Consider the following 134914-nt stretch of genomic DNA (forward strand, 5'->3'; position numbering starts at 1 on the left):
GACCTAATGGTCTATTGTGCCCCCATCAGAACTATTCTCTCCATAACGTGATCTACAGCTCGCCTTCCAGTTCCAGAGTTCACATGAACTCCAATATCTGAGATGGCTTCAAGGAGGCTAATTCCTCACTTCTATGAGTTTCGTGTCCAAGGCAGGTCTTGCGTTCGCTAGCGATGGCGAGGCATTCCGTCACCAGGTGATCCGGAGTTTCTTCCTCCTCCCCACAGAATCTGCACTCGTCGTTTTCTGTTAGACCCATTCTCATGAGTTCTCCTAAGGCGGCAATGCCCTGTGAAGAATACAGTGAGGAGGTGTAGCATATTCTTACTAAGTACTAAGATCCAGATACCTCTTGGATCTTGTAGAGAAAACAGTGGTTAGTATATCGGCCCTACCTGGATTTATCAGGAATGGGGAGACATCAGGAATGGAGTCGATTCGTTATGGAGTACCTCAGGGCTCGGTGCTGGATCCACTGTTGTTTCTAATCTACATCAATGATCTTCCACAAAACATTTTTTGCACCGATATTTGCTCATTTGCTGCTGACACAAGTATTTTGAACCACGGTCCTAATATGAATGAAGTTGGAGAAAGAACAAACAACTCACTAGCACAAGCAAAATCTTGGTTCAATATCAATAAATTACAGATGAACGAAAAAAAAACCCACAATATCACTTTCACATCCCAAACTTCAGAGAAGAAAGAAGACATGAAATTTGTAGGAATATCCTTTTAACATAATTTCAAATGGTCATGCCATATAGAGACACTATCGAAACGACTGTCAAAAGTGACATATGGAATCAAGGGACTCATAGAGGCAGCTACGGTGGAGACCGCTCTCAGTATGTATGACAGCGATTTCCATAGCAGGATCAGCTATGGTGTTATATTATGAAGAAGCAGCACAAACATTGAAAATTGCAGAAGAAATGTGTGAGAATGATGTGCAAAAAGCCAACAAGAACAAGCTGCAGAGAATTATTCCAGAAATTAGGAATACTGACAGTAACATCACTCTCTCAGAGCACGAAAATAGCCTAGAGAGATACCCACTACTTAACCCAATTCGTGCTTGTAGTAGCAGGTTCAAACCCTGCCACTACTGGGTTGAGTAATCATAAAATCTTCGCGATAACAAAAACTTATAATATGGTGGTGTGAGAACGCATTTCTCTAGGACAAAACTCTTTCTGACTGCGTATCTCGTCATGTGTTTTATATTATGTTCATCAGGTATCAGGGAATAACGAGAGTTATAATATTGAGAATATTCCGTGGAGAATTCCGGGACATTCAATTTCTCAGTTTGACCAGGCAAGAAGGTTTCTCAAACCATCAGCTTGCGCAACGTTTGATTATTCCACGGGCTTCAGTAAGGTGCATAGTTGCTCTTTTACTGGGAACCGGCAGGGGAAGGTGGAAGATAACGTCCCACCACATCGCACACGAAGGGTTCAAAGTATTCTCCAAGGGCATAATACCCAGAGAATGAACTGGCCAGCAAACTAACCAGACATGAATCCAATTGAGCCCGTATGGGCTTACTTAGGGAGAGCAATATCCAATCGCCAAAACCCACCTTCAACTTTTCAGGAATTGAGTTTAGCTCTTGAGGAAGATTGGAACGATATGCCTGAAAATGTTATTAATAACTTGATTCGTGTGATGCCTAGCATTATTGGGCAGTTGATTGAGAGAAGAGGTGGTAATACGGACTATTGAATTTGAATTCAGTTGTGGAATAACTATAATTAATCAAAAATAAATAATCGATAAATTTACGAGTAGATAATTACTAATTTTTTCTATTTTGTCTCATTCTGATAAAGCAAACAGTAACAAACAAAGATTTTCTATCAAATATATTGCAGTTGAAATAGAGGAAAATATTCATCTCATTTCCAGAACATAGATTGTTTATTTGTTGAGAAACCTAGGGGGCCAAGACTTTTGACGATGTGTGTATACTCACTAAGTCCTAGTTGCTTGGTATTTCTCATCAGATTTTTGGGTACTTTTCCAGTTGTTGAGATGAAAGTTGGAATAGTTCATCGTCATTGCCCACTAGTACTCTAACTGAATCTCGTGATGCCTAGATTTTGACATTTTTTCCTGTGTTCTTCCTTATTCGTTTTCTTAGAACGTTTAATGATGATATGATATGGAAATTTTATTTAATTTTTTTTGTTCTCAGCTGATGAAAGCTGCACAATTATTATTATATTATATATTATATTAACGAATTATTTTGTTTGGAATATACTTGAATATTTCTCCTCTCTTGTCATTATAATTTATATCCTCGAATGATATAAACGATTTTGTACCTTTTGCATTAATCGATGTCGATATATCGACGGATTCATGGAATTTGCCATCCCTACATAAATATTGTGCTACAAAAGGGATCGCTACGTACATTGTCGAGCTCTTTTCATACTTGTTGAAAGTTTCTATCTGAAGAGAACGAGGGTTACCAATGAATCCACTCTATCTATCCTCTGTCCCTTCTGTAAAGTAAACAGCTTTTGAAGCAATTGATTATTATTTATTTATGTTTGAAGTATCCAGACAAGAGTCACTGATTATCTTTCAATTCTAGAATAGGGAGAATTGAATTGTATTTTTCATTTATCTAGCCTTAGGATTTTGAGATTTTCGATGTCGATGTTGATGGAATTTAATGGTTGTTGATTATAGCCTACTATTTTTTGGTTTTTACCTTGAATTAAATAATCAAGATCTGATGATTGGCATAGAGGTACCCTGGACAACATTATATTTCTCAGAGTTGTGAGCTTTACTCTTTTCCAGGTTCCAGGAGTATATATACAGGGTGGCCATTTGAAAACGAAACAGACGAGATTACAGACGAAATAAAGTTTTTCGATAGAAATGCTCGGACAGGTCGATTTCTGTTTCGAGGGGGATAACTTAAGATGTAGGTTACGGACGCATAGCGCTTCAACCCTTGCTACTACAACCCTCACCCCCAAATTTTGAATAGGGAAGATGGGGTGAGTGATACCTCATTTGAAAGGTATTTTTATACTGATTTCAGCACAGTAATTGTTTTTTCATTTTATGCATTAGTTCTCGAAATATTCTTAACTAAGTATTTGAAAATGAAGTGGTGTTTTCATGGCACTTGTAGTGTTTTGTGAAAAATCGACATTTTGAGCTTCAAAACAACCATGACTGTGGCTTCCTTCCTAACTAACTAACGCATGAATATTTCGAGAACTAATGCATAAAATGAAAAAACAATTACTGTGCTGAAATCAGTATAAAAATACCTTCAAATTGAGGTATCACTCACCCCATCTTCCCTATTCAAAAATTGGGGGTGGGGGTTGTAGCGGCAAGGGTTGAAGCGCTATGCGTCCATAACCTACATCTTAAGTTGTCCCCCCCGAAACAGAAATCGACCTGTCCGAGCATTTCTATCGAAAAACTTCATTTCGTCTGTAATCTCGTCTGTTTCGTTTTCAAATGGCCACCCTGTATATGTGAATCTATTCTTTTGAGATAGAGCAATACAAAAAATTATCAACTTCAAACAACAAAGCATGTATAGATGTGAGCTCAGTATTAGCAGAGGAAATGTAAACGGGACATCATACATTTCAACGTATGATATAAGAACACAGATAAAAACCTCAACAAAATCTCTGTCCCCGTATAGGCGTAGTGACTAGTTTGTGTATTTGTTTACATAAAAAGCTGAAATAATTTGAATTGAAGGGATTTCTCTTCATCCAAACAGAATTTCCTCTTCACTAACTATTGACAACGATAATGAAATCTAAGTACCAAAACGAAAAGAACCAGAAAGGAGTAATAAATGTTTCTATTATAGTGATTTGAAGTAAGCAACCCATTCTAAAAAAGAATATGAAACAGAATGAATAAATTGGAAACCACCATGAAATTTATGAATTGGAAAAGTATTCTCCAAGTGGTCAATGGTTTCTTCTACACCACACTCACATAGTGGGTTTTCTATAGAATGCCATTTGAAGAAAGTACTATTGCAACGACCATGACCAGTCCTAGGTCGATTTAAAATACACTAAATTTTCCTAGGGAGATTGAAATCTGGAACTTTCTCTGAAGGATCAACGATGATACTTTTGTTGAAAACATTACAAGAACTCCATGTCGAACGCCAAATTTCCTTCTCACTTTCATTAAAGTGAAGGAAAGTATCAATCCATAAAGGTTTGCGTGACTCTAATCTGGCAGTTCTAGTATCTGGGAGGTAAGATACAATTGTAAATGAGTTCGGGTAGAAATGAAATTTATCCCAAGATTTCTTGACTGCAACCTGTCTACGAATATGAGGCGGAACTAAAGGGTGTTGTTTTTAGAGCTATAGAACTTTAAATTGCGATAAAACAACGATGGATTATTCGATTGACATGAATTTTATTTATCCGTAAGATAATCTTGTGGCATTACATTTTAAATATGATTTCTGGCATATGACCGCCACGGCTGGCTCGGATGTAGTCTAATCTGGACGTCCAATTTTTTTTTTTTTTTTTTTTAACGACTTTATTCTTCAATTAGATACAACAAGGCGGCGACATTCAGCTTGAAGCTACTCTTACATGTAACCTCATCATACAATAACATGTACAACACATCCATGACCTAGCCGGGATACGAACCCGGTACCTTCGGCATCACAGCCGTCTCCCAAACCACTGTGCCACCGAAGGTAGACGACTTTTTCCAACATTTGTGGCCGTATATCGGCAATAACACGGCGAATGTTGTCTTCCAAATGGTCAAGGGTTTGTGGCTTATTCGCATAGACCAATGACTTTACATAGCCCCACAGAAAGTAGTCTAGCGGTGTTGAATCACAAGATCTTGGAGGCCTATTCACAGGTCCAAAACGTGAAATTAGGCGGTCACCAAACGTGTCTTTCAATAAATCGATTGTGGCACGAGCTGTGTGACATGGACTGTGTGACGTTGGAAGCACAGCTCCTGGACATCATGGTTGTTCAATTCAGGAATGAAAAAGTTAGTAATCATGGCTCTATACCGATCACCATTGACTGTAACGTTCTGGCCATCATCGTTTTTGAAGAAGTACGGACCAATGATTCCACCAGCCCATAAAGAGCACCAAACAGTTTTTCGGGATGTAACGGTGTTTCGACATACACTTGAGGATTAGCTTCACTCCAAATGCGGCAGTTTTGTTTGTTGACGTAGCCATTCAACCAGAAGTGCGCTTCATCGCTAAACAAAATAAAATGGACGTAGTGCGCGATACGTATTCCGCACAGAACCATTATTTTCGAAATAAAATTGCACAATTTGCAAGCGTTGTTCAGGCGTGAGTCTATGCATGATGAATTGCCAATTCAAACTGAGAATAAATCACTTAACAGCTGTTGAATCGGTCGTCATCTTGAACAGTAATGCCAACTTAAAGTTATATACCTCGAAAAAAACACCCGTTATATGTGATAGCACTGGTAACCAATGTAAAGGTGTAGATCTTATAGTTCCACTTATAATTCTCATAGAAACGTTTAGCTGTGCATCAATTTTATGAACATGAGCACTATTGAACCGAACAGAACAACAGTATTCAGCAGCAGAAAAAACTGAGGCCAAAGCTGGCGTACGAAGAGTGCTGGCATCCTATGAAGAACCAGCTAATTTCCGAAGTATATTATTTCTCGACTTCAATTTCATACAAAAATTTTTCATGTGGACTTTGAAATTCAAAGAAGAATCAAGTTCAACTCCATAATATTTGGCAGTATAATTACGATTCAATTATTGAAAGTTACTTTCAGGAGACTTCTGCTTCATTTGGATTAGGTAAATGCCACTCGAGAAAGTATTTTTCATAATTTTTAGATCTTCATTCAAAGTATTTTCAATAATAGATTTTACTTCAACTGTATTTTTTTCCCTTCAAAAAACAACAAAGCTACACCTACAACGCGATATCTCACAAACTAATAGTCGGACTGCTGTCAAATTTTGACACGTATCGTTTGAAGGATGGTACTAACTAAAAATCATATGGATTAAATACTAGCACCGCCATCTGTGCATCAGACCGGGGACTTTTCAATTGGCCTTATATTCCATTACAAATCTTGAAAATTAAGCTCTCCTCTTTTTTTCTAAAAGCCCAACTCTCGAGTGAAAAATCCAGTTTTCTCTCAACAAAAAATTGTTTGCTTTCATCAAAGCCCCATTCTCTTCAATTACTAAAATCCGAAAACTTGCTCCTTAACGTTCAATTTCATCATGCAGCCCAAGAACTCTTATCTCACTTGAAAACTCACTTGTCTAAAACAAGCAACGACTCCTCCAATCCTAAACAGTTTATTTCCCAAACTTTCCACTACGATATTTGACGTTCCAGTTCTCTCATCCTCTTGAAGTTCTGGTGTTAGAAGTGGTTTTAATTTTTTTTTTCAACTTACTGTCTACAAAAAAAAGAATTGTGGCGGCTTCTTATAAAGCTCCACATAGCAACAATATACACAGCATTCGGTGGCCTAGAGGCTATGAGGGTAGACTCACTCACCGAAGGCGCCGGGTTCGAGTCCCGGCGGCTCCCGATAATAATAAATTCCCCAAGCGTCTGTGACACGGCACACACAAATATACCAAAGTCACACTGATGAGTCCGGTGTGTGTGCCAGGGACGAAACGCATAAGTAGGCATATGTGAAATCCTACATTGGTGACCCCGACGTGATGGCGGAAAACTGCGGCGTTGGAGCGCAGAGGCGACTCACTGCCCCGCACAACGTTACGGCTACTGGGGTGTCCATCGAACACTAGAGCCGATGGCTTGCCGAGCCTCGTGTTTCCGTCGTCACAGCAAGCAAGCCCGACGTGATGGGAATGGCCATCTAAACGATGTGTCCTGGAAAGCAGAAGGTCGATGCGTAGCTCCCTTATATCTGCAATTTCCAAACGGAACTCTAGACGCCCATTCCCATGACGTGCAATACGTGCTCCTTGGTCTGCCGCGGTATGCCGGACGTGAATAGGCGGCATTCACCGTCCGTACGATGCCTGCGAGGTGCAGCTCTGATTAGGCGGCAATCACCCAGCTGCACTGATGACCTCGTAACACGCATAAGTTTCGTTCCTCCGTCACTGGGGAGGGAGTCATGTGGCGGCTCGTCATAAAGCTCCATATAGCAACTATATACACAGCATTCGGTAGCCTAGAGGTTAAGAGGTAGACTCACGTACCGAGATGCGACAAGGTCCCGGGTTCGAATCCCGGCGGCTCCCGATAATAATAAATTCCCCAAGCGTCTGTGACACGGCACACACAATTATACCAAAGTCACACTGATGAGTCCGGTGTGTGTGCCAGGGACGAAACGCATAAGTAGGTATACGTGAAATCCTACAGAGTGTTTATCGGAAGTTAGTTTTTCAATCGATTGGACTGAAGCACGACTGAAACAGCCTCTTAAGAATAACATGTGAAGACGTACGGGCGTTTGATCGTTCAATATGGTGTAAAATGTTGATTGGATTTTGTAAAACTCGAATTATAAGGTGCGCAACCAGTTTCTCGCTGTCTTTTCGATGAAAATGCAACTGCATTGTGGGAAATTGGTTAAAATGAATGAATTGGAGGTTTATATACGCTTCAGCTACCGTTTTCTGCGAATGGAAGAAGAAAACATAACGCAATCGAAATATATTTGTGTCTGCATCATGAAGTTATTCTCGATTAAACATGTCAGCTTACGAGCCAAATTCTCTTCATTTGCGGAAGGTTTCAATTTTATGCTTTAATTTGAAGAAATATGCGGCTGAGACTCATCGTATGCTCTCAAATAGCTATGATGAGGCTGCTTTTAGTCAAAAACGTGCCGAGAAGGAGGTTTCAACGCTTTAAGAACAGTGATTTTGCAGTTGAAGGCCAGCATTGCGAAGGAAGAGAAAAGGATTATGAATATGCAGAATTGGAGGCATTACTTGATCGAAACTCGTGTCAAACGCAACAAAAATTAACAGAATCATTAGGAGTGACTCAACAAGGCATTTCAAAATGCCTGAAAGTCATGGGAATGATTTAGAATCAAGGGTATTGGGTGACGTACGAGTTGAAGCCGAGAGATGTTGAACGGCGTTTGTTTGTTTGTGAACAGCTGCTTGCAAGGCGAAGGCGGAAGAGATTTCTGAATCGCATTGTGACTGAAGACGAAGATTGGTTTCATTACGATAATCCTAAGCACAGAAAATCACGGAGATTCCTGGTCACGCTTTCACGTCAACGGAGAAACCGCATATTCATGGTTCCAAGGTCGCATGCTCAGTATTTGGTGGGACCAGCTTGGCGTAGTGTATTATGAGTTGTTGAAACCGACTGAAACAATCAAAGGCTATCGTTATCAAACGGAATTAATGCGTTTGAGCCGAACATTGAAAGACAAACAGCCGCAATAAAACGAGAGACATGATAAAGTGATATCACAGCATGATAATGCTCGACCCCATGCTGCGTAAGTGGTCAAGACATATTTGGAAACGATGAAATGGGAAGTCTCACCTCTCCCGCCGTATTCTTCAGACGTTGCTCCCTCGGATTATCACTTGTTTAGATCAATGGCACACGGCATGACTGATCAGCACTTCCGGTCTCATGCAGAAGTAAAAAATTGGATCGATTCGTGGATCACTTCAAAAGATGACCAGTTTTTTCAACGCGGGAGTCGTACGCTGCCCGAAAGATGGGAAAAAGTAGTGGTCAGCGATGGGCAATTCTTTGAATCATGAATGTATAACTAGTTTATTTGGATAAAGCCTCGAATTTTGGAAAAAAACTGCGGAAGCAGCGTTGTGCGCTGATGTATTATTGTTATTCTCTTCACGTTTTCATTTTTTCGGAACAGAAATCCATTCGTGAGATTTATGTATAGCGGATAATAGACTGCCCTGGGTGATAATTATTTTAGTACTCAGGGGTTTGATCGTTTTGTATAGTTCAAATGTGGGTTTCAGTTTTTTATTTTCTGAAATTACCATCGATCAGGTTTACTTTTTCATTTCGCGAACTTTTTCAAAAACGAGAGGGAATAGATGATATTCTTCTTCAGCGGTGTCAATCCAAGCTGAACTGAGGCCAGTGCTTATTAGTACCTAGAGCCTCTAGTGCATCAGAGAAGGCTAGGGATATAGCCAATAAATTCTTAATAATTTCATGCATCATGAAGTTTGCATGATAGATTGAAAATTAATTCTGTGCTCAGGCGAGTATTTCGTCACCCGGAAGCAATATCTGAAGTTAACAATAATCAATTGTCGAATATGCAATATTGAGGCGTCATGCTGAGTTCGGAATGTCAATTACATGTATACCGATCATTTTTAATTTTTGAAATAGGTATCATTAGTGCTAGTTAGTCGCTTCCGAGCTTCCTTTGATTCTGGATGGATTTCAGGTCATCTACGTCGCCGAGTTGCTATGAAGGTCCACGTTAATCAACCTGCACTTGCTTTACGTATCGTTGATTCTGATCAATCTCGATACTGTATTCGATATCTCATTAGGTATTCACCCAACGAGTCAAATATGAATTATTATTCCCAGTTGAATTTTGGGGTTGAATAGATGCTTCGTTATAACGCGCATTCCTTGAATTGAGCTTTCCCCATTCACATGCGATAACTTTTATATTTTTTCTGAGAATTTTTCATCACACCGAACCGCAATCCATGTTGAGCGAATAATTACGAAGCTTCGTTATAACGTGCATTACTGGAATTGAGATTTGTCCATTCATATGCGATAACTTTTGTATTTTTTGTGAAAATTTTTCATCACACAAAACCCTTTTCCATGTCAAGCGAATAACACTTTATTCGGCTCGAAATATCTGTTTTAACGACCAAAAATTGTGCAACTTTAGCTCTTGGAAATCGAAACAGGGTCGGACTCGATAATGTCTATATTTTTATCGACGTTTTCGACAATTGGCTTTTCAGTGCTTGGTGCATCTTTGACATCAACATCACCGGAACGGAATCGAGGAAACCCAAATGGAGCGTGATTGGCTTTGATAGTATCAGAATCATAAAGACTATTCACATTTTTAGCAGCCTGGCTTGCATTTCCGCTTTTATCGAAAAAAAAACTGTAAAATAAAGCGTATTCTCTCTTTGCTAGTGTCCATCTTTGACACCCGCTCAAACTAAGTGGAGGCAACTAATCACAAAACTGTCGAAAAGTTTTTGTGGTACAAAATCTGATCTTTCTAACGCTATCTACTAGTGGAACCCGATCGGACTCATACAACGCTTGATACATATTACTGAAGCAATCTATTGGAAAAATTATGGATTTCTTTTTACTACACCTAATAATAAAACAGGAATAATAACACGAATACAAAGACTGATGTGATTATTTTGTAGCCTATCAGTTCAAATCTTACTAAACTTATAAACTTCTGTCTAGGTACGTACTTAGATTCGAGTCGATGTGTATGAATTTCAGTTAGCAAATTTGGTAATATTAAAAATATAAGGCTTTGATGAGAAAAATCGTGAAAAATTAAAAAATTTCGAAATCAAGGACTTTCTTAGATTTAAGGCATTTAACTTCTTGTGGCTGATATCCATATCTATTTCAATATGTGAGTAAAATGAAATCAAATTTAAATCAAAGAAATCATGTCCCAATGCGATTTTATTATCGAAAACTTTTCAAAATATTTGTAGTTCTATGCATCTGAGAAAGAAGTGTTCAAATTTTCTTTGAAATACTGGCAATCAATTTTCAAGTTTGTCTGATAGAGGTCTTCTCCTCAAATGAATGGAGTTTCTAGGCGAATGAAGTTCAGAAATAACAAGAATTTGGGGTGTTTGTGTACTGCGTATTTTACTCAAATAAATCCATTAAAGACTTTATTGAATTTTTCCTGACTACTTCAGATATGAAACTGCCAAAAACATGCTCCTGTCTTGGAATACTTTCATCCTGTCATTTATACAACAAGCAATAACCAACTCACATAATCCGAAAAGTTTTCGTGATGTCGAAGTTCAATATACGCCTACCTTCTTTTTCTCCGAAAGCTATTCTAAGCTGTTTTCCCAACTCATTCAATTTCTCAACTTTTCGTCGCTAGAATAATAAAGTATGTATTGGAGATTCAAAATATAATACATAACCACGGTAGAATATTTACTTCGTTCGAATTTTTCTGGATTCAAATGACAATATAATATACAATAACACATTTTCTTCAATTTTATCGAGAATAATTCTTATTGACGGCCTATTTTTGACTGAAGACATGTTGATTTCCACATTTTCCTATATTCACTGAATGGTTTCGTTGTAATATATGTTTCCTTAAGTTATTAGATTAGAGGCCATAAAACAATTAGAGAAAATTAAAAGAAACAATATATTTTTTTTCATTGAAGGCATCGACTACTGCTGTCCTTAACCTCTAATCTAACCATCACCAGACATATAGAAAATCCATGACCTAGCCAGGATTCGAACCCGGTCCACTCTTCAGTCCACTGTACTACCGAGGCAGTCCACAATAAGTAATAAAGAACGATTTGATCCATTTTGACTGCAATACGACAGTAAGTTTCATGAATGCATACTTCTAACCTAAAAAAAAATCCATCCTTGAAAAAGAATATTAACTATAATATGAATAAATCTTGTATATATCGTTGTGTATTTTCAGTTGGCCTGATGATGGAATTATACTCCGAAAGCAATCGCATAGGAATAAAAATTGTTTGAGCTTGTTTTTATACTATAGAAATTTTGAAACTGAATATGATATGATTTACAAAAATCCATCTTTCTATAAAAAAAAACACTTGACTCAGTAGGAACCAACAAAAAATTTCGCTCTTTTGCTAACCTGTATGATTCTATGGCACCCCTTCAAACATCACCTGGATCCGCTCCTGTGATTTAGCTGTAGATTCCTGGAAAAGGTGCGTGGTGGCAGGGCCGGCGCTAGAGAAAACAAAAAGGACGAATTATCATCGAGGCAGGTGATGTTTTTTGTTGGAGGGGAGGGGGGTTGTTTATTGATATTTTTTCAGCAGGGGCGCCAAAAAATTCTTTGCTTCAGGCACAAAAATTGCTCGCGCCGTCCCTTCGTGGTTAATGAGATTCAACTCTTTGGCGTGCTTCTTCCAAAGTAGAGTACGCAACATAGCTGTAATTAGAAGGCAATATCCGTCATTAGGAAAGGGTTCTCAGCTGACGAATGCAAGATATCATTTATGAACACTGAAAGTTTCAACACCTTTATAAAATGAAGGGTTAGAATTTGTTATTTCAAAGACGAGCAATTTCGAATTGACAATTGATTTTGCTAACCTATATGATACTATGGCTCCCCTTCAAACATCGCCTGGATCCGATCCTGTGATTAAGCAGTAGATTCCTGGAAAAGGTGCGAGGTGGCAGGGCCGGCGTTAGGAGTGAAACAGTGAAGTATTTCAGGTGCTAGAGAAATCAAAAAGGACGAATTATCATCGAGGCAGGAGATATTTTTTGTTGGAGGGTTGGGTATGATGTTTATTGATACCTTTTCAGCAGGGGCGCCAAAAATTAGTTAATGAGATTCAACACTTTGGCTGGCTTTTGCTAAAGTAGAGTACGCAAAATAGCTGTTAGTTGAAGGCAACATAGGTCATTAGGAAAGGGTCTGACGAATGCAAGATATCATTTATGGATCCTGAAAGTTTCAACACCTTCATAAAATGAAGGGTTATAATTTGATGTTTCAAAGAGGAGCAATTTCGAATTACCAATTGATTTTGATAACCTATATGATTCTATGGCCCCCCTTCAAACATCGCCTGGATCCGACCCTGTGATTCAGCAGTTTTTTCCTGGATAAGGTACGTGGTGGCAGGGCCGGCGTTAGGGGCGAAACAGTGAAGTATTTCAGGTGCTAGAGAAATCAAAAATCGAGGCAGGTGATGTTTTTTGTTGGGGGGGGGGTGGTTGTTTATTGATTCCTTTTTAGCAGGGGTGCCAAAAATTCTTTGTTTCAGGCGCCAAAATTGCTCGCGCTGGCCCTGCCTGGTGGTTAGTTAATGACATTCAACACTTCGGCTGGCTTTTGCCAAAGTGGAGTACGCAAAATAGCTGTAATTTGAAGGCAATATCCATCATTAGGAAAGGGTCTTGAGCTGACGAATGCAAGAGATCATTTATGAATACTGAAAGTTTCAACACCTTCATAAAATGAAGGGTTAGAATTGGATATTTCAAAGAGGAGCTATTCGAGATTGACAGAGACAATTTGAGAAGAATGAAATTTTTCATTCCAGATGTCATTCTGGATGGTTTCTTTCCGCATCAAAAGTATATTCTAATCTTTCGAGATGTCAAGAAATAAGCCGGATCTGCAAGTTTCCAATTCCTCCAACCCAAAACGATAAAGTTTGCATGAAATCTGGCTGCACCGAGTTTAGGATAATTTGGAATACTTCAGGGGGTAGGTACGTAACCTTAGGTTTCCAAGTGCCCCACTTCTTCTTCCCCCACTTTTTGGAGGGATAATCCTTTGGCGGTCAGGATGGAGGCGGCTCCATGCTCGGTGTCCGTTCCTCTAGATTTCAGACAGCGGCGTCGGGGGTCTGCTCCATCGCTATGACAACCAGGCGAGCGTTTTACGCAGGTGCCCGCTACCCTTTATAAATCCGCTCCGGAACGGAAGGATTTCAGTCGAAGAATTTTCGCGATGACTAACTAATAGTTATCCAAATTCCAAAGACTCCGCGCGCTAACTTCAAACGTATCTCCAGAAAAGTTTAGATCAGACTTATTTATTTTTTTGATTATTTATCATGTTGAGTTCGACAAGAAAAACTTTTTTTATTTTATATTTGTTGATTTCATCTCGTGCTGCTGTAGACGAACGTAAATTGATTCGTGTACGCGGTGATATCATTTTCGGCGGAATTTTTCCGTTACACGAGCAAATAAGGGCCCCCTTCAAAATTCCGTGTGGTGCTGTTAAAGAGGAAAAGGGAATACAACGTTTGGAAGCAATGCTCTTTGCAATTGACGAAATTAACGAAAGCTACGATCTTCTTCCAAACGTTACTTTGGGTGCGCTTATAATAGATTCGTGTAGTAGTGATACATACGCACTTGAGCAATCCATGGAATTCGTGAGGTCCTACATGAATCAGGTGAGACCGATTTTCTTTATTTTCCATAAAATCGATTTCCTCCGATCCACATATGTTGTGTAAAAAATTTATAGGAGGAACATAGCCTTCTCATGACAGTTTAAAATTTATCTATTACTGTCAGCGAGAGAAAGTTTTTTTAAAGATTTACCTCCATTTCTGCAACTTGAAATATTCACACAAGTCCAGGGACAATATTCTCGACAAGTGATCTTTCAAAACGTATACGTTCATTCAGTGTAATTAGCACTGAAAGAACGTATACGTTTTGAAAGATCACTTGTCGAGAATACGGTCCCAGATTGAAAACCAATCAGTAACAAGTATACAAAGAACTTTGATCAATTTCCTTTTCACATTCATATCGTTTTCATCCCAAGAATATGCTGAAAAATATTATAGTCAGCTACTGAAAAAGTCTATATTCACTAGATCCAATTAAAAAATTTCCAATCAACACAATTCGAATGACTTCAATTCGCGCCTTTCTGTTACGTCGCTGCGCGTCAACACCAACTTCAAATTCAGACCAATCACATTGTAGAAAGCCAGTGACCAAACGAACAGAGAACTTTCGATATCAACAAATTCGAATTTCATTTCAATTCGATAATTCAATATTAAATGAAAAGAAGGACATCTACTCTTGTGGAAACCTTCACAGAATGAAAATTGTCCATTGATAAACAAAGGCCGGGCTATGGTATTTGATTCTGCATTTTTTTTATCAAAAAGTCTGGCGAGCTTGAGAAAGACCTCGGAATACATGCTTACAACGCTGTTACTTCAGTTAACGCACTTAAGGAAAACATCCCTCGAGCCACAAATGATCGACAATGTACTGAAAAATTGGGTTAAGAGGATGTGCTTCAGTCATGATAGCAGCGGCAACCAATTGATTTAATTTTTTTCATGAATAATCTGAGGCTGGAATATTTCAAAGCGTCAGAAATGGATTTGAAAATCACCAAATGTGATAATTCCAATTTTTTGTTTCACATGACATTTGATGATTCGGTATGCAGATTCGAGATTCATGCAGATTCATTTCCTCTCTGGTGCTCCTGCGACGAACAAACTCTGTAAGGTGTACGAAGTTGTATATTCACTTCATCTTCCTTAATTTTTCAGGGCAGCACTGTACGATGACTTTCACGAAATTATAATTTTACCTCTGTTGTGATGATTTTTGATAGGTTTTATTCTCAGGAATATATACTAACTGACAAACAATCTGCAATTCCCAGAAGGAGCTGTTTAAATTTTAATTTTTTCTTGGTAAAACATGGATAGTTCAGCAAGGAGTAAATGATTGAAATTTGGAGAAAAACTAAGGGTTTACAATTTTTTCAATAAATTTGTAGATAATGTGTTTGTCTACCGCGATTATCTATACAGTCCCCAACACAATCTTTGCCGGCGATGCTCAACCGTCACAGGTAACACTAGATTGGAACGATAATGCTGCAGTCCAATAGACCTTATCCGGCGGTAAGCCGTTCGGACAGTTACAGGATGGTCATGTTCTCCTGACCACTCATCAGCCAAATATCGAGTTGTGTAATCGGTCTCTAATTTTGTCTTAAATTAAGTCTTAAATTTCGATCTTGAACTTCATTTGTGCCCCTTCGACGTCCGGTGCCTACTCTTCTTCGATTTTGGGCATCATCAAACCACGCTTGAGAACATCTCATAACAGTAGTTGGATTTCTGTTCGTACGGTTAGCGATTTCTTGAAATGATAACCCCGCCTCCCCATGACCAATATTCGACCTCTTTCAAATTCACTTAGCTGGCGATAAATTCCGCGTACACGTGCTCTAGGCATTTGAACAACAACTAAACATCGACTTTGGATCTACTCGAACAGATGGTTTATTGTAAAATTTAAAAAACTTGCAAAAAACGACTACAATATTTAAGTAACAAAATTTGTTCACATGAGGAAACCTTCACGATTTTTTTCTCCAAATTCAATCATTTACTCCTTGCCATACTTCCTATGTTTTACCAAAAAACATTTGAAATTTGAACAGCTCTGGGTGTTGCAGTTTCTTTGTGCGTTGATATATATAAAATATATCAGTGCTTTGTATCTTTGGAGTTTGTAGATGTTAATCTACAAAAGGATTCGAGAAGAAACTAATAACCTGGTCAGAGGAGTCAGAGGGAATAAATTAAAGGATCAAAATAATATTCGAAATTTCGAGTGGTTTATCAAATGACTGTATGTTCGATAACAATGGTCGTATCTAAATTTGAAAAGAAGCTTTTTGAAGCTTGAAGTTTATAGTTTAGAGATCTCATGATGAAAATGGCTAAGAACTTCGCCTCTGTTTGATTAATTCATTTTCTGCATGTTCAGTTGTAGTTGAATTTCCAATTGAATGAAGCTGTTGAAACATTGATCACTTCCAGTTTTTACTGGAACGAAAAAATTCGATGGTTGAATATACTAGAGGAATAAATTAAAGAATCAAAATAAAATTCGAAATTTTTAGCGGTTTTTCAAATGGCTGTATTTTCGATAGCAATGGTCGTATCTAAATTTGAAAAGAAGCTTTTTGAAGCTTGAAGTTTATAGTTTAGAGATCTCATGATGAAGAAATTTTTCAAGCAACATGGACCGCTCAATCCTAATGAATACAGTCTTTAAAATTCCTGCGGAATTTTTTCAGTTTTTATTTTTGGCCTACAGACTTGGAATTTTTTTCCAACTCAACCATTATATGAATGAGATAACTTGTTCATTCAGCTTCAGTATCTTTTTTTCAAAATTTCGATACGAGCATTTCTCTCTGAAATATCGAACTTTGAATTAAAAAGGACCTTTTTGTCTTTAGCCATCAATATCTTACCAATGAATGTTTGCACAGAGAATTTAGGGGATGTTTTGAAATCTTGAATGAATTCTTTACAAGAAGTACCTATGGTATTCTCGGAAAAAAATTCTCTTCGTTCTCTACATTCAATTGGAAATTAAACTACAACTGAACATGCAGAAAATGAATTCATCAAACGGAGGCGAAGTTCCTAGCCATTTTCAGTTCGAAGGATTTCAGAAATGCTCATCTATTCCTTTACATGCAACGAATTTGAGATGTAGGTGAATATCAGATAATGTTTCATGGAGGAATGCGCGTTACTATTTCGATTAAATTTAACGTTAGTTCACTCTGGTATTCTAATGAAATTGAATCTAGTGGTTAGGTAGGACCCAATTGATTGCTTTTACGGAAACATCTTACTGTGACTCCTGCCACCAATTTTGGGCAATTCTCGATTTCAATTTCCATTCCTAAATGAACAGAAAGATTAAATGAATTTCGGCAACACTTCCAGACGACTTTTAACCAGAAATTTGCGAATTGCCTGGAAAACAGTCTAATGGAAGAAATTTACGAGGCGAGCCGAGCTCCTTTTATTTAATTGAGAATAACATCATACTGAAATTATATTTTTAGACGCCTGTTTTATCATTTCCTTCTAGGTTCTACTCACTGATGATGAATACGTAATTGAACTGAATTCTGTCCGTCCGGTCGGTAAAGACCTCAAGAACTTGAAATTTTCAGGGAAGTTTTTCTAGAAAGCCATTGATATGGGTGCTGGAAGCTCCTGACTTAACATTAGCATTTTTTTTTCAATTTCATGCGAGTAGCTCTAATACTTCCCGAGAAAAGCTCTCTCAGAATTTCTTCGAGCTAATAAAACCTGAATGGCACACCAAGGTATCCGGATTCAACACCATTAGGTTTTTTCCTTCGATCACATTCGAAAAACAACAATTATCAATTTGAGAATGTTGAAATATTGAAAATGAAGCTTCTGATGATTTATATATCAAGTTATATATTTTTGAAAAAGAAGAAATTAAGCAATTAAATTCGTTATAGAAATAAATATGGTTCACATTTGAAAAACACAAGTTTGTATTATAATTTCAAAACTAATTGCAATAAAAAACATATGATTACACCAATGGATTCTACTTGAGAAATTTCCTGTGAAACGTTTGTGTTTCATGTTGATAGCTCCAGTAATAAAGAAGTTATGAGAACTATCATTTTCCATTTTTCTCCTATAGCTTGAAAACAGTTGAATTTATGAGGTTGCAGTTTTCATCGAATTAAATCTCTCAAAAATCGGGCTCGGAAAGGTGCCATTCATTTTTTTCTTGTTCAAAGGGATTCTGAGATTCCCTCACTAGACAACTAGTTTTGGATACCCGACAAAGGGTAGGCATAATTCGATGTTTCATTACTACATACTTTAAACCAGAGAAGATAGACAGCATGTGATACCCTATTCTTGTTCTATTTTTCTGAAAAACTAACAAGAGTAATAACATGAAACTGAACACGTGAATATTCGGTTTGTCCATCGACGTAAAAGAATGGCCGGGTTATCCCCATGATTTAATGCGCTTGGGATTATCGTAATTAACCCATTTCTCGTCTCCAATAACAATGCGTTTTTGAAGCGTTGAAACCACTCGCGGCACATTCTTTCACTAATATAGGCCTCACCTCATAGGTATTTGAGAGCTTTCGATCAGCCTCAGCCGCTGATTTCTTCATATTAAAGCAGAGAATTAAAACCTCTCACAAATGACGAGAATTTCGCTCGTAAGCTGACATGTTCAATCGAGAATAAATTCATGATGCAGACACAAATGTACTGATATTTCGATGGCGTTATGTTAACAAATACCTAAGCTTAATGTATGACATCTACGATCTATTTATTTCGACTACCACTTATCATTACAGCCATATTTTGCAAAATGGTGGAAGCAAAGTTGTAATCTTTATATATTTGAAATCAGTTATAATGCAGCTTTCCAAAATGGCAAAGAAATCTAGTGTTTCCATTGGAAAAAAGATAACTTTGGGTCAAAGCTTCGTAATCAGAAATCCAGCTAAAAATACGAGCACGCCACTGGATTCTACTTGAACTAGTGCCTGTATAATGTTTCGATTTCAGAGCTTTCAGTATTAGCGGAAATTAAAATTATTTTCGATATCGCCATTTTTTGAATTTTCGCTTATAACTTTAAAACAAAAAGATGTGGCCAAAAATGAACACTATTCTTATTGGTTTACCAGAAAATGGGGTCTTAGATTTTGTCTTTCTCCTCTGGTTTATATTGTTTGGAAGGTGTAGTGGTAAAACATCGAAATTTGCCCACCCTGTACAGTTTCATTTATTCGAAGTTTGTATTCTTAACATTCCCAAACGAAAACTGAAAATTTCAGGTAGGTTTGAATTTTTTCTCTCGAACTATTACAAATGTTACAATAATTCAAGATTCTCAAAAGTTACATTAAGGTAATTCTACGTTTTCTCGAATAAATTTCAACTTTATTGGAAGCGAAAGGTACTTTGGTTTTTTCTCTACATTTTAACATTTGTGGGCAATCATAATGTAATGCATGCAATAAATTCGTTGATATCATGTTTTGTCAACAGTTAATTGTCTGATGTCACGCCATGTACAAAGTAGCAAATACAGTCCATTGTTAAGTAAAAGTAATTTAGCTATATAAATGACGAATACATAAATTTTCATCCTAATATCGAATTATGGGATAGAAAATTTGACGGCGTAATTCCAGATATCTTGTAATAATAATATTGTTGTTTTATACTGCAACATAAACCAAAAATCAGTATTATATTAAATCATTCACATTCATTATCGGAATTTCACATATCGGTTTGTGGCATATTTGATGCATTATAGGAATTCAGGTTTATTGAACCGTGTTCGGAATTGTTAACAATTGATTTTTCGACCTAACTATATATATTCGAAAATTCAAAAACTTCAACAAGAATTTAATCGCAGGAGATCTGTACTACAGGAGCTTTAGCGCGTTTCTTCAAATTCGTATTCGTGTAATCTCTCCATGAAACTTGGCAAGAAGACTTCTGATTCAACGTATGGAATTCATTATGGCCTACAGAGATCAAAACTGTCATAAAAACATAGAATGACTTAAAACTTTTTCACAATGTTGTTGCAGAAATGAAAAGTCAAAAACACATACCTGAAAGGTCTTTGTCGTTGTCATTGGAATCCAATGATTGAAATAACAGGCCAATTGAAAAGTCTCCGGTCAACCCTAGTAAAACACATTTTTTTTGCAAAATTCGATTTTATTATTCAACATAGTTAACAGTTGCTGGGGACCAGATCTGGCGAATGCGGTGGATGCAGAAGCAATGCGAAGCCCAATTCATGCAATTTTGCGATTGCTTTCATTGATTTGTGACACGGCGCATTGTCTTAATGAAACAGCTTCTTTTTTCTTCAAATGGGCCTGTTTTTAACCGATTTCATCCTATAAATGATCCAATAACGCTTTATAATAATCGCTGTTGATGGTCTGGCCCTTTTGGAGGTAATCAATGAATATTATACTTTGCGCATCCCAGAATACTGATGCTATAACCATGCCAGCAGACTGTTATGTTTTTCCTCGCTTTAGATTCGGTTCATCGTGTGCAGTCCACTCAGCTGACTGTCGATTGTCATATATTGACGCAAAAATTCAGGTTCATTAAACAGCTTCAAACACTGCTTTTGCTTTTTTGCTTTTCATCGATTGTGAGCTCGCGCGGCACCCATTTGGCACACAGCTTTCTCATGTACAAATATTCGTGAATGATATTATGTACACGTTAAGATGATATCACCACAATGTCAGCTTTCTCGATCAACTTCACATTCAAAATTTTTTTGTGAATCTTTTTTGATTTTTTCGCGGTGATAGCCTCTTTTGGGCGTCCACTGCGTTCGCCGTCTTCGGTGCTCATTTCACTACATTTAAACTTAGCATACCAATCAATGATGGTTGATTTTCCTGGTGCAGACCCCGGAAACTCTTCATCTAGCCAAGATTTGGCTTCAACTGTATTTTTTCCTTTCGAAAAGCAATATTTTATTAGCACACAAAGTACTTCTTTTCCATCTTTTTTTAAATAACAAAAGTAGCTACACTCACGACGCAATATCACGCAAACTTATGTTAGGAGTGCTATCAAATTTTGACACGTATCGTTCGAAGGTTGATTCTAACTAAAAATCATATGGATTTAATAGTAGCACCGCCATCTGTTTATCAGACCGGGGACTTTTCAATTGGCCTAATATTGTAAGGGTTTTGGATAGGTTACTAACATTATCCACGATTTCACAAAATTCACATGAAATGTGATGTATAGATTTCTAGTTTAGATGACAATATTTTATAAAGAAATGTTTTATCATTTTTCTATTTATACGATAATGACGACATTCGACAAGAACATTCTTTGTGATATTTTGCAACATATTTACAAATTTCAGTTCGTACCAAATCGAATATTCGAAATTTTTCACCTCCAAAACTTCCCGATTAAGCCACGATGAAAAAGTTGATGAAATTCCTACTACTGAGAACGATATGACGAAAAAATGAAAAAAAAAAAAAATGATGAATTTTTTGCTTTTGCATTACGAGCCTGAAATTTCTGAATCCCACTAGGAATGTAATCCTTTAACGACGGATCCGGCATATACAGGGTCTTTCACAAGGAACCTCACCCATATTTATACGGGAAACTACTGAACGTATTTTCATGAAATTCAGCACTTATAAGTATTTCATGATGCTGAAAATTTCATCTTTTTGGCGTGAAGGGAAAAGAAATACCTGAAAATTCAAGACGAAAAACAGTTTTTTGTGAATAACTCAGAAAATATCCACTTTAGGGCAAGGGTGTGATGCATACACTCACATTATTTTTTAACGTAGATTCAATATCTGCCATAAAAAAATGGGGTTCTAATTTGAAAAAATTGATTTTTCACGATTTTGTCATCCCTAACTTTGAAAGCGATTTTTTCACCCCCTGTATCATGAATCGCGATTTCGATTTTTAAAGTGGATACATCAATTTTACATCTTGAAAAATCCCAAAAATGAAAATTTTCCATCCAAAAACCTCGAAGTTATTCTTGTTTCAGCGGAGCTCTATTTTCGATTTTTTTTTCGAATTTTCCCGCTCAGAGAGAATTTTCTAACCAAAACTGAAAAATTCTACATCAAAATAACTTGAAATTTTCTAAGGAATCTATTTCTGCAATAAAAAAATGGTGTTCTAATTTGAAAAACGGAAGTTGACGTCATTTCCTGAAAAACCGGAGGTGCTCATGCCTTGAAAATATTTTAGATTTCATCAGCATCGTGAAATACTTATAAGTGCTGAATTTCATGAAAATACGTTCAGTAGTTTCCCGTATAAATATGGGTGAGGTTCCTCGTGAAAGACCCTGTATTCCAGATTTGTTTAGTCGATAGGTTAATTTGTTCTCTCACATGGGCGTGAATGATTTTCCGATAAGAGATGGCGTAAATCGTTTGGCGCATGTGATCCATTAATGCGATTTTGGTGTCACGTAAGGGCATTGTGAACTGTTCCAACTTTGGAGAATCACGTTTGCATTCAACTCAACCCCTGTTCCAAATTATATATTAAATTCATTGGTAGTTTCAGCGAGTTTATAAACTGATGTTATTTTCGTGAAGCTCCGGCAGAAGAGTCGTGCTCAAAATGAGCATATTCGAATTGAGCTGAATCGGTCTGGTTTGGCGTCATAATTGTTTCATTTTTGATTTTTTTAAAAATTAATTTCAGACATCAACCAACTTTTTTAATGAATGAATACTTAATACACTGCGCAAAAGAATTAACGCACATTATGAAAATCTCAAATTTATTCTACAACTGAAGGTGTTCTCAATGATAATTATTTTTATCAGAATTATACATGCGTATGTTATCCACTTTCAACGTTTCTCTTCAATACAGATGCTTTTTCCAAGCAGGAATAAAAAAGATGAGATTATCAGATTTTGAAAATATTGGCTCCATTCTGAAATCAGTTGTTCTCGATCAATTCTAGTGATCAATAGTTTTTTTTTCGTTTGATTTTCTACACTCGATCGCTATGGAATGCGAAACATGCAATTTGACCCAAGAGGAATGTGCCCAAGCGATAGTTTTGCGAGAAGAAGGGTGGACATACACAAGATTTGCAGAAAGGTTTGGAGTTTCCCATACAAGTGTGTCCAGAATGTTGCAGCGATTCAGGGAGACAGGTATGAATGTCCGAAGACCAGTACAGGGTAGACCACGGGTAACAACTGCCATTCAAGAACGTTTCTTGAGAGTTTCTTCGTTGAGACAACGGTTTGCAACCGCTCGCCTCCTTCAAAATCAGCTTGAGCAAACTCATGCCTCTTCCCAATGGATATGCTCTCTCGCAAAATCCAAACGCGCCCTTCGATGAGCTGGGGTAAGAGCTGGGCCTCTTGCTGCGACACGAGGCCTTAAATCATATTCTCTGAGGCAATTTCTTATTGTCTGAGTGCTAATTTGCACCCCATGAGTTTGCTCAAGCTGATTTTGAAGGAGGCGAACGGTTGCAAACCGTTGTCTCAACGAAGAAACTCTCAAGTAACGTTCTTGAATGGCAGTTGTTACCCGTTGTCTACCCTGTCCTGGTCTTCGGAAATTCATACCTGTCTCCCTGAATCGCTGCAACATTCTGGACACACTTGTATGGAAAACTCTAAACCTTTCTGCAATTCTTGTGTATGTCCACCCTTCTTCTAGCAAAACTACCGCTTGGGCACATTCCTCTTGGGTCAAATTGCGTGTTTCGCGTTGCATAGCGATCGAGTGTAGAAAATCAAATGAAAGAAAAACTATTGATCACTAGAATTTATCGAGAACAACTGATTTCAGAATGAAGCGAATACATTCAAAATTTGATAATCTCATCTTTTTTTTATTTCTGCTGGGAAAAAACATCTGTATTGAAGAAAAACGTTGAAAGTGGATAACATATGCATGCATAATTCTGATAAAAATAATTATCATTGAGAACACCTTCAGTTGTAGAGTAAATTTGAGATTTCCATAATGTGCGTTAATTCTTTTGCGCAGTGTATGTATTAACGTTTCAAATGGTATTCCGAGATTGTTTCAATATTTTTCGAACTGAAATTATATTACTGAACAGATTTTTTATTTCACTTCTACAAATATATCATAAAACAAACATTTTGAAATATGGAATAATACGCAGAAGCACTCTTGATTGAAAGTTCTAATGGAACATCGCATGAAGACTCACTGATCAAATAGATCATTGTTAAGTTCAATTATCATTAACTGCGAGTAGAGTTTTCTGATAGTAACTTTTCAATTCACTAATGGGAAACTTATACGTCCAAGTTTTCCAATTATTTGTGTCGTAGTTGTCAAGTGACTTCGAATGAATGTTTAGAATTCGTTTCGTGTAGGTTTTCCTCAATTCAAGTAGGGATCAGGTTTCAGGTATACATATTAAAGTTTTTCACCAGAATTATGTAAATGCATAATTGACATATTTCGTTATCCATTCGTCTCGAAATTAGGATTTGACGGAACTTGATGGATAATGATGTTGAATTTGATCAAAGTTCCATAGAGTAGATCCTTCACTAGTGAAGGATTATTCCTAGGAATAATCACCAATTTCAATTGATTTTTCATGCATTGGAATAAGATTTTAAACCGGCTCCTTCGCCATTCTGCAACATAACAGGTCAATTGAAAGTCCCCGGTTTAGCACAGTAAAAACATTTTTCGGTAAAATTTGATTTTATTATTCAAAAAAAGTTCCTTCGAGGGAGATACAAAGATTATAGCGATATTTCAACTTTTCGATACCATCTTTGTAGAACGATTTGTCTTTCGCTTCAAAATAGGCCTCAGTTTCAGCGATTACTTCTTCATTGGCGCTAAATTTCTTTCCAGCGAGCAGTCTTTTAAGGTCTGAGAACAGAAAAATGTCACTGGGGGCCAGATCTGGCGAATATGGTGGATGCAGAAGTAATTCGAAGCGCAATTCATGCAATTTTGCAATTGTTTTCATTGACGGCGCATTGTCTTGATGGAGCAATATCATTTTTTAACGATTCCATCCTTTAAACGTTCCAATAACTCTATATAATAATCGCTGTGTTGAGTTTTTCCTCGCCTTGGATTCGGTTCATCGTGTGCAGTCCATTCAGCTGACTGTCGATTGGACTCCGGAGTGAAATGATGCAGGCATGTTTCACCCATTGTCACATATCGACGCAAAAATTCAGGTTCATTGCACTTAAATAGCTTCAAACACTACTCAGAATCATTAACATGTTGTTGCATTTGATCGATTTTGAGCTCACGCGGCACCCATTTTACACACAGCTTTCTTATGTACAAATACTCGTGAATGATATGATGTACACGTTCAGATGATATCTTCAGAATGTCTGCTATCTCGATCAACTTCACTTTACGGTCATTCGGAATTATTTTGTGAACTTTTTTGATTTATTCTTCGGTGACAGCCTCTTTTGGGCGTCCACTGCGTGCGCCGTCTTCGATGGTCATTTCACCACGTTTAAACTTAGCATCCCAATCAATGATGGTTGATTTTCGCAATATCTCACAAACTACTGGTCGGACTGCTGTCAAATTTTGACACGTATCGTTTGAAGGTTGGTCCTAACTAAAAATCATATGGATTTAATACTACCACCTCCATATGTGCATCAGACCGGGGACTTTTCAATTGGCCTAATACAAGCTTCACCTTGTTCTCAGTAAAGGAATCATTCAAATTTCCTCTTCAATTTTTATTAATCACCTTTAAAACACAACAGTGAAATATCAGTAGGTTATGATGCTTTTTCGATCAGAATTTTATACCTGAATTCTGGTACTTACTCTAGGGAAAACGGTATTGAACAGATCCCACAGGAAGGCAAAAACAATAAACCCTTCCTTCAAAGATTTTGAACATGTCCCAAACTCCATTGTCAGGGAAGATAGATAGGAGATTTTAATTCCCCAGTGTAATCAATCACTACAGGCATGATTGTGTGGTCAGATGGGTAACTTCATATTTGAAAATTACAGGATTTCATTCTGGAGAAAGCTGATTGCTCTATTCCATATGTGTCCATTTCATTTTCAGCTTGTTTGCTCATGCAGAAAATAACCCTGGCCCAATGTTCCGAATTAGCTGTCCTTCATTCAGGCTCCATTCTCAGAATGATAGAGGTCGACTCGTATGTATTAGATCGAAGGAAAAACGGGGATCGGAAGGATATAAAATATGTTTTCTGGATTTTCTGCAACTCACTGTGAACACTCCTCCGCTAGTAAACCAAAGAACTTTGTGTGTTTACATTGAGAATATAATGAAATCAAGGGCGTAGATCTTTTTTTTTTCTTGGGGGTAATCGAAATAAATTTTTTGACTATAACGTTTACTCATATACATAGTACCACTTTTTTAATGGGACTGTATTGTTAACTTTTAAACCATAAGAGTTAGAAGGTCGGTCAAATGGAGAAAAAGTTGCATGCATAGAAGCATTATCAAGCAGTTCAAACAAATCGAGATTATCAGGGCCGGTTACTGAGATATGATAAGAAAAGTAAATTATGTTATTTTGATTTTTTTTTTAAAAGTTACCAATACAATCCCATTAAAAAATGTGGCCACCCCGTATGTAATGTGTGAAAAAAGGGTTTGATAACGAAGGTTGAATCATAAATAAACCGAAATAATAAAATTTTTTTGATTACCGATTCGATTGTTCTTGCCTTATACAGGTTGTTCCTAAATTGGGGGTACGAAGAAAAATGCGAGATTCCTTGAATAATTTTAAGAATGAAACGTCCTAAATATGGGCCCCCAAAAGCTTTGTTTTCGAGATACAGGGTGTTACTTGTAGTCTCCTATTTTATGATGCTTATAACAGTTTATCGAATCTTTATTAATCTTCTTCACAGATTGAGTACGAAACCTTATAATTAATTTTATTCATCATAGCTTACTGGATTTTATAATACTTTTATTTTCCTGAGAATTACTGAAGAATTGTCTGACAAGAATCGACAAGAAAGGGTCGTACTGGACCAGAGTTCCTTTTTACAATTTTGCAAACTACCAGTGGTCCGATTTTTTGTTGCCATCGATTTTAAAGAAAAGTGAAATGATTATTGATTCATATTATGGAAAACATTTCGTTCTTCCTCTTTGAGAAATTACCCCCTCCCAATACCCCCCAATTTCTACGCCCTTGAATGAAATCAGTTGATCGATGCGTGGATTTTTTTTTTCGAAATCTGTTAGGATAAAAGAGGCTCTCATTTTCCTATATTCTTCCTGGTGAAAATCAGTTTATCATCTTGCAAAAATAACTGTAATTTATTAATTTTTCGCCAAGAGTGGTCTCAACTGATTGAGTTCCACATCAAAATCGATTCTGTCCTTCCGGTTGATCTTTCAGGGTTAGTTCAGCGTCCGAATATCTCAGTCAAGTTTGTTCAAGCCAAAATCTGTCAAAAGGATCCAGAAAATGCTAAAAGATACAGGAAGGATCAAATTTTTGTCGGCTTTGATTTTATGACATTTCGTTTCAAAAATTTGTATATTGTATTTAAAAGATCGATTTTATTCAGAATAGACAAACTAGAATGCATAATGTTCTCATACTATAATTTAGTGCCTATATCTGAGGGCAGATTTTGATATTTCCCAGTGTTTTCATTATTTGTATATGCTTTTTCGTTTCATCGAGAAAATTGTTTGAAGAAAGTGCTAAATGATATGTACTGAAAGCATTTCCGTGTTCTTGGAATGTCACCTTGAAAATTATAGAAAAGATCTAGGAGAAATTCATCACTTGGTTGTAGAATGACTGATCGAAGTTCATGAATATCGATTTGAATGAGCGCGAAAAACCTTCATATTTTACTTCTCTTCTTCCCTTGTTTCCTTCTTAGGAACAAAATCTAAATTCTATGGGAAAAAAATTTCAGTCAGAAAATTCGAAAAGTTTCACAAGATTCCTAACCTAAAAAAGTAAATGACATTAATATCATATTTCAGTTGTCATCGTCTAATTGGTTAGTTTATTTCTTCTCATCACTCCTGAAGTGATTCCAAGGAAAATCTAGTTGAGATAAAAGGTCCTTTCCACATTCATTGTTCCAACATTCCGAATCAAAACTGCTCCACAGCTAGGAGAATGCACAATCTTTTTCCGGCATCTAATACTCTTATACGCTCAATCGACTCGATAAGATATCACCATTAGAACTATTACCTGATCCACTTCAAACCAGACTGAGGCTGGAATTGCTTCAAGCCACAAGTATATCGCTGTTACAGAAGTCGATAATTTAGTTTTGATGTTTATCTTTATGGTGGCGTTGCCTTTGGCCTCTGCTCCTCTTTGGCGGCATTCACAAAGCTGGGAGAAGTTTGCTGGAAGGAGTAAGGTTAACTCCCTACTATACTTCGAATTATCTTTCTCTTAGAATTTATTAGGGAGCTCATATATTAACACTATATTTCTGTAATGGACCATTTCCAGGAGATAATAACCCAAGATCCCTGTATTTTCCTCATTTAAACGATCAGGGTTAACTGGTAGCAAAGATGTCCTGCTAGCTGCAGCACTTATTTTTAAATTAAAATTTGGGAAAAGCACCTCCCTGGCGTCTTTCATACATGAGCCTATCACACGCTAGTGTATAAGTATATAAGATGTGTTACATTAAGATGTCATTGTTGTCGGTTAGTTGATCTTGATGAGAGGTTATGACGATACGACCCTCCTGGTATTCGACTCGTCTAATATGGTGATTATTTCATATATAATCGTTAATTGGAGATACAAATAATGAAATATTCCTCTGATCATTAAGAAAAAGAGAGTCCTATGAAGAGTCGCCCGAAAACGCTATATTTTCGAGATACAGGGTGTTAAAGATTTTTTTCTTGAAGCATCTTCTTTTCACAAGGTATTCAACTTAATTTGGCATAAATATTCCAATTTCATCATGTTCTCATCAAGTGATGTTCTACTTTTGAATACAACTCTACAGGGTGATATTTTTTCTGGAAAACTGTCCCGCTAGAACTTTTCTTAGACCCCTGGTAGTATAGAAAAATGTAAGAAGAAACTTTTGTTCATAACTACACTTTTTGTTTTCTTGTAGTTTTGTCGTATCGAGCTCGAGAAAACAATTTTCAACAATTTTCTAGTAATCCTCAGGGAAATCAATTATTATAAAGATTCCATGTTTATAGGACTCCTTTCTTTAGATTTTCCAAGAAATCTCACATTTTCCTTTGTACCACAAATTTAGGAATACCTTGTCAAAAACAAAATTTCAGCTCAATCAGATCTGTTTACCTGAAAAATTGGTCAGCTTTCATAGATTTTCTTTTTATATCTGCTATCATGATCTTCATGAAAGTTAGCATCGATTTGGAAATTGTTATTATACACCCACACACAAAGGACTTGGCCAGATCTTTTTTCACTGAATTATTAGATGTTTTTTTCGACTTTCACTTGAAATATCATATGAGTCAGCATATATATCATTATATACCAGCATCAAATCATGAAAGAAAAACATTTTGAATTTAAATTTGTGTATTTCGGAGGAAATCGATTTTTATATTTCAAATTTATATTTAATTGTACTACTCAAGTTGAAGAGTGTTTTATGTATCGGTGAAAACGATGGTAATATAATACAAAAATCTGTTCAACTGTTGGTTTTTAACCCATTCTCCAGAATACTCCAACAAATATTCCAAGGACTCAGATCTTCAAAATCTATAATTATCACTTTATGTATGGTCAGAAAAACTTAATAATTAGCTAGAATTCGACTTTCGACATGTTATGGAATGTTAGATGCGTATGTATATTTTAACTTTGTTTGAGTTCAGCAATTTAAATTTAGAAGCTTATTTTTCACCCATTGAATCCACAGGACAATTCTGTTAATGTGTCTGTCAATGTGTTATTTGTGGATTTTTAAACGATAAAACGACGATAAAAATACATTTTAAGCAATGAAACAAATATACGTTATGAAACTTTTTTTTTGAAGAAAGATTTCTTAAACTGACGCTGTGCCGGTGGTACATCCTTAAAGTTAACTCCTTGAATATATACTTCTTAGAATTTGTAATTTTTGAATTAAATGTAACAGAATGGCGGATGCACCGGTTACCAATATAATGTTTAATTGCATAAGAAGTGTGGTGTAGTATCTCGATGAAAACTCTGTTTTCGTTCAATCAATTTGATAAATAACATTTTATCTCTTCTTATGTCCAATCCGAATTCCTCCTCGGAATTTCCTCCGTGGTGAAGAATTCACCACTTCCCTTTCACTTAATTTAAAGGTATGCCATAAACTAACATTCTAAGAATTTATCTCCATCACAGCGAAGTGTTGCAGGAGGCAACAGACTGAAATGATTTAAGTGCCGTATATTTTGTCAACATACGTGCTGGTTTTACTTTACGGCGATATCTGATGCAACCGCCTTCTGCACTTGATTGATATTTTCTCGTAGGCAATTATTAGAACCTAGTTCAATGAACTCTGTCGGGATGAAATTGGCGGTTACGGCATACTATGATTTCCTGGTTATTTACTTCATTGTCGCAATTTCTAGAGTGGTTTGCTCCAGATTCATTTTTGCACTGAGTGGTTAGAAAATTCGACTAGATTAAACATTGCTGTACACACAGAACGTTCATGTTATGCTCCTTTCCTGATTAGTTAGAAGCCACCAGTTTTGATTGCATTCATACAGGGTGTTAGGTTAACATGCGGCAAGAATTCAAGAGGTTATTCCTTGGACTATTTTAAGGATATTTTATCTTTTGATTATTATTTTTGAAAAGGCGCTTTGTTGCAAAGATATAGGATGAAACAAATTTTCAACAAATAACAATTTGAATTTCTTAGCCTACAACAATTTTTCAAAATGGCTACTTCCAGCTCATATGCAACTCCTAATAGACTTCCGAACTCTTTCAAAAACACCAGGGTGGTTTTTTATTGAGTTACACCCTAAAATTATCCGATCTTTCAAATTATCCACATCTTCCACTGGCCAATTAAAAAGTTCTCGGTCTACCATAATGAAACACATTTTTTCTGGCAAAATTCGATTTCATCATTCAACATAGTTGCCTTCGAAGGCGATACAGCGATTATAGCGATCTTCCAACTTTTCGATATCATTTTTGTAGTACGATTTGTCTTTGGCTTCAAAATAGGCCTCAGTTTCGGCGATTACTTCATCATTGGCGCTAAATTTCTTTCCAACGAGCATTTTTTTGAGGTCTGAGAACAAGAAAAAGTCATTGGGGTCAGATCTGGCGAATACGGTGGATGCAGAAGCGATTCGAAGCCCAATTCATGCAATTTTGCCATTGTTTTCATTGATTTGTGACACGGCGCATTGTCTTGATGAAAGAGCGCCTTTTTTTCTTCAAATGAGGCAGTTTTTTAACGATTTCATCCTTTAAACGATTCAATAACGCTAAATAAAAATCGCTGTTGATGGTCTGGTCCTTTTGGAAGCAATCAATGAAAATGTGTTTTTCCTCGCTTTGGATTCGGTTCATCTTGTGCAGTTTACTAAGCTGATTGTCGATTGGACTCCGGAGTGAAATGATGGAGTCATGTTCTATCCATTGTCACATATCGATGCAAAAATTCAGGTTTATTGCATTTTGAAAGCTTTGAACACTGCTCAGAATCATTACCACGTTGTTGCTTTTGATCGATTGTGAGCTCGCGCGGCACCCATTTTGCACACAGTAGAAATATTCGTGAATGATATGATTTACACGTTCAGATGATATCTTAACAATGTCTGCTATCACGATCAACTTCACTTTACGGTCATTCAAAATTATTTTGTGAACTTTTTTATTTTTTTGTCGGTGACAGCCTCTTTTGGGCGTCCACTGCGTTCGCCGTCTTTGGTGATTATTTCACCACGTTCAAACTAAGCATACCAATCAATGATGATTGATTTTCCTGGTGCAAGCTCCTGAAACTCTTTATCAAGCCAAAACTTTGCTTCAACAGTATTTTTCCCTTCAAAAAGCAATGTTTTATCAGCACAAGAAATTCTTTTTTTTTTTTTTTTCAAATAACAAAAGTATCTACACTCACAACGCAATATTTCACAAAGTAATGGTCGGACTGCTGTCAAATTTTGACGCGTATCGTTTGAAGGTTGGTACTAACTTAAATCATATGGATTTAATACTAGCACCGCCTTGTGTGCATCAGACCGGGGACTTTTCAATTGGCCTAATAATATAAACTAATGACTTTAGATGTTCCCATAGGAAATAATTCAAGGGGTTTGAGTACGAGGATCGAGCAGGCTATATGTGAGGTCCACCTCGACCAATCTAGCGTTTTAGGCTTCATCGGTAAAAAGAATTAGCGTAAGTAGTTGAGGAATTTCAACCATTGTGTGCAGAAGCCATTCACAAAATCCGCAGGAAGAAGTGCTGAGCAAATTATCTCTCAGAACTTTCCAAACAGTCCAATTGCTTACATTCGAAGTATTTGCGGATTTTCCCGTAGATCTTCTTCTATCATGTCCAGCACATTGTTTTCCACTTCTTCCGTTCTTAAAGTCCTTGGCTTTTCTGGTTCTCCATTTCGCTTCAATGTTCTGGTTTATCGAAGACATTGATGAATACTTTGCAATATTTTCCAATAGGGTAAAATGCGGTTAGGAAATTGTTCTGAATCTGAACGAATTCGATATATGTATACAAACTATAAAAACAAAATACAAAAACATACTAAATTCTGTTGGCAAGAAAACAACTTATTCATTATGTTTTTCACTTGATACGTCCAGTGTAGTACTTTTATTTCACCAGAAAATAACGATTCGAAAATACTAAAATTGGATTTGTTGAAAATGTTTTTCGACCTATATCTTCACAACAAAGCGCTTCTTCAAAAATCATTAAAGGATAAAATATCCTTGAAATAGTCCAAGGAATAACCTCAGTTCAAACAAATAATTATATTCAGATCTTTTACATTTGTATTGCAAAATGCCTTCTATTAAACATCATGAAACATTTGATATTATAATGAATGCATATTAGGGAAAATATTATTTTACTGAGACATAAGGTATAGACGAACGTGTATACCAACACCTTCGCCAATTTGGATCAAAATAACCTCTCAAAAGATGCGTGTTTTCCCGAGGAAATTTAAGCGATAAACCACCCTCGAAGGTAACCAACCCCTACCGATGAGATGAGATCACAGCAAACATGCTTAAGCATGTTATTTACAAATTTAATTCCCTATGATTTGCCGGATTGACTTGGGAAGTTAATGAATATGCATCCTTTCAGTAATTAAAGTTCACCAGTGATTGATTTGACTTATATTCTACCGAAGGTTTCGGAGGTATACTGACAAAGTTTACGTCTGAACTCTAATGAACTGGAAATTTCACTCCATTTATGTTACAAGTTTTTCAATGAATTTTCACCTGTAGGTCTTATTTCGGAAGAAATTGAATGTAAAAAAATTCAGAAGGAATTTATAATTAATTTTAGGGTTATATCATTTGCATGTAATAGGAGTGACGATAATTTATTTTGATGTTTTGATCCTATTCAGATTAAAATGTTGTATTTCTTTCTTTGAGCCAATTAGTTAATGATTTGTTGCATAAAATATTTCGTTATGATTTTATTGTCTCAATTTTGTTCTCGGAATCATTTTTATTGATGATGGGTATTGTTTATATTTTCTAAAAGTAGATAAATTCATTCTTTTTTCATGAATTCTTGAAATTGTACAAAGTTTGTAAAATTTTATTCATTCACATAAACAGCACTGAGACATCTTGTGATTGAACATGAAACGTGAAATTCTTCCTGAAAAATCATTGAGAAGGTCAGGAGCTCCAATAAACACATTCAATAATGAAACAACAACAATATAAAAACATCGAATTTCAGTAATAGGTCATAAAAATACAAAAAAAACGAATAAATTCGTTATATTGGAATTCGGTAAAAATTATTTACAGAGTTGTTCGGATTGAAAACCATTCGTTTATTTCTTAATATATCGCAACAGTCAATTATTTTATTCAACTAGTCTATTGACTGGATGTGTTCAGCATTAGCCATGTCCTTCAATTCTCCTCATTAGAAATAATCAAGTTGGTTAAGATCTGGAGATCGAGAAGGCTATGAAACGAGTCCTCCACGACCTTTCCATCTATTCTCAGAAAAAGAGACCTCGAATGGGGTATCAGATTTTGTTTATCACCTCTGGTTTAAAAGTTGTAGTGCTAAAACATCGAAATTTGCCCACCCTGTACAGTTACTCCCGAGACACCCTATATATTTGAATGATATATTGAAAAGTCCAATAATGGTACCGACTAAAACAATTCATTATTTGAAATCACTATAAAGCCAAAAATGACATTTTTCTCGACAAACAGCAGCAATCAATTTCCCCGAAGGGATAGAGTTATTTTTTAGGAAGTGTCAATAAATGACTTCCTCAAAACAGACCTTCATATATCGTATTGTTTCTAGTGCGGCAGCTCGAATGATAAATTGCGAACAGGGGGACATGATAAAACACAGCCCTTTGCAATAATGACGTTCTATAAGAGGACACTTGAAGTTATCTCTGTGATCTTTTAACGGTAGGTTTTCGTGTGAGGTTAAAAAACAGGGTTAAGCGTTTTTCCATTTACCAGCAAAATGGCACGATGCATTCAGCCGAGAATATCTCTTTCAGACGAAGAAGTTGAAGTGTATGCGGAGATTCCACTAATTTCTAAAATGGAAACTCGGTTATAGGGTGAATTTTCCATATCTCAGCCGGTTTATCGTAGTTTTTCTTTCATTGTGGTTTCTTATGCATCTGATTCTGGAAAGAAATATCACACTGAACCATTCTTCGCCGCATTATGAATGGAAATATTAGGTGTACTAGAAAGAAATCAATTCTTTTTCCAATAGATGGCTTTACTTATCAGTATCTCGCGTTGTATATGTCTGATCGGGTTCCACTGGATGGCGTTCGAAAGATGATTTCGTACTACAAAAACTTTTCATACAGTTTTGTGATTAGTTGATTCAATTTAGTTGAGAGTGTATCAAGGATGGAAGCAATGAGAAAGTACGCTATATTTCACAGTTTTTCTTCGATAAAGTTCACTAACGACATCGTCAAGCGAAAACGGTCTTGAAAGAAACGCGGTGAGCCAGTGGAAACGGTGGTCAAGCTATCATTGTCGGCCAGGAAGGCTTTGTTGTGTTTGATGGGATTGGTAAGGAATTATTTACTATGAGCTGCTCCTCTATGATGAAGCAATCTAACCTTTGAAAGAACGCTCTAAAACTGAGTTGTTTGTTGATAGATTTGAGTTGGTTTTGAGAATTTACTCTTTCACTTCTTCATAGCGTACAGGCCTTACAGAGTATATTTTGCAAGACTTAATGAACATGTTCGTATTCGAAAAGCTTAGAAAATTCGTTTTTCTAGCATAAAATTGCTTTCAAATATGTCATCGGTATTGAATTATCTCCTTTAATAAACATGGAGGCATATGTTGCTGTCACATATTGGATTAAATTGTATAGGAGCACACAAATTTCGGAGAACCAAAGAATTACACGACGCTAATATTTGGACATTGAAAATTACTGAAAAAAAGATTCGATTTTTCACATTTAATATAATTAGAATGACGGAAGCGAAAATTCGAAAATAATTGGATTATTCTGGTTTATATCCACTAACAAACAGAAATTATAACTGATCACTTATTGTCGGACCTAGAATTGAATCCTAAGTAGAGACAGATTAGATTTGGGAAAATTTAATCTTTGACATTGGCCCTGAATAATCAACCGAATACAGAAAATATGATTGATTTGATGCCAGGCCCAGAATTGAATCATAGATTGTACATTGAAGCGTATGTAGAAACGAAACATTTCTCGAAAAATGGAATGTTTGACATTGGCTCTGAAAAATTAATTAATTTAAATCGAGTTATAGAAAGGGTAGATGCAACCAACGATGAACTTTTTGAGATATTTTACTCACCTCGAACCCCTCTTATATAATAGATTACCCTCCGATATTAGAGAAACAACATCACAGTTATCATACTGTAAAAAGGTCACATTATGGATAAGACAGCAGTTTTGGCATACTTTTCATAACAGACGGAATATCATCTGAAAATGAGATATACAAGAATACGTGTTCAAACGAGTGTTCAAATTATCTATTCTCCCTGTTTTTATTGTTGAAGTTAGTTGTTTGTAATAATTCTCACGCACAAATCCGTGAACTTTTATGGGTTTTAGGAAGTTTATTCATTTATTCATTAATTTATTTTTGTAATTGATGATTCATTTGGAAATAAACATATATTTATTTATTTTATTTATTATTTATTAGAAATTTACCTTGAGAGTTGATCAGTTTTCTTCAACCTGTATAGAAATCTTGCAATTTCTAATTTAGTTTAACATATCTATCAAGTTTTTTTATTTCTTTGAAGGTTGAGAGTCGGCAGAGCAAATTTTATAGTGGAATAGACAATACAACAACGTTTCTAACGGATATATCTCGCATTTGAACGGAACCGGTGAGTATTGTCGGTGTATTGGAAAACCATCGTAAAAAAATCTATGATCCATTTACCCCTGACCTACATTTATTTCTATCATCCACTCCTTTAATTCAATAATTAATTTGTATTGTGGAACTGCATTTTTCATGGTTTAAATTGCATTCAGTTTGGTATAAAGGTTTTTCAGTTTTATAGACATTACCAAAAGAATTTCGATCGAGTAATTTTTGAATTGAGTCGATATTTTAGAATTTTTCACTTTGTAGGTAACTGTAGGTTTCATTTATTATTATTATTATTATTATTCTTGATTCATTGACAAGAGTTGAGGAACCCAAGGAAACTCTCACAATCATCATACAGAATAACAAGTGACATATACTAACTGACAAAAATTGCAACGCCCAGAAGGAGCTGCTTAAATTTTAATTTTTTTTGGTGAAACATAGAAAGTATGGCAAGGAGTAAATGATTGAAATTTGTAGCAAAAAACGGAGAGTTTACAATTTTTTTTAATAAATTTGTTAATAATGTGTTTGTCCACCGCGATTATCTTTACACTCCCCAACACGTCTCGGCATTGATGCAATAAGATGGTCTATTTCTTCAATAGACCTTATCCGGCGGTAAACAGTTATATATGATGGCCTTGTTCTCCTAACCACTCATCAGCCAAAGAGTTGTCTCAAATCGGTCTCTAATGGTTATAAGTCTTGGACGTCGATCTTGAACTTCATTTGTGCCCCTTTGACGCCCGGTGCCTACTTTCCTTCAATTTTGGGCAATCTCAAACCACGCTTGACAACATCTCATAACAGTAGCTGGAAAGTTCGGTTAGCGATTTCTCGAAATGACAACCCCGCCTCCCGTAGACCAATAACTCGACCTCTTTCAAATTCACATATCTGGCGATAAATTCCGCTTACACGTGCTCTAGGCATTTTAACAACAACTAAACATCGACTTTGGATCTCCTCGAACAGCTTGTTTGTTGTAAAATTTAAAAAACTTGCATAAAACGACTACAATATTCAAGTAAGAAGAATTATTCAAATGAAAGAAAACCTTAACGTATTTTTTCCAAATTCAATAATTCACTCCTTGCTATACTATCTATGTTTTAGTAATCAAACTAACTCAATATAAAATTTTACAGATTATTTTTGAAACAATTAATACTTGCCGAAGAAATAAACGCCAGCGGGAGACCATTCCATTCTGCAAAAATTCTGTTAGACAAAAACTGCTGTCGACTCCGGGTTTTGAATAATAATAATAATGATAATGCATCCAGATAAGCCTGAAGATTCGCTGCGCCTTTGAGAGGGGGTTAATTATAAGTTTCCGTATCGTCGGCGTAAGCAATCACAATGGACCTTATTAGTTATGGCAGATCAGACACGTATAACACAAAGAGAAGAGTGCCAAGTACTGAGCCCTGTGGAACACCACTATTAACCGTCCTTGAAGACGACTAAACACCACTCACCCTCACTGAAAACTCTCTGTTCGACAGAAATGACTCGATCCACGACAGCAGGTCACCAACAACACCCAAAATGCGTAACTTGGACAATAAACGTCGATGAGGAACTCGGTCGAATGATCGTGAAAAGTCTAGGTGTACAACGTCAACAGTTTCGCCCCTAAAGATGGATCTGGTCCAATCACCTACGCAGAAGGGCAAATTTGTCAATATGGACCGACCTGGGAGAATTCCACCTTAGCAGCTGCTGCTGCAGGTTACACTCCAACACCTTTCTAGCTATTGAGGTCAAGCTTATAGGCCGGTAATTCGTAGCCAGTGTTCTGTCTCCCTTCTTAAATACCGGAGTAATTGATGCCGAGAGTCAAGATGGTGGCAATCAGTGAGTACGACAAGACGTTCGAAATATGATGGTCAACGGAGCTGCAAGAGACCGAGAAAAATTTCGTAGAACAACCGCAGAGAGACCATCACCACCTAGAAAAGAAACTCTGAGGGATGCCAATATCGGATTCAGGAAGTACCGAATATTTGATAGAGATGAAGGGTTTATTCAGTCTTCTGACAAAGCCTCTGGTCAAATTTGTTATTTTGTTCTAGGCCTTTTTTATCTGCAACGTTTTTGTCTACGAAATATGCTTCCTTTTTGCCTGCTTCCATAAAAGTACCCTAATGATAATGAACTGGCAGTATTGTTGTTATCGATGAAAAATTTCCGCGGTGATGTTTATACAAAGGCTTCACGAAATTCGACGTCTTCTACAATTAGGCCAGAAATATCTGAGAATTGCAAGGTTCTAATTATACCGTGCAACACCAAGTATTTTTCCCCGTTTTTTCCTTAACCCTAAGGTATACAAACAAAAAGGGATGTTGGTTACCTACCGTTTGTTGAAGCAGCTAATAATTTCCGCCAGGGGTAGTGAAAAAGGAATATTGCTCCTAAAATGAATAACCCCAGTTTTGTCGTAATTTGAACCTGGCGCTCAGCACTTGGGAAAGTTCTGGGGTGAGATTCTCCGCTAGCTGGACGGTGAATTAAATTTCGGTTTTGGCGAATGTTCGATATTTAGTCAATCACTTGGGATAAAAATTTATTCAGATTCATCAATATTCCATAGATTCTTTATTGTTTTTTTTAATTTCTTTCGAGCTGCATTCAATATGTTTGAAACGATTATTATACACAGAGTTTCATCATAAACTGGACATGATGGCAACAACCAACTCAATAAAATTACAAATTTGTCAAAAATACAATTTCGGTGTGCCCCCATATACAGGGTTTTTCATTGGGAAACGAAAATACTTCATAGGTGCATAGGTGGCACCAAGGCGGTTCTGGAGATATCCCATTTATTGGGTCTTACTGTCTTCGTAGCCGAGATATAGGGTGTTTTATGGATTTTGCCCGTTTCTTTCTGAGGCCATATCAAACGAACCACCTGGTATATTTTCTTCATATTTGGAAAATATGTTCCTAATTGAGAGCCCAAACGTTTCATGCAAAAAAGGCTTTAAAAAGGAAAACCAACGTAAAAATGAATTACAGAGTAATCTTGAAATAATTATGGATTCAATATTTTTGAAAATTCATTGTAAAAAGTCACTTCAAACCACTTTCAGGTATCCAAGGTTTCAAAAACTTCACTTTAACGTTGAAAATTTGTGCAGTGAATCTGCGCGAAAATTTTAAGTACACGTCCCAGTTGAGTTTTTAGTGGTGTTTCCTAATATTAAAACAGATTTTCAAAATTCCAATGTACAGGGTGTTGTTACAACGATTCAAACGATTCATAATTTTTTGTTAACCCGGTCCTGGATTTTTGAGACGGTTTTTGCATGATACGTTTGGGCGCTCAATTAGAAACATATTTGCCAAATATGAAGAAAATATACCAGGTGGTTCGTTTGATATGGCCTCAGAAAGAAACGGGCAACATTCATAAAACACCCTGTATCTCGGGTACGAAGAGAGTAAGACCCAATAAATGGGATATCTCCAGAACCGCCTTGGTGCCACCTATGCACCTGTGAAGTATTTCTGTTTCCCAATGAAACACCCTGTGTTATGTGAAAAGAAATATCTGAGATCAAATATTCGATTGCTCAGCAACTTGAACAGTGTCCCAAGAATCAAGCAAAAAATGGAATAACGTAGAATAAATAATGAAGAATCGATTGTAATGGGATGACTCCATTGTACCTGATGATGTAATTACACTGCACCAGGGAAGCATTCAACGCCATAAACGGAGGCAACACAATAGTCCAGAGGGTATTGAAAATTCAACATTGTCTCTGTTTGTTCTGAATTAAGGCTGGGAAATTTCTCGAATACATTGATGAACTTCGGAGTTTCGTATCTGATTCAGACGTATTATACGAAGGAGTGGAACATATTGTAAGATATAATGGTGAGATCCAATTTGTCAAGAAGCATTCCGAAATAAACGTAACTGAAGATCAAATTGGAGTAACTCGAATTGAACAGGTTGTATCACGTTCACCATCTCCAGATGCAATTTGTCGGGCCACAATTATAATTGTACCCTTGCTGGGAACATTCGAACCATTAAAAGGAATCATAATTTGTGTGAGCATCAGATGAAATTTTCCAGAAAAATATTTGGGCAAACTCCCTTGGCTCACCTTCATTTGCTCCGAATTTCTTTTCCAGAGCAGACTGATGTTAAATCATCCTGAATTATGGAAAGAGGAACGCCGGAGAAGGTTCGCAAATTAATGTTGTTTGAGGAATAATTCGAACGCATGGAAAAAAAAACTCTATTATTAGAGAAACGTTTACACTTCTCCTGTTCCAGGACTTATTGTAGTCGGTTTGCGAATTCGATTTTAATTAAGATTGTTATATTCTGTGGATTCACCCAGCCTTTTCAGTTCATTATTTCCAATAATAATAAGCGGCTGGGAAAGTTACAAGAAAAAAACTCGAGCTGCTGAAACTTCCCCAGCTCTTGGTTGGTGGATATTCACACATGTGATGAAGAACCTTGTAAATTTTGCGTGATGGTTAATTATTTCCTCCATCGCTTGGAATGTTCCAACCTGGATTTCATTCACTCATTGTTCACAAATTGAATAAAAGCCTTTTGAGCCCTACAGGGAAGTCTGCCTGTTACATTCTGTTGGTGTCATCCTGAATTAACGAGAGGTATGAGTGACTTCAAGCACGTCTAGCAGTAATTCCTGCTGGGAGATGATTTCCTGACTGAAATAGCAGAATCATCAACACACAATTTTGTGTGTTATAGACGCACCCAATGGGCAAACTCTATCCAAGTATGTTGAAAATTGCAACGATAAAGAATATATCACTAGATCACCAAATTTCTGCACAATCCTCTTTTGGTTTATCTTGGGAACGAATATGAAGACGATAAACCGAAGACCAATTCATTCCTAGATGATCATCTAATAGAACTAAGTGGGAAGATCTTCAACAAAGCAAAAATCACGGAAACTCCCTCATAAGGAAGACTTGCGACTACGGTGAAAAAACCCGAGGAAACACAATAAGACCAAAAATGGCGCTTTCTTAGGAAGTGCTTTTTAAGCGGAATATCAGCTGGTGTTAATTAGCCTATTGTCACCTGATAGAGCAGGACTTATTATATCACTAGAGGTGAATAACATTAAGATGGAGCAGTGGGAAGCTAACGACCTGACTGAAAAAAAAGTTATATCAGTCAAATTAAAGTGAATCCTTCTTGTCAGTATAACCTATCAGGATTTAAATGAATGCAATAACCTTTTTTTACTGTCAAATAGAATATTGCCTTCTGAAATTTTCGGATATAGGAAATTTCTGCCTCTTCGGAAAGCACAATATTTACGCTAATTAAATATATAATATATGTATGTCTAACAAGAGGAAAACAGGGTGTAAATCACGGGAATATTGAACCAAGAGTAGGTAGCTTTCATAGAGGAGTATTCTCAGCACGAATCACAGTTTACATACCAGTTGTTTGCACTTTGTGTTGTTCCTTAGTGAATAAATATTTACCGCGAAAGCTTGAAATTCACAAAAAATTTACACTTGTTCATTTTCGCGAGTATTAACAACGCTTAGAGTCAAGACTTTGCAAATATACCGATGTTTGTAGCAAAACAACGTGCTTCATCGCTTTGAATAGATTTATTTGACATCGATTTCAATATCTTGCACATTAAAACCAAGTTTTTAATGTTTACTTTTCATAACATTGAATTGAAAAATTCATATATATATGATTGTATATGATTTTTCGCATTTTGAGCCAAGATTGGCTTGGGTGATGGAGAATTCGAGACCAAAATCAATACTGTTTGTCTGGATACCAGCCGCCGTGTACAAAATAGCTCTAGAATGGAATGTGCTCGGAAATAGAAGTTTTGAGCGTAGGTTGGTGGAAAAAATAGGTTTTTTGGTTTTGGAGTCGGAAGCTATGGAATTTTGATTTCCCAATAGATAAATATGAATCTATCCGTCAGATTTCTCTAAAATTGATGTGCAAAAATTTCACATTAGACTTTAAACTGTTATTTTCTATACGGGATGTTCTTAAATTGCAGGTACAAACGAAAATCAGTGATTCTTTGGATAATCCTATAAACATTGGCTCGCAAACGTTATTTTTCGAGATACAGGGTGATTTTTTTTCTCATAGCACCTTCCTTCACAAGATTTATCATAAATATTTCAATTCAAGATCTCAAAGATATTGAGTTTTTATATTTTTTCATGGGACACGTTATATATAAATAGGTTTACTCATTTATTAAGAGATTTAATGCATTTTGTCTCCATTGTTTAATTGAAATCAAGTCATATATATTGTGTCTCATTTAATTGGAAATTCATATCATTTTTTACATGGGACACACTATATATGAATTGAATACAATATTACCTACAAGAGACACAAAATAAATTAAATCTTCGAAGATATGGAAAATATTTATATATATGGTGTCCCATCAAAAAACTGAAGTCGAAAAACTCAATATCTTTGAAACGGTTGTTATTTTTAGAAAACCGATAACGAGATGCTTTTTTACAAATCGGCAGCTAAAAATCTGGGTTGAAAAATATAGACTCTCCCATTTAAGAAACACCAAATCTCCTCTGTATCTCTAAAACGGTGATTAATTGTTATGGTCTGTTAAGTATCTTACTATAAACCATGAAAATTACGGAAAACAACGTTCGGGAATTTTTCTATCTCGAACAGAAACCAAGATATAGCGAAATATTTGAAATTTTCATTTTTCAGAAACGCCCTGTAACTCGAGAACGAATTGAGATATCTATTATTTGCTCCCTGATATTTTATCATTTCGAATGAAGATATCGAGAATCCTTGAAGATTTTTCTCCAAGTTCTATAGTTCTCGAGATGATTTCAGTGAGCATCGAATTTGGGACACCCTGTACTGATGAGGTTATCAACATGAGAACGTCCAAAAGCACTCGAATTGATTTCCTCACTTTTAAAATTTCATAAAATCACTATAAACTCTACATGTCAAGCTGAATGGATTCGGTATTGAATCATAATTCAGTGCTTCCACTCAGCTGATTTCTGGAACTGCAATCTAACAATTCTCTCGAGGATTAATAATCCAGTTCTGATCGTCACTCCAAAATTATTCCTCCATATCACCTTCGTTGTTTCTCTTCCGTGAACTCATCTATCCATCTGTGCAATCAAAAATCCATTTACGTAAATCACTGCTTGATTTTAATTATTCGTCTCATAAATATTCATAAACTCGAGTTATTCGTGAGGTTATTGAGGCGGTAGAGTCTAAAGAGCTACGTATGGTTGGCCATATTCAAATTGGGGTGACTTCTCTCAAAGCTGCCACACTGCTTTCAGAAATGGCGCTGTTAATTTCACAACGGTATTTATCGTCTGCAACATCGCAAATATACTTTTCTATTTGAACATTAGAGTGATTAGTTTACATATTCAAACTCAATTTCAATAACATCTCACGCAATGAGTCCTATACCTTACCAAAAAACATGTTTTCTTCAAAATTCGACATTATTCAACAACATAGTCACCTTCAAGAGTGATACAGGGTTTCCCAAATTCGATGCTCACTGAAATCATCTCGAGAACTAAAAGACTGAAGGAAAAAATCTTCAATCTTTTTTCGAAATAATCAGATAACAGAATTCAATTCATAGATATCTTGATTCGTTCTGAAGTTACAGGGTGTTTCTGAAAAATGACTGTTTCAAATGTTTCGCTATTCTTTGAATACAAATAATAAAGACGTCACCTAACATTCACTATCTCGATACGACAAGGTGCTTCTCTAAAATATTCAATGATGCTGAAAATGTAAGTAGGCAAATTGAACGCACTTCTTCAAATTTATATCGGAATTGTTTACACGAATTGATTAATTCTGCACGTGTAAGAATAAACGCCATCTATCAACCTCCCGGGAGTGAAAACAGGGGAATAAAACAGGCTAATTATTTCCATCCACATGGAAAATCGAAAACTCGTGCAACCTCCAGATTTCGATAAATTGGACATCGAGAATTAAAAAATGCCAACTTTGATTATGAACTCTAAGGTTTGTTGAATAATAAATATTTTTCAAAATTAAATAGAAGTATGCAGGTACATATCGCTTGGATGGAGCAAGATACACATCCATAGATCGCATAACTCTAGGGAATTTTTAATTTGTACAGTAACAAATTCCGAAATGACAAGCATATGAAATAGACAAATTGAATTCCTTTCGGCATAACTTCGGAAGCAACACTCGATGGAACTTTCAGATATTTGAATAACTCAATTATAAACTGGAATTCAACATTGCAACAAAGATCGAAGCATCCAAACAATAACTGAAATGGAATTGATATGCGCCCACTCTAACAAGCCTTTGACTTCGACTTGTACATATTTTTCAACCGGACATCCTTGAGATCAAAGGAGTATACTTTACTATATTTTCCGATTCGATTTGTTTCTCATTTTGGATTTGACCGGACACTGCAACTTCCAGATTTCGATAAATTGGACATCCGGAATTAAAAAAATGCCAACTTTGACGATGAACCCTGAGCTTTTTTGAATATTGAATATTTTCCCAGATTAGATAGATGTATGTAGGTAAGGCTGGGATGTAGTGAGATACACATCCATATATCGCATTACTCTAGGAAAATTTTAAATCGTGCAGTTACAATTTCCATTCTCGGATCAGATTATGGACAGCATATGAAACAGAGAAATTGATAACCATTACGCATAACTTCGGAAGCTACATCGATGGAAGTTTCAGATATTCGAATTACTCAATTATACCCTGGAATTCAATATTGCAACAAAGATCGAATTATCCTAACAATAATTGGTATGAAATTGATAGGCACATACTTCTTACAAGCCTTTTGATTTTGACTAGTTCATATTGTACATTTGTACATTTTTCAACCGGACATTCTTGAGATCAAAAGAGGTCCTTTACTATATTTCCCGATTCGATTTTTTTCTCATTTTGGATTTGACCGGACACTGCAACTTCCAGATTTCGATAAATTGGACATCCGGAATTAAAAAATGCCAACTTTGATTATGAACTCCAAGCTTTGTTGAATATTAAATATTTTCCCAGGTGAGATAGAAGTATGTAGGTCCATACGGCTGGGATGGAGTAAGATACACATCCATAAATGACGTAACTGTAGGGAATTTTTAATTTGTGCAGTAACAAATTACATTCTCAGATCGCAGTGACAGCATATGAAACAGAGAAATTGAATTCCATTCGGTATAACTTCGGAAGCTACACTCGATGGAAGTTTCAAATATTTGAATAACCTAATTATAACCTGGAATTCAACATTGCAACAAAGATGGAATCATCCAAACAATAACTGAGATGAAATTCATATGCGCCCAATTCTAACAAGCCTTTGACTTTGACTTGTACATATATTTCAACCGAAGATTCTTGAGATCAAAAGAGGTCCTCTACTATATTTTCCAATTCGATTTTTCTTCATTTTAATATTCTTTCGAGAATGAATATTCCAGTTCTGATCGCCACTCCAAAATTATTCCCCCATATTACCTTCGTTGTTTCTCTTCCGTGAACTCATCAATCCATCTGTGCAATCAAAAATTCATTTACATAAATCACTACTTGATTTTAAATATTCGTCTCATGAATATTCATAAATTCGAGTTATTCGTGAGGTTATTGAGGCAGTAGACTCTAAAGAGCTACGTATGGTTGGCCATATTCAAATTGGGGAAAATTCTCTCAAAGCTGCCTCACTGCTTTCAGAAATAGCGCTGTTAATCTCACAACGGTATTTATCCTTTGCAACATCGCAAATATTCTTTTCTATTTGAACATTAGAGTGATTAGTTTACATATTCAAACTCAATTTCTATAACATCTCACGCAATAAGTCCTATACCTTACCGAAAAACATGTTTCCTTAATAATTTGACTTCAATCAACAACAGAGTCAACTTCAAGAGTGATATATATACAGGGTGTCCGAAATTCGATCATCTCGAGAACTATAAGACTTAGAGAAAAAATCTTCAAGAACCCCTGAGCTCTTTTTTCGAAATAATCAGATATTAGAAAGCAGTATAGATATCTTGATCCATTTTCAAGTTACAGGGCGTTCATTTTCCGAATAACAATAATACAGACGTCACTTAGCATTCAATATCTCGATACAGACTTAATTCTGTTTTTGAAGAAACAAAATTGAAAGAAGGAGAGTCAAAGATGAAGTGAAAAATATGGAAATGAAATGAAAATAAACGAATTGATTCCCATAAATGTTCATATTTGATAATAATAATATTTCTTATCACGAGTTTGACTATTGCTGGCCGAGAAGGTGCTTCACGACGATCATTTTTGTAGTGAATTTTAACAATTTTAATGCGCTGTTGAAGCGTGTTAAGTTCCATTATTAGTAATGACGTAGTTTTTACTTGTCATAAGTGAAAAATGGGACAGCTGCTCAGATATACTACAGCCGCTCATAGTATACTACATACCATATATTCGATCTGTGTATTCATCGAACATATAATTAATGAATAATACAAATATCAGTGTCGTCATCTATATTGAGTGGTATTGTGTATAAAAACAAATATAATTGGCTTTACATTTCTTCTCTGTTTTTCACAAGAACCGCTGTAAGCTATTATCTCATTCAAATTCGCGGCTTTCTTCCAATACTTTGAATAAATCCAGGAATGAAGGACCAATGAAAGAACGATTTTGTGAGACACCACTTATACTTGAAATTGGGGATTATGAGTGCCTTCTTACTGGCTTCATCGTCAAGCGTGCAGCTTAACATCTTTCTGAGCTCAATTTCCAATGATTTGAGTTAATTAAACTTCACTCGGGCTTTTATTTTTATAACCACTTCCTCCCATAGCGGAAATTGGGGATGTTCCTCAACTGCACGTTGTAGTAAACTAGCTAGATCATTACTGTCACTGGCAACTGTGGAACAATTACCTCTCGAATTCTTCGAGCTTAGCTTAGGTCGGGGTAAATTAACAATTAGATTTAGATAACATGACGATGTACCGAGGAAATATTTGTTTTCCAGTGGGGGAACAACGACTTCAGCCCGATGAAGGTCACAGGTGCTAACTTTGGGGTGCATTGTTTGAGTCGTTGGGGGAAACCTGCTTTTGTTTTCACTGTGTTGTGGAGACAAGCGAATGTGTTGAATACCAGGAAATCAGTTCGCTAATAATTCGAGATTTGGTTTCTGGAAAATCACATTCAATTCCATGTGATAATTAAAACTGTAATTGGTTGATTAGCAATGATACTGAAGTTAATTTGAAATTATGACCGTTAATGAAGAGGCTAGTTATGAAAATTGTCCATTGACAACATTTTGCTATCGCATTTGATTGAAGATTTGTGGAACTTATTGTGCCGAAGTTGCCCTTGCGAATTATGTGTTTGAATTCTAGCAAAGAATTCAAGTGATATAATATGAGAGTGACGTGGGGATATTTGACCCTAGAGAAAAGTAAAAAAAAATCGTGGAAAGACTGAAATGTACAGATATGATTTCGTTTTTCTGAAATTTTCTTTTTATGTTGATAATTTATTATTTGTTTTGAATTTTGAAAGATTCAGCTGGATTCGAGAATTAGAAATGAATTATTTAAAATATGAAAATTTAGAATTATTTTTTTTTTGACAGAAAAAACAAACTAACTAAACTAGCTAACCTAACTATCTTCTCTATTTCAATTATCAAACAAACTATATTATTACAACTCAAAATTACTAACCTAATATTCAAATTCCTTTCAGCTTTCTCATTAATTCTTCCAATTTAATTCTACTACTATCAAATCCATTTTGTTTCAATTCAATCAATCAATCATAATCTGTCATTCTCGATGAAATTATATTTTTAATTAATTAGTCTTTATTCCGTTTTGGTTTTTGTTTGTTTCTATTCTATTTAACGATTTATATTCTCTTCTAAATTATCTCTTGGATGAATACTTTTTTGATTCTAGACTTTTACAACTTCTCCAATTTTTTATTCTGACGTCTCCGTTCTGATGTTCCCCGGCAATCATCGATCCTAATCTTGCTTTCCGCCTTCGATGATCTATGTTCATCTGAGTCAACTCTGTGTTTTTCCTGATCTAATCTCTATTTCAATATAAATTCCGAAAAAACCATAACAGTAGGTACCTATAAAATTCCTCTATAGTTCTCTATATTGTTCTTTAGAATTGAAATACAACGCAATTTTCGAACTGCACACTTATCTAAAATAATCAATGATGCTGCAGATGTAAGAAGGTGCTTTTTTATCCAAAAACAAAAACTGAGTTTTGCTTTTGTCTATTTGCTGGCCTTTAAATTCATTGAATAAAACTTATTTCGAACATTCGAAAATGAGCAGATTAACTGTAACCAAGAATGCAAATCGAAAGCATTTCATCGAATTTATATCGGAATTGTTTAAACAAATTGATTGACTCTGCACGTGTAAGAATAACCGCTATCTATCAACCTCCTGGAAGTGAAAACAAGCGAATAATACAGGCTAATTAGTTCCATCCGCAAGGAAAGTCGAAAACACGTTCAACCTTCTGATTTCAATAAATTGGACATCCGGAATTAAAAAATGACAACTTCGATTATGAACTCTAAGGTTTGTTGAATATTAAATATATTTCAAAATTAGATAGAAGTATGCAGGTACATATCGTTTGGATGGAGCAAGATACACATCCATAGATCGCATAACTCTAGGGAATTTTTAATTTGTGCAGTAACAAATTCCATTCTCAGATCGCAGTGACAGCATATTAAACAAAGGAATTGAATTCCATTCGACATAACTTCGGAAGCTACACTCGATGGAACTTTCAGATATTTGAATAACTCAATTATAATCTGGAATTCAACATTGCAACAAAGATCCAATCAAATTTGATATGTGCCCACTTCCTACAAGCCTTTGACTTTGACTTGTACATATATTCCAACCAAACGTTCTTGAGATCAAAAGAGCACCCTTTACTATATTTTCCGATTTGATTTTTTTCTCATTTTGTAGTTGACTGGACACAGCAACCTCCAGATTTCGATAAATTGGACATCCGGAATTAAAAAATGCCAACTTTGACGATGAACCCTGAGCTTTGTTGAATATTGAATATTTTCCCAGATTAGATAGATGTACGTAGGTACATACAGCTGGGATTTAGTGAGATACACATCCATATATCGCATTACTCTAGGGAATTTTTGATTTGTGCAATTACAATTTCCATTTTCGGATCAGATTATGGACAGCATATGAAACACAGAAATTGATACCCATTAGGCATAACTTTGAAAGCTACACTCGATGGTAGTTTCAGATATTCGTATTACATCATTATACCTGGAATTCAATATTGCAACATAGATCCAATTATCGAAACAATAACTGAAATGGAATTGATATGTGCCCACTTTTAACAAACCTTTGACTTTGAATTTAACATATATTTCAGCCGGACATTCTTGAGATCAGAAGAGGTCCTTTACTATATCTTCCGATTCGAATTTTTTCTCATCTTGGAGTTGAACGGACACTGCAACCTTCAGATTTCGATAAATTGGACATCCGGAATTGAAGAATGCCAACTTTGATTATGAACCCTAAGATTTGTTGAATATTAAATATTTTTCTAGATTAGATAGCAGTATGTTGGTACCTACGGCTGGGATGTAGTACGATACACATCTATAGATCGCATTAGTCTAGGGAATTTTTAATTTGTGCAGTAACAAATTCCGTTCTCGGATCACAATGACAGCATATGAAATAGAGTAATTGAATTCCTTTCGGGATAACTTCGGAAGCTACACTCGATGGAACTTTCAGATATTTGAATAAATTAATTATAAACTGAAATTCAATATTGCAGCAAAGATCGAAGCATCCAAACAATAACTGAAATGGAATTGATATGCGCCCACTCTAACAAGCCTTTGACTTTGACTTGTACATATTTTTCAACCGGACATCCTTGAAATCAGAAGAGTACCCTTTACTCTATTTTCCGATTCGAATTTTTCTCATTTTGGAGTTGTCCGGACACTGCAACTATCAGATTTCGATAAATTGGACATTCGGAATTAAAAAATTGGGGGTGGGGGTTGTAGCAGCAAGGGTTGAAGCGCTATGCGTCCGTAACCTACATCTTAAGTTGTCCCCCTCGAAACAGAAATCGACCTGTCCAAGCATTTCTATCGAAAAACTTTATTTCGTCTGTAATCTCGTCTGTTTCGTTTTCAAATGGCCACCCGGACATTCTTGAGATCAAAAGAGGTCTTTTACTATATTTTCCGATTCGAATTTTTTCTCATTTTGGAGTTGAACGGACACTGCAACCTTCAGATTTCGATAAATTGGACATCCAGAATTGAAGAATACCAACTTTGATTATGAACCCTAAGCTTTGTTGAATATTAAATATTTTTCCAGATTAGATTGGAGTATGTAGGTACGTACGGCTGGGATGTTGTACGATACACATCCATAGATCGCATTAGTCTAGGGAATTTTCAATTTGTACAGTAACAAATTCCGTTCTCGGATCACAATGACAGCATATGAAATAGAGAAATTGAATTCCTTTCGGGATAACTTCGGAAGCTACACTCGATGGAAGTTTCAGATATTTGAATAACTTAATTATAAACTGGAATTCAACATTGCAACAAAGATCGAAGCATCCAAACAATAACTGAAATGGAATTGATATGCGCCCACTCTAACAAGCCTTTGACTTTGTCTTGTACATATTTTTCAACCGGACATCCTTGAGATCAAAAGAGTTTCCTTTACTATATTTTCCGATTCGAATTTTTTCTCATTTTGGAGTTGACCGGACACTGCAACTATCAGATTTCGATAAATTGGACATTCGGAATTAAAAAATGCCAACTTTAACGATGAACCCTGAGCTTTGTTGAATATTGAATATTTTTCCAGATTAGGTAGATGTATGTAGGTACATACGGCTGGGATGTAGTGAGATACACATCCATATATCGCATTACTCTAGGGAATATTTAATTCGTGCAGTTGAAATTTCCATTCTCGGATCAGATTATGGACAGCATATGAAACAGAGAAATTGATTCCCATTAGGCATAACTAACGGAAGCTACATTCGATGGAAGTTTCAGATATTCGAATTACTTAATTATAACGTGAAATTCAATATTGCAACAAAGATCCAATTATCCTAACAATAATTGGTATGAAATTGATAGGCACCTACTTCTTACAAGCCTTTTGATTTTGACTAGTTCATATTTTTCAACCGAAGATTCTCGGGATCAAAAGGGGTCCTTTACTATATTTTTACATTCATTATTTTTCTCATCTTGGAGTCACATTGATGGAATTTTATGTTTGGAAAAGATTAATCACATCAAGAAAAAATTATATTCCGGCAATTACTTCCTTCGATTCCATTCTATTTGCGAGTTATAACTAAAAATTACATTTTTTCATGGATTTTCAACAGCCTGCATTTTTTCAATCGAGTCGAATCGGAAAAAATGATGAAGAAAAAAAGTGTTTCCTTTGACCTCATTAAGCTTCGGTGTACAAGTCAAAGACTCACCTTGTAAATACTATCTTCACTCTTGGGCTCATCTTCAGTTCGATCCAAACAGATTTTTTTTGATAATTTGAGTAAATACATATTATAAATCTCCCTCAGTGGCGGCGCTTGAAGTAAACGTCTTCGACAATAACATTGCGGAAACATTTTCATTACGAAGTTAGGAAGAAAACAATAAATTTCATTTTAATTAAAATTACATAAATAGTAACTATTGAAATGAAAATTTTTTTTGGCTTTGGGCCCCATTGTCAGCCGCTATTTTTACTTCAATTCACAGATCTGATAATGCAGATAGTATCTTGGCTCTTCTTGCTTCTCGAGAAAGTTTTATCAATAACTGATACCATGTAAACATTTGGATATATACTCATTCAGAATTAGTTTATAAAAGATAAAATTCTTCATGCTACAGCATAAGGATTCCTGTCGATGTTTTGACCTTCACGTATTCTATCCATATCATTACAGTGCCGATAATGTCACTTTTTGAAATGGTTCTCATATTGTTGATATCATAATGAAACCAAATCATTTGGATGTATATTTGGTGTCCATTATGATGGATTGCCTATCATTGTGTTGAACTCCAATTGCATTTCAACTGATTGTATGCATTCATCAATATATTCTCCCCTACTATACTCTTTATTCTTCAAATTGTGACCCAGTTTCGAACCAGTGTTTGCCTACGCTTTTTTCATTTCCTGTATTATGAAATTCTTGAATCCTGTTGTAATATTAATTTAACGTATCAATAGCGACTCAACAAACAAACGCAGCTGAGATGTCAATTAGGAAACAGTACTAATCGCAATCAATACGATGTACACAAATTGTCAGAAGTCAACTCTCAACCTGTTGAATGTGACATGGCAATTTCTTGTGTTTGGAATTTTCACTATCCCCATACTGAATTTGGATTCAGTTGTGGAATAACTATGATTAATCATAGTTAAATAATCGATAGATTCTTTCTATTTTGTCTCATCTTGCATAAAGCAGAGAGTAACAAACAAATATTTTCTATCAAATATATTGCAGTTGGAATAGAGAAAAATATTGATCCCATTTCCAGAACATAGATTGTTTATTTCTTGATAACATAAAGAGCCGGAACTTTTGACGATTTGTGTATATTATGAATATTTCAACTCGAAAATTTCGCAAATCTATCTTGGACACGTATCGCTTATAACCCCAGAATTAACTACTCAGAGATCTCTCAAGTCTTCTGTGTAGTATGGCTTAACTTCATAGTATTGCCAGACCACTTTGCAATAGCTACAATTAACATAATAATTATAATATTATCCAACTTTTCTGCAAAGTTCTCTTGGAGACGAGGCTGTCGACGCTTGCTGACAGCTAACTCAGCTTCTGTGATAGATGAACTCTACGCGAGTATAGTTATACAAATGTATTGGCCAAATTAATGATCTCTTCAAGTAGGTTTTTGGAATGACGAATAACCTGCACCCAATGGAATATACTGTATGTGCACAGAGTGAAAAGAAACTGACAAATCAGGAAATGCATGTGTCAGTTTGGAATGACTAACCCGTCTCTGTTCTACATGTATTATCTCCAATACCTAAACGATTATCGTCAGTCTGTTTATAGTGTGAAATCCACAGTTTCGTCTCTGGTGAACTTAGCATCCCTCACTGAAATAACCGATGTATCGAGATCGATGAAGCTCTTATCAGATTCAAGTTATTCCTATTTCTAGGGTGTCATTCAGAATTACGTACTTGTTTACTCATACAACAGCTATGACTCCACTATCGTTTTTGTTAGGAGTTTCGTAAACCTCAACCCATGGTCGTTCATTATTTTCATATTGTAACTGCTCTTCACTGTGCCATTCAAATGGCTCTGTGCCAGTCAATATAGTGGAGCCAATATACACACTCAAAAACCACATTCCCTGATGAAATGTTACATGAATTGAATGAATTCTGAATACATGATCATTCAACCAATATTAACGAGTAGGTACTCAATTAAAAGCACGTATGTACATACCTAGTTACTGAAGCATTCACAGGAATCAATAAAGATATAAAAATGCGCTTTTGATCAAATTTCAATGATGACGGACCTAAAAGCACTGTCGTGAATCACGAGCTTTCTGATTTTTTTTCAATCAATTTTCATCAATATATTGAACACAATTTTGTTGTCAGAACATTCTGGTCTATCACGAAAACATAATGATGTGATACCTACTTTCAACACAATGCAACTAATGATTTTCGTATTTGGGAAACGAAAAGCTTATGAATAATAAATGATTGCTTGAAAGGTTTATATTTCCCTATTTTTGATAGATGCGGTTATTTATCAGACCGAATCATGGAAGGAGAATATTTTATTTTTAAATTGGTGTGTTTCAGAATCGATTGTTTCATCGAAATACATTTTTGCTTCCTTTTTCCTTCGTTGCAACTGTTTTCGATGTTTTCACTTTGAATCTCCATTTCTTGAAGTATTCCATCAGATTATCTAGGTCTATCTGTAACTGCCTAGTGACTGTTTTCTGCATTCTACTGTGATAGTATATGGCAATGTCATCTGCAAACTGGGCTATCTTGCATCTATTCATTTTCGGTATGTCTGTCATGTATAGGTTGAACAGCAGTGGTCCTAACACCGATCCTTGGGGAACTCCGGCTTCTATTTCTCTAATCGTTGCCCTGGTACTATCGATATTCACCCTAAGTTTTCTTTTTGCCAGGTACGATTGTATCAATCTCGTAAGTTTGATTTCATCAACTTCATTTTGTATGTCAGACCCCGATGCCACATTTTATCAAATGCCTTTTCTATATCCAAGAAAATTGCACCGGTATCTGTAGAGATGTTCATTTTCGTAAGTAATTGCACAAGTGCATCAAAATTACCGATAATTTTGCATGACAGCGTGTTGTCATAAAAACTGCATGAGTTCATTTTCATTTTTGGAGACACCGAAGGTGGAGGGCTCTTTCTCCAAAAATGAAAATGACCGAATGCAGTTTTTCAAAGAAAACACGCTGGAATGCGAAATTATCCGGGCATTTTGATGCACGAGTGTAATTCGGGGGAATATTTCCCGAATAAACTGTTACATTACTTGTCAAACTGATTTAGAATGGAATTGCCATAGATTCGAACGGTGTAAGTTGTATAGAAACTATATATCTATGAACAGAACAATTATCGCAGTGCTGTTTCGCTTCCTACAATGCAATTATCGCTGTAATTTTCGATAATTGTACTCCATATACATAGAATTTTTGACAGGAGGGAAATATTCGCTGTAATTTTCGATAATTGTTCTCCAGATACATAGAATTTTTGACAGGAGGGAAATATTCTCCTTAATATACTATACTTTGAATCATAAATGTTTAACCAGTTTCCACAAATAGTTTTTCGGAAAAAAAACGGCGAAAGCAAAAATGTAGGCAAAACTAGAAAAATATTACCGAAAAAGAACGAAAGCGAAAGCGACATCAAACTAAAATTGAACGAATGGTATTCATTATTTGATTAAGGAGGAACGATCCGAAACAATAGAGATCTGGCCATAAATATCGATTCTGCAGAAAATTGTTCTATCATCACTCTACTGAAGCCACCGAAAAGAGCTATTAGCCTAATCAAATCCGATTACTTTCACTCAGAAACGTCATTTATCCGGCATTTCGTCAGGGAGCCTATGATCTCTTATCTTCCAATTCCAACTATACAGAAGCTACCCGTTTGTGCCTTATCGGATTACACGCAGACAAGATGTCGAGTAATCCAAGCCTTGTAGAAAAGTTCTTCATCGTTTTCTGATATCGGAGAGTAAGTGGGACAATCAGATAACCGAGGAATTCCTTAATCGCGCTGTATTCCATGTCCTATGGGGGGAAATTCAATTTCAATATCGCACAAAAAATTGGACGAAAGTTTCGAGGTTGCAATTTGGAGTCATCAACAAGGAAAAACCGAGGCATTCGACCAACTTCAGGTGGGTGATGGGAAAGTTCGGGAAAATTGGGTCTCTTACTCGATGAATGGTCGAAGATTTTCCGCAAAGTAGTTTTCGGATGGAAACAGGGAAAATTCGACAAAAAGGTTTATTATTTTTACTTTCTTACCGCAGTTTTCAGTGTTATCAATTTATGGATCGTTTCCTCAAGACAAAGATCTTCTACAGAGTTTCATCCCTTGAAGTTATCGGGAAAGTCTTTGAACGTGAACCATGGAAATATTCAGCAGGTTTCAAATCCCTCCAGGGGGACAAGATAAATTGTGAGTTTTTCTTTTGAAATATGAATTTCATGAAATTAACCTCGAAGTTGATGAATATCATTGAGTTAGACAAGAATTATTAAATGTGAATTGAAACAGAAAGTTTACAGCGAAATTTACTACAATAACGCCAATCAAATGTCATTCACAGAAAACCGCATCTTTCAGTGTCAAGAATACAAAGTTGTATTCATAGAAAACATTTTTGCAAAAGAGACAATATGTCACAGAGATTACATGAAAAAGTTGAGTCGGATACGACCTTTTCCTGAACACGTAGAGAAAGTCAATTTAGATTTGGAAGTGACCATATTTTATTTGGAAATAAATATAGGGGTATATAGGGTGTTCCTAAATTAAGGGTAAAAATAAAAATTACACAGCCTAAAATCAAGGGCCGCAAACGCTTTGTTTTCGAGATACAGGATATTACAGTTTGATTTTTTGTCGAGTTCATTCATTTCGATCTAATCAGGAATTTTGACATAAACAAAAAATAAAAATGTCCAACGTTCATATTTACGGAACCCATGGTTATATTTTCACAATTGACTGACCGTGGCTTTCGATATCCGAACTTATCATAATAAAATTTCAAGTTTTTAGCTCCTTTCGTTTAGCAGTTTTCGTTTTAAGTCAGGACGAACAGAATTGAATCTAGAAACGGATTCTACAACTACGAGAGAACCTTATCGTTTGAGACCATTTCCGCTTAAAAATTCTGACCTTGCGATGATAGAACGATCTGTTCGGTGACGAGCGCTCGAAAACGGAAAGAAATTACTGAAGAGCAATGCTAATATCGTCTAAAACTATTTCCATTTTTTTAACATCTCATATGCCCGAAAACAAAGATATCCGCTATATTTTCAGCGAAAACGGAAAACATTTCCCAGGAATTCGATTTCCAAATGGATTTGTTTTCTCCGCTCCAGATAGGGGAGACAATCCTAGAGAGACAGAGAGGGAGAGAGAGGGTATTTGCTCATCCAATTTCCTTACGTAGTCTGGAATATGAGATGTGTTCAAGAATGGAGAATGTGTTTTGTGCCTAATGAATAATTTTCACACACCTTATGCCTCGATTTCAACATGAAAAATAACATTTACATACTATATACAGGCTGGAGAAACCGACACAAAAAAGGAATATTTCGTTTCATAGATTCCGTTTCGGCAATTTCGATGTCAAAGATGCACCACGCACTCGAAGGCCAGTTGCCGAAAATGTCGATAAAATCATGGTATGGACATTGTTAAGATCGACCGTCATGTAAGCACTGTTTTGATTCCCCAAAAACTAAAGACTGCACAAAAACCATTCGGAACCATTATCATAAGGCTGGTTTCAAAAAGAAGCTATGGATACTGTAGGGGTACCATATGAGTTAACGCAAAAATAACCTCATGGACCGAATAATCAACAAAATCGACTCAATTTTGAAGCGGTTGGTGACTAGTCATGAAGAGTGGATCATTTGCGACAACATCAAACGAAAACGGTCTTGGTTGAAAGGCGGTGATCTGGCAGACACGGTGGACAAAGTAAGTTTGGTGTGTTGTGAAATCGTATGTCACAATTTTTTTCGATAGGAAGGCGGATTTCTATGAGAGACGCATAATAAAATAACCTTCAAACGGCAACAAGTTATAGATAAAAAAGTGTGCATATTTGACCTAAATCGGATCATTCTAACTATGGTAGTTAAAGCCTTGTTTTTCATGCAGAAATTTCTTTTTACTATACTCTATATGAGAAATAACTCTCGCGTTGAGATTTGCTTACTTCCCTGGTAGGAATTGCTACTAAATCAACATTAAAGACGAATTAATATAGCGACTGATCGAACAGTGGAATAAGACGAGTGTGAAAGCATCTGAATTCAGAACTGAATGCAATCTCTCCACTCGTACAATAATAATTAAGGCAGTTCCCAGAGTTCTGCACATGAAGCTTAGTTAGAATTCATTCTAAATCAATTAATCGGATATATGCTATCGACAAGTAGGAATTATTGCTACAATTAGTCCTCCCATTTACAAGGAAATCGTGGGGGGATTTGATTTGTTGCCTTCCTTTTCTTGATACCTACAGTTGCTGCTAATTGGAAAATCTTTTAATGGAGAATTGTTTCTTTGTCACAGAAAGTTCATTGGCTCCCATCTCTTGCTTTCAATCATAGTCAAATTTTGTTGTCTTTATCGAATAACTTGACCTTACCTATAACGATATCAAAAATTGATTCTCATCCCGAAACTGACCACTTTTGGTAGACTCGGAAGCAATAAATATCATGTTCATCGTTTAGCTCTCTCCGTTTAGCTTCTTATCCAGGCCGTTTTTCTGTCCTTCCGGGTTAGTTCAGAAATTACCATCAACAAAAAGAATTTTATTTCGTTAACCCTTCAATCCAAGTTCAGGAACAGTTCAGCAGTCCATTCAACCCCTACTTCCGTGAATATATCCTTATCCTGTGAGGAACCTTTTCAGAGTTCCATGAATAACTCGAAATGAATGATGTTAACCTCGATGTCATCCAGAATGTTTCTCGCCATATTCTTTCCTATCCAATTCGACATATATGGGATAAATGTTTGATGTGACGGTTCCCCTTGGTTTCAATATGAAAGGGTGAGAAATGAAGAGGAATAGTATGATTTCTTTCACTGGGAGACAGAAGAATAAATCAGAGTCAGTTGGATTTTCGGAGTTATCCTAACAAACTAATCTAACCTAACACACATATTCACCTTTTACTTAGATTTTAATTATGAAGTTTGGACAGACTTTTTCTTTCTGTGAATATAATACTTTATTTCAGATAAGATTATAGCTCCTAGGGTTCATGTTAACGTCTTAAAAATTATTGACCAAGATGTATTGTGCTACGTCGCAGTATTCAGGTGCAGCGAAGCTTCAATAAACGTCACTTCCTTCCAAGGTGCTACATCCATTACTTGTTCCGGTTTAAAAACCGCAAACTAATGTGTCATAGTTTATTTCTATGGACAGCTTCACAATCTCAAATCCTGTGTACAGCTGTCTCAGTGGCTCCGTGACAGATGCTACAGGTATCGTCTGGAACATTTTCCAGATGATAATTCACATGACAATGTCCCGTGAGTAAACCTGTCAATTTCCTCAGTTGTTGTTTACTCAGTGAGAAAACCTATTCGCTTCAGCTAGTCGAGGATGAGGACAGAAATAATGCGGTTGGCCTTTGTTTATTGACCATTCCATTATTTGTAGCGATCGAATTTCAATTTGAAAATACCACTCGAAGAACCATAATGAAATTCTTCATGTCAGTTCACTATTATATTGGATGCTGTTCTGGATTCTTGAATAAATACTGAAAGAAAATAGAAAATGATTATATTCATTTCACAGATACTGGAGTGGTGTAGTGATCATCATATTACGATTCATTTGGATTCAAAGAATAGAAATAATCGAAATACCTGATTTTCAATTACAATCCCTTGAAACTAGAAAATTTTAGGTCTGTGGATTCCTTATATCGAAAGCATGAATCCGATATCTCAGCTATACCCTAGGAAATTGTTACTCAGCTTTTTGACCCTCCAGCTGAAAGTCAGTGTTGCTCTTTTTGATCTGTTTTATCATTTGCTCCGTTGCATAAATTTGCTAATCATAATTTTCTGATTGAACTGAATCTGTACATATCTCAATCTTTTGTATATTCCACTATAAAGGAAGATCTAGAGCAATGTTACATAATATTCAAAATCTTGAAAGTGAAGAAGAAGGAGAAAATATTAATTGGTTGATTTTTTTTAAGTTTGTGTATGAAGGCAAGTCAAATGCTAGTAGGTCAGCTTTAATATCAGAAACATTGTATATTCTTTTTTTCTTGTATTCACATTCCACTCAATGCTCATTGGACAGAAACTCATTGAAATGGGGAATTGAAGTGATCGTTCATCAACATCCCATACTCAAAGCATCCTAATCAACTATCTAACATACATTCACCTCTTACTCGTTTTTCAATTCTGTGGTCTGATCAGACTTTTCTCCATTTTGTGAACATAACCTTTAGTCAATTCCTGCTTTCATTGAGGACATGTCAAACGACGAAGTATCGGTATTTCCACTCACCCAATCAAAAAAAAAGTGTTTTCACCCCTCATCATCTTGGGATAAGCCATCCCAATCGGTTCAGAAAAAGGATATTCCTGAACAGAATCTGATCCTATCGATTTATAGGCAGAAAAGACCCCTGACAACTTGGGTCAATATCTTATCTCCCCTCATGTTTTCCAACCTTTATTGTATGCGATATTTTACGGTAAAAGAAGAAAAACTTCCTGAATTCTTATTGATTTTCACCTTGGAATAACTTCGAACAGATTAATTCATTTCTTTCATCAATTGGAGATTTTCATTACACTTCCTTTTATGATTATTCTGGTATATCAAATAGAATGAAATCAAATCAAATGAAATTTTTCTATTATTAATAATCAGGAACTTGTCTAATATAAATAGCGGGCTGAACCCTATCACAAAAAATTTCTATCATAATAAGTCTGTTTTTATGAATATCCCCAGATATTTTTTCAATATATTTCTTTCATCAATTGGAGATTTTTCATTATACTTCCTTTTATGATTCTTCTGGTATTCCAAATAGAAAAGGAATCGAATGAAATTCTTCTTTCATCAATAATCAGGAACTTCTCTAATATAAATAGCTGGCTGAATCCTATTAAAAAATTTCTATCATAAGTCTGTTCTACTGTTTTTATGAATATCTCCAGATTGTCTTCCTCTTCCCACGAAATTCCTTGAGCTCTTTCGAATAGAGAAATGATTGAAAGAAATTCTTCTATCATCAATAATCAGGATTTTTTCTAATATAAACAGCTGGCTGAATCCTATTAAAAAAATTTGTATCATAAGTCTGTTTTGATGTTTTAATGAATATCTCCAGATATTATTCCTCTTCACACGAATCCTACAATCGAAATTCCTTGTGCTCTTTCCCCCACCATGGCGAGAGTATTCCCAGTAGGAAGTTGAAGATTTATTACCATCCTGCGATATTTGTCACTCCTTACACTAACTGTATTCCCGTTGTAATCCTGAAAGAATGCAGACCCAGCGTTCCTAGAGGCAGGACACAGCAATCCGTGACTTAGCTTCCAGATGTAAATCTCGTTCACAGATAACCGTGGCCTCTTTTGTTTCCTGTTATCCTTCAACTTCCCATCTACAGAACACTGCGCTTTTATGGATGGAACAATGTTGCAATCATATTCCCCTTTTTTGTATGTCGTAGGTTGACCTTCAACAAGAGCTTAGACAGCTTTGTTTTTGAAAATTTTCACTCTTGGTGAATTTTCATGGAAAAGTTTCGATCTGCTTGGCGAGAGTTCTGAAATTTTATATTTTGAGTGTTTTTTGATGAAGTAAATATTGGCTTGATTTCTCTGAAGTTCAGGGGTGTGGAGGTCAATGACTTGATGATTTCTGTCCGCATAGTTTTTTTGTATTTCAAGAATATTGGAGTGGTAGGTAACATGTGTGTTTATGTACGTAGATACATAACAATACGAATTGGGTAACTTAATTGCATCATTACGGTGTCCAAGCATGAATTGTGTCAACCCTATTAGTATTCAGGATTGCTAAAGTTCACAGAGGCGTAAAGGACTCAGTCAGGCATTTTCTATTTGTAACCACGCAAATCCCATACAAAACCTAATAGTCTGACCAAGGTTCCAGGAAGTACTCTATGATACAAATTATTCTAAACGGCTATGTGTCTTCTAGTTGAAGTCTATATTATTCGTATTCATTTCGGTAATTCGGACTTATTAATTGAGCCACAGAGTTTATATCAAACAACCAGAAAACTTCTGAGTTATCTGAAAACACCATATATGTATAGTTATTTCATATGAACCAAATTTCAGTAGAAATGGCATAAAAAAGGAGAAGATTGTACTTACCCATTCGCCTCTACCAAAGATACATAATTTTTTTTAAGCTGACACCGAGTGCAACAATGATGAACGCGTGTAACAAAGTTTAGTTCATAATGAATTTTTTTGTTTGAATAATTGCGATTTGCACTCTCTGAAGCTGATCACGATAGACCCCAGCAGAGTAAGTTTGATGCTTTCCCAAAGAAAATAAATCGAATTTTCATTTAGACGGCATAAGATAAAAACCAACAACGAACAAATGATGTCAGCTTGTACGCTTATAGGGGACCCTGACGAAAGATGGCCAACCTAACCTCTATATAAAATTTAACCATTTCCATGAATGGAAACAGCTACCTGTAATTGTCCACGTATTTGTGAAACTCAATCTATTTTTAATGTGGAATGAGTAGGTAGAGTTCCGGATAAATCGATTTAAGAGGAAATTCTAAATATTTTATTAACTGCCTGACATTCTCCCAAAACAAAAGCTATATCGTGTTCATGATGCTGTAGTTGATTCTATTTTATGGTATGAAATAACTTTATTGGATGGTGCTTGCAAGAGTCGTTCGGAAGAACTGTAAACTTCTCATAAACCTATTTGCAAAATAATTCATAAGATTGATAAGTCTTATGAATTATTTGATAATGAGTTTTATAAAACCTCGGATATCTTACGAACCTTGAACACTTCAGGTATCTAACTATATATGTTCATCAAACATATATAGTTATGATATCAGAAGTATTCAAGATTAATTCGTAGGATATCCGAGATTTTATAAAACTCATATACAGCGTATACAGCGTAGTCATCTTTATTACGGGTCCAAGTTGTTTTATTTATAACGAACCAACATGACAAATCTAAATATGTTTGTTAATATGTGCAATATAGTTTGTATAGAGTTGGTTTAGTATTACCATAATTCGGAAGAAGTGTATTTCAAAATGAAGCTGCGACAATACTATAGGGTGTTTTTTCGAGGTTTTTCGAGTTTTTTAGGGATATGCATTTCCAGAAATATTGAAATAATTATAGCTATAGTTGGGTGAGGAATTTACAAGAAGTCGAAAGGTTTTGATCACTCGTCAATCATGTGCCAATTAGGAATTTGGAATGGACATATGTGTATAAAGATATATGGTTACATTTCAAATTCTTGATCGGCATATGAATTAATGCTATCAACACAATATTCTGCACTAAGCTGGATATGGAGAAATAATTATAGCTATAGTTGAGTGAAAAACTTACAAGAAATAAAAGGTTTTGATCGCTCGTCAATCATGTGCCCATTAGGCCTTTGAAAAAAACATATGTGTATAAAGTTATACGTTCTTTTCAAAGTCCTGGTTGGCATATGGATTAATGCCATCAACACAATATTCTGCACGAAGCTGGATATGGAGATTCTATAAATACACGAACACTTTCATGCTTCTTCAATATATTTCTTGAATTTTTTATGGTTCTGATTATGTGTTCTATTTTATGGTATGAAATAACTATATTGGATGGTGCTTTCAAGAGTCGTCTGAAAGAAGTATAAACTTTCCATAAAACTATTTGAAAAACAATCCATATTATTGATAAGTTTCTTGAATTATTTGATAATGAGTTTTATGAAACCTCGGATATCTAACGAACCTTGAATATTTCAGGTATCTAACTATATATGTTCATCAAACATATATAGTTATGATGTAAAGGGTTGGCAGGAAGACATCGCTCAGCGATATGCCCACCCATTGCACATTGTTATACACACTTCTGTTATATATGAATTTGCAATAAAGAGTTCTAATAATAATAATAATACCAGAAGTATTTGAGATTAATTCGTAAGATATCCGAGGTTTTATAAAACTCATATACAGCGTAGACATCTTGTTCATTTTATAAACGAAATGGCAAACGCCGTTCCTCAAGTTTTTTAGGGATATGCATTTCCAGATATATATAGGTGTATAATGTTCTTTAAAAAAAAAGTAAATGAAGTGCCAAAAATATCTGATTCTCATTCATACCAAACGAGACATGGTGCATTATTTAGGACACCAAAACATAAAACAAAAATTCATGAAAATTGTCCTATGTTTGCTGGAATAAGACTCTTCAACTCTCTGCCTGTATCTATAAAAAATGAGTGCGGTCATAGAAGCTTCAAAAACAAATTAAAAAATCTTTTATGTGAGAAGGCATATTATACAGTGAGGGAATATTTGACTGATAATTTCTGTTGTTAGTATAGCTTGATAAATTGATGTTGACGTTCTATTTATTATAATATTAAGTTTATTATTTCTATATGTGATATATTATATTTGTATATAATGTATTTTTGACTTGTCTTATATCATGTAAATGATCGATTGGACAAATAAATTTTATTGAAATAATTATAGCTATAGTTGGGTGAAGAATTCACGAGAAGTCAGAAGGATTTGATCACTCGTCAATCATGTGCCCATTAGGCCTTTGAAAAAGACATATGTGTATAAAGTTATATGTTTTTTCCAAAGCCCTGGTTGGCATATGGATCAATGCCATCAACACAATATTCTGCACGAAGCTGGATATGGAGATTCTATAAATACACGAAAACTTTCATGCTTCTTCAATATGTTTCTTGAATTTTTTATGGTTTTGATTCTGTGTTATATTTTATGGTATGAAATAACTATTTTGGATGGTGCTTTCAAGAGTCGTCTGAAAGAAGTATAAACTTTCCATAAAACTATTTGAAACACAATCCATGAGATTGATAAGTTTCATGAATTATTTGATAATGAGTTTTATGAAACCTCGGATATCTTACGAACCTTGAATATTTCAGGTATCTAACTATATATGTTCATCAAACATATATAGTTATCTAACTATATATGTTCAACAAACATATATAGTTATGATACCAGAAGTATTCAAGATTAATTGGTCAGATATCCGAGGTTTTATAAAATTCATATACAGCGTTGTCATCTTGTTCATTTTATAAACGAAATGGCAAACACCGTTCTTCAAGTTTTTTAGGGATATGCATTTCCAGAAATATTGAAATAATTATAGCTATAGTTGAGTGAAGAATTTACGAGAAGCCTTTGATCACTCGTCAATCATGCGCCAATAAGGAATTTGAAATGGACATATGTATATAAAGATATATATTGACATTCCAAAATCCTGATTGGCATATGAATGAATGCTATCAACACAATATTCTGCACGAAGCTGGATATGGTGATTCTATAAATACACGAAAACTTTCATCTTTTTCCAATATTTTTATTGAATTTTTTATGGTTATTCTTATGTTTTTGATTCTGTGTTTTATTTTATGGTATGAAATAACTACATTGGATGGTGCTTTCAAGAGTCGTTCGGAAGAACTATAAACTTTCCATAAAACTATTTGAAAAACAATTCATAAGATTGATAAGTTTCATGAATTATTTGATAATGAGTTTTATAAAACCTCGGATATCTTATGAACCTTGAAAACTTCAGGTATCTAACTATATGTATATGTTCATTAAACATATATAGTTATGATACCAGAAGTATTCAAGATTAATTCATAAGACATGAATGGAAACAGTTACCTATAATTGACCACGTATTTGTAAAACTCTATTTTTAATGTGGAATGAGTAGGTAGAGTTCCGGATAGATCGATTTAAGAGGAAATTATAAATATTTTATTAACTGCCTGACATTCTCCTAAAACAGAAGCTATAACGTGTTCATGATGCTGTAGTTGATTCTATTTTATGGTATGAAATAACTATATTGGATGGTGCTTGCAAGAGTCGTTCGGAAGAACTGTAAACTTCTCATAAACCTATTTGCAAAATACTTCATAATATTGATAACTCTTATGAATTATTTGATAATGAGTTTTATAAAACCTCGGATATCTTACGAACCTTGAATACTTGAGGTATCTAACTATATATGTTCATCAAATATATATAGTTATGATACCAGAAGTATTCAAGATTAATTAGTAGGATATCCGAGGTTTTATAAAACTCATATACAGCGCATTCATCTTTATTACGGGTCCAAGTTGTTTTATTTATAACCAACCAACATTGAAAATCTAAATATGATTGTTAATATGTGCAATATAGTTTGTATAGAGTTGGTTTAGTTATGATCAGTGGTTGATACCATAATTCGGAAGAAGTGAATTTTAAAATGAAACTGCGACAATACTAAAGGGTGTTTTTTCGAGGTATATAACTTTAAGTTGGCATTACTGTTCAAGATGGCGACCGACTTAACAGCTGTCGACTGATTTATTCTCAGTTTGTTTTGGCAATTCATCAGGAATAGACCCACGCTTGAACAACGCTTGCAAATAGTGCAATTTTATTTCGAAAATAATTGTTCTGTGCTCGCACTACGTCCATTTTATTTTATTTAGCGATGAAGCGCACTTCTGGTTGAGTGGCTACGTCAACAAACAAAACTGCCGCATTTGTAGTGAAGCAAATCCTTAAGTGTATGTCGAAATATCGTTACATGCAGAAAAACTGACTGTTTGGTGCGCTTTATGGGCTGGTGGAATCATTGGTCCGTACTTCTTCGAAAACGATGATGGCCAGAACGTTTCAGTCAATGGTGATCGGTATAGAGCCATGGTTACTAACTTTTTCATTCCTGAATTGAACAACCATGATGTCCAGGAGCTGTGGTTCCAACAAGAAGGCGCAACATGTCACACAGCTCGTGCCACAATCGATTTATTGAAAGACACGTTTGGTGACCGACCGCCTAATTTCACGTTCTGGACCTGTGAATTGGCCTCCAAGATCTTGTGATTTAACACCGCTAGACTACTTTCTGTGGGGCTATGTAATATCATTGGTCTATGCGGATAAGCCACAAACCCTCGACCATTTGGAAGACAACATTCGCCGTGTTATTACTGATAGACGGCCACAAATGTTGGAAAAAGTCATCGAAAATTGGACGTCCAGATTGGACTACATCCGAGCCAGCCGTGGGGGTCATATGCCAGATCTCATATTTAAAATGTAATGCCACAAGATTATCCTGCGGATAAATAAAATTCATGTCAATCGAATAATCCATCGTTGTTTTATTGCAATTTAAAATTCTATAGCTCTAAAAAAGCACCCTTTACTTGTCAATATCATTCTGACGATAGATATTTCTTCGAGAGTCTTCAAAAATGTGGGAGACAGCCGTGACGCACTTTGTATATCTAGATTAAACAACAATCTCTTCTGTTCAACTGACGTGTATAAATTACGAGAATCAAATTTTGAGGGAATTCAATCTCTGTTGGCTGTATCCTGATAATCCGAGTCAGGTGAAATAAGAGCTGATACAAATCAACCTCAGACGTCTCTCCGAACAACAGAAACCATTATTGCATCGATCCAATTATAGAGTAAGGAAACAAACCGCAAAAAAAAATAGGAATCGCCTATTCTCAATTCTCTAATCGTATTTCAATTCCCCCAACCGGAAAATTGAAAGCGATGAAATCAATGCATTCCACGATCCAGACACACCGCAAGAAATAACAAAGCTAGAGGAAGACTTGACAGTGAGGCTGAAGTCATTTCGAGCATTATATTTCAGCGCCCATTCAGACACAGTTCCGTTCTAGTATTGGGGAATTGCAGACATTGGCTTTATTAGCGACTACATTATATACAGGGTGATTCACCGGAATGGTCTATAAGACGTTTATGGAAAACTGACTTTTAATTTTGAGCTGAAAATTTGTAAATTGAGGTTTGAGACAATGATCTTTATCCCTAAAATATTTTCAGTTCTCTCCCGGTTATACCGGAAACAGACTACTACTTCCTTAATTCGAATGGCATACCCAGTATTATTACATCATAAGATAGCTCTTTTGGTGACAATTTCGACAATATACCATACCTTGGGTAAAAACTCAACGGTTAATGAGTTAATGGGATTCTTATGAAAAAAATGTTGGCGATGAGGACTCACATTTTTTTTTAAATTTTCCAGCAGAAAAATCTTTTTCGGAAAAATTTGTTTCTTTTTCGATTCTGCAAATTCGTAGTATTATTAGACTATTTGCGGTTTGGACCAAAAATGAACAGGGTGTTCATAAGAAAATCATGAACTTGGACAACTCAAATTTATGAAAACTCAAGATTCTCAAATTACAACCTATATTTCTTATTATTTCAGTCGAATCTACGTATAAAAATAGTGGGGGTTACAAAAGCAAACCTTTTACCTAAAATGAATACTTTCAGAGTTATCGAGGAAGAACTTTAATTGAAAAACCGCAAATTCTGTGTGGGGTGGTTTACGATTTCCGGAAAACACATAAAAAAAATAAAATTCGATGTTTGGATAATTAAATTTTACATTTCATGAATTATAACTAATTTTTCGTAGGGATTGTTGAGGAACCCATAAAACAATACAATTTTCAATAATTCATTACAATTGTTGAAATATCGAATTTCGTTATCGAATATTAGTTTCTTGCTGTGTTTTCCGGAAGTCACAAACTACTACACAAAGTTAGAAATTGCGGTTTTTCCTCATTCAAAGTTCTTCCTTGATAACTCTTCAAGTATTCATTTCAGGTAAAGGACTTTCTTGAGTAACCCCCACTATTTTTGTACGTAGAATCTACTGAAACAACAAAAAATATAGGTTCTAATTTGAAAATCTTTGGTTTTGATGAATTTGAGTTGTCCAAGTTCTTGATCTTCTTATGAATACCTTGTACATCTTTGGTATAAACCGCAAATAGTCTTATAATACTACGTATTATATAAAATTTTTCAAAAAAAGCTTTTTCTGACGGAATATTAAAAAAAAATGTGAGTCCTCATCGACACCATTTTTTCATAAGAACCCCATAATTCATGAACCATTGAATTTTCACCGGAATGTGGCACATTACCAAAATTGTCAAATTGTCATCAATAAATCTATCTAATTATACAATAATATACAGGGTGTTCTATTTGAAATAAGGAAGTAGTAGTCTGTTTCCGGTATAACCGGAGAATGTAGAGATCTGAAAATATTTCAGGGATGAAGATCATTGCCTAAAACCCCAATATGCAAATTTTCAGTTAAAAATTATGATTAGTTTTCCATAAACGTCCAATAGGCCATCCCCGTGAACCACCCTGTATTTCACCGCTCATTCAGACACAGTTCCGTTCTAGTATTGGGGAATTGCAGACATTGGCTTTATTAGCGACTACATTATATATCTCTAGGTGGGAACAAATCAATGGAAATAGGAAATTGGTTGAAGCTGTCGCCCAGCCCTCTGCCCCTCCATTTCGCAACGTTACTGTACCAGAGCTGTCAAGTGTCCAAGGGTGTAGATATTTTGTCTTGGGGGGGATAACCGAAAAAAAATTTTGACGACATTACTTACTCAAATCTATAATGTGAGAAAAAGAGGTTTGATAGGTTACTATCGAAACCATCAGACGACGTTTGAGAGAGGTGAATCTAGGTTCTAGACGTCCATTAAGAGGAGTTCCATCAACACGTGACCATAAGCGTCAAAGACTGGAATGGGCAAGGCAACATATCAATTGAAACGATCACTGGCGTAGTGTCCTTTTCACTGATGAATCCAGATATGGACGATTTTCAGATTCTCGAAGAATAAGGGTATGGACAATCCCACGCATACCCCGTAATCGTCGCTATGTCCAAGAAGTCCATCCATTCCGAGGGGGTAGTGTTATGGTATGGGCCGGGAAATGTTTCAACGGGCGCACAGATCTACACATTTGTCCTGGGAATATGACCGCCTGACACTATAGGGAGCATGTCATTGACAATGTTGTGCCAAATTTTCACGCTACTATTGTTGAAACTTTTCAATTTCTTGACGATAACGCTAGACCGCACGTGCAGCCATAGTTGAGAATGCGCGCGAGGAGCTTGGTATTCCACATTTACCAATACCTCCGCACTCACCAGATTTGAATTTCATAGAAGATGCATGGGATATGCTCCAAAGAATATAAGATAATCATCAACCTATCCCAGAATCCTTAAATGATCTGAGAGAGCTTCTGCCCCCTTTATGGAACCAAATTCCTCAAGAAATGTTCAACAACCTCGTGTGTAGTAGGCAACTAAGATGTCAAGCTGTTATTGATGCCCGTGGAGGCTATACATTGTATTGATAGTCTTAAAATGCTTGAATTCTCTGAGAATGAAATATCGTTATTTCACTCGATTTTTCTTAACCACCCTGTATACGCTGCAGACCTACAGGCTGAAATTAATTTTATTTCCTGCAACTTGAAATTATATCAATATGAATTTTCATCACAAAAATCTCATTTGAACTATATTCTTTTGCAATTTAAGTCAATATCCCTAACTCATGTGGAGCAGTTTATTGAACCTCGGACAAAGACGAGCTTGTAGTGCAATAAAAGTAGGTACTCATCTCAAAAGCGATAATAAACTCATAAACCGTAAAAGGGTCTGATTTTTACGGACGTGTCGATTTCAAAGGGAAGTTAAATGATTTTATTTGTTTATTAATCATTACCCCCTTTACCCCCTATTTCTACGCCCTTGCGAGTGTCGGCCTCGCACTGATTTCGTCTTCACGACAGGTGGCTCAAAATTCCCGGTATCGTGTTGTTTTCCACTCAAGTAGCCAAGAGGGTTTCTCATCGCCCACAGGGATCACCACCCCGGAAATAAGGAAAAACATCTTGGGAAAGAGTTTCGAGGAATGAGATCGTGAGATAATTTCACGCTGGGAGGTGTAACACCTTATCGCCGAGATCTGAATAAAAAACACATTTTATTCGGGAATTATATGAATCGTTTTCGATGATTAAGCCGGACTTTCTGTTTAATATCTAAAAACGTTGGTTTGTGGATAAAAGAGGGTTTCCAGAATGTTTGTGTATTTTTCTTACTATTATGATCAATATTCTTCTGATATGGGCATTCAGTTGAATCAATGACTGCGAATTTGACGAATAAAAAATACAAGGAAACAGTTTTTCACATTGGTACAGTTTTTTCATATCTATTGGCAAACAGTTCAAAATTGGGATTTTTCGACGTTGTTCACTCACTGGGTGCAAATTGATACCAACACGGGGATATGGAAAGGCGTACAACTTTGCTTCCGCCGTTTTTTCCGATATAAGAGGCTTTATTGCAAAAAACTAGTTATACATTTATGACTCAAAGTATTATCCATTGCTGGCCACTACTTTCTCCCATCTTTCGGGCGGCGCAAGAATCCAATTTTTCACTTCTTCATGAGACCGGAAGTGCTGGTCAGCCAGGCCGTGTGCCATTGATCGAAAGATGTGATAGTCGGAGGGAGCAACGTCTGGAGAATACGGCCGGTGGGGTCGGACTTCCCATTTCAACGTTCCCAAATATGTCTCGACCACTTTCGCAACATGGGGTTGATCATTGTGATGCTGTAAAATCACAATATCATGTCTCTCGTTGTATTGCGGTCGTTTGTCTTTCAATGCTGGGCTCAAATGCATTATTTGCATTCGATAACGATCGCCTGTGATTGTTTCAGTAGGTTTTTACAACTCATAATCCACTACGCCGAGCTGGTCCTACCAAATATTGAGCATGACCTTGTCGTCGACGTGGAAGCATAGCTGAAATATATGATTTTAGCCCTTGGAATTATAGTAATGAATCCATCTTTCGTTTTCAGTCGCAATGCGATGAAGAAATCCTTTCCGTCTTTGCCTTGCAAACAGTTGTTCACAAACAAACAAACCCCGTCTATATCTCTCGGCTTCAACTCGTATGGCATCCAATTTCCTTGTTTCTGAACCATTTCCATGACTGTCAGGCAACTTAAAATGACTTGTTGCGTCACTCCCAATGATCCAGCCAATTCATGTTGCGTTCGACACTATTCTTGATCAAGTAATGCCTCCAATTGTGCATATTCGAAAACCTTCTCCCTTCTACCATCATGCTGGTCTTCGAAGTCAGAATCACCCTTCTTGAAGCATTAAAACCACTCTAGGCACGTTCTTCCACTAATAGCAGCCTCACCATAGATATTTATGAGCATTCGATGAACCCCAGCCGCAGATTTCTTCATATTAACGCAGAAAATTAAAACCTACCGCAAATGACGAGAATAACTTTAAGATGCAGACACAAATTTACTAATATTTCGATGGCGGTATGTTTCCATATATGAATGACAGATGTCATTCACAATTTCTGCAAAGGTATAGAGATCAGTTACCAACTAAGCGACAAAATATATATCATGAAGATATTATCGGATACCCGAGTAAAATTTATCAAGCCAGCATTGTGCTTAACTGTGGATAATTAAAAAAGTCTCCCTGTTATGCTCGATTCGTTAAATGTGAACTGTAAGGACTGCTTTCCCACGCATTTCAATCGTCGGAAAATTCTGTCGTGAAATTTTATCGACATTTCAAATTAAGATTGACATGACGATCCCAGTTCTCACTGGCTTTTTTTCTGCTTGTGAAGAGGGTTCTGGATGCTCCTGTCAATTCGATATTTCTCGTATCGAACAGGATTTGAAGATAAGAGGAAATGGATGATATCGGTTTAGATGGTGAACCAATTCGAGTTTTACATTGGGAATCTTGTTCATTTTTTAAACGAAATGGCAAACGCCGTTCTTCAAGTTTTCAGGGATATGCACTTCCAGAAATATTGAAAAAATTAAAGCTATAGTTGAGTGAAGAATTTACGAGAAGTCAAAAGGTTTTGATCACTCGTCAATCATATGCCACTTGTGGTATTGAAAAGTACATATGTGTATAAAGATATATGTTGTTTTCAATGTCCTGGTTGGCATATGAATTAATGCCATCAACACAATATTCTGCACGAAGCTGAATATGGTATTCTAGAAATACACGAAAACACGGTCAGCCAGGCCGTGTGCCATTGATGAAAGCAAGTGATAATCCGAGAGAGCAACGTCTGGATAATTCGACCAGTGAGGTAGGACTTTCCATTGCAACGTTCCCAAATATGTCTCGACCACTTTCGCAACATGGGGTTGAGAATTGTGATGCTGTAAAATCACAATATAATGTGTCTCGTTGTATTGCGGTGGTTTGTCTTTCAATGCTCGGCTCGAAAGCATTGATTGCATTCGATAACGATCGCCTGTGATTGTTTCGGTCGGTTTTAACAACTCATATTACACTACGCCGAGCTGTTCCTCCCAATTATTGAGCATAACCTTGTCGTCGACGTGCAAGCATGGCTGGGATATCCCAATGATTTCCTGCGATTGGGATTATCGTGATGAACCCATTTTCCGTTTCCAGTCACAATGTGAAGCAGAAATTCCTTCCGTCTTTGTCTTGCAAGCAGCTGTTCACAAGCAAACAAACGCCGTCTACATATCTCGTCTTCAACTACCACCGCACCCAATTTCCTCGTTTCTGAACCATTTCCATGACTTTCAGGCGTTTTAAAATGGCTTGTTGCGTCACTCCCAATGATCCAGCCAATTCATGTTGCGTTCGACACTTGTCTCTATCAAGTAATGCCTCCAATTCTGCATCTTCGAAAACCTTCTCTTTTCCACCATCATGCTGGTCTTCGACGTCAAAATCACCCTTCTTGAAGCATTGAAACCACTCTAGGCACGTTCTTCCAATGATAGCAGCCTCACCATAGCTATTTATGAGCATTCGATGAACCCCAGCCGCAGATTTCTTCATATTAAAACAGAAAATTAAAACCTACCGCAAATGACGAGAATAACTTCAAGATGCAGACACAAATTTACTAATATTTCGATGGCGTTATGTTTCCAAATATAAATGACAGATGTCATTCACAATCTCTGCGAAGGTATAGAGATCAGTTACCAACAAAGATACAAAATATATATCATGAAGATATTATCGGATATTCGAGTAAAATTTTTGAAGCCCGCATTGTGGTTAACTACGTATAATTAAAAAAGTGTCCCTGTTATGCTCGCTTCAATAAATGTGAAATTTAAGGACTGCTTTCCCACGTATTTCAATAGTCGGAAAATTCTGTCGTGAAATTTTATCGACATTTCAAATTAAGATTGACACGACGATCCCACTTCTCATTGGCTTTTTTTCTTCTTGTGAAGAGGGTTCTGGATGCTCCTGTCAATTCGATATTTCTCGTATCGATCAGGATTTGAAGATATGAGGAAATAGGTGATATCGGTTTAGATGCTGAACCAATTCGAGTTTCACATTGGGAATCTTGTTCATTTTTTAAACGAAATGGCAAACGCCGTTCTTCAAGTTTTTAGGGATATAGTCTTCCAGAAATATTGAAATAATTAAAGCTATAGTTGAGTGAAGAATTTACCTACCCGAAGTCAAAAGGTTTTGATCACTCGTCAATCATATGCCACTTATGGTATTGAAACATACATATGTGTATAAAGATATATGATGTTTTCAATGTCCTGATTGGCATATGAATTAATGCCATCAACACAATCTTCTGCACGAAGCTGAATATTTCGCTTCAATTAATGTGAAATTTAAGGACTGCTTCCCCACGTATTTCAATAGTCGGAAAATTCTGTCGTGAAATTTTATCGACATTTCAAATTAAGATTGACACGACGATCCCAGTTCTCACTGGCTTTTTTTCTTCTTGTGAAGAGGGGTTCTGGATGCTCCTGTCAATTCGATATTTCTCGTATCGAACAGGATTTGAAGATATGAGGAAATAGGTGATATCGGTTTAGATGCTGAACCAATTCGAGTTTCACATTGGGAATCTTGTTCATTTTTTAAACGAAATGGCAAACGCCGTTCTTCAAGTTTTTAGGGATATAATCTTCCAGAAATATTGAAATAATTAAAGCTATAGTTGAGTGAAGAATTTACCTACCCGAAGTCAAAAGGTTTTGATCACTCGTCAATCATATGCCACTTGTGGTATTGAAAAGTACATATGTGTATAAAGATATATGTTGTTTTCAATGTCCTGGTTGGCATATGAATTAATGCCATCAACACAATATTCTGCACGAAGCTGAATATGGTATTCTAGAAATACACGAAAACACGGTCAGCCAGGCCGTGTGCCATTGATGAAAGCAAGTGATAATCCGAGAGAGCAACGTCTGGATAATTCGGCCAGTGAGGTAGGACTTTCCATTGCAACGTTCCCAAATATGTCTCGACCACTTTCGCAACATGGGGTTGAGAATTGTGATGCTGTAAAATCACAATATAATGTGTCTCGTTGTATTGCGGTGGTTTGTCTTTCAATGCTCGGCTCGAAAGCATTGATTGCATTCGATAACGATCGCCTGTGATTGTTTCGGTCGGTTTTAACAACTCATATTACACTACGCCGAGCTGTTCCTCCCAATTATTGAGCATAACCTTGTCGTCGACGTGCAAGCATGGCTGGGATATCCCAATGATTTCCTGCGATTGGGATTATCGTGATGAACCCATTTTCCGTTTCCAGTCACAATGTGAAGCAGAAATTCCTTCCGTCTTTGTCTTGCAAGCAGCTGTTCACAAGCAAACAAACGCCGTCTACATATCTCGTCTTCAACTACCACCGCACCCAATTTCCTCGTTTCTGAACCATTTCCATGACTTTCAGGCGTTTTAAAATGGCTTGTTGCGTCACTCCCAATGATCCAGCCAATTCATGTTGCGTTCGACACTTGTCTCTATCAAGTAATGCCTCCAATTCTGCATCTTCGAAAACCTTCTCTTTTCCACCATCATGCTGGTCTTCGACGTCAAAATCACCCTTCTTGAAGCATTGAAACCACTCTAGGCACGTTCTTCCAATAATAGCAGCCTCACCATAGCTATTTATGAGCATTCGATGAACCCCAGCCGCAGATTTCTTCATATTAAAGCAGAAAATTAAAACCTACCGCAAATGACGAGAATAACTTCAAGATGCAGACACAAATTTACTAATATTTCGATGGCGTTATGTTTCCAAATATGAATGACAGATGTCATTCACAATCTCTGCGAAGGTATAGAGATCAGTTACCAACAAAGATACAAAATATATATCATGAAGATATTATCGGATATTCGAGTAAAATTTTTGAAGCCCGCATTGTGGTTAACTACGTATAATTAAAAAAGTGTCCCTGTTATGCTCGCTTCAATAAATGTGAAATTTAAGGACTGCTTTCCCACGTATTTCAATAGTCGGAAAATTCTGTCGTGAAATTTTATCGACATTTCAAATTAAGATTGACACGACGATCCCAGTTCTCACTGGCTTTTTTTCTTCTTGTGAAGAGGGTTCTGGATGCTCCTGTCAATTCGATATTTCTCGTATCGAACAGGATTTGAAGATATGAGGAAATAGGTGATATCGGTTTAGATGCTGAACCAATTCGAGTTTCACATTGGGAATCTTGTTCATTTTTTAACGAAATGGCAAACGCCGTTCTTCAAGTTTTTAGGGATATAGTCTTCCAGAAATATTGAAATAATTAAAGCTATAGTTGAGTGAAGAATTTACCTACCCGAAGTCAAAAGGTTTTGATCACTCGTCAATCATATGCCACTTATGGTATTGAAACATACATATGTGTATAAAGATATATGATGTTTTCAATGTCCTGATTGGCATATGAATTAATGCCATCAACACAATCTTCTGCACGAAGCTGAATATTTCGCTTCAATAAATGTGAAATTTAAGGACTGCTTCCCCACGTATTTCAATAGTCGGAAAATTCTGTCGTGAAATTTTATCGACATTTCAAATTAAGATTGACACGACGATCCCAGTTCTCACTGGCTTTTTTTCTTCTTGTGAAGAGGGGTTCTGGATGCTCCTGTCAATTCGATATTTCTCGTATCGAACAGGATTTGAAGATATGAGGAAATAGGTGATATCGGTTTAGATGCTGAACCAATTCGAGTTTCACATTGGGAATCTTGTTCATTTTTTAAACGAAATGGCAAACGCCGTTCTTCAAGTTTTTAGGGATATAGTCTTCCAGAAATATTGAAATAATTAAAGCTATAGTTGAGTGAAGAATTTACCTACCCGAAGTCAAAAGGTTTTGATCACTCGTCAATCATATGCCACTTATGGTATTGAAACATACATATGTGTATAAAGATATATGATGTTTTCAATGTCCTGAATGGCATATGAATTAATGCCATCAACACAATCTTCTGCACGAAGCTGAATATTTCGCTTCAATAAATGTGAAATTTAAGGACTGCTTCCCCACGTATTTCAATAGTCGGAAAATTCTGTCGTGAAATTTTATCGACATTTCAAATTAAGATTGACACGACGATCCCAGTTCTCACTGGCTTTTTTTCTTCTTGTGAAGAGGGTTCTGGATGCTCCTGTCAATTCGGTATTTCTCGTATCGAACAGGATTTGAAGATATGAGGAAATAGGTGATATCGGTTTAGATGCTGAACCAATTCGAGTTTCACATTGGGAATCTTGTTCATTTTTTAAACGAAATGGCAAACGCCGTTCTTCAAGTTTTTAGGGATATAGTCTTCCAGAAATATTGAAATAATTAAAGCTATAGTTGAGTGAAGAATTTACCTACCCGAAGTCAAAAGGTTTTGATCACTCGTCAATCATATGCCACTTATGGTATTGAAACATACATATGTGTATAAAGATATATGATGTTTTCAATGTCCTGATTGGCATATGAATTAATGCCATCAACACAATCTTCTGCACGAAGCTGAATATTTCGCTTCAATAAATGTGAAATTTAAGGACTGCTTCCCCACGTATTTCAATAGTCGGAAAATTCTGTCGTGAAATTTTATCGACATTTCAAATTAAGATTGACACGACGATCCCAGTTCTCACTGGCTTTTTTTCTTCTTGTGAAGAGGGTTCTGGATGCTCCTGTCAATTCGGTATTTCTCGTATCGAACAGGAGTTGAAGATATGATGAAATGGATGATATCGGTTTAGATGATGAACCAATTCGAGTTTTACATTGGGAATCTTGTCCATTTGTTAAACGAAATGGCAAACGCCGTTCTTCAAGTTTCTTAGGGATGTGCAATTTCATAAATATTGAAATAATTATTGCTATAGTTGAGTGAACAACTTACGTGAAATCAAAAGGTTTTGATCACTCATCCATCATGCGCCAATTTTGACTTTGAAAGCCACATATGTGTATAAAAATATATATTTCTTTCAAAGTTCAGATTGGCGTATGGATTAATACCATCAACACAATATTCTACATGAAGCTGTATATGGTGATTCTATAAATACAAGAAAAGTCTCATCCTTTTCCAATATTTTTTTTGAATTTTTTATGGTTCTGATTCTGTGATCCGCTAAGAGTTCTGCAATTGACCTAGACTGTAGAATGGTGTTATTATTCATAAATTTAAAAAAATTAAAATAAATAAACATAGGAAGCCTCGGTTAGAAAAATTGACAGAAGGGTACTCCTTGAGACATAGGGGTATTGATTTGACATCAAAGCATCAGAGGCTTTTCAAACCACGCTACGAACTTGATTGAACAACTGAGAAGTTGTGAAAGTATTTTTTGGGAGAATTATGAGGACGTTGTTCTTCAATATTCCATTCCAATTCCATCAGTACTGACCAGAGAAATTGAAGTGAGTTGAAAACAAATTGCTTGCAAAGGAATTTTAGAAGGTAATCGAATGAATTCCATATGAAATGTTCGATGAGGATGTACAAACTGACACATAAACCGAATTTACAGTTTTTTCCTCTAAAGATGCTATGAAGATCCATTTGAAGCGATCGGACAACATAATCGTAACAGCGTAGTTGTGAATAACACGAAATATACAAACATAATCCAACTCTCATTAAGTTTTCACAGTTACTCACCTTTGCCACATACGAATAGTGTTCCAAGTGTTGCATAAAATATAAACCTTAACCCCAGCTCCAAAGCAAGTCTGAATTAGTTTAATTCCTTAACGAGCCAACTGGCCTAGTGGTTTTCATGGGTATTTTGCACACGATAGGGGGGATTATGTACCATAAGGATTATAAACATGCTCTTCCTATAGGAACTGATATAGAAATATTTACTCATAGAATTTGGAAACCATATGCCCGTAAGTATAAAACAAATTCATTTTTAGCTAAACAGACCATTTTAAGAAATAATCCTGAAACACGTCGATTTTTAATTTTAACTTATCGTATTTTCGAATAATAATCCAATATACAGGGTGAATTACTTTCGAGGTATGATGTCACCGTCCTTTTTTTTTTAATGGAACACTCAATTTTCCGATTACTCTAGCTGAGCTGATTCCAAAAATGTATCACATGTTGATTCCAATTGGTACAGGGTGGACAAAAATACAATAGTTTTGTGTATGCTCATAAAGTAACGCGTAACATTCTTTATTAGTTAAATTAACAACATTATCAAAAATACTTATTGTCTAGCGGCAATTGGTTTGGATGTAACACCCTGTAGTTTGCTACATTTTTGAATTAATATGAATGTATAAAAATAAGAAATAATTTCTTTTATATTCTGTCTGCTAGACTACAAGTACCGAACATGTTTGGAAAGAGCTCATTTTTATTTATCTACAAATGTAACAAACTACAGGGATTTACATTCAAACCAATTGCCGCTAGACAATAAGTATTTTTGATAATATTGTTAATGTAACTAATAAAGAATGTTACGCGTTACTTAATAAGCACACACAAAACGATTGTATTTTTGTCCACCCTGTAGCAATTGGAATCAACATGTGATACATTTTTGGAATCAGCTCAGCTAGAGTAATCCTAAAATTAGGACAAAATGGGGGTGTTTCATTAAAAAAAATGACGGTGATATCATTACTCGAAAGTTATTCACCCTGTGTATTAGATTATTATTTTAAAATACGCTAAATTGAAATAAAAAATCGACGTGTCTCAGGATTATTTCTTAAAATGGTCTGTTTAGCTAAAAATGAATTTGTTCCATACTTTACGGACACAGTGTATATACAAATCATCCAAAATTCGAGATTTTCAGAAATAATTTGAAACTCATTTCCAGTGGCGTAACTAGAGTTGACTCATGGGGGGTGTCCTCCGGAGTCACCCCACATCGAGAGGTAACATCTGTGCTTATTTCGATATGAGACGGATATATGTATTATTGATGTCGTATTGTCGTATTTTTTCATGGCATGATTTTTCATGATGATTATAATGGTTTCTCAATTTTTTTCAGGACATGTCTGAAAATCTTTGTGAAAATGGCAAGCCCCCTGTTTATGTACCCCACAAACCTGTCACAGCTGTAATTGGAGCATCATTCAGTGTTGTATCCATAATGGTGGCCAATATATTGAGACTTTTTGAGGTAAGTGAATATTATTTATTTTATAGTGGGGAAGATCATACAGGGTGTCCCGGGAAGAATGCGACAAACGAATACCATGAATTAGGGTCATCATGGAGGACCCGTATCAAGAGGTTTCAATCGCCTGAGTGCCTTCGTTTGGGATATACAGGGTGATGTTCATCTTATGACTGAAATTTCACTGTTGAATAACTCTTTAACTGATCGACCGAATAATTTCAAATTTTGAGGTTTTGTCACTCTTTCCAATCGCCTTCCTTCAATATTTCTGAATTCGAGTAAATCAGATCCGGACTAGGAAAATTTCAGACTTTACCTATTTTCGTGAATATTGGATCACCCTGTACGTGGACATTATGATTTTTTCTCGTTTTCGGGACAACAAAGAATCAATTCATTATAAAAATTCTGAATCTATGCTTGGCACGGTCATACAGGGTGATCAATAAACATTCCCTCATGAGTGAAATTTTTTTAGTTCAATAACTCTTCAACAAATCCACCGAATAATTTCAATTTTTTAAGTTTTGTCGCCCTTCACTATCGCCTTCCTTCAATATTTCATAAATCGAATAAATCAGATCCGGACCTACAAAATTTTAGACTTTTTCTATTTTCTTGAATATTGGATCATTCTGTACGTCAATATCATAATTTTTTTCGTTTTCGTAACCACAACGAATTAATTCATAATCAACATTCTAAAACTCAGCTTGCCATCGTCAAATAGGGTGACCAATAAACATTCCCTCATGAATGAAGTACGACCGATTCAACCGAATAAGATAGCGAAATCTGTGAAACAACTATATCATATCAACGTGCTCAAAATTGCATTAAAATGGAGGAATATCATTTTGAACAATATCTGCTGAATATTTTATTTTTGATTGATTGTTTTCAAGATCAAATATTCTCAATTTATTTGCTGTTTTTGTTCTATTATTTATCCAGCTTGTTGATTGAAAGTTTTCCTAAATAATTTGAAGGAAATTTAGGTGAGACATTCGTGAAGGGTGAAACAACTTCAATTTTCGAGATAATTCTACCGATAAATTCAAAATATCTAGAACTATGAAATTTCTTTCATGAAGAAATGTTTATTGAACACCCTGAATTATGGCGCCAATCAGAGATTTGAAATTTTTATTATGAATTAATTCTTTGTTATTACGAAAACGAAAAAAAATCATGATACCAACATACAGGGTGATTCAATATTCAAGAAAATAGAAAAGGTCTTAAATTTTCCTAGTCAGGATCTGATTTACTTGATTTCAGAAATATTGAAGGAAGGCGATAGTAAAGGGCGACAAAACTTCAAAAATTGAAATTATTCGGTGGATTTCTTGAATAGTTATTGAACTAAAAAAATTTCACTCATAAGGGAATGTTTATTGATCACCCTGTATGACCGTGTCAAGCCGAGATTCAGAATTTTTATAATGAATTGATTCTTTGTGGTCCCAAAAACGAGAAAAAATCATAATGTCCACGTACAGGGTGATCCAATATTCACGAAAATAGGTAAAGTCTGAAATTTTCCTAGTCCGGATCTGATTTACTCAAATTCAGAAATATTGAAGGAAGGCGATAGGAAAGGGTGACAAAACTTTAAAATTTGAAATTATTCGGTCGATAAGTTAAAGAGTTATTCAACAGTGAAATTTCACTCATAAGATGAACATCACCCTGTATATCCCAAACGAAGGCACTCAGGCGATTGAAACCTCTTGATACGGGTCCTCCATGATGACTTTAATTCATGGTATTCGTTTGTCGCATTCTTCCCGGGACACCCTGTATTTGATAGTAATTTACGTGTGAAAAAACCCCTGTGGTTCAAACGAATCCGAGGGAAATCCACTCATTGAATGATTTCCTATAATTTTCAGTCTGAAGTTCATTAAGTTGTAACGGCCCAAAGATAACTGACGATTGAAACTGAAAATATTTTATTGGATCAGTTTTAATTTCTTTTCCAGATTATCTTTGCACCAGAAAGATTGTATGCTTAATGAAGTTAGTTATACTGTGATGCGAAAAATTTTCACGGATATTAGATTTCTTTATTTCTTTCTCTGCGGAATTCGAGGGAGGAAATCCTACAGTGAGAAGATAATAAATTACTGACTCCTCCACGGAAGTTCCAGTCGGGCCAAAGAGCACGATTAGGTGGGTACTCAAGTTTGAGTAACTGGTCTTTTTTCTGCCATTTTCCGGACGAAAAGACGTCCTCATGATCTAATTTGCATAACCTAACTTCCTTCTGGTCCAATCACTTTTTATTCTCTGCAGTGCTGAATGATTCATTCTAACAGGAATGATTTAAATTCTCCGTTAAAAAAAATTTAAAGTTTCTGAATATACCTCCTAACAGGCCAATTGAAAAGTCCCCGGTCTACCATAGTAAAACACAATTTTTTGGCAAAAATCGATTTTATTATACTACATAGTTGCCTTTGAGTGCGATACAGCGAGTATAGCGATCTTCCAACTTTTCGATATCATTTTCTAGTACGATTTATCTTTCGCCTCAGTTTCGGCGATTACTTCTTCATTGGCGCTAAATTTTTTCCCAGCGAACATTCTTTTGTGGTCTGAGAATAGGAAAAAGTCGCTGGGAACCAGATCTAGCGAATTCGGTGGATGCAGAAGCAATTCGAAGCCCAATCCATGCAATTTTGCCATTGTTTTCAATAATTTGTGATACGGCGCATTGTCTCGATGAAACAGCACCTTTTTTTCTTCAAATGGGGCCGTTTCTTGACGATTTCATCTTTTAAACGATTCAATAACGCTATATAATAATCGCTGTTGATGGTCTGGCCCTTTTGTAGGTAATCAATGAATATTATACATTGCGCATCCCAGAATACTGATGCCATAACCTTGACAGCTGACTGTTGTGTTTCCTTACTTTGGATTCGGTTCATCGTGTGCAGTCCACTAAGCTGACTGTCGATTGGACTCTGGAGTGAAGTGATGGAGCCATGTTTCATGCATTTTCACATATCGATGCAAAAATTCAGGATTATTGCACTTAAACAGCTTCGAACACTGCTCAGAATCATTAACACGTTGTTGCTTTTAATCGATTGTGAGCTCGCGCAGCACCCATTTTGCACACAGCTTTCTCATGTTCAAATATTCATGAATGATATGATGTAAACGTTCAGATAATATCTTCACAATGTCTGCTATCTCGATCAACTTCATTTTAAGGTCATTCAAAATTATTTTGTGAACTTTTTTGATTTTTTCGTCGGTGGCAGCCTCTTTTGGGCGTCCACTGCGTTCGCCGTCTTCGGTGCTAATTTCAGCGCGTTTAGACTTAGCATACCAATTAATGATGCTTGATTTTCCTGGTGCAGTTCCCGGAAACCCTTCATCAAGCCAAGATTTTGCTTCAACAGTAAATTTTCCCTTCAAAAAGCAATATTTTATCAGCACACGAAATTCTTTTTTTCCATCTATTTTCAAATAACAAAAGTATCTCCACTCTCAACGCAATATATCTCCAACTAATGGTCGAACTGCTGTCAAATTATGACACGTGTCGTTTGAAGGTTGGTACTAACTAAAAATCATATGGATATAATAATAGCACCGCCATCTGTGCATCAGACCGGGGACTTTTCAATTTGCCTATTTCCTACTACCTACTCATGAGAAAGTTACAACAATGTGTCAATAAAACACCAAATTAATATTAGTATTCTTGTATGGCCTTCAAAGTGGGCTCTATTCAAGAATCCAACCGTCACGACTCGCCAATTGCGAGTTTTGGAAAGAGATTTTCTAGAATATTATGTAACAACTCTAGCCTTTTGGAGCATTCTTTGGCAAATTGTCTGTTTGAAATTCTTATCAAAGACAAACTGACAAAATGCGGCCTTGCAAACACCCGAATGACAGATGTTCCACAATCTCTGCGGAGGTATAGAGATCAGTTACCAACTTGACGACAAAAACAAATTCCGAATTTTCCTTTGAGCGCGCTCATTGAATCACCAATTCCTGCTACATTATCGACAAAATATCTATCACTGAAGACATTATCGGATACAGTGGTTAACTGTTGAAATTTAAAAAAAATGTCCATGTTATGCTCGCTTCGTTAAATGTGAACTATAAGGATTGTTTTCCCACGCATTTCAATCGTCGGAAAATTCTGTCGTGAAATTTTATCGACATTTCAAATTAAGATTGACACGACGATCCCAGTTCTCACTGGCTTTTTTTCTGCTTGTGAAGGGGGTTCTGGATGCTCCTGTCAATTCGATATTTCTCGTATCGAACAGGATTTGAAGATATGAGGAAATGGATGATATCGGTTTAGATGGTGAACCAATTCGAGTTTTACATTGGGAATCTTGTTCATTTTTTAAACGAAATGGCAAACGCCGTTCTTCAAGTTTTTTAGTGATATGCATTTACAGAAATATTCAAATCTTCAAAAAAAAATATATATAAATAGTATCATAAATTATAGAACCTATTTCTATTGTCAGTATATTTTCTAAAGTGTTCGAAAGAATTGTGTTCAACAGAATGATCAAATATCTTGACAAGTTCAATGTACTCGATAATGTCCAACATGTTTTTAGATCAGGTCACTCAACGGAAACAGCTGCAGTTTCCTTTATTGATTATGTGTATGAGTGTCTTGACAATGGCTTGCATGTAGCAGGTTTATTTTTTGACCTCTCGCGAGCATTCGATAATCTTTCATTTCAGTTTATAGTTGACAAGTGTTACAATTTGGGTTTTCGAGGTGTATTTTTGGATTGGCTCCGCATCTATCTTGAGGGGAGATCCATATATGTGAAAGTTGAAGGCTGTCTATCAGACGAGTACGATCTTAATCTGGGATAACCACAAGGATCCGTCCTTGGGACTCTTTTATTTTTGCTCTTCATCAATGATCTCCCTGTAAATTTAAGAGTGATTTTCTTGGATTTGCTAACGTGAAGACGCTTTTCGTCTTCGATTAGAAGGTTTCTGTTGAGTCTATTCGCTGATTATGCTTCGGTAATAGTTTCGGCCCCAACATTCGAGGAACTTCAGGCTCTCTGTAAGCTTCTACTACAGAGCTTTGTGAAATGGTGGCATAAGAATAATTTAATGATCAATATCGATAAGACCGAATGTATTTATTTCACTATTATGCATAGTGATCGTGAGCTGGTGATTCGCCATTTGGATAGTTCTATTCTATCTAAGAGTGGTACAAAATTTCTTGGCATTCACCTTGGTAATAATTTAAAATGGGGTATGCACATTTATTATGTTCGCAAAAAACTGGACAGTTCTTATTTTGCCATAAATAGGGTAAACTTCCTTCAGAATCACTAATAAATATCTATTATAGCATGGTCTGTAGCCACCTGTCATATAATATTCTACTTCGGATGTTGGAAGGGCTTTCATAATACAAAAACGTGTTTTACGTATGATATTCAGCATACCCACACGTTCATCCTGTAGACCCATATTTGAAGAAAACAATATTATGACCTTATCGTCAATTTTCATTTTGAAATGCTACTTATGAGGAGGAAAATGGGAAAAAATTCATACAGTTGTCTAGTTTTCATAACTACGGAACCAGAAGTGAGAGAACATTATATGTTCCCAAACACAGAACAAGAAAGTTAGAAATGTCTTCTATGTATCAATGTGTTAAACTGTTTAACTATTTGCCTCACAATATTAGATCTCTTGTTTTTAGTAAGTTCAAGAAAATTTATTATTGAATAGATTTCACTATACAGTGAATGATAACCTCAATGATGTTATAGTGATTAGTTGATTAATTTTTTTTATGTGTATGACTTATCCTATACATTCATTTGTCTCAGAGGATTAATAAATTATTATTATTTTTGAAATAACCCGTCCGTTACAAACCACCCAAAACATTTTGCTGAGAATAATTCTCAAAAAAATTGACTGTTTTCCACAACAATTTTATATCAAGATACTAACATATTCAATGTTCACTCAATGTACACTTATAATTGCCTTATAAGAATGTTCCATACACAAAAAAATACACACAAAAACACTTAAAATATATATTTTATTAAATATATGATGAGGTATGAAATCCAATGTTTAATGTTTCTATTTATGGATATAAATGCTTTATTTTCAGCCTTGAAAAAGGAACAAGACGTTCCGAAACGTTGGCAAAATCATAGCTGATTATTTATTATTTCTGTCCAAATTCCTTTGATAAATTGCTTGACTTAAAAGAAATTAGATCAAAAATATTAAACATTCTCCCAAAAAATCTAAAAGTTATAAAAACCCTTAAAATATTCAAAAAAGAAATAAAAATTTACGAACAAAATCATCCTGACGTATTTTCACTTTTCTACTGAATCATATAAGTGTGTTTCGTGCATATGCATACTGTGAGTTTTCCACTATCTTGCCCAATAGATCCATACAGAACTGTGAATGTTGTTTGGGCAAAATCAACGTGTCAAGAATTATCCAATCTCTTTATTTTAGTTTAAGTGTACGGTAGAGCGGTGTGACTTTGCCAACGGAGGTGACTTTGCCTAACTGCCTAATATTTTAAGTTTCACTTTGTTTTCATAAAGTTGGGAACATCTTTCAGAAATCACGAATAGGAACCTACATGTTGCAACCGTCGCAGTCGTCTGGCGTACTTTGAATAGTGTGCTACGGGTTGTTATATGTGCGGATAATTATAACTATCCGTAGCATACCATTCAAAGTACGCAATTTGGCGGGAGACTCTGCCACTTACCAAATTTGTATCATCTGTCTATACAAAAAGAAATTGGATGCAAGGAAATATAGTAATTATACGGAAAAAACAATCCGAGCAATCAATGCCATTTTTTTTTCATCGTCGAAAATCAAGACTAACAAAAAATGGCAGTCTTAAAATCATACCAATCACAACCAAAACAAAAATCCTCACAGAAATGGTATAGAAACCTAAACAATATAGACATGAGTCAACGTTAGGGATGGATGCCAAATTCTTGAAAAATCAGAAGTTCTCCAAAAAACATAATTTAAGCACCAAACAACAGCTGCAAGAGAAGCTAAAACCACTAAATAAGTTTGATTTGTTATGAGACATAAAATTAAATGCAGTTCGAAATGAAAATATTTCAATACAGACAGCTTCCGAAGTGTACAACATTCCCAAGAAGAACTCTTTGGAATAAAATTAACAAAAGATATATGGGCGAACCCGGTGGCATTAGTGCACTAAATTATACCGCCAGCACTTCATTAAATTGCCAAAAACCCATTTTTAAAACATTGGCAAACTCGCACCGATTTGCGGGTCACTTTGCCAAATTTTTAAAATTGAAAAGAAAAGAAGTATGCACTTTTTCATCTGATTCTAACCACAGCAGTCGACAACTAAAATGTTCAAATTAAACATACTTTGAACAGGACTCATTTCACAAAAAAACGAAGAAGTTACACCAAGAAAACTATAAGAAGTGGTCACACAGCTCTACGGTATATTTTTTTTCATTGTCTCCACCATATCATGTATATGAATGTGAATGCCTTACTGGTTTAGATATCACAACACAGGCTTCATTAGCCTAGCGTGAGTCTACTCCAGTGATGCATCTGAATATAGAAGCAAGCCATTGGTTGAAGAAAATAGCAATTATAGATATTGACTTATTGTAAACCAATTTGAGAATGGTATATCCAAAGTCACTTGGAGGAAGCCAGAATATTTCAATTGTACAAGGGTTGTCCAAGTTTCCAGAAATTACTTTGGAATTCATAAAAATATTGCAAATAATACTCTCAAATCAACCCTGGTATTTAGCAAATTGTCTTGGAACCAAGAATGTCGAGATTTGATTGGCTGAATATTCCCCGTCCCACTTCGAGGGCGGTTTTGGTGACACTCATTGGCTGCATCTATCACTTCTTAATTACTTTTTAATGATTCGCATAGACCAGTGTGGTCCATAGGGGTATTTTTGAAATGCATTTTTACATAGTTTTTGTTCGTTGTGTTACTGATGTTTATAATGATTTCTACTATAATGTTCGGCAAAATTCTATGGCTTATGTAAAAAAAGATGAATATTTCGCAATCAAATCTATTCCTTCACTTACTTTCAAAGTCAGAATTGTTATGACGAATTTTGAAGAAAATGATTTCGCATCCTAAAGATATTCATACCACTGAAGAAAACATTTTTGGGAAATACGAAAATGACTAGGTGAGATTAACCAACAATTTTTTCATAACATTTTCTGATTTTATCAATCTTATTACTAGTTTGAGTAATCATGTAGAATGGGCATATGACCTTGAGGCTCTCTAAGTTGCAACGTCAAAATAGCAGCTACGTAACTAGATCGAAAAATCAATCAAGTATTTAATAGAAAATAGAAATATTTCACCATTTCCTGCCATCAGTCGTGACAGTTTCAATAATAGGTTACCTATATGTTTAAATATTCATTCTGATTCTGAATACGAAAAATATAAGCGTTATCGAGGAAAAACTTGAACTCAGGAAATACCACAATTTCTAACTCAGTGGAGTAGTCTATGACTTCCGGAAAGCATAGAAACTAAAGCTATCTGATAATCCAATAATATACTGGGTGTCTCATTTGAAATAAGAGAGTAGAATCTACTCTGTTTTCGGTATAAAAGAAAATTGTAAAGGTCTGAAAATATTTATGGAGAAAGATCATCACCGCAAACCTCAATATACAAATTTCCAGCACAAATTAATGTTAGTTTACCTTGAACGTCAAATAGGCTTACGGTGAATCACCCTGTATAACATTTTCATTCAGCCTTCTGCTTCCACTGCGTGACATAAACTTCTCCTTATAACAACGAAGAAATACAATTCAATTCGGCAACATAGCTGCTAATTTCACGGAGAAAATTGAACGTCATTCAAGGATCTCAAGGTCATGCACCAATTCTACCCTAATGTGTCTTATCTTCAGAAAAAATATTTCCGAATTCATCTCAAACATTTTGTGCTCTTATAATTTTATGCAACGGTCAGTTCATCATCGTTGATAATGTTCCTTGATAGTTATATATCTTACAGGTCGAGAATAAAAAATAATCAAATAATAACACCGTAGGACGACATAGTATGATTTTTGATGTGAGAACAAAAGCTATTCACGTCGCAAATTTTCTGGAAAAATCGACATCTGAGTCCCAAACATACGCAAAAATATTTTTCAACTCAAGGGTTTGAAAAGTGTGCGCCTATGGTTTATGACTGTTTTACAATAATCTTTGGACAAGCGTTTTTATAGACTAGTTCAAGTGACTTTGGATATACTATACTGATGATAAATATTGTATTTTAATGTGCTGAATATATTTTGATTTCAAATTTCGATTATAGCTATAGTTGAGAGAAGAACTTACGTGAAGTCAAAAGGTTTTGATCACTCGTTAATCATGCGCAATTAGGCCTTTGATGTACAACATATGTGTACTAAAAAATATGTTCAAACCAAAGGCCGGTTGGCTTGTGAATTAATGCCATCAACACGAAATTCTGCACGAAGCTGGATATGGTGATTCTATAAATACACGAAAACTCTCATCCTTTTCCAATATATTTCTTGAATTTTTATGGTTCTGATTCTGTGATCAGCTTGGAGTTTTAAAATTATTATTAAATAATATAATCACTCAGTTGCAGAAACATTGATTAAAATTTAATGCGACATTAAAATTTTAATCTTCCATTAAACGGTCAGATAGCAAACAGGTTCCTCCTACTGAGGGATCGAAATTACAATGATGGCAATGAATTTGAGTGAATGTTTCTGCAACTGGGTCATAAACAATCAGAATGTCAACGTTCTCCTTTTTGTGGTCACACAAAGTTTAGGGGTGTCAGGCAGGGGGTAGCAACTGTCATGAGTGACCGGCATATATTATCCTGAATAAAATATAAAAAAATTGAGCTTTATAATTGAACGAATTTAAGAATTCGTACGCCTCTACTATCTTGATATCATGAAGAATTTAGCAATTAGTTTTTCCGTTTGAATAATAGTTCTTTTAATTTGTAACTATTAATTTGTAACTATTAATTTGTAACTATTAATTTGTAACTATTGATTTGTAACTATTAATTAATTTGTAACTATTAATTTGTTCTATTGATTTGTTCTATTAATTTGTAACTGATTTCTGAGTTCCAGTTAGATTAAATGGTTATTTCTTGATTATTGAAAAAACAAAGCATAGAAACTATTTATGACCGAAAATTCAGACTCTAAACCTACCCTGAAAATTCAATGTCTCTGGAATATTTCGAATTATCTATCAATGAGTAAAATCGATTCACTGGCTTGAAATATATAAATTTAGGGACATTTTGGCAAAATGATAGCCTGCTGTTCTCCTGGAACAAAAACACCCAAAAACAAGTGTTATAATGGTGGGAAGACATATGTGTTCCAAAATTATTTCCAACGAATGAGAATAAAGTACATGTACACTTACTGCGGTTCCTCGTTAATTCTATCCCACCCGTTCGATGAATTTGAAACGTGAATTTGCCGCAGATTCCACAGCAGAGTTTTTTCGGTCACATTTAGGCTGTATTTTGCATACTTTGGAGTCCCGAATCGGACTGCTTGTCAATTTATGTAACGTTTTGAGCGACTGATTGATGGTCTGGAGCGCTTTCATATTGTTTCTCTACATCAAAGCCAGCTTTGAGCATGGATCTGGGGATTTGTATTTTACTGGATGATATCTGAAGATCTCAGAATAAGATCAAGGAACAAATTTCCAAGATTTCAATATATTTGTTACTTTCGATTGTTTGAACTACGAGTCCATCTCGAATAAGTATTTCCTTGCTTTTGAATTTGAAGGGCGTAGAAAAAGAGGTTTGAACCAAACTACTCAAAATAATTTTGTTTATTACCAATTCGATTGTTCTCATCTTATACTGGGTGTTCCTGAATTGGATGGAGTTACGAAATGAGAGATTCCTTGGTTAATTTTAAAAATGAAATGGCCATAAACATGAGCACGCAACCGCTTTGTTTTGGAGATACAGGGTGTTGCTTGTAGAACCACATTTTTGTGATGTCCAACCAGTTTATCGAATCTTTGCTACAGATTTGGTAAATAAGAACCAAAACTTGAATTCAATTGATTAATAACAGCTACCTAACTGGATCTTTATACAAATTTGGATTTTCCTGAGATTTTTTTCCGAAATCGATTGCAGATACGACAAAACTACAACATGCTAAACTACCAGTGGTTCATAAGAAAATAATTCTGGAGGAAAGAAGCGAGCACCCTTCCAGAAAAAATTCACCCTGCAGATTTTCATTGTAAATTAGGATATCACTTGAAAACTTTAAATTGAAATATCTATACCATTTTAAGTTGAATATATATTGTGAGGGTGTTATGAGAGAAAAACTTGAACTTCAACACCTGTATCTTAAACACAAAACATTTGCGGACTCATGATATAGAACTCTTTTTCTAGAAATGATCCGAGAAATCTGTCATTTTCGTTTGTACCTCCAATTTAGGAACATCTTGGAGATACAGTCAAAACTGATGTCTTCACAAATAGATTCCAATTTGAATGAAACACAATAAATTCTAAAATATATGCCAGATAATTTTTCGATGCGAATTACTCAGTTCTGTCCTTTGACAACTACATATTGAAATTGTGTGACGAGAATGATACAAAAAACCGAAAACCACGGGTAAATGTATACCGATTATGAATGAAAAAATCACAGACGGCAAAAAAGGGGCGATGCCGAGAAAGCGGATCGATAAAAAAAAATAATAAACCTCGGAAAAAGACGAACTCGTAGTGCAATAAGAGTACTGATCTTGAAAGCGATAATAGACTCATAAACCGTGAAGGGGTCCGATTTTTTACAGACGTGTCGATTTCAAAGGATGGTAATATGATTACTATTGTTTCTTTTTATGGAGAAATTTTCGTTTTTCGTCTTTGCGATATTTCTGAAATTTTATATTATGAAAATTTTGGGGGATAATTACCCCCAGTACATCCCCCCATTTGTACGCCTTGTTTATAGATACTCTTTGAAAGTCATATAAATCGGATCGATTTATCAGAACCTTATAGTTTGAGACCATTCCCTACCCTACTCGCGAAATTCTAAATTGATTTGTCATCATTGAGTCGAACCTATCATTTGAGGTTATTCCTGGCTCATAATTTGAAAATTATAGACATTCTGAAGAAATGATAAAGTGATCGGTTTGGAGAACGGACGCTCAAAAAGGGGAACATGTAGAGTTATCCCTGCTATCAAAAACGGAATCAATCGGAAAACCAATTTTTATCAGGATAAATAATTTATCTCCGAAAGCGATTCGATTTTTATGAATCCTGTAACGATAATTGGCTAACCGGTTTTTTAGGGCTGAAAAAAGTGCAAACTCATTATTCATTTTCCCGATTATCAATGGAAATATCGATTCTGCAGACAGTATAATTCAATTTCGAATGCCATCACAGATACTGAAATGGAGTTATTATTTCCATATTTACCTCGTTTTTCACGGAAAATGCTTTTCGAGCTCATTGTCCGCCAGAATATGATATTTTTTCCACAATTCTCTATTCCAGACAGAATGCTGAGAAAACTGCGATGCTAAGTGGCAATAAAATTCACTTAAGAGAGGGCGCAATGAAAAAATATGGATCGCCAAGAATAATCCTGGTATAATTCGAAGATATTTCTCCGTTTCTGTATTTTCAAAACTATTAGAAAAATTTAATAGTATTAATTAAGAAACACAGCAAAGTTCACACGAAGCAGTATTATTTCTTTCGAATAACAAATAGGAGTATATACAAAATGAAAAAATACTCTCTGGATATTTATCCTTTCACTGAATGCGGAGACACTTGGTTGATATTTTCAATATATTCAAAATTATTTCAAAACACTCATAACTCTACTTGAATGCTGAGTTGAAACAGTTTTCACTTTGTGGCAGAAAAATCCGATAAAATAACTAAATATTTCAGGAAACGTCAAAATAAACATATTAACGATAAATGGGTGTACATAAGGCAGATAAATAAAAATAATGAAGAAATCATCCCAACGAAAAATAAAACAGGAATGCATGTGTTAAACTGGAAGCTCTTTCGAGCATAGGATAAAAAACATCGACAATCTTTCAATAATTCAAAAGAAAATCCCGGAAACCTATAGGTACTCCACCTACCTAAAAGATGAAAAGAACCCTAAATATTAACATATAATGAGATGGATAATTGAATTGGAAAGAACAGTCTGGGAGCCTGCAATAAGAGGAAAAAACTGGACAAGTTGTTGGTTGAAATTTCAGAGTTTTTTACATTGAAAGTAAAGAACAACCTTTCACAATCAATGGAAATAAAGAGATAAAATAAAAAACACATACAAATGAATTAACAACTAAATATATATATAGATAGGTGATAACAATTTGAAATGTTATGATGATAGTGATATCGTTATTATAGCAGAAAACGAAAACTATCTACAAAGAATCCTTTTGGTATTTCACACCATAGGTAAGTAATATAAAATATCATCAGAAAATACCAAACCACTATTATTTATTGAGGAGCTTTCCACATGCAATCTAGTGGTGGACGGCCAACCCTCAGAGCAGGTTGGGTTAGGTCTTTAATTATCTAGGCAAGGAGTAGAGATATCCGCAAATCAGAGCAAAACAAGAGGAGTCAGAAACCAAGTAAACAAGTCGAATGGAATTTCAGGATCCTTAGCGGATGTAATATGGAACAACAAATATTTGAGCATGGCTGGAAAAGTAAAAGTCTACATCTACAAGACCTGTATTCGACCGATCATGACCTAGAGACGAGAGCTGATAACAGAAAAACGAAGTCAATTTTAAAAACAGCCGATATGAGAATATTTAGGAACATATCTTAATACATACTGAGAGATCGTATACGTAACAGGAGAATACGCGAGTATCATGGAGTACGTGATATAGGGACAAATGCGGAGTAGAGGTTGGAAAGAGCACGTGGAAAGAATGACATATAAAAGGATAGCAAGAATCGCCAGTAATAGCATCCCGGAAAACAGTAGAGCCTGAAAGATGGAGAGTCATGAATATCCACATTCGATGAATGAATGATATGAACGAAGTTGGAAAAACAGTCTGATAGTGTAAAACGAGAAGAAGAAAAATAAGATAGATCTTTTTATGAAAATCTACAAAGTTTTTGAAAAAGGATCTTGTATCGTTTCGGAAAAAAGAACCAGTCACCATGGAAAATTCGTTATCTGCAAGTGAATGAAAAGAATATGTTTCTACGGACGCTCTTATGCATAAAAATGATATAACACATTTAAATTGTGGTGAATGCATCATAATCTTCGAGATTCTGAAAGAATTTCATTTTGTGAGCTTTCTTGGAAGATCAATAACCTAATGAACCGTTTCGGAATGATAACAAAAATAATTATTGACGATGTCTACTTCATGCAACTATTCTTGAGAAATTGTTTGCATATTCATAGAGCCACGAGTAGGAAGATGAATTGAAATGATATCTTCTGTGTTTTCTTGGAAATCAGAAAATATCTCTTAAATTTTAAATGAACTCTTCTGCGAAATCCTTTGATGTCTCGTCCTTTGAAAAAAATATTGAGTACATTTTACTTTTCCCAGAATGGAAGCTAGTTAGCTTCCTCTTAATTCAGGATTGCATTTTGTATAGCAGCAACACACTGGTTGTTGCTCATCATGAATCGTTTGATGAAAAATGTGGTGGAAATAATATCAAGAATAAATTAGTTCGAAGAAGACCTGCCCAACAGCTGAACAGGATACAAAGATTCATTATGCTTAACTCAAAGAACAAAATTAATTTCAATTCGTTGGAAATGCAGTATCTGACTTATCTCATGAAGTTTTTCATGAAAAGACAACGACATCTTTTTTCATCTATATAATTTCTACCTGATCCTCAATGAGTTGAGTAGATTTAATTGGCTATTTTGGTATAGAAAATATTGAAAAAAAAGTTGTATCATTCCAAACTATAATCACCCGATCACGAACTAGTTTGTGCAAACTTACAATGCTGACCATTCGAACACGTGTCGTTTTTGCATTTTCCTTCCTCTGCGTTCACTTTTCGACATTTTCTTCAACAAAATTTGCTGGTGATTATTATTACTATTATTATTTACCTGAATCGGGGTCAATACGGCTCCGTTAGCCTGCCGGAAACTGCGACCGAGTTGATCTTTTGGTTTTGACCCTACCTATTCAGACAAACTCAGGGAGGCCGTCGATACGGTTAATGAAACCGACAACATCCTTAGGAGGCTTGGCTATTACTTTGTGGGTATCCAAAACTGACTTTCCCATGTGAGTGGTTCTTAGGTCAGCCTGCCTTTGGCCTTTGTACACTATGTGTCTGGCTGTTTCTACCTCCTTTCCACAGAGTCTGTAAATCTCATCTGTTGACTTACCCATGCGGTACAAAATGTATTTGCACCTGCCAGCAGTCCCACCACTACCCGAAACTCAGCTCGTGATAGGTTTGGGAGCTTTCAGATATAGGTCGGTGACAGCACTACAACTTTCTTTGACTGAGCAAAACCAGGTGTATTCTTCCAAAGGGTTTTCCCATTGTCTCTCTCCCATTGTTGGACCACTATCTTATATTGGTATTTTCGAAGCCTACATAAGGGCTCAGGACCAACAGGTGTCTAGCTTGATGCCCTTTTTGCAATTTCATCGGCTTTTTCATTTCCTTCAAAACCACAATGCCCGGTACTCATAATGGAGTCACTTCATTAGCTCTGGCCAGTTGCTTTATGATATTACAGCACTCCCATGACACTCCTGGCTATATGATTCCAGCGACCTCAGCGTGGCCTGGCTGTCCGCACTTCTGCACTTCTTGGAGGTTTCTTTTGAGACACTCTTGAGCGCAAGTGTGACAGCTAGTGTCTCGGTTTGCAGGATAGAGGGCTCACTTTTCAGGGATCTAGATATGCTCGTTTTAGGCCCATAAACCCCAATACCTGTGCCTTTTTCTGATTTTGATCCATCGGTATACCAAACGGAGGACTTTTTGTCCAAGCTATTTTCTAAATTTATCGCACTGAGATGGTCTTCAATAACTGTTTCGAAGGGTGCTTAGAAATCGAAGGTAGTTGGCATCACATCGGAGAGTTTTGCCAGAGTCTAATTGATTCAGTATCCCCATGTGTTCAATCAAGTTTTCCAAACGGAGTTTTCCATTACGGCATATTCTTATTGATTCCTGAAGCCTACATTTCCTCACTTGTAGGTGTAAGGGAGGTAGATCAAGAATGACCTCAAGCGCTAGTGTAGGAGTTGTGTGTATAGCTTCTGTGACACCAATATGTTTGAATTAATCATATTTCATTTAAATTAATTCAAAGATTAATTGATAAGAGTTGTACATTTCAAGAGTTTAGAATTTTGTTTCCTCATAGAAAGGTCTATATGACTTAGGGCTTTTGAAACCACCTTGAACAGTATTCTCCAATATATTGTTTTAGTAGAAAAGTTATGAGTTAGAGTAAAACGCGGACAGTGAATTAGTCGTAGGTTCCTTAAAGACAATAAGTTAGTACTAATATTGAAATATTAGTTACAAAAGGAAAAATATTGATGAAAATTTTGAAATATTTACTTTTCATAGGCTAAATCACATCACAAATTTGTCCAATAGCTCATTAGAAAAATTCGTCAGATTCATTATGTTTGTAGCTCTAATTGTCCATGTATTAATTGAGGTGGGTATATACAGGGTGTTAGGTAAACATGCGGCAAAAATTCGAGAGGTTATTTTTTTGGACTATTTCAAGGAGTTATTCATCCACGTTCACCTAACACCCTGTATATGGAGCAAATTCGAAATAGCTTCCCAAATATTGTGACGCTGAGACTTCTCGAGAATCTGTTTTGAAGAACCTTCGAAATACCGGCAACAATCGACCGAGAAAACATTTCTATTCGCCTTATCAGATCCCAAGTCACATCTATTAGGTAAACTCGTGGAAATATGAAAATGTCCCTTCGGTGCCGCGACGTGGAAACTACGTAACAACTTTCAAAGCCAGAATATGACAGAACAATTCTGCACAATCCAACTTCTATTATGCAGAGAGAAGTTTCCCAAATAAAGCCTGAAATTTACGCTGAAAAATTGCAAATAGGCTTGAGGTTTGGGAGTTTATTTCTATTTTTCAAATCGTTTGCGCATTTTTCATTCTATTGTGATCATTCTGCTTGGTTTGCATTTCGGGACGAAGAATTTTCATCTGATAAGCTGCGTTGCTCTCGATGATATTTGAATGCAGTTTTGAGGAAACGAAATGTTGAAAGCGATGTTCCACATGGTTACCAACTGATGCCGTTTCAATAAATAAATTTTCAATCTTTCATTTGCAAACGATGATAAACATTTCGAAAATATTGAAGGCTCATTTCCTACCTCTTTAAAATTGAGATTTTAGTCTCTACCTCGTTATTACTTAACTGAGGATAAAGGATCCAGAGTTCAAATTCCTTCCTTACCTTCTCATTGAATTTTTTTTGTATGGATATTTATCATTTGATTTTTTCAATGTGATGAGATATTTTTTTGATGAATGAGAAAATGATAAAACATGGTTTGAAATTTGTAGTTTTCATTTATTGGATCCAGAGAGAAAATTTTTATTATTATCCAAATGTTGTGTTCTTTGGATTCATTTCCTTGGCAATGTAGAAATTCTTGCAACAGGCGATATATTGAAAAATCGGGATGTCCAGAAAACCATTCTCTGACCTCAACATACCTCAGATTATTACTGATTCGAAAAGAAAAAGATATTCGCCAGACAACTGCCCTAGGGAACCATCTCAGTTCAGAACCCGAATACGGGTCATAACATTATATCATATCCGAATTGATATATGTGTTTTTGAAAGTGATTTATACAAGAACGAGAATGTTTCCTGATTTTTCGGCATCCCGGAGAGAAGCGCTGATATATAGGAATATCGATTTTCTCACTTAGAATATTCGAATTCCTTTGGCCTGGTGGATTTCGCCAATATAATCTTAATTCTCAAATATGTTTTGGGATTTGAGTATTTTAAATCTTTTTCGACAGAACTACAGCTTTTCTTGAATTCACTTGGCGTCCACTTGTTGATTATCCATAAAAAATATGTATCAACTACAGTAGCAATTAAAACATTGAATGTTTTTTGATATTCAGTTCAACTTGATTCGATTCATAATAATTTCTTGTTCTTAAATTGAATTGAGATCATTATTTTGTGGCTAGAGGGCAAATCAAACAAATTATTGTTGAATCCCATGTTCAGACCTTCTTTGAGATTTTTTCAATGGATTTCTGGGGTAGTACACTGTATAGAGATAGTCAACCTCAACCTGTAACATTATGTTATTGAGTCTTTGGTCTCAAATATTCAAATATGTGGTTTCTTCTCCTTCTCTAGTGTGTATTACTTTTTATTTTGTATGTGTGAGTGTTGACTAAAGTTTGTTCTGTCCCTTTATGTCTGTTCTATCATTGATCGAATTCTGATTTTGTTCAATTTCGAGGAATTCTCTGGCTTTTTATCATTATTTTATATTTTCGTTTCTTCAAAATTTAATGTGTATTTATTATCCATTATGTGTTTGTAGAGATCTATCTGGGTTTTTGAAAATTTGTGGTCTTTTATTTTATCACATAATTTTTATTGTGTTTGACCTATGTATACTCCACTACATTCATTGTATATTATCTCATGAATAACATGTGATATCTGATTTTTTGGTATTTTTTATTTCAATATCGAAAATTTCGGCTTCACTTGTATGAATGACTTGTTTTCAATTTTTCCAGATAAATTTGGTATATCTCCTAAATAATCAAATACCTGAATAATTCAATTATAACTATTAAAACATACATACAAGCCAAACCCAGAACGTAAGCACCTCAGTTTTATATTCCTCAACACTATACTTCATTAACATAATCCCAATCCCCTAAATATATTCGTATTTGTCCTCGATTGAAAATGCATAATTATTCTAAACCCTAATGCTCGGCTTTCTGTTTTAAATAGAAATAATTGAATTATTTATCCTGCAATGACAACAAAGTAACATAAAGACCGATATATTGGAAATTCAGATCCCTCAGCTAACGATGGAAATTGGTTTGTTGATTGTGAACGTGAAATAATGGATTTGATAAGCCGAAATTAAATATGCATCATTTCGGAAATGACAAAATACTCCCATGTTTTTCGTATACGGGTGATTAGCGGCAATCGCAGTTAGGAAAATTCATTTTAGAGTCGTATTGGAAATATTTTCCATAGTATTGGAATGAAAACCAAATTTTTCCTACTATCTTGAAAATTGACGGAGATATCCAATAAAACCACCAGAGATACAATTTTTCTTGCTTAAATTTGATCTTCAATGGTATTACACATTTCAGAAGAAAATTAGTGGAAATGTAATATGACAATACTGACTAGCAAAAAATTAGTATTACTCAAAACTGACAGTCCTATCTTCCATAGACCTGTATTAATTTATTTGTGACAATAAATTGATGAGCCATGTGTTTGAATTGAAGCCATAGGAAAAAAATAACTGGTTACAAAATGGCGAATGCGCCGGACACCCTTCGAAAGGTGTCATGTTACTTTCAAACGAAAGCAGAAAAGATAAATAACTTCAATGAAGTACAAATTCCATAGTTGAGTAGATCAATTTCCGGGTTTCAAAGCGATCACATATAAGTGAAAAAGCTTTTAGTTCAGAGTCCTTTCTGCCACGTTACCTGAGAAACGCCATTAAGTAATATTGAGTGTTGGTTTCTGGTTACATATCCCAAAGGAGAAAATTTCCTCGCTTTGTTTTATGGAATCCCTCAAATCGGTTCTTATCGTTTATAGAAAATAATATTAATCATCCTTGGAAATAACTAATTACTTCATATCCACAATGCAACAAATAAATATACAATAGTTTAGTGATATCATATAAATGGATATTTCAATTGACAACTTATTGATATTTGATGGCATTTTATCATTTTGAATTAAGCATGATATTTATGTGAATTTTATAGCGTACCTTCCAACATATTTCTCATAAAATTAATTCATATCGTTATATGAGGATAATAACAGATAGGACAACATTATCAAGGTTAAATGAGTCTACTTGATGGAGTTAATTCAATATGTTTGATATATTTATGATATATACGTTTTTTTAAGTTGAAATATAATTCCTAATTGACCAAATATTAATAACCACCCAAAAGAAAAATCAAAATATTCAAAACTGTACAAATTGAAAACTATATATTAACATAAAGACTGACGTGCGTTTTGGAATTTTTGTATCCTTGATACAATGTTTACAAAATGTAAATCTGTCTTCATGGTTCAGTTTTGGATATTCTAATTTTCCTTTTGGTTAGTTATTAATATTTTGTCAATTTGGAATTGAATTTCAAGACATACAACGTAAAATATCATGAAGATATATCATATTGTGAAGGCTCAGGCACAATGTTATAATTTTAATAATTATGGCATAACATTATTTTTACTTTGGAGAGCCATCTTTAACGTTCGTTTGAACGGGGGAGGACAAAAAAAAAACTAAAAATGGTTACCTCGACAGAATAACAGAGGTGTTCTTTAGTTTATTTTTAGAATCATTCCAATTATTCGATTCCATACAATCGATGTTTTTTGTTGTGCGTAGTTCTTGAATCGTGTTTGAAAAACTGCAAAGTAACGTATTCCCTTGATTTCATTCACAGCAAAAATTCAAATACGGAAACTAAGGGCTTCTTCTGCGTTTCTGTTACCTTGAAGTCTCCCAGGAAAGGTTTCTTACCCACGGGGTCAGGTTTTTTCAGCGGGAATCTATTTAAGGAATAGTAAATGGCGTTTCGCAATTAGTTGTTCTCGTAGTGCACATTTTTAAAGAGCTGTTTTCCGTTCAAAGTGAATAATGGTTGTGTTGGAGAGGGATGCTGCATGAAATTCCAACTCGCAGAAGGTACTTTGGGTTACACTGAGGGTATTATGAGAGAGGAGTTAGTCTTTGATATAAGCACCCGTCTTTCTGCAGGTCTGGCCCATTAATCCATTCAAGGCGAATACAGTTGAAATATTCAATTATCTAGGGCGTTTAAATTCAGTGGAGGGGATAAATTCTAATGAAAGCAATAAATTGTTCAAGGTTTATTTACTCGTGTTATCATGAGTTTTTTTTTTAGAAAAGGTCTCCTTTTTCATAGTAGCATGTTCAATTGACCTATGTTCCAGCCTTGACAGAAAACTTCGATTTTTATGTTCAACAGAGTTCTTAAGATTGAAACAAACAAAAAGCGTTTCAGAAGATTTTAGAAACAACGTGTTCGATTCAAATCAATCACAAAATAAATTGCTGTGCCTCTGTACGTTACATAAAACATCAGTTAGCGAGGTTCTCGAGTATTAGTATCTGATGTCATCTGCAAACAATGTTAGATTCTCAGCATTCTCTACAATATCTGGCTGCAAGGATCCAAACACGAATACTTGAGGAAATGTTTAGAACGGAAGATTTTAAACGTTGGTTCATTTAACCGCGAGAAGATCTAATTTATCCAAGTTTTCGAGAAGCAAATAATGTGAATCAATTTTATATGCTCTACTTCTCAATTCCATGTATAACGGTATATTCGGTTTACCTTCTTTTATATTATCATAGAGTTTATTGATGAAATTGAATACCGCTGTATGGGTTGACCCACTTTTTCTGAAACCCGATGACAAGATTTTGCAATGATTCAAAAATTGATTGATTTTTTCACATACTATTCGTTCAATAATTATTGTCAAGTGAAATATATAAACTGCAATGAAAGTGGAACACCCAAAAGGAGCTGTTTAAATTTTAAATGTTTTTTTTTGTAAAACATAGATAGTATAGCAAGCAGTATATGATTGAATTTGAAGAAAAAAGTCGTGAAGGTTTTTTCATGTAAACAATTTTTGTTACTTAAATATTGTAGTCATTTTTTGCTAGTTTTTGAATTCTATAACAAACCAGCTGTTCGAGGAGATCCGAAATCGATGTTTAGTTGTTGTTAAAATTCCTAGAATATGAAAGATATCGAATTATTGATCTACGGGAGGCGGGGTTGTCATTTCGAGAAATCGCTAACTGTACGTACGTTACCTCTGGCGGTTGAGCATTGCCGGCAATGATTACAGTGCTGCGTTACCTTCAAGAAAAAGTGGAGCCATCTGTTCTCCTTTACCTTAACCAATATTTAAGCAAGATAATGCCCGACCTCATGTTGCCAGAGTTAGTTTGAACTTTTTCGAAGCGACCCAATCTGCACAAACACATTATTAACAAATTTATTTAAAAAAATGTGAACCCTTCGTTTTTTCTCAAAATTTCAATCATTTACTGCTTGCTATAGTAATCATGTTTTACCGAAAAAAAAGTTGAAATTTAGCACGTGCTAGTTTGAGGATATCACTAGCGAAATTCGCTGAATATGAACGATTCCAACAATTCAAACGTTCTCCCTAAAACCATCAAAAAAGTCATGTCTAATCGATTAGCCATCCATCCATTTATTTGGTTGATTTATAACTTCTTCACCGTTGGTGATGAATTGATTTGACTAATTGGACCATATGTCATGCATTTCAATCTCGTGGTTTATTCTGTTGATTTGTTCGAATTACCTACTCGCTTTAAGTTATGATTTTATGTCCCATCTCTGTTGATTTTGCGGTCAAGGAAATATAGGGGGATTTTTTTTCAATAGGTATACTTTTCAAGTATCGAATTGGTAGTTTGGAAATCATTAAGAAAACAAGATTCCGAGTTATCGTGTTTAAGGCTGGATAAAATTGAATTTGAGGACGGATTCATCATGGAGATATAGATTTGTAAACCTTCGTATTTACAGTTTTTAAATTTTAAAGTTTAATGTCATTATAGAAAAGTTTTTCAATACATTATCATTCCAACTACGAGTTCTCATAACCGGTTACTACCTGGTGGTCCCAGCTTCGATTTCAAGGGAGGTGATTCCCTTCATCTATTAAGGCTACTTATTGAACTCAATCGTGTTAGAATGTTCCTCGAGCTAAGAGAAAATAATAAATTTGAAGTTTTGAATATTTTTTCTCTAATTCTTTGATGAATCCGTTCATTCTACCATACCTTGTCGAACAAAATCATACGAGAATATCTCTCATTCACAAAGAGTTCATGATGGTTGTAATTTATTATTACTCGCTTTGCTCGCCCAAAGGCGAAAGAATTTTTTTTTCGGGCACACAGGATCGTGAGCTGATGCTAGGCGATCCACCCGTTATACTCTGTTGATTCTAGGGGGGTTACCTCGTATGATATATTTCCTTGGACATACCGTTTGGCCCCTGCCTACATTAAAATATTCGATGCAAATAACTTTTCATTACGATAAATGGTTGAAAGAAAAAGTTTCAAGAATTCAATCATTAAAGAAAACATCAAACCTCAAATATCAGGATAATAACTAATCAAATATGAGATTGTGACCTTCAGTAGATTTTATATCGTTGTATTTTTGAATTAAGAAAAATGACATTTAAAATTTACTGAGGTTCACAATCCCAACGAACAATGAATACTTTTCAAATGGCCCGCCACCTACGTCCGCTGAACAGTGTTTCCGATTTCTGCCGATGCTAGTATCTAAAAAGAGTGTCACCGAGTGTTAGCACGGCAGTAAGACTTCTTATCGATGATTATTTCTATGGTAATGGCCCAATCAGTAATATTTTGATTTTCAGAATTCATGTTGGTACTGGAAATGTCATTGAACTCACCTCATATGATTTTTTTTCCTTGGACATACCGTTTGGCCCCTGCCCACATCATATTATTCGATGCAAATAACTTTTCATTACGACAAATGGTTGAAAGAAAAAGTTTCAAGAATTCAATCATTAAAGAAAACATCAAATGTCAAATATCACTATAATAAATAATGGAATATGAGATTGTGACCCTCAGTTGATTTTTCATCGTTGTACTTTTGAATTAAAAAGACATGGATGGAAAATGACTCAGGTTCACAATCCCAACGAACATTGAATATATATTTTAAATGGCCCGCCACCTACGTCCGCTGACCAGTTGTTGAATCATCTATAATTCACAATGTGCTTGACATTGTAACATTGACAGTATAACATACAACATTAAAGGACGGTTTCATTCAATTCCTTTCTCTGATATCAAACCGAAGATTTTGAAGTTTAGGCTGTGATTTATATCCCTTGAAAAATCTTCCACGAACGCGTTTATTATATATGTAGATATGTTAGTACTCGTAACTGTTACGGATTCATCTATTGCGTGTCGAATTTGTGATTTCTGGCAATTCACATTTCTTTCTGCAAAAATCAGTCAATAATATTGATAGGAATATTCCATTGATTTCAATAGCATTCAATGAATTAGGAAATAATATAAAATACCCGTATAGAAGGCTACTTCTAGTTCATTCAAACTTCTGCCTTCTACACTTGTATTATAAATAAGTATTTCATCTCTGTGAGTTTGAGAGTCCTATTGTTTTCAGTAGGCGGGCTCCTTATGTATAAATACTGGAGAAGTATTGAAAAATTGTATTCAAATAAATATTTCCCGCAGTTTGCGATGATGGTAAATCATAAACCTTTTTAATAGTGCAATATATGAACTAAGACCTCGATAAGGTATGTTTAACGTCTAGATAGAAAGTCCATTGCTGTTCTAGCTACCGAGCATCATTCACGGTCTTGATGATAACCGATAAAATTCGTCATCCCCCATTTTCCTTCTATCGGGTAGACTAGAGGTGAACGCAAGACTGTTTATGATACTGTTTATCCTGGGACGAAGGTTCACTACACTACAGCAACCGTGTAATGGAATAAGTTTGAATTTATAGCTCATAAAAACTGAAAATTGTAGAGCTCGCATTAATTCGAGGAAATTAACTTGAATATACTAAGGAATTGAAGGTTCTCTTAAGAGTCGGAGTTAGAAAGAATACCAAGGCTAACGTATCAAAGCCCAAATTCGAGCAGAATAAGACTTTTTGTATCCGCGTTATGTTGGAATTACTGGGTCTAGAAATGTGTCTATTGCATAATATAATTCAATCGAAAACGTACCAACCAACAGAGCTGTTAGAAAAAATTGCTTATCATCTATTCTAAAGTAAATGTCTCTAGACTTTTCAATAGTATCAAAATGCATCTCGTGAATAAAAAAAAATTCGGCGGATTTGTTCATTGGCAAAACTGTGTATATTTTTATGAGGAGTATTTGGTACTGTACCTCTTGCATCATGTGAAGAGAATTATCTTTCAAATTTGTCTACAATAAGACGAATATTCAGTAGATTAACTGAATTATTTTAAATTTCTCTCAATATTCGCAAATGAGCACTGGTTTCGATAAAACAATTCAACCATTTCTAATTGTTGTTGAAGTGTATCTTTCTATGATTGAATGCCTACTTAAATCAAATTATATAATAAATATTGAAGGGTAATGCCTGAGTAGAGTGTATATTCGTGCAATAGAGCAAATTTATAAGAACTTACAAAGCGCAGTCAAGATGGCAAATGAAATATCAGAACCATGTAGAGTGACAAAAAGCCTTGAACAGAGTTTTTGCTATGTTTGAAATTTACATCCAAGAAGCCTTCATATACTTCAGATACTCTTCCAAAAAGTTACTCATCTTATAGCTATACTGGTCTACTGGAAGAGAGGCGCTTATTCGTAATATCCTTTATTGCATCGTTTCTTCATCAATTTTCAAATAAAGTGCATAAGAATTTTGTGTTCATCATCGCATCAATGTGAGATCAGGAATGCTTTGTTAAAACTTCAATTTAACATCCGTTTCCACCTGCACTAAATGGAAAACTAACATTTTAATATACCTACGAATTCAAATATTCGAATACGAAACGAGGGAGATCCTTTCATCAGTTTGGAACGCTATTCATTAGGGAATGTTATTTGCAGAATTTGGTGGTAATATACAAGCACTATATTTTCCCAATTCAATGGGCGTATATTTCACACCTTCATCAGAACAAATTAGCTGACTGCAGAGAATGCATGCCATTTTTTCATATCTCATATTTTCTATGTCCAATCCACAATTTAAAATGACAAAAAGCCTTGAACAGAGTTCCTGCTTGTCGTCAACTATGTTTGAAATTTACATCCAAGAAGCCTTCATATACTTCAGATACTCTTCCAAAAAGTTACTCATCTTATAGCTCGATAATTTTCATTACCCGATAGCTCTACTGGAAAGAGAGATGCACATTCGTAATATCCTTTGTTGCTTCGTTCCTCCATCAATTTTCTAATAAAGTGCATAAGTAATATTCTGTTCATCATCGCATCAATGTTAGATGCTTCGTTGAAAATTCAATTTAACATCCGTTTCCAGCTGCTCTATTCTGCTCCGTCTTTTCTATTGAAATTTTAAATGAAAACGTCATATTTAATATACCTACGAATTCAAATATTCGAACATGAAAAGAGGGAAATCCTTTCATCATTTTGGAACGCTATTCATTTGGGAATGTTATTTGCAGAATTTGGTGGTAATATACACGCACTATTGTCCCAATTCAATGGGCGTATATTCCACACCTTCATCAGAACAAATCAGCTGGCTGCATAGAATGCATGCAATTTGTATCTCATATTTTCTATTTCCATTTCAATTTCGGTACAATTATAGCGAAAAAATCTGAGAAATTCGTAATGAACATTTTCAATTAAATATGATATTGAATCGAATGTTCATATTGTCATTCAAATTGACATGGTCATGTTTTTTTTGGATTAACTATTTAATTTTCATTAGCCAGTATTATTTTTCTTCTTCTAGTGTGCAAATAGGCACAATGCTTATTTCACATCGCAACTCTATTTTCATTTCTGAAGAGGAAAAATTCTCATCAAATATGTATTCGAAAGCACTGCCCACACAGCTCTGGAATAATACTTCCTTATTTTCCAATTGAATAATCGTGGATTTGACAGGTAGCGGTTGAAGAGAGATGATTTGTCGAAGACATGCACTCTCTACCAGACAACCTGAAAGTTGATAAACCTCAGGGTTCCTTTACATTACGACGATCTGAAATTGACATATCTTACGTGAGTAACTTTATCAAGATGTTATCTCAATTGACAGACCCTTTCCATGTTTAAAACGTCTCGTTCTGTTCATCATTGACTTCTAGGCCGTTATAGATTTCTTATTCAATTTTATATTTACACTTTGTTGTCATTCTCTAAAAAAAAATTGATCTGTTTCGGTGTTTTGTTTTTGTAAGAATTCATACCAACGTAAATATTTGGCTGGACTGTTTTTGTGTGAAAGATCCTGTATAGTAGCTCCTACAACAGGAGGATAAACGTAAAATGCCTTTTCATTTCGGATCTCTCATGTCATCAATAACCAGGAAGTGCAATCCAAAGACCCAATTTTAGGAAATTGACCTGAAACCATATCCATTTGAAAAAATTCTTCCCTTTTATCCTCATTCGGATAGAAACAAACACTAAATCGATTCATTCCACTCGATGTGGTTGGGATTATGATGTAAAATAAAAAAAAGGTCTCACATCGTGACCGGTATTCTCTTTTCCACTTTTCGTTTATTTCTTCAGGAATTTCCATGAATCACGTTTCAAGATGATAAAACCATTTTAGGATTCATATTCAGGCACACATACCACGTTGGTTTCATTATGGGAAGCATAAAAAGTTATAATCAGTCTTTGGAAAAATGAATGTGTTCAGGGGTGTATTATACAGGGTGGCCATTTGAAAACGAAACAGACGAGATTACAGACGAAATAAAGTTTTTCGATAGAAATGCTCGGACAGGTCGATTTCTGTTTCGAGGGAGACAACTTAAGATGTAGGTTACGGACGCATAGCGCTTCAACCCTTGCTGCTACAACCCCCACCCCCAATTTTTAAATGGGGAAGATGGGATGAGTGATACCTCAATTCAAAGGTATTTTTATACTGATTTCAGCACAGTAATTGTTTTTTCATTTTATGCATTAGTTCTCGAAATATTCATGCGTTAGTTAGTTAGGGAGGAAGCCACAGTCATGGTTGTTTTGAAGCTCAAAATGTCGATCTTTCACAAAACACTACAAGTGCCATGAAAACACCACTTCATTTTCAAATACTTAGTTAAAAATATTTCGAGAACTAATGCATAAAATGAAAAAACAATTACTGTGCTGAAATCAGTATAAAAATACCCTTCAAATGAGGTATCACTCACCCCATCTTCCCTATTCAAAATTTGGGGATGAGGGTTGTAGTAGCAAGGGTTGAAGCGCTATGCGTCCGTAACCTACATCTTAAGTTGTCCCCCTCGAAACAGAAATCGACCTGTCCGAGCATTTCTATCGAAAAACTTTATTTCGTCTGTAAACTCGTCTGTTTCGTTTTCAAATGGCCACCCTGTATTTGGAAGAAGTCTTTTCAAGTCTCTTTAAAAGACTAATTAGGACGAATCAACTAATATGAAATCTGCTTATCTTTGAGGATCATTCTGAAATACTGTATATATTTCTTCCATATCCATTTGCATTCAGAATCATCTAAAATATGCGTAATATTCTATTCACGATGTCTCTCGTAAATTCAGACTCGAACCGAAACATTCGGATTGCCAGAAATAACGTCAAACCAGAGTTTTGATCCCCACAACCCAAAACATCTCAACCTTTAAGCTTGTTACGCCCAAAGCGACCGCAGAATTGACCCTAATAAAAGATGAAAGTGTGCCAGGTGCTTTATTGCCACAAGTATCGGCGATTAAAGCTACAAACTCCACTAAATAGATTTCCGCGTTGGAGCTACCTCGAATCCAATAACAGTAAGCCTTAGAAATATCGAGTTCCCAGGGGTATATATTTTTTATAGGAAGAACGATGATGGAATGTGTCGGGACGTAAGATATATCTGCTGTATATCGGTTCTATTTAGGAAAGTGATATTATCTCTGGATAACAGCAAATTAGGTTAATCTGTGACTAACCGAATCAGAGAATTTTTTGCCAATGTGATGTGGCAATATATGTACTTCCTACTTATCGCTCTTCGAAAGCAGGGGCGTACTGGAATCTCGCAAAGATGAAGAAAGAAAATTTCTCCATAAAATGAACCAATAATAATCATTTTACTCTCCTTTGAAATCGACACATCAGTAAAAAATCGGACCCCTTTACGATTTATGAGTTTATTATCGCTTTCAAGATGAGTACTTTCATTGCACTAGGAGCTCGTCTTGGTTGGAGGTTTATTATTTCCTTTTATCTATCCGCCTTCTCGGCATCAGCCCTTATTTGCCATCTGTGATTTTTGCATTCGGCATCGGTTTACACTTACACGTTGTTTTCGGTTTTTTATATCTTTCTCGTCACAAAATTTCAATACTGTAGTTGGAAATATCTACGATATAATGGACTGTATAATATAATATAAAATAAATATTCCTGCGCTGGTTAAATGGTTTTATTTGAACACTATTAAAACTAACAACAGGTATAACTAAAAACGTGAGCCTGTTAACATAGACTCACGAACACGTGTTTAACACGAAACAGTTAACGATAAAAGAGTTAACTATACAAGAGCTAAAAAAAATAGCCCTAAACACGAAAGCCTGTTAACATTGACTTTACGAGACAGTTAACGACACTGTTAACTATACAAGAGCTAAAACAAAATAGCACTAAAAACGAAAGCCTGTTAACATAGACTTTACGAGCACGTGTTAAACACGAGACAGTTAACGACACTGTTAACTATACACGAACTAACTAGAGAGAAGAGAGTTAGAATAATCTCATGCTTCCAGAACATAGACTTTTACCATAGAATATTACGCACAGAATTAATGAATTTATATACAATGATGAAAACTTATCTAAAATTATACAATAAATACAAATTATGTAATTTACATTAGAAAACCTCATCAGAGGAAGAAATACAACAGGGAATATAATTTAATAATTAAATTGAAGCAAATATATATAAAAGAGAACTGACGTTGGCGCCATCTATGGGATTTCCCCTCAAGTGTATGATTCATAAAAACTGCAATTTCTCTAGTAGTTATCAAAGAACTGAACTGAGTAATTCGAATAGAAAAATTGTAGGGGCTGTGTTGTACTCGGATAACTTCAAGAAAAAAAAGTCCTATAACATGAGTCCGCAAACGCTTTGTTTTTGAGATACAGGTGTAAAAAGTCAAGTTCCCTTCAAAAGATATTCAACTTGAATTGGAAGTTTTGTCGTATCTGCAATCGATTTCGAGAAAAAATTCCAAACAGTTCTCTACAGTAATTCTCTGTAAAATCTAAATTATTATGAAGATCCAGTTAGATAGCTGTGATGAATGAATTCATTCTATGTTTTGGTAGTTATTTACCTACTCTGTAGCGAAGATTAATGATGATTCGATAAACTGGTGAAGCATCACAAAAAAGTAAGACTACAAGAAACATCCTGTATTTCGAAAACAAAGTTTTATTCTTGAAAGTAACCGAGGAATCTCTCATTTTCCTCCGTAACTCTATTTTAGGAACATCCAGTATAAGGTAAGATTATCCGAATTGGTAATTCGAAATATTATTTCGAGTAATTTGGTTTAAACTTCGTTATCAAACTTATTTTTCTCACATTACATACATGAGTAAACGTTGTCGTCATAAAATATTTTTCGATTACCCCCCCTTCAAAAAAAAAAAGGGCTACGCCTTTGCTACAAGAAGCCGAACACTATTAATTTTGACCAAGAATTTAAGACCTCAAAAATCATAAAAATTTCGTCAAAATGATAATCTCTTGTTCCCTACAGTACATACGTCTTACGCTATAAGTAATTGATGGTAATTCAATATACATTAGTCCCTTTATGGATTTCCATCAAGCATCGGCTATTCCTCTTTAATTATTCAGCAATTTGGCCATAGCGTAATTAAGCGAACTCCGGATTTATTGTTGGTTAGAGTGTGGTCCGAGGGTGCAGTTCTGTGATTGTGCCCCTTGTGGTTGCCCCGCTGTCTATGATTAATCACCTTATTTCGAGTGCGCGAAAGTGAAAATCGAACCATCGAAAAATTATCGCTCTTTCCAGACTGGAAACTGGAAGTGACTTCTCGAGCGAAATGAAATAATGCGGCGAGGTAGAGACGTCGAAAGCAGGCTTAATATCGGGACACGGTTGGTGCGCACCAACTTTAAAGATTCATTGCCTTCAACTTCGTTATCGCCAAAACATGTTTTGTGCTCATTTCCTCCATAGGATAATGCTCACTGATCGTTTTGGAAACAACGCTTGTTGAAGGATAACTCGAGCTTTAGTTTATCTTCGCCTTCCTGTTAATTTTGAAGTCGGAATTTCCGTTATGACGTTGAAGTGAAGATTTTGAGCGTTCCGTCGTCATAATTTGGCAAGTCCTGCGAACTTCTAGGAATTGCGAGGTCGGAAAACAATGGAGAGGTATTGTTTCATTCGGAATAAAGGAAGTACTGAAGCTCAAAGAGAACTTTTCACGAGATTAAATTCCCACGTACACAAAGACTGGAGGAGAAAGTATACAGCTTCTAATGATTCATTTCCTCAGCTCTGGTAGCCTTCAGGTCGAAGATCGTCATACGCACTCCTCGAGTTCGACGAAACAAAAAATCATCCATGGTCGTGGCAATATAGTTACTATTCCGATTTCATCCTTTCTCCTATATTCGTGTTGACATAGATTAACTGCATTCTGGAACTTTTTAGTTTCAGTGACTGAAATATGTAGTAGCCTGAAAGTTGTAACCGAAAGTCGCCCAGAAGTATTCACAAGAACAAATTATCTGTGAGGAGAGTTTTAAAAAGGCACAACTTCCATCCATATCATTTTCAACGAACTGAAACGTTAGATGATGATTTTAATAAAGGGAAAGCATTCTTATAATTAATCTTAAGAAGAACTCGCGCGAATAGAGATTTTCTACGTCCCATTTTATTCACCGATGAAGCTATATTCCATAGAGATAGATTCTTCAACAGAAAAAACAATATTTTATGGCGAAGAGAGAATCTACATGCTACAGTACCAATGACAAGCCAGAAGTGGTTTTCGGTCAATGTTTGGGTGAGAATGAAAGATTGATTTATTAATGGACCTTTCACTCCCTGAAACATTGATTGGAAATGACTATTATCAACTCTTGCGAGAGACTCTGCCCGATCTTATGGAAGATATTCCATTGAGTCAGTTTCAAGGAATTTGGTATCAACATGATGGTTGCCCTGCCCACACAGTGAGAAATGTACGAGAAAATCTACATGATGTGAATTATCTTTCACAGAAATTAAATAATTTTTCGATTCTTCTGCTGATGTGTAGTTAATTCTTACCTTTGTGAAATATGCAATCATTTTTAAAAATTTCTCCAATAATATCATAAAATACCATTTATACTAGGTGTTTCATTTTATACCAGACAAAACTATATAGTCATGTAGTTGACACCGGGAGAATCATTTTTGCCTTATGATATATACCTCGTTTTCGAAGCATAAGCGAGATACAAGGTGTGTAACGTCATTTGTGACCAATACTCTATTGAGCGTGGTCAGTTATGTATAACCTTTGAACTTACGATTTTTGGTCGAATCAGAGTATTTTTGAGTGTTCAATTCAGAGAAGTTAAAGAACCTTGAAAAAAATTCAACATGGCGGAAAAACTGCAACGTTTGAATTTTTTCAACTCGATTGTCGAATTGAATTTCATTTTCTGAATCAACAAATTTTGCTAAGAATTTCTGTGAAAAATTTTTTTTCAAAAATCGAACAAAAATTTTCTCTTACATGTCTTCAGCGTGAAGAAAATTTTCAGCGAAATTGATGAAATTATTATTATTATAATCAAACAATTCCTTCCTAACGGCAATCCAAATTTCTCCTTCGGTCCTCTAACATAATTGGAAAAAACAACTGGTTGGGCTATGAGCGCCAAAATTTTGGAATTGCACAATCGAAATATTCCAGATGATAAGATAAAATTATCACAAAAAACATTTCGCTGTAATTTAAATGAATCTGTGGGGGAATCTAACTCTCGAACTTGAGGTATTTGAACTGATCCAACGATATTAATTTTTGTTAAAAAGCAACGGTAATTCACAGAATTTGACAGTGTTTTTGCATTTCTAATAATATTCACTAAAATGATATCGAATCAACCGAGTATTCACAAAAGTAAATCATCTGTATGGAGAGTTTTAAACATAGGTACACAACTATACCTTCCATATCATTTTCAACGAACTGAAACGTTAGAAGATGATTTTAATAAAAGGAAAGCATTCTTATAATTAATCTTAAGAAGAACACGTGCGAATAGAGATTTTCTACGTCCCATTTAATTCACCGATGAAGCTATATTCCATAGAGATGGATTCTTCAACAGAAAAAACAATATTTTATGGCGAAGAGAGAATCTACATGCTACAGTACCAATGATAAGCCAGAAGTGGTTTTCGGTGGATGTTTGGGTGGGAATGAAAGATTGATTTATTATTGGATCTTATACTGCCCAAAACATCGACTGGAAATGACTATTATCAATTCTTGCGGGAGACTCTGCCCGATCTAATGGAAGATATTCCATTGGGTCAGTTTCAAGGAGTTTGGTACCAACATGATGGTTGCTCTGCCCACACAATGAGAAGTAAACGAGAAAATCTACAAGATCTGAATTATCTTTCACAACAATTAGATAATTTTACGATTCTTCTGCTGATGTGTAGTTAATTCTTACGTTTGTGAAATATGCAATCATTTTTAAAAATTTTTCCAATAATAAAATACCATTTATACTGGGTGTTTCATTTTATACCAGACAAAACTATATAGTCATGTAGTTGACACCGGGAGAATCATTTTTGCCTTATGATATATACCTCTTTTTCGAAGCATAAGCGAGATACAGGGTGTGCAACGTCATTTTTGACCAATATTCTATTGAGCGTGGTCAGTTATGTATAACCTTTGAACTTACGAATTCTGATCAAATCAGAGTATTTTTGAGTGTTCAATTCAGAAAAGGTAATGAACCTTGAAAAAAAATTCAAAATGTCGGAAAAACTGCAACGTTTTTTTACTCTATTGTCAAATTGAATTCCATTTTCTGAATCAACTCATTTTTCTCAGAATTTCTGTGAAAATCGAACAAAGATTTTTTTTACATGTCTACTGCAAAAAAAAATTTCACCGGAAATTGATGAAATTTCTCAAGATTATACTTTTTTTTATTCCTAACACGAATATGAAAACGGAATCGAAAAATATCGAACAGTTCCTTCGTAACGGCCATCCAAATTTCTGCTTCGGTCCTCTAACATAATTGGAAAAAACAACTGGTTGGGCTATAAGCGCAAAAATTTTGGAATTTCACTGTCGAAATATTCCAGATGATAGTATAAAATTATCACAAAAAAAATTTTGCTGTTATTCCAATGAATCTCTGTGGGGGAGTCGAACTTTCGACGTTGAGGTATTTGAACTGATCCAATGATATTAGTTTTTGTTAAAAAACGGTAATTCACAGAATTTGACAGTGTATTCGCATTTCTATAATATCTACTAAAATTATATCGAATCAACCGAGTATTCACAAGAATAAATCATCTGTACGAAGGGTTTTAAAAAGACTACCATCCATATAATTTTCAACGAAGTGAAACGTTAAAAGATGATTTTAATAAAACGAAAGCATTCTTATAATTAATCTTAAGAAGAACACGTGCGAATAGAGATTTTCTACGTCCCATTTTATTCACCGATGAAGCTATATTCCATAGAGATGGATTCTTCAACAGAAAAAACAATTTTTTATGGCGAAGAGAGAATCCAAATGTTACGGTACCGATGATGCCAGAAGTCGTTTCCGGTCGATGTGGTGGCTGGGAACGAAAGGTTTATTCATTCTTGCACCTTGGTCCCTCCACTTCACCGTCTGGAAATAACTTATATCAATTCTTGCCAGAGACCGCCCGATCTTATGGAAGATATTCCATTGAGTCAGTTACAAGGAATTTGGTATCAACATGATGGTTGTCCTGCCCACACAGTGAGAAGTGTACGAGAATTTCTACACTCAAAATTACCCCAGCGCTGGATTGGTACATTGGGACCGGTCGCATGGCCTCCCCATTCTCCGGAACTAACGCCTCTAGATTTATTCTTGACGAATTATCTTTCAGAGTTATTAAATAATTTTTATCCTCTGCCGATGTGTAGTTAATTGTTACGTTTGTTAAATATGCAATCATTTTTAAAAATAAATAGGAAAATATTGGGAATATTGGACACTATTTTATTTCTATGGTTCAATTTGTAAGAACGCTGATGTTTCGAAACATTTCGTTTCTTTTTCAAGGCTTAAAAATAAAGACACAAATATATAAGGCATACAATATGACATGATATGAGAACACATTGCCCAGTTACATCAAACAATATCGTACGCTCATTAAAATCATCAAGACAATTTTAAAGGAACCAAAAATCTTACACACAGCGAATAAGCAACTCACACATCCATCAAGTCATATTCAATATGACAATGACATCAACATAAGACGGTAAGAACATATTGAATCGACTCAACACTATTGACATGGCCAGCACTCATCTTTTAATAATAATAATAATAATCGTTTATTGATCTCATATGACATAAAATTATGTGTGAGATAAGTCACAAAAAAAAGTTAACACAAATAATTATCAAACGAATCGTTTATGAACAGTATAATAACAGTTTCTTAACAATAGAGCCTTCACACTGGCCTTGAATTCTCTAAGATTCAGAGACCTTATATGGGAAGGTAAATGGTTGAACAATTTCATGCCCTGATATGTGGGCTACATTTCAAATTTTGTTGTTCTGTTTTGGTATAGACAACACTCCCCCAATTCTTGTATGGTAATTATGAAAGCTAGATAATTTTGTGATGCTAATTATTTATTATTATAAATCGTGCTTAGGTGTTGTACATCTTCTCTATGATCAACTGTGTAATTTACTTTTATATTGATGATCTCGCTTATATAATACAAAATAATAATGATTGTAAGTTTATTCATCCATTAAGACACCAAACAAAAGGTATATAGAATAAGTAATCATGAAATATGACTAAGATGACACTGTAGTATGTATCAGTATGAAGAACCTGTATATTTTCATACTTGAGACGACAAGGTCCATATATCCAAACACCATCTTAAAATATAAATATATTTACTATGTTTACCCTTGTCGATCTTGTTGTATTCATCAACTCGCAAGGTTGTTGTGAATATACAATATAAATAATAAATATATCATGTCGCTAGATACATGAAGAAGTAATAATGATCCTATTCAGTAGTATTCTGTAATTCATTCATTCGATACTCACATTCTTGAATTACATCATGTGAGATATCGTATGTGATCAGTTCAGTGTGGCGTAAGAAATAAATACCCTTTGATGAGTCTGCAGAGTATTAATTCATCAATTCTTCTAATGTATAACAATTGACCGAACCTACCCTAGCTGGGTACATCACAACACTGTAACTCTTGCGTCTAGCAGAAAATGAAGAGAGCAAGTGTAAGACTCCAAAAACAAATTCCTGATACTTTTTTTTCGCTTGAAACCATTATGGCATATCCATTGTAAGAGTATTTTTCCATAAGGTTCGCCAAAGTCCAAAGAAGTTAAAATTTAATTCACATTCATCATTTCAGGGGAATGAGGATAATGGAATAATAATAAAATTTTTTCCCTCATTCAAGTTGCAGTATTCTGAAAAGTGCTAATCCGTCCTTTAGAATCATTCGCTCCGGTTGAACGCGCTGAAAAACATGGAAATTGAGCTGATTATATCTCCCCTTTACTCTTTCAGGGGTAGGAACGATCTGCAACGTCATTGGAGAAAGAACCTTAAAAAATTACTTGAGAATTCTGTGGAGGTGAAAAATCATCCATCATATTGAACAACATCAACTAATATTGATGAATTCCGTTTTGGTTATACGTAACGGAGATATTCAGAAGAAAAAGAAAATCATTTCGAGATGGGGATTTTAGCGAAGGACTTAAAACTCGAGTTTTCTATAGAATGTATGAGCACTAATAATGTTTCAGTGGAATTGATTGGATCCGATATATCTTCATTCTTTAAAAGCTTCCTGGTAATACGATTCCGATCAACTCGATAAGTTCACAATTGGAGTTTAAAATTGAGGTAGTGTTTCAGTGATTTCATTTTCCTTCGGAGTAACAGGAAGATACATGATTCCTAGGGGTATATGGTTTAGTTTAGATCAACTGGACTAACCTGATATTGTAAGCAGTATTTCATAGCCCCTAACAGTAAGACCTCTTAAGAGGGAACACCATCACGTGGTTGCTCAGTTGGTTTTAAAATTGAAGTCTGGTCCATTCTCCCTAGCACTGTCATGTATTTATAGACCCCCTAATTCCGCTATCTCAGATGACCAGATTTTGTGTGAGAAAATATCTCAGTTAGCTGCTTCTGAAGCTTCACTTGTCTTGGCTGGAGACTTCAACTTTAAGTTTAATACCTGACATGGTATTAAACTCTAACTTGACTCATCTCGTGATAGAATCAACTCGCTTCAGTCTGAACCAAACTCCCTCTACTCTCGATTCAATTTTCACCAGCCACGAGCAGATGCTGACGGTTCCTCAGTTCCATCCTCCTGTTGCCAAGTCTGACAACGTGGTGCTGACTGCTTCTGTCCAGGTTTCCAGGTTAATATCAGTTCACAGCCTAGAGCCAAGAGAATTACTTACAGAGTCACAAATTTTGAGGGCGTTACTGAGGATATGACTGGAGCAGATTGGTGAATCTTATTTTCGAACAAAGATCCTATGAGATGTGGGACATATTTCTCGATTTGGTTTCATCATCCATTTCCAAGAATACGACATCTAAAACAATGCTTCATAACCACTGCAAACCCTGGATCGATAGAGACCTGTTAAGTCTCACCATATGCTCAGAATGGAAATTGGTCGATTGTTTGTGATGATGTGTATGTCCTGTTTTTTGGAAAAAGGAACGACAAGGCACATTTGAGAATTGCAGGAAATATTCCAGAGTTAACAGAAAGATTGATACAATGAGCAAAGTGGTCACAAATATCTGAACCAACCAACTTCAAAATCCTTGCAGATATTGAATCTGGAGCAGAACTCTTATTTTTAGTTCATAAGGACTCTTCCACTCTGAAACTTGCCCTACTGAAATACGAGGACTCGATTGCGAATGATGGAAACAGGAAGTGGTTTTTCAACCACCTCCTCTGTGTCGTCTTGATGGAGTTGCCTGCGCCAGTGGTGAGGAGGTTGCTGAGTTGCTGGGGGTCCACTTTGCTTCTGCGTTCACCGATGAACCCGTGGATGATGTTCTACCTTCGTCCTGAATCACCGAGTTGCCTAATCGCTTCTGTGTTTGAATTTTGATCCATCAACAGTAGAGTCATATATCAACCAAAACTTTCCTAGGTTTGGATGGGATGACCGCTGCTTTCCTCAGTGCTCTAATTGTTTTGCGTCTACTTCTATCCGCTGAACAACGAGAGCTCTTAGGAGGGCGGTGTGTTACTTGCTTCTTGGCTTGCTGCAAGTGTTACTCCAATATTTAAAAAAGGTGACAAATTGAACCCTAATAAATATCGTCCAATTAGCCTTGTATCTCTGATCGCCAAACTGATGGAGTCCGTTCAGCGAGCAGCTACACGAATGCCCTTCAGTTGGGTGAGGCCTTCATACGATCAACGTCTGTCTATGGCTTCTAATGATTCATTTCCTCTGCTCTGGTAGCCTTCAGATCGAAGATCGTCATACGCACTCCTCGAGTTCGACGAAACAAAAAATCATCCATGGTTGTGGCAATATAGTTACTATTCCGATTTCATCCTTTCTCCTATATTCGTGTTGACATAGATTAACTGCATTCTGGCAACTTTTCAGTTTCAGTGACTAAAATTTTTAGTAGCCTGAAAGTTGTAACCGAATTCGCCCAGAAGTATTCACAAGAACAAATTATCTGTAATAGAGTTTTCAAAAGACACAACTCCCATCCATATTATTTTCAACGCAGTGAAATGTTAGAAGGTGATTTTAATGAAAGGAAAGCATTCTGATAATTAATCTTAAGAAGAACACGTGCGAATAGCGATTTTCCACGTCCCATTTTATTTACCGATGAAGCTGTATTCCATAGAGATGGATTCGTCAACAGAAAAAACAATATTTTATGGCGAAGAGAGAATCCACATGCTACGGTCCCAATGATATGCCAGAAGTGGTTTTCGGTCAATGTTTTGGGTGGGATAAAAGATAGATTTATTATTGGACCTTCTTTTCTCCCCGAAATATTGACTGGAAATGACTATTATCAACTCTTGCGAGAGACTCTGCCCGATCTTATGGAAGATATGGCGTCAGTTTCAAGGAATAGGAATAGCCTTAATTTCGATGGCTAGGAAAATTTCCTCCCAAATAAAGTTTTTGAACACAGGAATTCTTTACCGCCTATTGTTGTGAGTGCTCCTTCAATCAACATTTTCAAGAACCTTTATGACGCTCTTTAGGTTGGTTCAATCTTGATGGCATTTTTGTTTTTTTCAGCTATTTTGCCCTTAATTGTTTTTTTTTTTTGCAATTGATTTGTTCAAACACTCTTTTCTTTTTGTGCATTTGCTGCAAACTGTAATCAATAATTTGTGAATGAGATGAATAAGATGTAAAATCATAATTTCGTAAGAGTCGTCGTACAGTGCTGTCCTTATTTGCTTCGAAAAAAGAAAGAATATGAAGTGAATATACAACTTCATACACTGTACAAAGTTTGATCATCGCAGGAGCGCCAGAGGGGAAATGAATAGGTACAAATATGCAAAAAACCACATGGTGATAGTCCCTCTTCAGGGACATACAATTCGTTAAAATATAAGCGTCTGATTGGTGCCGGATCCCTTTAATCTTAGCCAAAAAGGCTGAAGTGTACCATGAACTACGGGTTCAGTTACATAATGTACATACAATCGAAATAACGATATACAAAATTTTTCAATGATAATAATAATAAAATAAACAACAGCATCAAAGAATTACATGCCAGGTCAAAAAAGAAAAAAACACATTTCAGTTTTTGAAGAATTCTTCCAATGAATATACTGTATTCTCTAAGAGGATCTGCTTCAGATTATCCTCAAACTTCATCTCTGATAATTGCTTTATTGATTCAGGCAGCTTATTGTAGATTTTTGGACCCCAGAAGTCAACACCCTGTTGGGAAAATTTCCGTCTGTGGTATGGAATGCTGAGCTTATCTCTTCCACTAGTATTAAAAAGATGATATAGGCCATTGGATGGAAAATGGTCCAGATTTTTATAAACATATGTAGCGCATTCAAGAATATATACTGCTGGTGTGGTTAAAATCCCCAACTTTTGGAAAGGAGCCCTAGCCCTGATTTCGGCTAGGATTTCCTTTCGCCCGAAGAAAACTCGAGAAAAATCACGGACGGTTTGTAGCTCCTTCTCAGTGTTTCATTTCGTAATCTCTTCACTGATAATTTATCACAGCAGCACTTCCAACGTAGTGGCTAACAAATAACATCAGCGTGAAGGATCCAAACGACGACTCAAGAAGAAGAAGTACTGCTCTCTCCCGAGGGATGTAGGAAATGGGTTTCCCCTGAAACAATCGTTGAACACTCGTTTATTTACCCTCGCTACGCTGATCTGGATCCAATCTTTCCGAAACACTATTGACGGGTATTGAAAGAAAAAATTGGTAGATTTGGAAACTGAACGATGGCTATCGTGAATACGTGATTACACTATACACTCTTCTGATTGCGATCAATGACCTAAAATGAACTACTTTGTGGCCATTTAGAAACACAGGCCATTTGATTGCTTTGCGAGGAAAGAGAATCAATCATGCAACTGCAACCTATAATAATTTTTACCCACTGATATTTATACTTCGAAACTGATGGATATTTCACCTTTTTACTGGATGGAACTACATGGTATACTCCGTAATGATGACATTAATCTTCATTCCATGACGAATCGTGTTGAAAATAAATCAGCTTTTTCTAATGTTTCATAAAAATTTAATAATCGGAATAGCCATGAGAACATGCAGCCTGAAATTTCCTTTTTATCATTATCAAAAACAAAGATATAAATGTGGTTGACATAGTGGCCTCAAAAAAGACATTTCGTTATCTATTTCAGCTATTTCTGTTCAAGTTTAGTGTGATATTCATTCATGAAAGCTAAGCATAAATCTTGGCTGTTTTATTATTATAGAATATCATAATGTTATATAGCTATCGAAGTTAGTTGGAAATTGATAGTTCATAGATGTCAATCAATTGAGATAGAAAATGTCTAATCTCTGAGTCTTTCCGTATATGTATAGTTATCAACATAACATAGAGAAGACGGTAAAACAAATTTGAATATCATAGAAACATGTCCAAGATAAAAAGCATCGAAGCAAGTCATAAAGACAAAATGAATCACGTGGAAGTCTCCATTGCAGCAAATCAAGATTCGGTTCAATCGTTAGAGAATAATAACCATCCAAGATTATGTCTGTCTTCTGCAGTATTGGGACTAGAGAAACTAATCTGTTCTCTGACATGTGCATCATTTACAGAGTGGAAAACAATGTTTGGAAATTACTTAACATTTCAAGCTGCGATTGAAGGATATGTGATGTTATATAGTTATCGGAATTGGTTCGAAATTGAAAGTAGTTAGTTGTCAATCAATAGAGTGTTCATTCAGGAATTATTGACATCGAACTTCCTTGGCCTTGAACGTCTAGTCGCAGCTTTATTTTTGGTTACTTATGAAAACTGATGGAACTAATGAATCAAGTGTGATTATGAATGTTATTGGCAAGGGTATTGATCCAAACCAAGAAAATAACCACCCAAGAATATGTCTGTCTTCTGCAGTACTAGGACCACAGAAACTAATCGGTTCTCCGAAATGTGCACAAATTAGAGATTGGAGAACAACGTTTGAAAATGAATTAAGGTTTCAAGCTGCGGTTGAAGGATATGTGATGTAATATAGTTATCGGAGTTAGTACGAAATTGACATCGAACGTCCTTGGCCTTGAACGTCTAGTCGCGGCTTTATTTTAGGTGATGTATGTCTTCTGCAGTACTGGGACCACAGAAACTGATCTGTTCCCTGGCATATGCACCAGTTACGGATTGGAAAACAACGATTGAAAATTACTCAACGTTTGAACCTGAGGTTGGAGGATATGTGATGTTATATAGTTATCAGAATAAGTTGGAAATTGAAAGTGGTTGGATGTCAATCAATTGAGATAACCCTTTCAGGAATAATTGACATCGAATGTCCTTGGCCTTCAACGTCTAGTCGCGACTTTATTTCTGGTTACTTATGAAAGTTGATGGAACTAATGAGTCAAGTGTGATTATGAATGTTATTTGCAAGGGTATTGATCAAAACCGAGAAATAAACCGTCCAAGATTAGGTCTGTCTTCTGCAGAACTAGGACCACAAAAACTAATCGGTTCTCTGACATGTGCACAATTTACAGATTGGAAAACAACGTTTGAAAATTACTCAACATTTAAACCTGTGGTTGAAGGATATGTGATGTTATATAGTTATCGGAATGAGTTGGAAATTGAAAGTGTTTAGTTGTCAATCAATTGAGATTACCCTTTCAGGAATAATTGACATCGAACGTCCTTGGCCTTCAACGTCTAGTCGCGACTTTATTTCTGGTTACTTATGAAAGTTGATGGAACTAATGAGTCAAGTGTGATTATGAATGTTATTGCAAGGGTATTGATCAAAGCCGAGAAATCAAGCGTACAAGATTATGTCTGTCTTCTGCAGTACTAGGACCACAGAAACTAATCGGTTCTCCGAAATGTGCACAAATTAGAGATTGGAGAACAACATTTGAAAATAAATTAAGGTTGAAGGATATGTGATGTTATATAGTTATCGGAGTTAGTACGAAATTGACATCGAACGTCCTTGGCCTTGAACGTCTAGTCGCGGCTTTATTTTAGGTGATGTATGTCTTCTGCAGTACTGGGACCACAAAAACTGATCGGTTCCCTGGCATGTGCACAAGTTATGGATTGGAAAAAAACGATTGAAAATTACTCAACGTTTCAACCTGAGGTTGGAGGATATGTAATGATAATAATAATAATAATAATAATAAACTTTATTGATCCTTTCTGACATTAAACAAATGTATAGGACAAGTCATATAAAAATAGTATACAATTTCATAGAGAGAAAAAAAACAAAAAAAAACAGATTCAAAGAATGGAGTCCCTAAGGAACTCTCCAACACTATAGTAGCATCCTTTAATCAATAGCAACTTTACTTCTCGCTTGAAAGACCTTCCATTCATTGATTTCAACCTACTAGGCAAACGGTTGTACAATTTAATGCCCATAAAGCCCGGTGAGGACTCATATTTAGCTGTACGATGTTTGGGGAAGGCTATGGTATCAGTATGGCGTGTCTCATACCCATGAAAGTCAGAGCATCTCTTGTATTTACTGATGTTAAGGTGGATATAATTGAGGTAATTAAGAATGTAAATACATGGGAAGGGAAGCATACCAAATTGACCGAAAATCGGACGACATGAATCGCATGGCCGAAGTCCGAAAATAAGTCGTACGATACGCTTCTGAGAAATGAAAACTCGACTTGACACTGTCGAGGAGCCCCAAAGAACCACGTTGTAATTTAGATGACTGTAAACCATGCTGTAATAAATAGTGAGTAGCTCCTCGACAGGAAGACAACTCCTGAGACGCAATATGGCATAGTAAGCACTGTTCAGCCTCCCACAAACATGATCAATGTGGAGATGCCACCTAAGGTTTCCGTCCACATATAAGCCCAGAAATTTCACGTCGTCGGTCGCCCTCAATTCTTCCTGTTTGTGTTTTATAATGAAGGGTTCGACACTCGGGTTATCTTGATTCCGAAACCTAACTATTACCGACTTCGTCATATTGAGAATAAGTGCGTTTCTGTGGCACCAATCAATGAAATACTGTACTATCGTTTCGCACAGCGACTTCAATTCCTGCAAACTTTCCGCTCCAATAGCGATAGAAGTATCATCAGCGAACATTATGAGAGTATGGGCTACAACGTATGCAGGCAGATCATTAATAAATAATAAGAACAGAAGCGGGCCCAGTACAGATCCCTGAGCGACACCCATGTTGTTGGTGTATTCGTCAGATGAACCGTCATTCAATCTCACATAAACTTTTCGATCAGATAGAAAACTCTTGACCCAATCAAGAAACACGCCCCTGAATCCCATCTGATACATCTTATTCAAAATGAAGTCATGTTGCAGCGTGTCGAATGCCTTCGACAGATCAAAAAAAATACCTGCCACGTAGTCACCGCCATCCAGGCAGCTGTAAACATACTCGAAAAATTCACAACCGGCCGATTGTGTCGACCTGCCATGCCTGAAGCCATGTTGTTGACTCGATAGTATGGAATACTTTGTCAAATAATTGTACATGCGATTATATATGACTTTCTCTAAGATTTTTGACAATTGGCTAAGGATGGAGATAGGTCGATAGTTTGTTATATCTTGTGCGTCACCCCTTTTATGGACTGGTATAATCCTCGCCAATTTGAGGATAGTTGGGAAGTGACCAGAGGACACTGATTCATTCAGCAGAGCAGCCAGGGGTTCAGATATTAAAGGAGAAATGAATTTCAGGGCCCTGGCAGATATCATATCAGGACCTGCGCTACTACTATTCTTCAGACAGCAAATGGTGGATGAAACTTCCTCGGCAGTAGCGGGAAAGAAGAAGAAATTACAGTTTAGGGAAGTCTGCAAGGTGCATGAACCAGACAAGAAAACGCCAAAATGTTTAAGTATAGAGACAACATTCACTTCAGTAAAATATTCGGCAAAAGCCTCCGAAACCTTCTGGGGACAGGAGATGAGTTCCCCATCGACCCGTAGTGTAATCTTTTTCTGAGATTTAACTTTGATGTTTAATTCGTTGTTTACTAATTTCCAAACTGTTTTGCAAACGTTATCGGAATTAAGTATAATTTTTTTATTATAATTCAATTTAGAGTGTCTTAATAATTGTTTGTACTCAGTCTTTGCTTTTTTATATAAGTATGAAGTCTCAGGAGTATGCAAGTTTTTAGTGAGCCAGTGAAGGTTCTTCAAATTGTCTCGGGCTGAAATTATCGTTTTATCGATCCAGCCGGGTTTTTGTTGAGAAGATAATAGATGTACATATTTAAGTGGAAAAGCTGCGTCAAATGCGGACTTCAACAAAGTAACAAAATTCTCAAATTTATCTTCAAGTGTGAAAACAAAATGAAGCCCCTGAAAATCGGTACTCCCGATCAATGAATAGAAAGTCTTCCAGTTATTATCCGACATAGTTCTTATCATTTTTCCTCTAGGGGCACAGGACTCACAGTGACGACATATATATTTCAGTAAAATTGCTCTATGGTCACCAATGAACGCTTCGAACACAGTTGCATTAATAAGCCGCAAGTCGGCACTAGTAGCTACATAGTCAACCTTTGTGGAAGAGGTTTGGCCATTCATATTAGTAACAACTCTAGTTGGCTCTCTCGAGGTAACCAATAAATTATGACATGAAAACAAATCATTTAAAGATCGAGATTGTGTTGACAGGGAGAAATAATCTATGTTGAGATCTCCACACAAAAAAATTACATTAGAGACAGTACTACAGTAAGCAAGAACATATTCCAAGGATTTAATAAACAAGTTGAAGTCACCTGAGGGAGGTCTATATACACTAATAACACAGAAAGTATTCTCACCAAATTTAATCTTAACTGCACACAGTTCACAGTGCATTTCCACCGAGTATTTGGCCACATTAAGCTGTTGCACTTGAATTCCCAACTTGACATAAATAACAACACCACCATGTTCACGGATGGGTCTGGTATAAAAAGAGGCTATCTGATAACCAGCCAACGACATGTAGGGTAACCGCACAGAAGAACACCAATGCTCGGCCACACTCAGTAAATCAGGGCTGTAAGAACTAAGTAAAACCTCAAAAGACGATATTTTGTTGGCAATGCTTTGTGCATTTATTTGCATCAGTTCGAACTTTTTTATTTGCATCAGTTCGAACTTTTTAGAACCGCTACTTTCGTCGTCTTCACGATCCGATATGGACTCTACAATGGCGTACTTGTTTGCTGATGTTGACTCTGGAGGGCTATTGCTTCGCTCTGGTTGCTGTTCCGTGATGTTTACGAAAAAATTTGTTGATTGTGATACCTTCCGGCCAGAAAGCGGGATCCAGTAGCTGGGACTGAAACTCAGATGGAAATGACAGCTTGAAGGAAGAATAGACCTCAGGTTGTTTCGAGTTCAACTTTTCACAGACAAGATTAGGAATCCTGTTATTCAAAAATTTCTTGAGATCAGCTATAGACGTTGCAGGACTCAGTCTGGACACATGTATGTAAGAAAGCTGTTTCTTGGGGACACTGGTCAAGGCATTTGAAGCGGATGATCCAATTATGGGCCTATTATTTCTAGGGTTCTTTTCAACACGAGAGACTTCGGCTTTTGATCTACGTTTAGATTTATTAGATTTATTCCCCCTCCCAACAATGACACTCCATTCATGAGGGCCAGAATCCGCCAGCACCGACACGCCGGAAACCGCTCCGGAATCCGAGACATCCCCAGATGGACCAGGATCAAGCGTCGCCACTTCATCTGTAGTAGAACGCTCGCCAGACAGCGAATCATCGGGAACAGGAGCAAGCGTAGACACTCCGTCTGCAGAACGAATTTCAGGCAGTGAACCACCTGAAAGATGTGACGGTATCTTTATCTTATCAAGGGAATTCCGTTCAGCTGTTTTCATCTTCGTTAAGGTGTTTTTGTTCGTTTTTAATAATTTTATATCCTCGACGAGTGATAAGATTTGTTTATTTTGAGATCGAATGAGATTCTTTAACTGGAAAATCTCCGATCTTAGTGGGCCGATCATTTCGGTCATCACAGAACGAATGGTAATTATCAGCTGACTCTCACCCTTCGTCGACTCTTTTGAGGGTTCAGGTGGGAAAGATCCTGAAGCATCCACTAACTGGCAATTTTCACATAACCACTCATTAATTAGTCCGTTTGTTCGCATTTCATTGAAAGAATCAATTGAAATGTTAAGGCAACTTATATAAAAACAATTTTCACAATTTATACATTTGATAGAATCATCTTGTCTATCAATTTTATTATCACATTGAGAACAACTTATTCCGCGTACGCGTGTCGCCATGATCGAACATGAATAATGTTATATAGTTATCGGAATAAGTTGGAAATTGAAAGTGGTTGGATGTCAATCAATTGAGATAACCCTTTCAGGAATACTTGACATCGAATGTCCTTGGCCTTGAACGTCTAGTCGCGACTTAAATAAATAAATGATGATGATGATGATGACTTTATTTCTGATTACTTATGAAAGTTGATGAGTCAATGAGTCAAGTGTGATTATGAATATTATTGGCAAGGGTATTGATCAAAACCGAGAAAGCAAGCGTACAAGATTAGATCTGCCTTCTGCAATACTAGGAAAACAGAAAGTAATCAGTTCTCTGACATGTGCACAAATTTCAGATTGAAGAAGAACGTTTGAAAATAAATTAACATTTCAAGTTGAGGTTGGAGGATATGTGATGTCAATAATTCCTGAAAGGGCAGTATGAATAGATAGTCAACTTACATATCTTTTCATACTCACCATTCAGGAATTATTGACATCGAACGGCCTGGAACGTCTAGTCGCGGCTTTATTCTTGGTTATGTCTGTTCTCTGCAGAACTAGTAGCACAGAAACTAATCGGTTCACTAAAATGTGCCAATTTAAAGATTGTAGAACAACGTTTGAATATTACTAAACCTTTCAACTTGAGGTTGGAGTATATGTGATGTTATATAGTTATCGGAATTTGTTGGAAATTGAAAGTGGTTAGTTGTCAATCAATTGAGATCACCCTTTCAGGAATAATTGACATCGAACGTCCTGTGCCTTGAACGTCTAGTCGCGATTTTATTTCTGGGTACTTATGAAAGTTGATGAAACTAATGAGTCAAGTGTGATTATGAATGTAATTGGCAAGGGTATTGATCAAAACCGAGAAATTAACCTTCCAAGATTATGTGTGTCTTCTGCATTACTAGGAACACAGAAACTAATCGGTTCTCTGACATATGCAGAATTTACAGATTGGAAAACAACGTTTGAAAATTACTCAACGTTTCAACCTGAGGTTGAAGGATATGTGATGTTATTTATATCGGAATAAGTTGGAAATTGAAAGTGGTTGGTTATCAATCAATGAAGATTACCCTTTCAGGAATAATTGACATAGAGCGTCTAGTCGCGACTTTATTTCTGGTTACTTATGAAAGTTGATGAAACAAATGAGTCAAGTGTGATTATGAATGTTATTGGCAAGGGTATTGATCAAAACCGAGAAATTAACCTTCCAAGATTATGTGTGTCTTCTGCAGTACTAGGACCACAGAAACTAATCGGTTCCCTGACATGTGCGCATTTTAGAAATTGGAGAATATCATACGAAAATTACTCAACGTTCCAAGCTGCGCTTGGATGAGATGAAATGTTATTATGTGCCCTTTTTTTTATTTATGTGCACTTTTTAGCAGTCTGTCAGAAGCACTAAAATGTGAGCTCAACCTTAGAAAAAACTAAAACTTTATGTTCGACATGCTTCCCCTTCTGAAATACACGAGATAATCACATAATGATTGAAACAGTAATGTTGTATTTTGTCGTCTTTTGTCTGCTTCGGCATATTTGATTTTATCATGTGACAATTGTATGCTCCGATTTATTTTGATACTTTTTATATTTATATATTTTGTAATTTTATATGCTCGTATTTAGTCTTGCGTTTTGTATGTTTACTTTTGAAATTTTTGTTCTTGTGTATCCTTTTTGGTTTTTATATCTTTGATCACACTATATGCTAAGTTATATATAATATATTCTTACACACAAGCAGACGTGCTCTGCTTCGTAAGTATGCTCATTCATTCACCATTCCAAGAATGTAATTAATTCTAGATGTATACTTCAATTGAATAAATGATATTATTATTATTATCTCCGACATTTGCCTATACGCGTAGGATTTCTCCTCGCTATCGGCTTCTCACTCCTCGCTAAGAGGAACATCCACTCAATCCCAGATATTTAAAATATCAGAAGGGTAGAGCTCGGTGGTGTCCGGTCCTTGTGGTCCCCCTGGTTCTCGTCGAACTTCTGGTCCTCTTACACGTGATCCTTGGACCTGTCCATCGCTAGGAATTTTCTCACCGTCCTTGCAGTAGGTACCTAAAAGAACAGCTTTTTGCATTATATTACATATATACTCACTGAGTCCCAGTTGCTTGATATTCCTCTTGAGATTTTTGGGCACTATTCCAGTTGTTGAGATGATAATTGGAATGGTTTTCGTTGATATCGTTCCCCAATGACGCTCTATCTGAAATTCGAGGTCCCTATATTTTGAAATTTTTTCGACCTCCTTTTGACGGAGGTTGTTGTTATTTGGTATTGCTACGTCAACGAGTAATGCTGTCTTTTGATGTTTATCGACTAGTAATATATCTGGTCTATTGTGAGGGACTGTTTCATTAGTCAAAACTGTACGATCCCAGTACAGCTTATAGCGTTCGTTTTCCAGGATGGTATCCGGTCGGTACTTGTAATATGGCATTTTTTCAGAATGAATAAGTTTTAATATGGTTGCCAATTCTTGGTGTAGTATCTTTCCTACTGCATCGTGTCTCTCTTTATATCAATTTCCTGCAAACATTCGACATCCACCCGTGATATGTTGGATTGTCTCATTTGTTGGACACCCATATCGGCATCGATCGTCAGTAATAGTTCGATCCTTTATGATATGCCTACAGTAATTTCTAGTTGAGATCACTTGATCTTGGATGGCTAAAAGAAAACCTTCTGTTTCTGGGTACATTGCACCTGATGTGAGCCAATAGTTCGACGCTTCAATGTCGACATGATCCTGGTTCACCTCGTTGAAATGTCTTCCATGCAGGGGCTTCTCTCTCCATCTTTCCAGTTTTTCTTGGTTTGTCTGGTGGTTGTATGAAAATTGCTCCTCGTGAAATTGTAAAGGTGTTGTAATAATAATAATAATTATTATTATTATTATAAAATGTTATATAGTTCTCGGAGTTAGTTGGAAATTGAAAGCCGTTAGTTGTCAATCAATTGAGATAGAATAAAGTCTTAACCGCATGTTGAGACACGATAGCATGACAAGATGTGGTACCGATTTTTTGACCACTATTCCTAAAAGGGCAAATACAGGAGCAGAAGGCATAAAACTACTCGTATCGAACATAGCTGTAATGAGAAAGATCGGACAGTTGTTGTGATCTATGAAAATAAATTGACGCACATTTCGACTTTTTCAATTTGTATTGAAAATTTAATTCAGAAAGCGGCACTAGAATTTTCATGAAGAAAAATCCAATTTTATTTAGTTCTTTGAACATACGGGTACATAATTTGACTGGGTTGATTGACATCAATTAAAAACCAATAACATTCAAATAAACTGTATTCAATTTACGTATATACAGGGTGTTTCAAGTTCGACTGTCTCTTGATCCTTTCTGGAAAACAGCCTCTTTGAAATCTGAAAGTTCGGAATATGATATTGATTATGATTCATATTCAACTGAAATATTTTCGAAACGCCGACACTTCCGGCAATACAAGAAATGAAAAAATTGAAAAAAACTGTTTTCATCAGATATCATCAATATTTCCTTACGATCTCGCCGATCTCCCAATATGCGCGCATGAATGCGTGGTATTTATTAAACTAGTGCAGTATTTAGCAATGTCTGGTATCGGGGCTGCGTCTCAATATACGCCCGGGCTTATATATTAATTTTTCCGTTTATAGTTAACAGGCCAATTGAAAAGTCCCCGGTCTACCATAGTAAAACACATTTTTTTTGGCAAAATTCGATTTTATTATTCAATATAGTTGCCTTCGAGGTCGATACAGCGATTATAGCGATCTTCCAACTTTTATATACCATTTTCGTAGTACGATTTGTCTTTCGCTTAGAAATAGGCCTCAGTTTCAGCGATTACTTCTTCATTGGGCTAAATTTCTTTTCAGCGAGCATTCTTTCGAGGTTTGGAAACAGAAAAAAGTCGCTGGAGGCCAGATCTGACGAATACGGAGGATGTAAACGCAATTCGAAGCCCAATTCATGCAATTTTACCATTGTTTTCATTGATTTTTGACACGGCGCATTGTCTTGATGAAACAGCATTTTTTTCAACAAATGGAGCTGTTTTTTAACGATTTCATCCTTTAAACGATTCAATAATGCTATAAAATAATCGCTGTTGATAGTCTGGTTCTTTTCGAGGGTATCAATGAATATTGGACATTCCAGAATATTGCTGCCATAACCTTGCCAGCTGATTGTTGTGTTTTTCCTCGCCTTGGATTCTGTTCATCATGTGCAGTTCACTCAGCTGACTGTCGATTGGACTCCGGAGTGAAATGATGAAGCCATATTTCATCAATTGTCACATATCGATGAAAAAAATCAAGTTTATTGCACTTAAACAGCTTTGCACACAAATATTCGCGAATGATGTGATGTACACGTTCAGATGATATCTTCGCAATGTCTGCTATCTCGATCAACTTCACTTTACGGTCATCCAAAATTGTGAACTTTTTTTATTTTTTCGTCGGTGACAGCCTCTTTTGGGCGTCCACTGCATTCGCCGTCTTCGGTACTCATTTCACCACGTTTAAACTTAACATACCAATCAATGATGGTATGCTTCACTCACAATGCAATATCTCATAAACCAATGGTCGGACTGCTGTCAAATTTTGACACGTATCGTTCGACGATTGGTACTAACTTAAAATCATATGGATTTAATACTAGCACCGCCATTTGTGCATCAGACCGGGACTTTTCAATTGACCTAATATTACCATAATACCCAAGATGGGATAAGTACACATTAAAGTATAGCGGAGTCAAAGAAGAGGAGAGTTGAAGTTTTCTCGATTCCTCAGCTTCACCACCTCATTCTGTAATAAAAAACTGTATTATAAATAACTAGATGAACAACATTATGAATTCATTTTGGGAACAATACGGGGCTGTTGGTTGTCACTGCAGAATGATAGATTAACGTCCCCTTGTTAGGATGCGAAGAAGAAAAAAGAAGGTATTTTGCGCCCATCTTCGCCACTAGACTTGAATTACTTCCATTCAGGCTCGAGAGAGAAAGTGAGAGATTCCATTTATTTCCATTTGTTTCTGATGTTTATTGAGGACGAAAAGGGAGGTGTAGAATAACTGATTATACGTTCTTTGCTCGATATATGTGTCGTGAAAATGAACCGCTGTGCGATCTTGAACAAATACAACTGCTCCAATTTATACGACGGAACATTTTAACGCTATTTCAGGGTTTTTCGCACAAAACATCGCCATGCAATTCTGTTGCCAGGAACTAATGATACTGTTTTTTTTTCGAACTCTGGAACTCCCCAATTGAATTAATGACTTGCTTTCATTATTCAGGTTAGGTTAGGTCAAGATAAGTGAGGTTCTATTGGACATATAACTAAGGAAGGTAGTTTCTTTCAATCTAGGTACGTTTAGTTGTCATGATTCAAGTTAGAAGTTCACGAGTAAGCTGGCAGATCTACCTTGTATGTAGATAACATTCAACTCAATTCTACCTCTTTTGTATTGATTTTTGATAGATTTTTTTTTTCACGAATATTTTGAAATTACATCACTGATTTGCACAAAGTACATATCTTACGATAAACGAAAAGTAACCAAAATATTTTATGTTTTTTTCATACGCGAATTAGTTTGTGAGATATTGTGTTGGGAGTGTAGATACTTTTGTAATTTGAAGAAAGATGGAAAAAAAAGAATTCCGTGTGTTTTTGCAATACGTTTGCCGTATTGCTTTTTGAAAAGAAAAAATACAGTTGAAGCAAAATCTTGGCTTCATGAAGAATTTCCGGGGTCTACACCAGGAAAATCAACAATCATTGATTGGTATCCTAAGTTTAAACGTGGTGAAATGAGCATCGAAGACGGCGAATGCAGTGGAAGCCCAAAAAAAGCTGTCGCCGACAAAAAATCTAAAGAGTTCACATAATAATTTTGAATGACCGTAAAGTTGCTCGAGATAGCAGACATTGTGAAGAAATCATCTGAACATGTAAATCATATCATTTACGAATATTTGTACATCAGAAAGCTGTGTGCAAAGTGGGTGCCGCGCGAGCTCACAATCGATCAAATGTAACAAAGTGTAAATGATTCTGAGCTGTGTTTGAGGCTGTATGCGTGCAA

The 134914-nt window shown here is 35.7% G+C and overlaps 1 protein-coding gene across 1 annotated transcript; it reads left to right on the plus strand.

Annotated features, from left to right (window-relative positions):
* The first annotated feature begins 13782 nt into the window (after nt 1–13782).
* On the plus strand, nt 13783–119205 carry LOC123686138 (metabotropic glutamate receptor 8-like). The gene is made up of 4 exons (XM_045626130.1): nt 13783–14211; nt 80969–81100; nt 116345–116480; nt 118979–119205. Exons 1-4 carry the CDS (start codon nt 13864–13866, stop codon nt 119203–119205), a joined length of 843 nt encoding a protein of 280 aa, XP_045482086.1. The 5' UTR covers nt 13783–13863.
* Nucleotides 119206–134914: the final 15709 nt, after the last annotated feature.

Source organism: Harmonia axyridis, chromosome X, assembly GCF_914767665.1.
Source record: "Harmonia axyridis chromosome X, icHarAxyr1.1, whole genome shotgun sequence".
In the NCBI taxonomy this organism is placed as follows: domain Eukaryota; kingdom Metazoa; phylum Arthropoda; class Insecta; order Coleoptera; family Coccinellidae; genus Harmonia; species Harmonia axyridis.

Coding starts and splice junctions, on each gene's coding strand:
- LOC123686138 (XM_045626130.1), top strand. CDS start 13,864: ATGTTGAGTTCGACAAGAAAAACTTTTTTTATTTTATATTTGTTGATT. Junction 81,101..116,344: donor ATATATTGAGACTTTTTGAG/GTAAGTGAATAT, acceptor AATTCTTGCCAG/AGACCGCCCGATCTTATGGA. Junction 116,481..118,978: donor ATTACCCCAGCGCTGGATTG/GTACATTGGGAC, acceptor ATCTCGTGATAG/AATCAACTCGCTTCAGTCTG.